The 144,179-nt window shown below is 42.8% G+C and overlaps 2 protein-coding genes across 7 annotated transcripts; one reads left to right on the top strand and one right to left on the bottom strand.

The window, feature by feature from the left end:
* Positions 1-25,509: 25,509 nt before the first annotated feature.
* On the bottom strand, positions 25,510-69,695 carry LOC141155502 (G-protein coupled receptor 143-like). The gene is made up of 9 exons (XM_073642368.1): positions 69,653-69,695; positions 63,955-64,046; positions 61,096-61,190; positions 58,998-59,096; positions 37,369-37,478; positions 35,569-35,677; positions 35,339-35,450; positions 26,911-27,154; positions 25,510-26,041 (listed from the first exon to the last, which is right to left on the bottom strand). Exons 1-9 carry the CDS (start codon positions 69,693-69,695, stop codon positions 25,983-25,985), a joined length of 963 nt encoding a protein of 320 aa, XP_073498469.1. The 3' UTR covers positions 25,510-25,982.
* Positions 69,696-72,367: 2,672 nt separating this feature from the next.
* On the top strand, positions 72,368-138,043 carry MED12 (mediator complex subunit 12). Of its 6 annotated transcripts, none has more exons than XM_073640986.1 (44): positions 72,368-72,534; positions 91,948-92,052; positions 92,142-92,333; positions 92,431-92,590; positions 92,681-92,853; positions 93,268-93,378; positions 93,474-93,728; positions 94,997-95,143; positions 95,237-95,336; positions 95,433-95,569; positions 95,658-95,789; positions 95,883-96,012; positions 96,412-96,641; positions 97,609-97,689; positions 97,929-98,093; positions 98,170-98,314; positions 98,401-98,519; positions 99,876-100,019; positions 100,113-100,276; positions 103,276-103,407; positions 106,813-107,040; positions 107,128-107,272; positions 107,605-107,725; positions 114,863-114,964; positions 115,064-115,177; positions 116,338-116,501; positions 116,639-116,818; positions 121,447-121,518; positions 121,802-121,959; positions 122,051-122,212; positions 122,490-122,601; positions 123,779-123,868; positions 124,979-125,088; positions 125,597-125,732; positions 125,847-126,008; positions 127,131-127,508; positions 127,625-127,769; positions 127,966-128,156; positions 128,251-128,328; positions 134,022-134,245; positions 134,336-134,483; positions 134,561-134,767; positions 136,909-136,990; positions 137,200-138,043. In XM_073640986.1, the coding sequence occupies exons 1-44, from the start codon at positions 72,436-72,438 to the stop codon at positions 137,241-137,243; spliced, it is 6,474 nt and encodes a 2,157-aa protein (XP_073497087.1). In that variant the 5' UTR covers positions 72,368-72,435; the 3' UTR covers positions 137,244-138,043. The 6 variants fall into 6 exon arrangements, with proteins under 6 accessions (XP_073497087.1, XP_073497085.1, XP_073497086.1 ...); XM_073640984.1 differs by having other exon boundaries at positions 95,859-96,012; positions 128,254-128,328; XM_073640985.1 differs by having other exon boundaries at positions 95,859-96,012; positions 134,567-134,767.
* Positions 138,044-144,179: the final 6,136 nt, after the last annotated feature.

Below are 144,179 nucleotides of genomic sequence, written 5' to 3'. Positions count from 1 at the left end.
TATCCCCTGGACGGAATTGAGGAGGATCCAGACGTTTTTTGTCAGCATGTCTTTTCATACGCTCGGATGACAGAAGGAGTGCGGACCGGGTACTCTCCCATATGGAGGAAAATTTGTTGACAAGAGATTCCGCAGCCGGATTGTCCACCGAGGTGGAGACGGGAAACGGGATCCGAGGATGCTGACCGAAGACTACAAAAAACGGGGATTTGGAGGAGGATTCGCTCTCGTGATTGTTGTACGAGAATTCGGCCCATGGCAGGAGATCCACCCAGTCAGAATGGTGGGCATTAACGAAGTGCCGGAGGTAACTGGTCAGGATCTGATTGATCCGCTCCACTTGACCATTAGACTGTGGGTGGTAAGCGGAGGAGAAGTCCAGGGTGACGTCTAGCAATTTACAAGTGGCTCTCCAGAAACGAGAAGTGAACTGTACCCCACGATCCGACACGATGTGACAGGGCAGGCCATGAAGACGGAAGATGTGGCGGATAAAGTCTTTAGCCAGCTCGGGTGCAGACGGGAGGCCTGGCAGGGGAATGAAGTGAGCCATCTTGGAAAAGCGGTCAGCTACCACCCAAATGACCGTACAACCGGCAGAGACGGGAAGATCAGTTATGAAGTCCATCGCTATATGCTGCCAGGGGGCAGCAGGTACTGGCAGAGGAAGGAGGCGACCGGCTGGCAGGTGTCTCGGAACTTTGTTGCGGGCGCAGGACACACAGGCAGAAACAAAGTCTATTACATCCTTGTGCAGGTTAGGCCACCAGTAGTGCCGGGTAATAAGCTGGAGGGTCTTTTTCTGACCGGCGTGGCCAGCTAGTTTAGATGAATGACCCCAGTGTAGGATCTTCTCCCGATCAGGTACCGATACGAACGTCTTACCGGGAGGGAGACGATTTAGACTCACGGGAGCCACCTGCATTACTCTGGCGGGATCGATGATATGTTTAGGTTCCTCCTCGAGCTCAGATACCAGAAAGGATCGGGACAAGGCGTCCGCTTTGACGTTCTTGTCAGCCGGGCGAAAATGTAGAACAAAATCAAAGCGAGCAAAAAACAAGGACCACCGGGCTTGGCGCGGGTTAAGTCTCTGGGCATGCTGGAGGTAAGCCAAGTTCTTGTGGTCAGTGTAAATTATTACCGGATGAAGAGCCCCCTCGAGTAGGTAACGCCACTCCTCCAATGCCAGCTTGATGGCCAATAACTCTCGGTCTCCTATGGAATAATTGCGCTCAGAAGAGGAGAAGAGTTTGGAGAAAAAGCCACAAGTTACCATTCTCCCGGAAGATGATTTTTGAGTAAGTACAGCTCCGGCTCCAGAGGAGGAGGCGTCAACCTCCAGGAAGACCTGCTTGTTGCCGTCCGGACGATGCAGCACCGGGGCGGAAGAGAAGGCCTGTTTTAAGGAAAGAAAGGCCTCCTCTGCTTCGGACGGCCACTCCTTGGGATTAGTACCCTTACGGGTGAGCGCGGAAATTGGGGCACTCCGGGAAGAGAAGTGTGGTATGAAGAGGCGGTAGTAGTTGGCGAAGCCCAGGAACCGCTGAATGGCCTTCAACCCCTCCGGTCGGGGCCATTTCTCGATGGCAGACAGTTTCTATGGATCCATTCGTAGGCCGGTCTGAGAAATAATGTAGCCCAAAAACGGAAGCGAGGTCTGCTCAAAGAGGCACTTCTCATATTTAGCGAAGAGGTGATTCTGCCTGAGCCTGAGCAGGACCTGACGAACGTCCCTCCGGTGAGTCTGGAGATCCGGAGAGAAGACCAAGATGTCGTCCAGGTACACCACAACGCAGGAGTAGAGAAGGTCCCGGAAGATGTCATTGACCAACTCTTGAAAGACGGCAGGAGCGTTACAGAGACCAAAGGGCATTACCAGATATTCATAGTGGCCGTCCCGGGTGTTGAATGCAGTCTTCCATTCATCCCCTTGACGGATACGGACCAGATTGTACGCCCCACGGAGGTCCAGTTTGGTGAAGACTCTAGCCCCCCTCAGGCGATCAAATAATTCTGGAATGAGCGGAAGGGGGTACTTATTCTTCACCGTGATCTGGTTAAGGCCTCTATAGTCTATACAGGGACGGAGAGAGCCGTCCTTCTTTTTTACGAAGAAGAAGCCTGCTCCCGCCGGGGAGGTAGATTTCCGGATGAATCCCCTGGCCAAATTCTCCTCAATATATTCGGACATCGACCGGGTCTCAGCAGCGGACAATGGGTAAATACGCCCATGGGGAGGAGTAGTACCGGGTAACAGGTCGATAGGACAGTCGTATGGTCTATGAGGGGGTAATGTCTCTGCCTCCTTTTTATTAAAGACATCAGCAAATGACCAATAGGGAATCGGAAGTCCAGGTAGATTAGTCGGGGTAGGAGAAGGACGGACGGGATGAACAGGAACCAAACAAGTCTTATGACAGTCCTGTCCCCAGCGAAGGACTTCTCCGGTCTGCCAGTCAAGCACGGGTGCATGTCTCTGGAGCCAAGGTAGACCTAGTAAGAGGGCGTGAGAGAGTCCAGGTAGAACATGAAAAGAGATGCTCTCAGAATGCAGCATTCCCACCTGCAGAGTTATGGATTCGGTGATGAGTTGGATGGGACGTGGTAAGAGGCCCCCATCCACAGCAGCGACAGATAATGGTACAGCCAGAGGTTTGGTGGGAATGCGGTATTTTTCTACCAGGGACTGTGAAATAAGATTCCCGGCCGCTCCAGAGTCAAGTTGGGCTAGTTCGAAATAACGATTCTCCCCACAGATAATAGAGACTGACAGTAGCAGAGATGGAGAGGATTTATTCTTGTCTAGGTGGACCTCTCTGAGCGAACCTAGACACAGGCGTTTCCCGACCTCTCCAGGCAGGTACGGATCCGGTGCTCCTTACTGCCACAGTAGAAGCAGCTCCCCTCGGCACGGCGTAAGTCCTGACGGGTTTTGACCATCTTGGTCTGGTCGACCTGCATAGGCTCAGGAGAGTATACCTGGGGAGAAACGGAGGGAGTGACGGGTTTCTGAAAAGTAGGAGCTAGACGTGGAAACCTCCTCTCACGGGTGACCTCTTTGGCACGCTCCTGGAACCGTAGGTCAATCCGGGTGGCAAGGGTTATTAAGTCATCGAGAGTGGTTGGAATGTCCCGACCGGCGAGTTCATCTTTAATACGGCCGGACAGACCCTCCCAGAAGACAGATACCAGAGCGTCGTTATCCCAAGCCAGTTCCGAGGCAAGGGTACGGAACCGTATGGCATATTGGCCCACGGTGAGATTTCCCTGGTGGAGGCGTAGCAGAGATGATGCGGATGAGGTCTTCCGTCCGGGTTCGTCGAAGACTTTCCGAAAAGCCGTGAGAAAGGCAGGCAAATCGGACACCAGGGGGTCTCCTCTCTCCCATAGAGGATTTAGCCAGGCCAGGGCCTCCCCGGTGAGATGGGACATGATGAAGGCAATTTTGGCTCGGTCGGAGTTAAACTGGTGGGACAGGAGTTCAAAGTGCAGGGTGCACTGATTTATGAAGCCCCGAGCCTGAGCGGAGTCGCCTCCGAAGCGAGGAGGTGCAGAAAGCCGGGGTCCGGGGTAGGATACCATGGTATTGGTGGGCAGCGGAGCTGCCGGGTTGCGAGTCATGGCACTGGCGGTGGTTGCTGGTGGAGCAGTCAGAGTGTCCAGGCGAGAATTGACATTCCGCAGGTGACCCAGGATGGACTCCTGTTGGGACCTCTGACGGGACAGTTCATGACAGAGGTCCGAGAGCGAGGGAGCTTGGGTGCCACCGGGTTCCATGGCCCGAGCAAACTGTAACGGGTCTGGTAGGCGGAACCTCTGAGCTACTATACAAGGGGGCGGTCCTTGTAAGGGAGCGGGTGGCGACCAGGGAAGACGGGCAGGCAGTCACAGCAGGTGACCGGGACAGTCTCTGGGTGAACGGGCAGGAAGTCACGGCAAGTGACCGGGACAGTCTCTGGGTAAACGGGCAGGAGGTCACAGCAAGTGACTGGGGCAGTCTCTGGGTGAACGGGCAGGAGGTCACAGCAAGTGACCGGGGCAGTCTCTGGGTGAACGGGCAGGAGGTCACAGCAAGTGACCGGGACAGTCTCTAGGTATAGGGTAGGTACGACCTGTGATGGCTGAGCCTCCAGGTAGGCTAGCAGGCGGATGACAGATGAGCAGGCGAGAGTCTCTGGAAAAGCAGGTGGTCACAGCACGTGACGGCAGAGCCTCCAGGTAGGCAAGCAGGCAGGTAGCGGAGGAGCGCTCCCAGGTGAGCGGGCAAGAGTCTCTGGAATAGCAGGTGGTCACAGCACGTGACGGCGGAGCCTCCAGGTAGGCAAGCAGGCAGGTAGCGGAGGAGCGCTCCCAGGTGAGCGGGCAAGAGTCTCTGGAATAGCAGGTGGTCACAGCACGTGACGGCGGAGCCTCCAGGTCGGCTAGCAGGCAGGTAGCAGAGGAGCGCTCCCAGGTGAGCGGGCAAGCTGGTCCATAGACAGACTGACAGGAGTAGGAAGGCAGACCGTCGGACCTCAGGCTAGCAAGCAGGTAGCAGGAATATCAGGCAGGAAACAGACAGCAAACTGGCAGGACTCTGGCAGGAATCAGGCAGGTAACTGGCAGGTAACTGGCAACGGGACCTGAGGGCTGAAGCAGAGTAGTGAACAGTGCAACAACATTGCTCGGGCACCTCCATTTTGGAGGAGGTGCCTTATATATGGTGAAGTCCTCCGGCCATTGGCCGGGGACTCCTTAGGACGGCGCGCGCGGCCCCTTTAAGAGGGAGGGAGCGCGCGCGCGCCCTAAGCACAGTGGCCGGGAAGGAGCGCACGCTGGCAGCAGAGCGGGAGGAGGACGCCGGGCTCGGAGCAGAGAGGTGAGGGGAACAGCGTCCCTGCCTAGCAGAGGGCCGCCGACGCTACAGTAGTTTAGTGTGCTTTAGAGCATATAAGGGTGTGGCTGCCCTTTGTCTGAGCTGAAAGGTTCATTCTGCCTCAGGTCTATGCTTCTACTAGGGGGTCAGTCTCTCTGCCCTTATCCATATGTACGTCACTTGACAAATGGTACGGTTTTAATATTAGAGTTAGGACTGTCCCATAAGGGTTGCCGTGACGTGGCGGGATAGCTTTTACATTATTTTGATCAAAATTATGTTAACTAAATACCCTTTATTATTTATCATTATTTTTGCACTGTGCGATTTACCCATTTACTTCCAGTTACTTGGGTATTTTGCTTGTCTTTGGTTTTCCTATGAGCAATATGCCGCCTGGAGTTGTGTTGAAAAATAGCTCCTGGGACACTTTGGAGAAATGATTGTACCACTGGTTCCTTAACCAAATCAATGTAACGCCAGGAATGTAAGTTAGTAAACCTGGAATGAAGACTAGATTGGTCCAGCTAGCATACATTATGCCACCCCACACCCAGGAGTAGGACTGGTGTGACGTTCCCTCATGAAAGCCTCTTCATGTTGTTGCCCATGTGGCCTCGTCAAATCCAAAGAATGCCACGTAGGGATTCACTCTGTACTGCAAATTAATTTAAACACCGCCTAAGGCAACACAAATCATCAGAAGACGCTTGCACAACATTGATGTCCAGCTATAGGTGTTCTATTGACCTAATGCCACTGCTCTCAAAGACTATTATGTTGCAGAAAAAGACAGCAATAGAGACTGGATTGGAGGTCTATCCTCTTCAGCTATGTGTCCCATTTTTGTCTTAGGCTATGTGCCCACGATGCAGAAATGCTCCGGATTTTTCCTGAGCATTTCTGCATCTCCCTGGCAGAAAAAACGCATGCGGATTGTACATGCGGATTGTACATGTGGATTGTACATGCGTTTTCCTGCCAGGGACAAGCGGATGTGAAGCGTTCTTCACATGCATTTCCGCATGCGGGTTGTCAAGCGCTTTCCAAGCGATTTTAGCATCACTTGGAAAGTGCTTGATAACTTGGTCACACTATATGCAATATAGTTTGCAATATATGCAAACGGCATGGATTTATATAGTGTGACCGAAAGAATGGTAAAAAATAAAAAATAACTATCATACTTACCTTCTGATGGCCCCCGCAGTCTTTATTCGATGCGTCTCGGCTTGCCGGCAGCTCGCGGTACACTGAAGGACCTGCCGACGTCAGCGTCGCGTGACCCGTCACATGACTAAATGACGTCAGCGCAGGTCCTTCAGTCCACCGCGATCTGCTGGCAAGCTAAGACAAGCACAACGGGGGCCATCAGAAGGTAAGTATAATTTTTATTTTTTATTTTATTCTTTTTTTTACAGGTTCTATGGTACCCGGGTCCGGAGGAGAGTCTTCTCTCCTCCACACCCGGGTACCATCCGCACATTGAAACACATGGAATGCGCATCTACATATACAGTGATGCGTAATCCATGCGTTCCAATGCAAGTCAATGGCAGCGAAAACGCAGCACTTCCGTAAAATAATTGGTAGTGCTGCATTTTTTTCCGCAATGATAATCCGCAGCGGAAATTTCCGCAGCATGTGCACAGCACATGCGGATTATCATTGGGAACATGGCAGACCTTCTACCATGCGTTTTTTTAAGCATTTCTGCAGCGGAATTGCCACTGCGGAAACGCTTAAAAAACGCATCGTGGGCCCACAGCCTTAGATGCAATGATAGACGGAGATTGGCCTGGAGACCAAATGAGCAATGCCATGAAAAGGCCTTCACCAGAGAAGGTGAAAGTGTCCCAGGAGCAGTTTTTTTTCACACTACAACTCCAGGCCACATGTTGCTTGTGTTACTCTGAGCAGCCTCTGTGGCCTAAAAATGTTACCATGGCCTGCAGTGTCTCTGGCCTTGTCTCCCTTTGAGCACATCTGGGACGGCATTGGTCAGCAAATGAAAAGGGAGCTGCCAGCAGCGGATCTTGATGATTTGCCGAAGTGCATTTAGCGTGGCAGAACATCCTTCAGACAACCATTAATGACCTCATTAGTAGCAGCCAAGGCGTGTATATGTGTGTAGTTCTGTATATGACGCTCATACTTGACACTAAATACATTTAAATGTTTTGAAAAGTTTGTTTCCATTTTTTAATCATTTACAAATTATTGTCATGTCTATCCATCCTGTGATTTCCATAATTCCATGACTTTTCCTTCTTGGTGTTGCAATTTCAATGTTGAAGAGGGTATAATGTCTTTGTTAGTCCTTATTATTTGAGCCTTCTGTATCCTATTGTAAAAGGATAATAGTTTGAGTATCTCTTTATGTGTAAAGCCCCCCGTCTCACATAACGAAATCGCTAGCGAGATCGCTGCTATGTCACGGTTTTGGTGACGCAACAGCGACCTCACCAGCGATGTCGCTATGTGTGACACTTTGCAATGATCAGGCCCCTGCTGTGAGGTCGCTGATTGCTGCAAAGTGTTCTGGACCATTTTTTGGTCGTTGCTCTCCCGCTGGTCAGCACACATCGCTGTGTGTGACCAGCGGGAGCAGCGATCAGGCTGGTAACTATGGTAAACATCGGGTTACTAGGGGCACACGCGCACCTAGTAACCCGCTGTTTATCATGGTTACGAGCCTGCTAAAGTGAGCGGTAACCTCCCGCTCACTGTAGCAGAGTGGTAACCATGGTAAACAACGGGTTACTAGGAGCGCGTGTGCCCCTAGTAACCCGATGTTTACCATAGTTACCAGCCTGCTCTTGCTTCAGCAGCAGGCTGGTAACCAGGAGCAGGACATCGTGGAAAGATTCTTTCCACGATGTTGCTGCTCCCCTGATCGCTGGTGAGCCTGGCTGTTTGACAGCTCACCAGCGACTACATAGCGACGCAGCAACGATCCCTGACAGGTCGTATTGTTGTCGGGATCGTTGCAGCGTCGCTAAGTGTGACGGGGCCTTACCTCCATTAGTTCCACAAGCCATGGGTTCCACCAATTTAAGAAAAATGTTATAAGTCTATGTATATTTCACCCTAGTTATAAATAAATCTAATCAGATATTTGCATAGCACAACATGTCCATCTTGTAAATGAATAGCATTTTAAAGTATAGTAATTTAACCAATTTGAAATCTATTACTCAGGGTTTATTACCTAGGTCCACATATTAACATTAAGTCAGTAAAGAAAGCTGATAAAGAGTAGGTCATAGATACAAGGAGAAACATTGTGTCATATGGTTCATTTCCTTTTGTGTAGAGTAATGCAGAATATATTCATATAGCGCCTCACATACAACGACTACGGCTGCTGGCTCCTAGTGCTTTACCTTTTTTGTGTCCATTCTTATTTTATAGCAATCCAAGTCTGACAATGGTCCAGATATAGGGATCGACATGTTACGCCATTATGGATTTTTTTTATTGCCTAATAATAAAATCTGAAATATCAAATCGAATATCAAAAGGAAGTCAGAGAGCAGCCACAGCCCTGGCTTCCTGTCAGTGGCGAAGCTAGGGATTTGGTTCAGGGGGGACGAAACTTCTGAGTGGGCCCCTAACCAGGTAATCCTGATTATCGCTATGGTGGCGCACCCTATGGCCACGGCCCCACTATCAGTATTTGGTCAGTATTTTTTCTCAGGAGTGGGAGCCAAAACCAGGAGTGGGTGATAAATGCAGAATTGGTGACTTGTTTCTATTATACCTTTTCTCTGATTGTTCCTCACCTGGTTTTGGCTCCCACTCCTGAGAAAAAATACTGACCAAATACTCATAGTGGGGCCGTGGCCTAATAGTGGATGTAGGAGAACCTCAGCAGATGACAGCGTTGTTACTAAAATAAATCTCTATAGAAAGACCAACACTGATATTACCACCATATAGTGACATATGCAGTCCTGCAGAACATGTAAGAGATCACAGTACAGTTATTGATGGTGACTTACAGCTGACATTATTTCTGGTGGAGTTATTCACTTTTCCCGTCTTTTCCATCTGGCCCAGACCGACACGGCAACTTCAACCTCAGCCAGGACTCAGCTGCAAAGATTACAACAAAGACACATCTGACTTCTCACATTTCAGGCACCATCATCCCCAACCAACGCAAACGCCTTATCCTGCTGATACCCCAATACTGATCCGCTGCTGCCATATGTGTCCCTATTACTGCACCTGCTCTGCGCCCTCTAATTTTCCTCCTACTGGAGCCTTAGATTCCCCTTTCATTGCATAAGTAAAGTATATGGCCCTACGGTACCCCACCCCTCAACTGCCCCGGAAAAGTATAGTGACCCCAACACAGTATGATCCCATAACTGTCACCCCCACACAGCCCTCCATGCAGTATAATGGGCCTATATACAATATAATGGCCCACCACCTCTCCACACAGCAGGATGGACCCCACACAAACCTTCATACTGTATAATTGCTTGCATATAGTTTAAAGGCCTCCGCATAGTCCTCCATACAGTATAATGCACCCTGTAGCCCATACAGCATAATGCACCCCAATAGCCTATACAGTATAATGCACCCCATAGCCCATACATTATAATGCACCCCCATATAGTATAATGCACCCCCATAGCCCATACATTATAATGCACCCCCATATAGTATAATGCACCCCCATAGCCCATACAGTATAATGCACCCCCATATAGTATAATGCACCCCCATAACCCATACAGTATAATGCACCCCCATACAGTATAATGCATCCCATAGTCCATACAGTATAATGCACCCCCATAGCCCATTCAATATAATGCACCTCCATATAGTATAATGCATCCCATAACCCATACAGTATAATGCACTCCCATAACCCATTCAGTATAATGCACCCCCATATAGTATAATACACCTCATTCAGTATAATGTATCCCATAGTCCTCAATACAGTTTAATGGGCACCACAATTGTTCTGAAAAAAATTATAAAATACAATACTCACCTCTCCTCTTCGTTCCCCGCTGATCCAGTTGCCGCAGCTTCTGATCTGAGCGTCACACATCTCAGCGTATAGGACGCCACTTAGTGATGTCATCATGTTGGGACGTCAGACGCCGAGGAAAAATGATGGGGGAGGATGCGTCAGCTGACGCTCTTTCCTCCATCGCTTTCAACTGTATTGGCAGATGCCGATACAGTTGAGCTTGCGGGGGGCCCACCAGCTCATGGGTCCCATAGCGGCAGTGCAGGGAGATCTCCTCCATACATCTGTGGCCTAGTCTCCCGGTACTTACCTGCACGCAAACTCCGATCCTCACAAGATCTCCTGCTCTACTCCCCTTTTATCTCCTTTTCCCACAATCGCATACAAGATTTCTCCCGTGCATCCCCCTACTCTCTACGCCAACATATCAGACTCTCACCTACCGTGGAAACCTTCAAAAGGAACCTGAAGACACCACCTCTTCCGATAAGCCTACAACCTGCAGTAACCCTTGCTCTACCATACCGCTGCACAACCAGCTCTACCCTCACCTACTGTATCCTCACCCATCCCTTGTAGACTGTGAGCCCTCGCGGGCAGGGTCCTCGCTCCTCCTGTACTAGTCGCAGTCGCGTTTTGTTCAAGATTATTGTAATTGTTCTTGTATGTATACCCCTGTATGTATACCCCTATTTCACATGTAAAGCACCATGGAATAAATGGCGCTATAATAATAAATAATAATAATAGCAGGAAGATCACTTCACAAAAGTCATCTACTTTCTTTGACAAAAAGCTTTTGGTTCCTGTCACTGTGGGATTCAAGTTCCTGTGCAAATCCTGCCTTAATTTTCGGTACTCTGGTGCTGCCGAGAACCCATGTTGTCAAGAAATTCTTGATTCCTCTGCTGCCGTTCCAGGAACCCCTATGTCCCAATTGCACAGTTCTAGATCATTCCTAAGTGGATCCTTTCTGTTTCTAGCATTACATTCCTGACCTGGACAGCATTCATCTGTCCCAATCTGAGCAAAAAAAATTTTGGCTTGGATTTCAATACAGTCCACAACAAGCAGAGACAGATTTGATATTGTGAAGAAGGATTCAGTAATCAATACAGGAACCTTATATTGATTGCTGTGAATGGACAAACTCACTGTACAAAAAAATAGATTTCTTCACTCATTGATCGCATTGTTTCGACCACATCAAAACGGATTATTTCACCAAAGATCTGCATGGGATAGTTTGTTTCAAACCAAAGACAGCATTGCATAGATGACCGCTCTTAACCCTTGGGATTAACACTATGAATACATGGTGATGCCTCTCAATCTCTTAACACTAGAACTACTGATGGAGTCATTTTGACTCCTTTCATTTTTATTTCTCTTCTGTGACTACATTTTTCAGAATTCCGGCTTGAAACTCGGTGACTTTTCCTCAAATATGATGTGAAAAAAAGATTTTGTGAGAATAAATAATTTTGATGAAAAATTTGCGCGTTTTTTTCAAAATTTACCAAGAACTACTGAAGGGAGTCATTTTGACTCCCTACTATATTTTGAGGTCCTTTTGTCACTAAATGTTGCTATAAAGTTTTGTGCATAATTTTTTCACTCTGTCTTATTTACCCTGATGTTCATATAGATGTAGTTCAATTTACATGTCAACTTTTCACATTTTCCTTGTGTTTTACCTGCTTGTATTACTGTGTAATGCTGAACAAAATAGCTTGTTTACTCTAGGCTCTTATCTTATGCTAATGAAGGGTGGTGTTTTTCTAAGGTCCTAGCAGGAGACAGTATTCTGGATAGTAACTTTACTTTCAGTTCAGCTGAAGAGACAAAGAGAACAGACGCAGACATACGAGCTCTGAAGACTCATACAGGTATGAATTGTTATGAAATAGTTTAGCTGTCTGTCAACTGATTCAGCCCACCTACTTTTGAAGGTGGCAGAACAGTTATTATTTCTTTTAGTTTTCATTTCATTTCTATTTTTCAGCAGGGAACTATATAGAATTATGGAATTTGTGAGGAATATGGAGAGAAAACGTTTGATAAAGCCTCAGGATATTCTGGCTACTTTGCAATCCATACCGGAGGATGAATCGGAATCCGAATTGCAGGAACATGTATTTGATTCTGACAGTGATGAAGATTTCATTCCTCAGAACATATCAAGTGAATCTGAAGACTCAGAAGGAACAAATCCAGAAGGTAAGTAGTTATGTGTATTTATTTGTTCTTCCACACACTGAGTTAGGGCCTGTGCACACTAGCAGAATTCTGGCTGAATAGCCATCTGGATATTCTTGCCGCAATACAGGCCGTACCTGCCCGCTCATGCCTGAAGCTCCGCTCCGAACCCCGGGCTGGAGCCGCTGTCAGGGACAGAGCAGCGCTTGCTTACGCGCGAGCACGGCTCCGTCCCAGACAGCGGCTCCAGCCCGGTGTTCGGAGCGGAGCTTCAGGTATGAAACTCCGCTCTGTACCTGAGCGGGCAGGTACGGGCCGGATTGTGGTGAGAATATCCGGTCGGATATTCCGCCGCTAATCCAGCCAGTGTGCACGGACCCTTACAAAACAAAAATTCTAAATATTCATCAACTTTTTTACAGATATTCCAAGCATATCAACTGGGGATCGGGCTCATGCAGTTATGTTGCCTCGTGACCATCCTCCTGGTCGTGGACAGAAAAAATCAGCAAAACGTCCCAGAAATGAAAGAACAACAGATAACGATGGCGGCGAAGGTAATACAACAACAAACACCAGAGAAGGCGAATCTGAAGGAATACTAGTTTCAGCGGATGGTATTCAATGGAAACCTGTTGAAATTGGAGAACACTTGCCTGGTAGGCGTGACAGCCAAAATATTCTTCGAGAAGCACCTGGCCCTACAGGATATGCCAGAAGAAATATCATTATCGATAGTCCTTTGAGCGCATGGCGTTTATTTTTTGATTCATATATATTGACACATATAAAGAACTGTACGCTTGCAGAAGCATGCAGGAACAATAATTTACAGTTTACTCTATCTGATGAGGAGCTAGATGCATTCATTGCGATATTCTATGCTCGTGGAATATCTGGCACGAACCGTCACTCGATTAGCAGTATTTGGTGTAATGACTGGGGAATACCGTTTTGCAAAGCGACAATGTCTAGGGACCGCTTTGTTGAAATTATGAGGTTTCTCAGATTTGATGAGAAATCTACTCGATCGGAGAGACTGCAAACGGACAAGTTTGCTCTATTTTCTACTGTGTGGGACAGGTTTATTGAAAATTGTATTGCGTGTTACAAACCTGGCCCATACATAACGGTGGATGAGCAACTTTTCCCAAGCAAAACTAGGTGTCCATTCACGCAGTACATGCCTTCCAAACCAGATAAATATGGCCACAAATATTGGCTAGCTGTTGATAAGAGGAGCAAATATCTGGCAAATGGCTTCCCTTATCTAGGCAAAGATGACACACGCCGTGCTGAGGACCGTTTAGCTGACCATGTGGTAATGAAGTTATTGGACCCGTTTTTGAAAAAAGGTCGCAATGTTACAACCGATAATTATTTTACTTCAGTAAAATTAGCTAAACAGCTAAAAAGCAAAGGAACAACCATCGTGGGAACACTGAACAAGATAAGGCGAGAAGTGCCTAAAGAAATAAAATCCATGAAAGAGGAATTGTACAACACTAAAGTGTTTAGAAATGAAGACAATTTTACACTTACAGTATATCAAGGAAAGCCCAACAAAAATGTTGTGATTTTGAGTTCCGTCCATCCAGATGTTGTTGTTGCGTCTGATTCCGCTAAAAAAACTCCAGAAACGGTAAAGTTTTACAATGAAACAAAATATGGAGTAGATGTAGTGGATCAGATGGCACGAAAATATACCACACGAACATGCACAAGGAGATGGCCTGTTCATGCATTTGAAAATGCCTTAGACTTTGTGGGTATAAATGCATGGATAATATTCAAGGAGATTACCCACCAAAAAATGTCACGCAAGGCATTTTTGCAAACGCTTGTGAGAGAGTTGAGTGGTCCTTATGTCACAGATAGGGAAAAGGGTTCCACGTCCCAAGTTTCTACATGCTCAGAAGTGATGGTTCAAACAAAATTTTGCCAGATCAAAGAAAAGTGCAAGAAAAATAGATCTGTCGGAAATTGTAAGACTTGTGGTAAGTCTTTGTGTGGGCAATGTACTGCCATAAATCAAAGGCAATGCCTAAAATGCGAAACACCAAATGTTTAGAAGGTGAATTCTGCGCCATATTTTCATTTTTATGCTCCTCCACCTACATTTTCTCTGCTTTTTGTTCTTCAGTTGTTGTTTATATGTGTGCACTTGAATAAAAAAAAATGTTTGAAAAACGTCTATTATAATTATTGTTATTTTCTGTAGAAAAATAAGAAAAGCAGAAAAAAAACAATCAAAAGCATTACTGTTGGATCTCACAATAATAATACATTACAAAAAATATAATTATTAATAAATAAGCACAAATGAAACTCTAAAAATAAACGAAAACAAGCAAGGAGTCAAAATGACTCCTTTCAGTAGTTCTAGGCGGGATCACGAGTCCAGTAGTCCTAGTGTTAAACATTGCAGCCATATTTAACAATTTATTAATATCAGTCTCGGGATGACCTCTGTCAATATGCCCTAGTCCATTTGAATGATATACTGATCTTAAAAGGTGCTGCGGACTTATCATCCTCTTGTCTGCTCTGTTCTGATGAGGTCGGAAAAGTCTCTATAGGTCAATATAGTAAAGTGTCTTGCTGGGAAGCAATAACTTCCTTTCCTGGGGTACATCATCTTTCCTGAATGACTTTTCATGGACTTAATTATAGTCTCTTCACTTCCCAATTTCAAAGCTTTTCAATAGGTTTCATAAACTACTATCACAAGTTTAGGAAGAATTAGGTGCTCAAACAGCGATAGAATCTTAGTTTGCAGAAAAAAACAACACATTTCATTGGCGTAGATTGCATTCTAGCATAGAACAGGGTCGCTACTGAGAGTTCAGTCTATGCTATCTGGTAATCCAAAAATCAAAAGCACCAATTCACTACAAACCAGATTCCAAAAAAGTTTAGAACAATGTGTAAAATGTCAAGAAAATAAAAATATACCGTAATCATTTGGAAATGTCTTATAGCCATATTTTATTCACATCAGAACATAGAACACAGATCAGAAGTTGAGAGTTAGACTTTTTTCCATTTCTCCTGAAGAAATTAACTAATTTAGAAATTGATAGCAGGAACACATCTCAAAAATGTTGGGACAGGGACATGCCTACCATTGTGTAGCATCTCCTCTTCTTTTTACAGTCTGAAAACATCTGGAAAGTGAGGAGAGCAATTGCTGGAGTGAGGTGAGGAACATTGTCCCATCCTTGTCTGATGTAGGATTCTCGCTACTCAATAGTCCTGGGTTATCTTTGCCAAATTTTTCATTAACTAATTTGCCAAATGTTTCTGTTGTTCAGTATCACATAGAATGATAAATTATCCTGCAAGCCCATTGTAGTGAATTTTGTATACACTGCTCAAAAAAATAAAGGAAACACTTAAACAACAGAATATAACTCCAAGTAAATCAAACTTCTGTGAAATCAAACTGTCCTCTTAGGAAGCAACACTGATTGACAATCAATTTCACATGCTGTTGTGCATATGGAATAGACAATAGATGGAAATTATTGGCAATTATCAAGACACCCTGAATAAAGGAGTGGTTCTGCAGGTGGGGACCACAGACCACATCTCAGTACCAATGCTTTCTGGCTGATGTTTTGGTCACTTTTGAATGTTGGTTGTGCTTTCACACTCGTGGTAGCATGAGACGGACTCTACAACCCACAGAAGTTGCTCAGGTAGTGCAGCTCATCCAGGATGGCACATCAATGCGAGCTGTGGCAAGAAGGTTTGTTGTGTCTGTCAGCGTAGTCTCCAGAGGCTGGAGGTGCTACCAGGAGACGTGGAGGGGGCCGTAGGAGGGCAACAACCCAGCAGCAGGACCGCTACCTCCGCCTTTGTGCAAGGAGGAGCACTGCCAGAGCCCTGCAAAATGACCTCCAGCAGGCCATAAATGTGCATGTGTCGGTTAGAAACAGACTCCACGAGGGTGGTATGAGGGCCCGACGTCCACAGATGGTGGTTGTGCTCACAGCCCAACACGGTGCAGGATGCTTGGCATTTGCCACAGAACACCAGGATTGGCAACGTCGCCACTGGTGCCCAGTGCTCTTCACAGATAAAAGCAGGTTCACACTGAGCACGTGACAGACGTGACAGAGTCTGCCTGCAACATCCTTCAGCATGACTGGTTTTGCAGTGGGTCAGTAATGGTGTGGGGTGGCATTTCTTTGGAGGGCCGCACAGCCCTCCATGTGCTCACCAGAGGTAGCCTGACTGTCATTAGGTACCGAGATGAGATCCTCAGACCCCTTGTGAGACCATATGCTGGTGCGGTTGGCCCTGGGTTCCTCCTAATGCAGGACAATGCCAGACCTCATGTGGCTGGAGTGTGTCAGCAGTTCCTGCAAGATGAAGGCATTGAAGCTATGGACTGGCCACCTATTCCCCAGACCTGAATCCGATTGAGCACATCTGGGACATCATGTCTCGCTCCATCCATTGCACCACAGACTGTCCAGGAGTTGACTGATGCTTTAGTCCAGGTCTGGGAGGAGATCCCACAGACGACCATCCGCAACTGTGATGCTCGCTGCCCTACCCTGGGAAAATGAGGGGATTACTCGGAACCGGGTCCGATGTTTCGGTGGGTTGCAGCCGTGGCCTGGACCCGTTCCGTGCCCAGGGCCGTCACATTAAAAAGGATGTAATGGGCTATCAGGGTTGAGTGGTTGCTATCGACTACGCCACCTGTGGTACCTGGTGAAGGCCACCAGCGCTGCTGCAGTCCTCTGAGGCGGGATGTTGTGGCAGCCGATGTTGACACTACTCCCCACAGGCGGAGCAGGGCCTCAGGGCAGAGACGAGGATGGAGAGATTTGTAGTGTAGGGGGTCTGGTGCTACGTGGTGCGGTGCATTGCAGAAATAAAAAGTCCAGAGGCCATAGGGGTTGACTTCCAGGGTTTTTACTCACGGTGGAGAGTACAGCTGCAAGGCTTCTCCCTGCTCCTCACGGAGTTCTGCGGTCACCAGGGACGGGGGTCCGACAACCTCAGAGAAATTCAAGTGCTCAATCAGGACCCCGCACCAGAGTGTTCCTAGACTTCAGATAGAGTCCTTTCCTGTCTGTGTGTGTAGATAGGCCGGGTCTCCCTCTGGACTATGCTCAGAAAAAGGGTACAGGTGGCAGCTCCGCTCCTTCCGTTACCCGGTGGGATCCTCTGGGCCTGCCAGGCTTCCCTAACTAGGACGTAGAGTAGCAAAGTCAGGTGTCAGGGGCCGGTACCCCTCTTGCAGCCGGAATCCCTCTGACTAGGCCAGAATAGCGAGGACAGGTGGCGTATACCGCTCCGTCTGCATCCCCCTGGGATCCTTTTGCAGTGGAGCTAAACTCCTAAACTCCGGGCCTTCTTGGTCATGGTCCTTGACCGGGTTGAGACATACGTTAACTCCAACCTGCCCCTCGACTCAAGGCCAGGGTACGAGGGCCGTGTCTCCATCCGCTGCAGGTTCACACAGAAGCCACGTTCAGGGATGGAGATCACAATCAAAGAACCAAGAGCCCAAGATGGCTGTTTATTAAATATGAAATATTAAGTGTAACTAAATGTGCGTCCTCCACCCTCACCCACTACATGGTTCCCCCTATCTTGTGATTCCCCAGTCTCCCATTTTCCCAGTAGGGGCAGCACTTTAGTGCCTGCTAGCCCCCTCTGGTGGGAGAAGTGTGGTGTTGGATGTGGAGGTGGGGTCCTGACCATTGCACCGGTCTTACCTCGAAGGAGGAACACCACACCCCATTGAAGAGGTGCAACATCCCTGTGGTGGTTGAACCCCCAGGGGCGCCACACAACCTCATCAGGATCATACCCAGGCGTTGTAGGGAGGTCATACAGGCACGTGGAGGCCACACACAATACTGAGCCTCATTTTGACTTGTTTTAAGGACATTATATCAAAGTTGGATCAGCCTGTAGTGTGTTTTTCCACTTTAATTTTGGGGGTGACTCCAAATCCAGGCCTCCATTGGTTAATAAATTTGATTTCCATTGATGATTTTTGTGTGATTTTGTTGTCAGCACATTCAACTTTGTACAGAACAAAGTATTCAATGAGAATATTTCATTCAGATCTAGGATGTGTTATTTGAGTGTTCCCTTTATTTTTTTGAGCAGTGTATTTATCTGAACACATGTCCACCTTCGTTATTTTATATCCATTTTAATACTTACCGCTGTATTTGCAATCTTGAGAGTTCTACCCACGACGGTCATTAACACTACTAATGATGAGGACCTGTCAAGCAATAGGCCACATAATTTTAGGGTTATAAATGGTACCCTATATCTGAGATACACATCTTTACAGCCTAATAGTAGTGAATGGACGAGTAGTTCATATGTATACAACCTCTGTTTTTAATGAATGCACATTCTTACAGGTGTTTTTTGTTGGTATTTTTGACATATTAATCAATATAATAAAATTATAAGTCTTAAGGGGATGTTTATGTTAATTATCTTGATTTATCCTCTTGTGAATACCATATATTGTTAGCAAATCAGAATAGTTTACCCACAACCAAAAGTATTCCTCTGCTGATCTCTAAACAAAGAATTTGGAGTTCTTTCTGATATGGCCAAGTGGAGTGCTGATAAGCATCAACATCCTGGTCCCAAAATTGCTTCAAGAGATAGAATCTGGCTGCCTACGTAAAATATCCGAGTAATATCTTTCAAGATTGTTTCATTGGCCATTCCAGGTCTTTAAGCGGATTAACTCAGTTTTATTCCATCTCTTGTTGCAATCTTTAGCCTAGAAACCCAATAGTTTAAATAATTTCAGTGACCTCTAGTTATATTTTTACAAAGATGAAGAGACTTATTGATTGGAATGGATGGAAGTAGCTTTGTTTCTAAGGAAGACGTTTATGTGCCTCTTCTTATCAGCAGATTTTACTTGAGTCATGCCCTCTAAATCTCTTCAGGAAAAGACCCTAAGAACAGGAAGTGGGGTGGGTGGTGAAGGAAGTTAACTCTACTGGTACAAACCAAGGAATATAGCAGCACCTTGTATATGCCAAGATACAGGCAAACATTGAAAATGTAAGAATTAAACTGAATTACTGCCCTATAGAATGCTCATAAAATGAAGGTACTTTGCAAATAAATTAGCCCATTCATATATGCCCACCAGTCACAAAAAGGTGTACCTTTCTCTGGTGGGACCCTAAATCTAATATTTATCAAGCATGCCTCTCCTGGGTTAAAAGCCTACAAATTTAAAGGGCAGTTAGGATCTTGCACCAATACAAAACAGCCTGGGGCTGATGGCAGGAGTGCTGCTCAGCCAAATATGGAGACAGTCACCAACTTCAATAGTATACTACGAAAAAAATAAAAACTGACCAGCACTGTGTACGGCTATGTGAACACTGCATTTTCGCGGCATTTTTTCCGCGTGGAAATGGGCCAAAACCACTAGGGAATCCTTGAGCCAGCTAATGCAATGACAATCTTGAAGTGCTATGCACATAAGGAATTTTCCTATCAGGAATGTCATTGCGTTTAAATCAGCAGCATGTCAATTCTTTGCGTTTTTGCAGCGTTGTTCACCCATTGACTTCAATTGAGTCAGTCAAATCCGCAGGTCTAAAAATATTTGCTGATTTGCTGCGGATTGTTGCTGCATATTTGGCTGACTCAATTCAAGTCAATGAGTCAAAAACACAGCAAAAACGCACAAAGAATTGCCCGCGGTAAACTACTCCTCCCATCAGACTATGGCTGCTCCTGCTGATAATCATGAGAGCAGGGACGGCTGAGGGGAGAAGTAGAATATTGAGCTGGCGTCTATGCTCAGCGTAGAAAAAAAAAAAAAGTTAAAATTAAATAGATTTTAAGATAAAAAACACCTTATATTCACCTGTCCACCGTAATCCCGATGTCCCACGGTGATCCAATCACCCAGCAGTCAGCGATACACTGACGGGAGCGTGATCACTCCCAGCGGTGCATAGTGCTGAGCTGCCGGGACTGAGATCACTTGAGTTCATCAGCTGACGAGTTCCGGTGACCTCACTTATGGCACAGATGCTGCGTGACAATTTTCTCACGCAACACTGGTGCAGTAAGTGAGGGCACCAGAGCTCGTCAGCTGATGAACGCAAGTGATCTCAGTCCCAGCAGCTCAACGCTATACACGGACAGGAGTGATTACACTCCTGTCAGTGTGTAGCATGCTGTCCTCTAGAATAGTCACATCAGTGATTGCTGGTGTGACTGCTCTCGAAGTGACCCAGATCTTCGTGAGACACTCTGGATTATGTCATCACGGCGGATAGATGAAGGATAGGGTTGTTTTTTATTTTGTTTTTTTTTACAGGTGACAATGGCTTCAGCGGATTAGGCGTTCTACTCACCTAACAGTGTTTTTTTTATTTTTAAATAAATTATTAAAACAGTGTGGCCTTTTATTTCAAATAAAGGATTTTTTCAGGCCATGTGTTTATTTCAAAACTTTTACTATAGAGTTTGTAATGGGGCATCTTATAGATGCCTCTCCATTACTAGCCTGGGCTGCATGTCAGCTGACAATACAAGGCTGACATGAACCCCAACCCTATTACCCCACTTGCCACCGCATCAGGGCAAGTGGGAAAAGTGAGGCTAAGTGCCAGAATTGGCATATATTATGGATGCGCCATTTCTGGGGCGTCTGAGGGCTGATGTTATTAGCCTCAGAGGGGGCCAGGATCCATGGCCCCTTGCCTGGCTATTAATATCAGCTTACAGCTGTCTGTTTACCTTTTGCTGGTTAGTTTTTATAGGCGGACCACCTCAATTTTTTTCTGGGATCCCCCTGTAATTTAGCCAGTAAACGCTAAGCAAAACAGCTGTGAGCTATTATTAATAGCCAGGGAATATCTTTGGCTAAAGGACCCTTCCCTGGCTAGTAAAATTAGTCCCCAGTGGTCAGCTTTCCCTCTGTTGGTTACGAAAATGACGCGGGAGCCCATGCCATATTTTTTTATTTAATTCTTCATTTTCTTTCATTTTTAAGAAATCTCATGCCCACTGTGCTCGTTTTTGACTCTGCATAAACTCACCTGCAGCATGTCAATTTCTGTAGCGGAGATGCTAGTCTCCGCTACAGATTTTGGCCAATTGAAATGTTATTACATGCGGTGGATCTGCATGTACTGACAAAACAAGTGCGGCATTAGAAAATACGCTGTGTCCAAAGCGCTGCTGGTAGCCGAGCATGGGGACGTAGCGGCTAACCAAACTGCTGTGAGCTGTTATTAATAGCCAGGGAACATGTTGGCCTAATGGCCCCTTCCTAGGCTAAAAATAGCAGCCCTCAGCTGTCCCACAAATGACATGAATGGAAATTAGGGCTAATGGGATTAGGTGTCACTGACACCAAGCCCTTTGTTTAGTGATGAAGAGGTGTCAACTAGACACCCTCATTACTAAACCTGTAAGTAAAAAGAGTTAAATAAACACACACAGAATAAAACCCTTTATTTGAAATACAACAGACACATTCTTTAATCATTTAAACTAACCAATACTCACCAAAGGTCCGACGGTAATCCAAGTGTTAATGTGATTTTTTTTTTTTAAATATTTTTACTTAGCTCCAAAAAGCATTCATTGCTGTACAAAAACACATAAAAAAACTCATGCAAAAACGCTATGACTGTATGATATACAAACCAAGAAATACGCCTTGGCCAATTTATATTCTAAGTACCTTCATTTTATGAGCATATTCTATATGGCAGTTATGCAATTTAATTCTTATATATTCAGCGTTTGCATATATCTTGGCATATGCAATGTGCGGCTGTATTCCTTGGTTGGTATATTTTTTGTGGTTAATCAGACTAGTTTTAGCACCGCATTACAATTTCTGCTTGAGCTCCTGTGCTCTAACAAGGCCCTGCTGGTTGGGGATGTGGCTCTGCTGCTCTCAGTGCATGGCGTCAGCAGGTTGCTCATGGTAGGCTTGTGACCTATTAAAAGGGCAAGTGCTGTTACTCACCTGTCTTGGACTTGGCAACTGCTCCCTTCTCCTAATGCTGCCTTCCTTTGCAAAAGTCCATGCCAGGTTTATCAAGAAGCCTGGCAAACTCCTCTACCATCATGACCCCAGGCCTTTAAGTCTGTCAAAAGTTTGCTACTGCTCAGCTCCAGGCAGGAGTCCATCCTCTCCTCTGTAACTCTTTACTTTGATGTTGCAATCTAGTGTTGTTTCCAAACTTAGTCCAGCTTATTTAGGGTCATCCACACTGACCTCTTAGCAGGCAGGTTGCCAACTCCTTACAACTAGTCTCAGTCCTATTCACACTTGATTTCTGCAATCAAGGTAACATATATTCAAGAATGTCTCCAGTGTGTCTATACATCATTGCACAGTCCTGTGGTTAACCATTTAATTTCCATACTGCAAGTTCCAGTTTGCATACTTTGCTGCTATTAACTCTTGCATTGTTAGACATATACAGACTGCATTTTCTTCTTTGTTACATTGTTACCATTATCCATTTTCCTGTCAGCAGATACCAGTTTCATATACAGCTACTGTTCCTGTGTGAGTTATACCTGGCTGTGCTTCATCTGTGATGTCCTCACTGAATCACGTGTCATCCATTAGACCCATACCACTGTTGTGTTGCCTCTGGTTTGAGCTACTCCCCCACACATACAGCTTACAGAATCGAGCTAGACAAGTGAGCCCATAACTATCACCTTGCAATGCCTTATGACAGATCTAGTTTTTACCTTCCTCCTGCCTTGTCCTTAGTTATGTCTACCTGATATTTGGTGTCCTAATTCTTAAAGTCATTCTGTCATCCCCGAATCACTGTTTAAACCAAGTACAGGTGCTCAGTACATCATGGCGTGGCCAAACCTTTAACTGCACCTTCCTTCCCACCTGCATGTTTTCCCTGTACCTCCACCTTCTTGTCTTCTTTGATTGACAGCTCTGGCATGATAGATGGAAAACAAGCAGGTAGAAAGGTGTATTTGAATGAATGGCTACACCATGATGCACTGAGCGCTTGTGCTGACAGAGTCCCTTTAAGCCCTTCCTACACATTAGACATCTATCAAATGAGTGTTCGACAGACAGCTATCACTCCCGAATACCCCATACACAGGAACACTTGGCTTGGTTGTGCTCTCCTATGTTCTCTATGAAAGGCTCACTGCATGACTGCTCCATCAAAGGCTTATGTATAGCATTCTCCAGCTCCTGGTGACCTACGACCGATACCAATCCACGACTTTTGCAGCACAGACTACATTGCCTTACAGAGATTAAAGAAGTAATAGTAATAATAATAATAATCTTTTTATTATATATAGCGCCAACGTATTCCACAGCGCTTTACAATTCAGACAATTTTACAGACATTATGGGCACTGTCCCCATTGGGGCTCACAATCTACATTCCATATCAGTATGTCTTTGGAGTGTGGGAGGAAACCGGAGAACCCGGAGGAAACCCACGCAAACACGGGGAGAACATACAATCTCCTTGCAGATGTTGTCCTTGGTGGGATTTGAACTCAGGTACTCCCATTAAGTTTTTTATTCATTAAATGTATGCATGTAACGTAGTGTGAGTGTATTAATATACTCACTTACCGCTGCTCTCTCCGATGTCCAGTGCTGTTCTTCTCTGATTCTCAGTGACGTCACCGCAATTATGACTAGCCGGCTCACTCTATGCTAGATGCATGAGCCAGAAGTCTCTTTTAAAATGTAAGCCTATGGTGCCTTGTTATGATGCTCCTTACCTGACCTGGCCAGTCTGCAGCATGGTGACATCACTCAGAACAGGAACAGGATGGCGTTGAACACCGGAGAGAGCAGCAGTGGGTGAGTATATTAAATACACTCACACTACATTACATGCATATACACACACATTTATTGAATAAAAAAACTTAACGGGAATACTTCTTTAAGGTTAAACCACGAGATTCCTTTGACTCTGTAACTTAGACTAGGCAGTTATATGAACCTCAGCTTAGAGAACAAATGCAATTTTGATGCTGCAATTATTCATCCTTACCACTGTATTTTAGGGATCTTTGGTCAGTGATTTCAACTTTGTGGCAATTAAATGTACACTTAAAGTGTTGGTCCATATGATTGTGTATATAATCACAAGTATATAGGCCATGTATTGCCATGTGCATAAGTCATGTGACAAGGCTCGTTCGAGAGTAGATGTTGACTTTTAGGATTGCTACTTCCCATCGGTGGCACTAGAACTCTAGTTCTCTTCCTTGCTGAAGAGACAATTTGCGTAAGGTATTAAGCATACAAAATAAACAATCCGAAACTATAAAAGCATTTTAAAAGTTGGTTCATACCATACAAAGTTGTGGCATATTGATAGGCTGTAAATGAACCTTTACAGTGGCTCTCTGAGAACACAGCGGCCAATCTGAGTGTATGGGGGAATCGAGAGAGAGATAAATTGGCTGAATGATCGTTATGTAGCATGTAATCTCCTAATTAATATGGGGGCTTATACTTATAAATGATACTGCAGAGAAGGTTTGAATTGTAGTTTTGTCTAAAGATAAAGCAGACAGCACAGTTCAGTTCTTAATGTTTAAAGGTCAATCCAGTTTTTCTTAACAGAGCACCAAAAAATAAAAAAGTGGAGTACAATTTTAGAATAGGAAGTTTTTTTTTCTTCTTTTAAGACCACATCCAACCTTTGATCAAATCAAGGCTAAAAAAGGGATTTGTGAGAATGCAGTATCAGCATGTCATAGTGTCATAAATAACAAGGAGATTTGGCCAGAGTAATGACTGACTAGATCTGCTGTGTTTTGTTGGCCGATGATATCTAATACAATCAAAGGTGACTTTAAAAGGAACTGTCCAGGCAAAACTGGTACCCTGTCATGTCTGGTGGAGGGGCTTAGGAACTGTGCTTGATACTGGCACTGAAAGCCCACCAAAGGCATAGCTCAGTGCATCAGTCCTCAGACTGTCCCTTTATGTCTATCTGGTAGCAGATCTTGTTTTTACTCATATAAGAAGAATGGCCACACTGTTTGATGCTGTAAATTTATTATGCCAGTGCCATTCTTGTTCTACATTCGCAGTACGTCTCCCGCCTGATAAAACGTGTTCAGTCTCTCACTGCACATTGCTAATGATGAAAGAGCCGGCAGTTGCAATACATGAAATTACACAAGAATTTATACATCATATACATTTAGCCCCAAGGCCCACACACTGATTTAACAAAGGCTTGCGTGTGAATGTGTACACTGATCTGCGGTATATGCGATTCAGTTTTTGCTTTCTATGACCTCATGAATTTCACATTTTATTAATGGCGGCAATTTAATATCTACATCCAGGTCCCAAGAAACTCGCTAATAAATGCAATGAATTGGGATATTAAGGGCTGGCCATCAGTGTTCAAGTCCCAGAGATCCCCCCCCCCCCCCATTAACTTTTTTTATATACCATAAATAAGATATTCAGTTGCAAAAAGAATGAAGTACCTAAACTGATCACATTTTTGGGTCTCTTATATAACAACTGCCTGGACAAAAGATAGCCAGAATGGAAATGTTGATTGGCTGCGATGAACAAAGTCATTTTCATAGGAACACATGTGGTTTGCCGTGTAATAGTTGGGCAGTCCAAGTTCAAAATCTTTCTATGTATAAAAAATTTGTACTGTCTCTTTATAGGTATGGATTCACAGAGCCCGAGTTGTGCATCAGAACCTCATCCAAAATGCTATTGATCTTAGTAACCAACCCTGTACAATTTAGAAAATAAAAAGCTACTTTTTCACAGAGATCGTTCTGAAAAGCAGACCGCTACAATTTTTTTTTACATAAATCAAAATGTGGGTTCAGACATTTGGAGTCCAGTGTCAGCATCTGGAACCAGCTTGAAGGGGCTAGTTAGCTTCGCATCCCTAGGAGACGTACTGCATTAATTTCCAAGGCGGAACAATTCAACTCTGGAGAAAAGAAGAAAGATTACACACATACAAATACTATATTAAATATAAGTATTATATAAAAATACATGTAATCATTGAGAAGAAAATGTTTTTTTTATCATAAAACTGGGAATAGATCCAAAGAGGCCCATTAGGACTTAGAGGCCGGCTCATTTTTGCTAACCAGCACATGCTACAGATGCTCATTTGAATTAAGATCTGAGACAAGTCAACATCTTGAACTATCATATGTATCAAACAATTTCTGAACAATCCTTAGTGTCTCGGGAAGCATTATCCTGCCAAAACAAGCTATTGCAATTAGGGAGTAGCTGTGCCTTGATAGAGTTTACGAGCTCTGCTATGATATTTAAAAGGTAACCCGAAGGAAAAATGCTGCTGCACAAACCAGGGGCAGCATGAATCACACGGGCTGCACTATTGCAGCTACATATGCTTTACACGAGGCATTTTGGAGAAAACATACTTTTATTGGTTACTGCGTATTAGCTCTTTCACAAAGGGAATGTCAGCACCCAATTCTCAAATTTATTTATACAAGACAATGGGGTACTCTAAAACTACAAAGAGGCAGGGCGACAGTGGGGGCGGCAGATCCCAGGTGGTGAACAATCTATGATGTATTAATTTGCCACTGCACGCCATACAAGGATCAAATGGATACAGATCCTTCATCACATGCAGCTTCAATGAGGACCTCAGCTGATAAGTGGAGGACTTTTTCTTAGTCATACCTGGAGAATGGACCTTCAAACAATACCTCTGTCAGAAAGAAAACTTGCATCCTTCCATGCTTGCAAATTTAGAACACTAACTCAATGTTCATTACTACAAAATAAGAGGTCTAGGCTCATTTGTATGCTTACCCACAGAGGAACCAGAGTCCATCAGTTGTAAAATGTTTGGGAAGGACAGTTTTCCTGTGGCTTGTGCTGACTGTGGCCTCAATAAAAGATTTTCCTCTTCTCCTAGCGCTGAATCCTCTCTATCTAGACTAGGTCTGGAAGGTGCTTCTGCAGCGCCACTGCTCCGAGTAACACAAGCGCCAGAACTCCTCCAGCCAAAAAAAGCCAGGGAATGTACGCAACAAAACATGGGATTCAAAATACCCTGAAAAGACAAAGATCACCATTGTTTTTTTTTTAAACCACCAACACAGCACATAACACTGCAGTAGTATGAAAGACATAAATCCATAAAGAAAGCGCAAGACCACGCAACATAACTATCTGCAAATGTGGCAGGTAAGCTTAGGTTCAAGCCAGGCTAGAAGTCAATAGCAGATGTACAGATGTATGCAGACACTTACATCAGAGGCATACATTCGGCAGGTAATTTCAAAATTTCTCACCACATGTAATGCCGGATGTGATGTAAACCCAGGATAAAAGTTTGCAATACGACACACAAGATGGTCTACTATATTTTAGAAACTTTTTTTTTTTATCTAATCTCTCATTACAAACATCCATCTCATCACATATACCGCACAGTGAAAGACGTAAAAAATAAGAACTATTCTTGTACACCTGTCTATTTGTTCATTTTGCCTCCCAAAAATCGGAATAAGGCTCGGTTCACATTTATCCTGCGCTCCGTGTACATCCCAAAAACCATGATTCAGACAAAAAACCCCAACGGAACCGCTCACTTATGAGGCACATGGAGTCCCTTTGGACTCAGTCTGGTCTTTGATCCGATGGTATCCCATTATTTTAGGTGTCTTTTTAGCGCACAAGTGTGTGCGAAGACAGATCTGTGAACGCCTAAAAAGATGGACACCACTGGAGCAGACGCCAAACAGACTCCAAAGTGTCATCTGCCTCTTTATAATGAGTGGTTCCGTCAGGAGTTTCATAAAATCCGCATTTTTGTTGAATTTATACGGAAACCCCAAAGCAAGTGCTCAGCGTAGAACACAAGTATGTGATCCCAGTCTTCTACTGAAACCAATCAAAAAATGTTTTGTGCCCCGAAATGTTACCAATAAAAACCCTAATTTATCCCGCACAAAACCAGCCCCCCACTCAGGTCCGTCATCTGTCACTGGAACTATAGGGGTTCTTACCTTACTGGTAGAACAAAAACTCTGGAAAAGCAACACGGATCCCACCCTTCAAATAAAATCCAGTGAGTTATGCGCTCCCAAATCCAAATGCCCCCTACCTTCTGAGCCCCACTGTGCCTAAACCACAGTAAACAGCCACATGTTTAGCATTGTTGAGCCGGGGAGAGTGCGTCTCTAAAAGCTCAAGATTGGCACAATGTATGTGGTATGCTACAATATATGGGCACTACATTGTATGGGAGCACAATATATGGACACCTGACGGGCATATTTGCAACTCTACAGAAAAAAAGCCTGGCGTAAATGTTACAAAATAGTCGCTGCAACAGTAGATTAATTCATTGAGAAATGCAATTTCTACAATGGGGTCACTATTGGGGTTTTCTGCTTTTCTGGCACCTTAGGGGCTCTACAAACGTCGCCCGCAAACTATTATAGGGCTCCAAAAAACAAATAGCGCTCCTTCGTTCTCAGCCCTGACGTGTGGCTAAACAGTATCTGTCGACATATGAAGCGCATCACCACATTCGGGAGAAATTGCAAAAAAAATTGTGGAGTCCAGTTTCACCTATTTACCCTGTAAGTAACAAATTTGCAGCAAATGAAAAAAAAAATAATTACATTTTAACCACTAAAATGTCATATTTCAACATCCCAATGTTATAAAATTCTGTGAGGCACTTGTGGGTTCAAAGTACTCACTATACCCCTTGAAGAATTCCTTAAGCAGTGAAGTTTCCAATATGGGGTTACTTGTGGAAGTTTCTGCTGTTTTGGCACCTAAGGGGCTCGGTTAATGGAGAAACAATCTATTCAAATCTGCGTTCTAAAAGCCAAGTAGCGCTCCTTCCCAACTGATCCCTGCCGTGTACAACCACATATGGGGGCCTGCCACGCTCCGTAAAAATTGCATAACAAATTATGGGGTCCATTTTCTCCTATTACCCCTCGTGGAAATTATAAATTTGGTGCTAAAACAGTATTTTATTGGAAAAAAAGTAATTTTTTCCTTTCACGTATAAATGTTCTAAAATTTTTGTGAATCACCTGTATGACATGAATGCTCAACACACCCCTAGATGAATTCCTTGAGGGGTCTAGTTTCCAAAATGGGTTTACTTGTGGGGGGTTTCTGCTGTTTTGGCATGCCAGGGGCTCTGCAAATGCGACATGGCATTCACAATCTATTCCAGACAAATTTACGCTTCAAAAATCAAATAGCACCCTTTCCTTTCCGAGCCCTGCCATGAGTCCACAGAGCCGTTTTTGGGCATTTTTGTGCTGGGAAGAAATTGCATAACAAATTATGGGGTCAGTTTTTCCTATTATCCATTGAGAAAATTACGAATTTGGGACTAAAAAAGCATTTTAGCAGAAAAAAATAAAATATTTCCACATCCACTTTTTAAAAAGCTACATAAAGTAACTACAGATTCAACAAGCTCAAACAACTTCTAGATAAAATTCTTTGATGGGTCTAGTTTCCAAAATGGGGTCACTTGTGGGGGTTTCTGCTGTTTTGGTACTTCAGGGACTCTGCAAATGAGACATGGTGCCTGCAATCTATTCCAGACAAATTTACATTCTAAATACAAAATGTTGTTTATTCCCTTCTGAGCCTCCTGTGTCCAAACAGAACTTTTAAACTACATGTGGGGTATCGCCATGCTCAGAAGAAAGGGGGGTCCACTTTTTGAGGTTACCTCTTGCAAAAGTGAAACATTTGGGACTAAAGTAACATTTTCCGGAAAAAATGAAAATGTTCAATATGACGACTAGTGACGAGCGAGCATGCGTGGACGTCGAGTTATCTGAGCATGCTCGGGTTCGGATAGAGTAGCTGTGCATCGGGCATTCTCCACACGTGTAGTGGCGGTTTATCAGCCATGATACATAAGGCCGCGGGTACACGAGCATTTGACTACAGCACGACGACTACTCTATCCAAACCAGAGCACGCATGGATAACTCAATATCCGAACACTAATGACGACCTAATGTTATCAAATTCTGTGTTCAAAATGCACACTGTACCCCGTGATAAAATGCTTGATGGGTGTAGTTTCCACTTGTAGGGGTTTTCTACTGTTTGGGTGCCTTAGGGGCCGTGCAAATGCGACATGGTGATAGCAATCTATTTCAGCCAAATTTGTGTTCTGGCTGTGTGCCCACGATGCGTTTTTGGTGCGTTTTTTTGGTGCGTATTTGCAGCGTGAGGCTATGTGCCCACGTAGCAGATTTGATGCAGAGCGTTTTTGCCTCTCTCTGGCAGAAAAAAACGCATGCAGATTTACATGTGTTTTTTCTGCCAGAGAGAAGCGTTTTTTCAGCGTTTTTACATGCGTTTTTTCAAGCAGTTTTCCAAGTGATGCTCAAAATCGCTTGTAAAAGTGCTTGACAAGTTGGTCACACAATATAAATCCATGCAACCGGCATGGATTTATAATGTGTGAACAACTGATGCTTTACATGCAGCATCTATAGTAAAAAAAAAAAAAAAAAAAAGAGAATTAAAACGTTAAAAAAAAACAAACATAAAAACTGTATACTCACCTCTCCGGTCTCCTCCAGTCTGCTCCCGGCCACGTTCTCTCTCGACGTCAGCGGTCGCGTGACCATCAGGTGACTAAATGACGTCACCGCAGGTCCTGCCAGTACACCGCGGGACGCCAAGGAGAGAGGACGTGGGCGGGAGCAGACCGGGGGCCGCCGGAGAGGTGAATATACAGGTTTTGTTTGTTTAACTTTTTTATTTCTTTTTTTCACCACGTGGTAGCCGGAATGAAGAGGAGTTGTAGTCTCCTGTTCATCCCGGGTACCACACGCACCGCGATTACGCTGCAAATTCGTGGCCACTGAATTTAATTGAAACGCAGCAAATCTACATATACCTGCGGGTTTGCTGCGTTTCAATGTTCCTCAATGGCCGCAAATTTGCAGCGTAATCGCGGTAGAAATGGTCATGCTCTGTTTTGCAACGCAATGCGAATTCGATGCGCAAATTAGCGCATCATGTGCACAGCACATCCGAATTCACATTGCTTTGCATGGCACTGTTTTACAAGCGTTTTCGCAGCCGTAAAAGCGACGCAAAAATGCTACGTGGGCACATGGCCTAAACGCTCCAGAAACGCATTGCATACCTTATCCCATGACTTCCTATGACATTCTGCAAGTTCTGTGCACATGGTCAGGATTTTTTCTGCGCAGATTTTACTCGCAGAAAAAATACGGACACGACCGATTCTTGTGCGTTTCTGCATGCGTATTTGCCTATACAATGCTTTTGAAAAACGCATGGCAAATATGCATGCAAAACGTGTCAAATATGAATGTAAAACCGCATGTGTTTTTCTGCCAGGGAGATGCTGAAATGCTCAGGAAAATTTCTGCTTCATTTCTGCATCGTGGGCACTAAGCCTAAAATTCAAATGGTGCTTCTGTCCTTCAGAGCCCTGCCGTTTGTCTAAACAGTGGTTTCTGACAACATGTGGGGTATCAGTGTGCTCAGAAGAAACAAGGTAACAAATTGTAGGATCCATTTTTTGTGCTAGTCCTTGTAAGGCTGTGTGCCCACTATGCATTTTTCAAGCGTTTTTGATGCGGAAATTCCGCAGTTTAAACACTTGCAAAACGCTTGGTAATCCGTGCCACATCATCCCCAATGAAAATCAGCATGTTCTGTGCCCATGCTGCGGAATTTTCCGCAGCGGATTTTCCGCAGCGGAAAAATCCGCAGCATGTCCATTATTTGTGCGTTTCTGCATGCGGATTTGAAGTCCCAATGCATTTGAAAAATGCAAGTCAAATCCGCATGTAAAACGTGTCAAAAACTCGTGTAAAATCCGCAAGCGGTTTTACTGCCAAGAACATGCAGAAACGCTGCAGAAATTTTCTGCTTCAATTCTGCATCGTGGGCACATACTCTAAACGTGAAAAAAATTGGGGCTAAAGCAACATTTTAGAGCAAAAATTATAATTTACTTATTTTTTCATTTGACTGTATTAATTCCAGTGTAGCATCTGAAGGGTTTAAAAATTTCAGGAGTGCATTTTGTAAAAATGGTATCACTTTTGGGGAGTTTCCAACATATAGGCCCCGCAAAGTTCATTGAAATCTGATTAGGTCCCTAAACAAACAAAGAAACAAACAAAAAAAAACAAAACAGGTTTTGTAAATTTCTTGAAAAAATAAGGAATTGCTTCACCCTGCTTAAACTTTTAACCCTTCTAACATCCTAATAAAATAAACGGATGTTTAAAAAATCATGCAGATGTAAAGCAGACATATGGGAAAGGTTATTTATTAATTACCATATTTTGTACAGCATGATTAACTGGTTGAAAATTGCGAATATTTTCACAAATTAAACACAAACCATATCAACCTCAATTTACCACTGACATGAAGTACAATGTGTCACGAAAAAGCCATCTCAGAATCACCGCGATCGGTTGAAGTGTTCCAGAGTTATTATCACATGAAGTGACTCTGGTCAGAATTCAAAGATTTGGCCCGGTCATGAAGGTTAAAATCAGGTCACTAAGGGGTTAACATGTTCAAATTGGTGAAAGGTCATTTTAAAGAATTTGCAACCCCTCCTCCATGCAAGAACAAAACATCTTTTTTGATGTTGATATAGCTTGAGGCCTTGTAGATTCGTGTTTTGGTGATATTATGACGCACATAGACATGTAGATTACTTTTTTCTATACCAAAAAATCTGAAATATATAGAATCCTAGAATATACATCACCTGTCCCAGTGATGTGACTGCAATATTTTTAGCAAATCTAAAAGGTGTCTTTTACACAATGCAATGATCTGATAAACAAACACCCTTCCTAAATCTGCCCAGTGATCAAAAAAAAAGTTTATCCTTGCAGGCAATTCATTGACCCATGTAAGAAGACCCCTTTGTTTTGCACTCCATTCACATGGACAGATTAAGTCTTAAAAATTAATATACAATTAACACAATGTCTGACCTGAAGTGTTATGTCTACTTAACCAACTGAGATAATTGCTGCTGAGATTACAACTCTCCTATCATTTGTTTACAAGTCAGATAAAAGAACAACAGGGCTGATTAGAGGAATGGTAAATTGTCATGTTCTTGCATAAGCAGGACAGTAAATGTACTGGCAGTCAAAGCAAACAAAGAAGATCCATTTACAAAGATGAATAAGAAGTACAAGGGGCACAAAACACCTAAAGCTGGACATAAACATCTGATAATTATTCCTTCCGAACATCCTTAAATTGCATTCACTCGCACAGATCTCTGACTGGCCAGACCAAGTTTACAGATTATGAAACTGGAATGAGTTAAGGCCCCTAAGCATATTAGATTACAGTCTGCCATACATATTTGATGGCTATCGCCCAAACAATGCTTCTTATGATCGTTTGGCCGATAGCTATCTCAGCCGTCTCTCTGTTACACAGGAAAGATTGTTCGGCCAAGCGCTCCTATGTTCTCAGAGAAAGCAGGCGGCAGCTTACTCCAGGAGGACAATGCAATTGGCAGGCCAAAATAGGACATCTCCCCTGAACATCCATAGGTCAGCACCCCCACATACATTAGAGTGTTGGCCGAACCTGTCAGTATTGGCGAATTCAGCCGACATTGGTATAATGTGCACGAGGTCCTTAACATTATCCAAAGCCACCAATATTGGTGGGCTTGGCTAACAGCCGAATGTGTTTTGTGGCCTCCTTATGTCCTCTGCGAGATAAGTCACTGCCAAAGGAGTCTAGCATTGACTTTCTTGTAGAGAACACAAAAGGGCTCGGGTGGACATTCCTTTCTATGTGGGAGTCAGGAGAGATAACTGTTGGCTGAACGAGGTATCGCTCAGCAGCTATCTTTGTTGTATGGGGTCTCTTAGCCATTGGCATCAACAGATATTCTGGTCTCCCTAAATCATGCCAAAATGAAACCTTCCAATTCCTTATCACAGAGTTCAAATCTTTCAAATATTTGTTTACACCCTACAATCATTGTGTTGTGTTTAACAGACAGATCTTTGAGCATGTGATATTAATTTTCCAGCAGATAAGAGACAGATTTCGAATCAGATTAAATGGGTATTCACACAGCCCAACTCTGGATTGATTGGACTAAAATAGGTCAGATATCTGAATGGGAAAATGAAATCTTAAGGCCCTCGTACAAATTAGACTTAAAAGAGGTTGTCCACTACTTTTATATTGATGACCTATCCTCAGGATAGATCATCAATGCCTGATTGACTGGGGTCCAATACCCAGCACCCCCCGCCGATTAGCCGCTATCGCTGAGTGAACTCGTGAACTCAGTGAGCTCAGCGCAACACCGTGAGTTCACCACAGTTCAGGGGCCCGCTCGCTGCAGCGAGTCAATCTTCCCTGCTCTTCAGCATGAGCAGTCGCCTCAAGCCAACGTTCATGCTGAAGAGCAAATGTCGCACAGATAGATTACGGCATGTGACACTATGGATTCTTTCCGCATCGGACAGGTGAGGGATATTGTTTTTTATTTTTGTTTTTCTTACAGGGGACAATGGGTTCTGGGATTAGGTGTTAGGCGAGTATAACTTTTTTTTTTTTAAATAAATGTGTAAAACAAGGTGTGGAATTTTATTTCAAATAAAAGATTTTTTACAGGCTGTGTGTTTATTTACAAACTTTAACTATGGGGTTAGTATTGGGGGAATCTCAGACGCCTCTCCATTACTAAGCCCTGGGCTTCATGTCCACTACCAATACAAGGCTGACATGTAACCCAATCCTATTACCCCACTTGCCACCACGTCAGGGCAAGTGGGAAGAGATGAGGACAAGCACCAGATTTGGCACATTTTATTGATGTGCCATTTCTGGGGCTACTGAGGGCTGATGCTATTAGCCTTGGAAGGATCCATGGTTCACAGCTGTCTGTTTAGCCTGGGTAGTTTTTTATAGGGGAACCCTTAGTCAATTTTTTTCTGGGGTCCCCCGGTAATCTAGCCAGGGGCCCCATACACAGCAGAGAGTTGTCGGCAAAATGATTGTTCAGCTGATAATTTGACTAGCGGCTCTCTCTCCCCTGACTCCTCCATAGACAGGAGCGCTCACTCTGCTGAGAGGTCCGGTGTTCTGTACGACAAAGACTTAAAGACTTCTGCTGCAGCCTGATATCGGAGTATATAATAAAGTACTTAGCGAACAAGTGCATGTGGTATGTAGAAATGTTTTTTGTTACCATTATGACAAAAGTCGTGACTGCGGCCAATCGTAACTGTCGAGGAGGCTCCGATGTTTCGGATACTTCAAAAAGAAACAGCATAAAGTCACAAAGTACATTTCCCAGCCAGCTGTGGTAGGCAGAAAAAATAAGGTAATGAGAACAGCAAGAGCGTGGTTTTATATTAAAAAAAAAAAAAAAAAAAAAAAAAGCCATTTTTACAATCTATTCAGGACTAAAACACTTACCAGACTATAAAAGTACCACTGATCTGGAACAGTCTTCTGCATAAGGTGTGTTTCTTATATCGTTCACAGCAAGTGTAGACCCCAAACTGCATCTTAAGGACAGCAGGTACTGACAGACACATTAAAAGAAACATTTTATGGCTAATTTTTTTTCCTTTTTCACTTTTTAGAACTATTCCAATTAACAAGCCAAGCAACAGTTTAAAGAACTTGTAGGAAATTAGAAAAAGCAAGGCAGCTTTAGGCTGCGTTCACACATTGCGTATTTCCTTGCGTTTTTTTACGCTGCGTATTTTCCTGCGTTTTTTTTTACGCAGGTAAAAAAAGCACCTCCATTCACACACTGCGTAAAAAAGCGCAGCAACAAAAGCAGTGTGAAATGAAGTGTGACATGTGTAATGTATGTGTCTGTGTGTCGTGTGTGTACTGTGCGTCTATGTGTTGTGTGTGTGAGTGTCCCCCTAGCAGTGTATGTACAGACAGCTTCTGGCTGCAGTACATACACTGCTTTAAAAGAAAAAAACTATGGATACTCACCTATCCGATGGATGGGAGAGGCGTCCGCTCCGGTCCCGCGGCTTCCAGCATCTGCCGTGAAGCGATCAGCTGACTGTCAGCTGACCGGCTGACCGGAAGCCGGTTACAAGCCGGTTAGCTTACAGCTGATCGCTTCACCGGCAGATGCTGGAAGCCGCGGGACCGGAGCGGACGGCTCTCCCATCCATCGGATAGGTGAGTATCCATAGTTTCTCCTGCGCCTCCATAAAAAAGCGCTGGAATTATGCAGTGTGTGAACACCGCTGCGTAATTCCATCGCTTATAATGGGCACAATAGAGAGAAAGCGCGGGACGCAGCTGCGTAAAGAATGAACATGTCAATTCTTTACGCAGCTGCGCTTTCGCGCTGCGTAAAATCACACAGTGTCTGAACGGCAAAGTGAATTTCCCATTCACTTTGCTGGCAGACAAGGCACATTGCGTATTTTGAAAAAGCGTGCGCAAAAAAGCGCGCGAAAATACGCAATGTGTGAACGCAGCCTTACACTGCATGATTATAGTGAATGAGTGTTCCTAGGAATGCTCATTCCATGATAATCGTGCAGCCTAACAGGCTGCCAATTACCCACACTTGTTCGTCAGGTGAGATGATTTGCGTCTCAACCTCCTGAAGAGCACTAATCATGAAACATGTGGTACAGTTTTTATTCTTTTCTATTATGCTTTTTTTTTAATAATTAATCTCAGAAACTGAAGAGGAGACACCTGGTTTATCATACTGTGAAAAAGCAGTGTCCATTTTACATCCTGCAGAGCCCCCCAAAAACAGAAAAGTTCAGTTTCCAATCTGAGGTCCATTCCCTGGATTACAGCAAAACTGCCAGCAGCCCTGATCCTAAAAATGTTATGCTAAGAGCAGAAACACCAAAATCTTAAGGTTTTTGATGAGTACATACATGTCTTCTCAGTCTATAAAAATAAGGGACTTATTTTCCATTGTCTTTATAAATGTAATAGGTCTAGGATTTATTTTTTTTAATTGGAAGAACTTGGGCAAAACAAAATGAATGAAATTGTCAGAAATTTACAAGTCATGGTAAATTCTGCTAATGTCTTCATACTAATATTTTGGAATGTAGAAAGATATCGCTTACAATCTTTATGGTCTATGATAATTTTCAATATCTACATAATATTATTACTTGTCAATTCTTGATTAGTTGCCCAGAAAATGAAAAAACAAAATCAGGTTTGCAGCACTGGGGCGAACAAATCTACATTGTTTATGTACAATCTTTATACCTCCAATAATTGCTCTTCTCAGCAGGAAAGGGCTTCCAAATAGTGCCAATAATAGAGGAATGTATAGCAGGACATCATGGAACAGAATCAGTCCGTTTTTAGAGTCACACCTAAGTTCAAGTAGAAAGCCGAAATAAGTTGTCAATTAACATTATTACTCCTTCCATTTAAAACCTAATTTGCAAAACAATATACCAATCTGAGCAATGCTGCACAGGTTATAGAAGGCTATTCAACGTTGTGACATCCATGCAGTCTAAGCAATTTTTCTTGTTTTAAGATGAGAGTCAAGAAATTAGAATACCGTGAAAGTATTATAGAGACAGTACAACCTCTGCCGTCCCAGGTCTTAAGGTATTAGCACACGGTGTATTTCAGGCGGATCCTGCCCAGAATCCACCTGAAGGAGCACAACAAAAGCACCCGCGTATTCGGGTCGCTCCTTCTAGGATACCATTCACGCTCTTTATTTATCAGCAAAGAAATAAAGCTACTGGTGGCAGAGCCGCTGGAAGACAGATGGTGAAGCCGCCTCGGGAGAATGACGGCTGGCCATTTCCTGAAGCGCCTTCATTTGGGAAAACTTGGCGGCTGCATCGGTATTTAAATGATGTCCTGTGCACATACTATAACATTAATTTAGGGGAGAAAGGGAAGGAAAAGTGAGCAGGTTAATTGGGGAGAGAAGAAGGAACCAACATTTTAAATTTGGTTCATAACTACCCAAGCTACTAAAAATTTACTGGCGTCATTTTTGTCTTCCACTACCAAGTCCTCCATTCACAATCATAGCACTGACCTCTTGGACCTATTTAGCACAAGATGGGGACTTGTAGATTTCCAGTTCTTGGGGATAACAGCTCTTGCTGCTGCAGGAAAGTGATGGAAAATATATTTTTTATATACACTGTAGATGTAATGGATTCACATGAAAGTAAGGCCACCGAGGCTAGGACACTTTTGGCTTTCACTAACATTCCTATTAAGACTAGATACAAAAATCATTGCATTAATGGGGAAGTTCCACCACAAGTGAAGCAAATATTCTCCTTCCAAGAACCACATCTCTATATCTGTAGCCAACAAGTCGATAGTTGGTAGTTTTTCTCCTGTGACCCAAATATGGAAGGCATTTTGAGAGATAAAGAATTTTATTCTATGCCATTTCTCTGGTGTGATGGGCAGATAGAGATTGTCTCCAGGAGTGACTACTTCAAGTAGCAGGTTGCATATTTTTGAGAGATAGTGGTCTGGGACTAGGAATGTAGGACACTGTCACTGTTTCTGTTAGAAACCCGGAAAAACAGGAATCCAATGGAAACTCCAATAGAGCCATTCACTACCTTGAGGCTGTCGGAGTCACTTTTGACGCCTTATGGATTCCATCCAGATTATCAGGAAACACTCGTTTCCCCCCACTATCAGCCAGTGAAAACAGGCTGCCAATCCCCCAATGAATTAGCAAAATGCTTGTTTGTCAGGTGAAATAATTCTTAAGCTGGTCTAAAAATCATTGTTTTAGCAGCACATCCTCAAGTGTGGCCTAATACATGAAGCAGAAAAACAATGGTATTCTATGCACACAGAAAACAAAACAAAACCAGCAAATATAAGATAAATTTTAACACTAAATAACATACACATTAACACTTCAAAAACATACAACAGATACAATGGAAGACTGCAGTAAGAACAGGTCCTAAGTAAGCATGCATAGGGTATCCACAAAATCTAGACTGTGCTCTCCGAGGAGATAAGCGGTTTGCGATAACCTTTTTTGTATAGGGCATACCAGCACTCACCTTGAAAGGATAAAGCAGAAAATGGGGAAGACTTAGCAGATTATTTTTAAAAAGATTCTATTTTACTTCTAGGTTTTAATATTAAAGAAGTTTAAGAAACTCTTAGCAACCAAGAAAAGAAAGAAAACCACACTATTTACTAATGCGGCATCACCGCTACTTAGTAATGACATTTGGATTTAGGTTAGAAACAATTGCACAGGATTTTATAGTCAATTAACTTTTCTAGGTGCAAAAACAGAATTAGAGTTTGTGAAGCGAATGCAGAATTTTACCTCCATATTGAATTTCTTCCAACACAGAACAGTTCCTCCCATCACACACAGGACACGTCCTCCCAACACACAAGGTTATAGAAGAACATACCACAACGCACTATATGCACGGCTATGTTCACATACAGACTTTTCAGCAAGTTAAAAGCAGCATTTTACAGTACCAGCAAAAGCGATGAGATTTCAGAAATGTCATGCACATACTTTTTTTTCTTGATTGAATTGTAGAACTGCAACATTTTTGAAATTTGCAGCTTATCAATTCTTTAAGCTCTTTTTTTTTTTTCCACCCATGGAAAGCTATAAGAAAGTGAAAAAATGCTGAATAAAACACAACAATGTTTCTTGTTCTGTTTTTAAAGTACCATAGTCAGAGAAGAGCAAAATATGCATCCTTGAGAAAGGAACTGAAACGTCACATGGATCTGTGTGAATAAAGTCCACTTTTTTCACTCATTTCCATTGGAGGGCCGCTTCCAATCTATTTCTGCATTTGGAGACTTCTTGGCTGGTGGCTTGCAGAAGCATTGCACCCGCAACATTAGAACTGTGCCGCTATGTTTCCATATAAGGCTAAGGGCCCACGATGCAGAAATGCTGCGGAGCGTTTCTGCATCTCCCTGGCAGAAAAAACACACGGATTGTACATGGGTTTTTCCTGCCAGGTAGAAGCGTTTTGAACATACGATTTTGCATGCAGGTTGTCAAGCACTTTTCCAAGCGATTTTAGCATCACTTGGAAAGTGCTTGACAACTTGGTCACATTATATAAATCCATGCAACCGGCATGGATTTATGTTGTGTGATCAAGTTACGATGCTGCAAATGCAGCAACAATAGTAAGAAAATAAAAGAATAAAAATTAGAAAAATAAAAAAAAATTATACTCACTTTCCGATGGCCCCCGGTCTCCTGTATGGTGTGTCCAGTGTCTTCGGCGGCTCGGGGTGCTCTAAAAAGGACCTTCCATGATGTCATTTAGTCATGTGACAGGTCACGCGACCGCTGACGTCAGCAGTCACGCGACCTGTCACATGACTAAATGACGTCATGGAATGTTCTTTTACACCACCACAAGCAGCTGAAAAGCCTGCAGCACCGCCAGGAGCAGACAGGGGGCCATCAGAAGGTGAGTATATGGTTTTTTTTTTTATTTTAATTATTTTTTAACTACAGGTACTATGGTACCCAAGTCTGGAGGAGAGTCTCCTCTTCTCCAGACCCGGATACCATCCTCGCATTGAATCGCATAATATCCGCATGTGTACGTGTAGTCATGCAGATGTTATGCGGTCCAATGCAAGTCTATGGCAGCGATTCCGCAAAATTAATGGTTGTGCTGCGGATTTTTCCGCAATAATATACGAGTGACATATATAAATGAGATAATGACTTTTGTGTTTTTATTGGCTGTAAGCCACAATCATCAACATTAACAGAAATAAACACTTGAAATAGATCACTCTGTAATATATGTGTGAGTTTCACTTTTTGATGATATTCTAATTTTGTGAGATACAACTGTATATCTTATATAGGTTAGGCCTCGTAGAACCATTGGTGGAAGGCATGCTGAAACACGTGGAGAAGCAGATGAGGAATAATTAAAGATATACGTACCTGATCATGACAGACTCCAAGCAAGGTTCATAGAACACAGAATAAATGAATAGATACAGCAAATACAAGGTAAATAAACAAAAAAGCAGCCTCACCATGTCCTATTTATATGACTCAGTCCGTCTTACAATGTTATGGGTCTCCAACCAGTAGCCGTGACTTACGGTTTCACATAAGAAAATAATTTTGGTGAGTCCCAAAAATAATTAAAATCATCAATTTATTACAAAATAATTTAAAAAGATCATACAGGTTGGGAATACATCTCAACGCGTTTCTGGCAAAAAACCCTTATTTACTGAGATACAGATTCCTTCTGATACATGGTAAAAAAACAAATGGTAACCAACCGTTGATCAATAAACACATATGTTAACAATCAATCACATTTGAGAATAATTAGCATAATCACAAGGCTAAATCACAAGGAAAACCAGAAGGAGAGAGAAAAAAAAAAAAAAAAAACACAAACAGAAAAAAACAAACAAACCTGCATTCAAATCCCTAAGATTTAATATAAGAAAAGAGTATCATTCCTATGGTTCATACCATTGGGGTATTTAGTATCAAGTTTAACCGCTTCCAGACCGCCCACTGTACATAAACGTCGGAGCTGCCTGGGCTCTGTGCAGCGCCGACGTTTATGAACTGTTGGTGGTCCCGCAGCCCTCAGGTCCCCCAGGGTCCTGAAAGTGCTGCGATTGCAGTTCAGAGAGACAGCTCTGACAGGGGACATCATCGGGACCTGATTGGATCAGGTCCCAATGATGTTAATCCTTTGCTATCTTCTATATGCCGCGATCTATAGTGATCGCGGCATATAGAAGATAGTGAGAGGAGAGGGGGTCATCCACTTACCTCTCCGACGGCCCCTGATGTCTTCCAGGACCTGCCGTTGTTATGGCAGCCGGATGTCACATGACCGCCTCCGGATCTGCCATATATGGCGTCCTGCTAGGCTCAGTCTGCAGCTGAAGTCTAGCAGGAGACAGGCAGTGTGAAACTGTCGGCCAAGTTCTCATGCAATGCAATACATGTCTATTGCATTGCATGAGAACAGTGATTAGAAAAATAAAAAATTAATGTCCCATACAGGACTAAGTAAAAATGTAAAAAAAAAAAGAAGTCTAAAAAATGTTTTCAAACTGTTAAAAAAATAATCACAAAATAAATAAATAAAATATTAAACCAATAAATCCGTATATTTATGCAAAAACAAAAAAAGTACACATATTTGGTATCGCCGCGTCCGAAACAACCCGATCTATAAAACTGTCACACTAATTAACTCCTTCTGTGCACACTATAATAAAAATAAATAAAAAACGATGCTTTTTCATCATATCGCCAAACAAAAAATGGAAAAAAAAATGCGATCAAAAAGCAAAATGGAAATAAAAATGGTACCGCTGAAAACGTCATCTTGTTCCGCAAAAAAAAAGCCGCCATACAGCTCCATCAGCCGAAAAATAAAAAAGTTATAGCTCTCAGAATAAAGCGATGCAAAAAAATATTTTTTTCTATAAAATTGTTTTATTGTGCAAAAGCGCCAAAACATAAAAAAAATATAAAGTGTAGTATCGATGTAAACGTACTGACCTGAAGAATAATGCTGCCTTATCACTTTTACCACACGCAGAACGGCATAAAAAAAAACTCAAAAAACAATTCCTGAATTGTTGTTTTTTGTTAATTTTACTTCCCAAAAAACGGAATAGAAAGCGATCAAAAAATGTCACATACCCAAAAATGGTAGCAATAAAAATGTCAACTCGTCCCGCAAAAATCAAGCTGTCACATGACTCTGTCGGCCGAAATATGGAAAAATTATAGCTCTCAAAATATGGCGATGCAAAAACTAGATTTTGCAAAAAAAAGCGTCTTAGTGTGCGACAGCTGTCAGTCATAAAAACCCGATATAAATCTGGTATCTCTGTAATCGCACCGACCCGAAGAATAAAGTAATCTCATCACTTATACCACACGAGGAATGGCGTAAAAAATAAATAAAACCAATTCTTCACCTGCTACTGATTTGTTTATTATGTCTCCCAAAGATCGCAGTAAGGCTCTGCTCACATTTATCCTGCGCTCTGCGCTGAGCACTTACACCAGAGTTTCCATGTAAATCTCTGAAATACGTGATTCAGACGGAACCCATGACAGAAGATTCCCTGTAATGAGGCAGATATAGGCTACTGTGGATGCCGTCTGGCCTGTGATCCCACGGTGTCAGTTTTTTTAGGCGTGCATAAAAGTGCGGTTGGCCACAGTTTTGTGCACTTCTGAAAAAAAGGACGCCGCTAAACTGAGGCCAGACGGAGTCCAGAGTAACTCTACTGCCTCATTACAGTGAATGGATCCCGCAGGGTTTCATCTGAATTACATCACTTGGAAATTTAGATGGAAACCCCGATGTAAGTGCTCAGCCTAGAGCGCCGGATAAATGTTACGTAAAATGTTCCCAATAAAAGCTTCAACTCAGTCCTCAAAAAAAGCTAGTCCCCACTCAGGTCCGTCATCTGTTAAAAATATAAGGGACTTCCAAGTTACTGGTAGCAGAAAGGCTCTGGAAAAGCAAAATGGCCCTTGCCCCCCAAAAGAAATTCAGAAAATGTTGTGCTCCCAAATCCAAATGCCTATTCTACAATAATTTGTTCTCAAATTGTCAAATAGCGCTCCGTCCCTCCCAGATCTCGCCGTATGGCTAAGCGGTACGGTACAGCCACATATGGGGTATTGCCACTTTTAGAAGAAATTGTGTGACACATTTCAGCACCATTTTTACCCATTGCCCTGTGTGAAAAATGTAAAATCTGAGGGTAAAAATTTTTTTTGTGGTAAAAATATAATTATGTTTTTTTCACTGCCCAATGGTATAAATTAAAAAATTAAAAAATACTCACTACTTCCCTAGATGAATTCCTTGAGAGGTGTAGTTTACAAAATGGGGTCAATTGTGAGGGTTTCTGCGGTTTCGGCATGTCAGCGACTCTTCAAATGTGACATGGTGTCTGCAACCTATCCCATCCAACATAGCGCTCCTTTCTTTTCCGAACCCTGCCGTACACCAAAGCAGTGGTTTTTCCCCACATATGGGGTATCGGCGTACTCAGGAGAAATTGTACAACAAATTTCATGGTGCAATTTATCCTGTTATCCTTATGATAATGCAAAATTAGGGGACGAAAAACATTTTTTTGTGGGAAAAATGTGAAAATGTTATTTTTACGGCTCAATATTATAAACTTCTGTGAAGCACCTGGGGGTGCAAGGTGCTCACCACACATCTAGATAAGTTCCATAAGGGGTCTAGTTTCCAAAATGGTGTCACTTGTGGGGGGTTTCCACTGTTTAGGCACATCAGGGGCTCCCCAAATGCAACATGGCGTCCGCTAATTATTCAAACTAATTTTACATTCAAAAAGTCTAATGGCGCTCCTTCCCTTCCGAACCCTGCAGTGCACCCAAACAGTGGTTTTCCCTCACATATGGGGTATCAGCGCGCTCATGAGAAATTGCACTACAAATTGTGTATTCCATTTTTTCCTGTTAACCCTTGTGAAAATAAAAAAATTGGGTCTAAAGTAACATTTTTGTGAAAAAAATGTTCATTGTTTTCTTCCACATTCCAAAAATTCCCGTGAAACACCTGAATGGTTAATAAACTTCTTGAATGTGGTTTTGAGCACCTTGAGGGGTGCAGTTTTTAGAATGGTGTCACTTTTGGGTATTTTCTGTCATAAAGGCCCCTCAAAGTCACTTCAAATAAGATGTGGTCCCTAAAAAAATGTTTTTTGTAAATTTTGTTGGAAAAATGAGAAATCGCTGGTCAACTTTTAACCCTTATAGCTTCCTAACAAAAAAAAATTTTGGTTCCAAAATTGTGCTGATGTGAAGTAGGCATGTGGGAAATGTTATTTATTAACTATTTTGTGTGACATATCTCTCTGATTTAAAGGGCATGAAAATTCAAAGTTTGAAAATTGCAAAATTTTCGCCAAATTTCCGATTTTTTCACAAATAAAACGCAAGTGATATCGAAGAAATTTTGCCACAATCATGAAGTACAATATGTCACGAAAAAATCTCAGAATCAGGGGGATCCGTTGAAGCGTTGCAGAGTAATTACCTCATAAAGCGACAGTGGTCAGAATTGAAAAAATTGGCCCAGTCACGAAGGCAAAAACAGGCTCTGACGCGAAGTGGTTAATGATCCAAAATAATTCTCTTAGGAGGAGTTTTTTCCTCCAATCCCCTCCTCTAATAGGAATATTTTAGCCCATAGAATGAAAAATTGTTTCATTTCCCTTTATGTCTCTCTACAAAATGCTTGTATGGTCCTGAATAGGATGCGTTTTTATTTTTGATGTTGGTAACATGTTCTGCCATCCTTTTCTTTAATTTACGTATTGTGCAGCCAATGTATTTTATTTTACATTCTTTGCAAAATATGCAATACACAACATAATTTGTATTGCAATTAATGAATCTTTTAATATCATTGGCTGCATCAATTTTTTGAGTTTGCAATGTATACTGGCACATCGTACATTTGGAACATGCACATTTAAAAAAACCTTTACAACTTGTAAGTAACTTTGTAAACTTGGTAACTTGTAAGAAATACTCATTTAAACAACAGAGATGATGGTATTAATAACAACCAGAAACCAATAACAATAAAATCAAATAATATGGACAAAAAAAAAAAAAACATCTTCAGTACCCCATATAGTTGCCAATTTCAGGAAGTAAAAAATATTATAAACAGATATGTCCCTGTATTATTCCAAGATCGGGACTTAAATAAAATCCTGAAAAATGGATTAGTATGTGTGCGGAGAAAAGGGAGATCAATAGGTGCTACTCTTTCCCAAAGTCTATACATGCCACAAAAAAGTGATAAAAAAAACCCTGGCTAAGTTGTAAAGTTTTTTTTGAATGTGCATGTTCCAAATGTACGATGTGCCAGTATACATTGCAAACTCAAAAAATTGATGCAGCCAATGATATTAAAAGATTCATTAATTGCAATACAAATTATGTTGTGTATTGCATATTTTGCAAAGAATGTAAAATAAAATACATTGGCTGCACAATACGTAAATTAAAGAAAAAGGATGGCAGAACATGTTACCAACATCAAAAATAAAAACGCATCCTATTCAGGACCATACAAGCATTTTGTAGAGAGACAAAGGGAAATGAAACAATTTTTCATTCTATGGGCTAGAATATTCCTATTAGAGGAGGGGATTGGAGGAAAAAACTCCTCCTAAGAGAATTATTTTGGATCATTAAACTTGATACAAAATACCTCAATGGTATGAACCATAGGAATGATACTCTTTACCTATATTAAATCTTAGGGATTTGAATGCAGGTTTTTTTTTTCTGTTTGTTTGTTTTTCTCTCTCCTTCTGGTTTTCCTTGTGATTTAGCCTTGTGATTATGCTAATTATTCTCAAATGTGATTGATTGTTAACATATGTGTTTATTGATCAACGGTTGGTTACCATTTGTTTTTATACCAAGTATCATAAGGAATCTGTATCTCAGTGAATAAGGCCTTTTTGCCAGAAACGCGTTGAGATGTATTCCCAACCTGTATGATCTTTTTAAATTTTGTAATAAAATTGAGGATTTTAATTATTTTTGGGACTCACCAAAATTATTTTCATACAGCAAATACATGTAACATTAAAATCAACATGAATTCAAATACTGCAAGATGGGATATTGATTTAATTTTAAACCATTGGGCACCTAGATGTTTAATGAAAAGATCCAAAACGCCTGTCTACTGAGAAGCTTTCATTTATAAATTGCCACCTCGCAGTGGGGCATTGACCTGTTCAATGCCCTAGACCAGGGGTCCTCAAACTAGGGCCCGCTGGCCACATGCGGCCCGCCGAGGATTTTTATCCGGCCCGCCGGGTGTTCTTGTCGCCGCTGCCTGTCCTGCTTAGCAGACGACAGTTAAATGCCGGTGGGTCCTGTAATCGTGGGCGGAACGACGAGGCAGCGAGTAAAGGCGATGCGCTGCCACTCTGGAAGACTTGCGGCCCTCCGTATACAGCACAGACGACGTGATGACGTCACGCGCCTGAGCCAGAAGTAGCCGGAATCGAGCGGGCGCCTATTAAGAGCAGTGGGGTACATAGGTGAGTACTGGTATTTTTTTTATTTTTAACGCTGGGTCCGGTCTATCATGCATATTGGGGACATTTACTTACCTATTGGGACCTATGCTGCCTATTGCGGACATTTACCTGCCCATTGGGGACATTTACCTGCCCATTGTGGACCTATGCTGCCTATTGGGGACATTTACCTGCCCATTGTGGACCTATGCTGCCTATTGGGAACATTTACCTGCCTATTGTGGACCTATGCTGCCTATTGGGGACATTTACCTGCCTATTGTGGACCTATGCTGCCTATTGGGGACATTTACCTGCCTATTGTGGACCTATGCTGCCTATTGGGGACATTTACCTGCCTATTGTGGACCTATGCTGCCTATTGGGGACATTTACCTGCCTATTGTGGACCTATGCTGCCTATTGGGGACATTTACCTGCCTATTGGGGACATTTACCTGCCTATTGTGGACCTATGCTGCCTATTGGGGACATTTACCTGCCTATTGTGGACCTATGCTGCCTATTGGGGACATTTACCTGCCTATTGTGGACCTATGCTGCCTATTGGGGACAGTTACCTGCCTATTGAAATACCGGTAAGTTTGTTGATTTAACTTTACTTGTTCTTGATTTTAAAATATTGTATTTGTTCCCGTTTTGTTTTTTCACTTCAAAATAAGACATGTGCAGTGTGCATAGGAATTTGTTCATAGTTTTTTTTAAAAACTATATTCCGGCCCTCCAATGGTCTGAGGGACCGTGAACTGGCCCCCTGTTTAAAAAGTTTGAGGACCCCTGCCCTAGACTAAGGGAGGAGATTATTCCTTGATGAACAGAAGCAGTAGATATATTCCTGTTCAATGCATTAGAGGCATTACTAGGTCTTGCTAGGGTATATCCACACAGCGTCTTTTTCAGGAGGGTTCCACACGGAATCTGCCTTAAAGTGCCCCTTAAATAGACCGAATGTAAAGTCAAAATCACAGTATGTATCATCTTATATCAAGTCTTTAAATACTTCAGGGTTCGGAAACCCTGAAGCGGTTAAAAAGTGATATGTTCGTTCTTCGGGCTGCTTGGAAGCCACCTCCACTCTATCGGCCTCCTGAGGAACCTTAACATGGAGAAATGTGTTGAGGCTTTACCAGAGCAAAAATAAGGCTTGTGATCAAGCCAAGTATCCTTTGTTGTTTACCAGAGCACTTTATTTTGCTGCCTTAATGATTTTCTTGGTCGCTATTATGGGCTATCACAAGGATGTCAAACAAACACACAGAGGGCCAAAATGAGAAACTTGGACAAAGTCACGGGCCAACCAGTATACAGAATAATGGGCCCCCCCATAGTCCTCCATACAGAATAATGGGCCCCCCCATAGTCCTCCATACAGAATAATGGGCCCCCCCATAGTCCTCCATACAGAATAATGGCCCCCCCCATAGTCCTCCATACAGAATAATGGGCCCCCCCATAGTCCTCCATACAGAATAATGGCCCCCCCCATAGTCCTCCATACAGAATAATGGGCCCCCCCATAGTCCTCCATACAGAATAATGGGCCCCCCCATAGTCCTCCATACAGAATAATGGGCCCCCCCATAGTCCTCCATACAGAATAATGGGCCCCCCCATAGTCCTCCATACAGAATAATGGGCCCCCCCATAGTCCTCCATACAGAATAATGGGCCCCCCCATAGTCCTCCATACAGAATAATGGGCCCCCCCATAGTCCTCCATACAGAATAATGGGCCCCCCCATAGTCCTCCATACAGAATAATGGGCCCCCCCATAGTCCTCCATACAGAATAATGGGCCCCCCCATAGTCCTCCATACAGAATAATGGGCCCCCCCCATAGTCCTCCATACAGAATAATGGGCCCCCCCCATAGTCCTCCATACAGAATAATGGGCCCCCCCATAGTCCTCCATACAGAATAATGGGCCCCCCCATAGTCCTCCATACAGAATAATGGGCCCCCCCATAGTCCTCCATACAGAATAATGGGCCCCCCCATAGTCCTCCATACAGAATAATGGGCCCCCCCATAGTCCTCCATACAGAATAATGGGCCCCCCCATAGTCCTCCATACAGAATAATGGGCCCCCCCATAGTCCTCCATACAGAATAATGGGCCCCCCCATAGTCCTCCATACAGAATAATGGGCCCCCCCATAGTCCTCCATACAGAATAATGGGCCCCCCCATAGTCCTCCATACAGAATAATGGGCCCCCCCATAGTCCTCCATACAGAATAATGGGCCCCCCCATAGTCCTCCATACAGAATAATGGGCCCCCCCATAGTCCTCCATACAGAATAATGGGCCCCCCCATAGTCCTCCATACAGAATAATGGGCCCCCCCATAGTCCTCCATACAGAATAATGGGCCCCCCCATAGTCCTCCATACAGAATAATGGGCCCCCCCATAGTCCTCCATACAGAATAATGGGCCCCCCCATAGTCCTCCATACAGAATAATGGGCCCCCCCATAGTCCTCCATACAGAATAATGGGCCCCCCCATAGTCCTCCATACAGAATAATGGGCCCCCCCATAGTCCTCCATACAGAATAATGGGCCCCCCCATAGTCCTCCATACAGAATAATGGGCCCCCCCATAGTCCTCCATACAGAATAATGGGCCCCCCCATAGTCCTCCATACAGAATAATGGGCCCCCCCATAGTCCTCCATACAGAATAATGGGCCCCCCCATAGTCCTCCATACAGAATAATGGTCCCCCCCATAGTCCTCCATACAGAATAATGGGCCCCCCCCATAGTCCTCCATACAGTATAATGGGCCCAACATAGTCCTCCGTACAGTATAATGGGCCCAACATAGTCCTCCATACAGTATAATGGGCCCAACATAGTCCTCCATACAGTATAATGGGCCTCACATAGTCCTCCATACAGTATAATGGGCCTCACATAGTCCTCCATACAGTAAATTGGCCCCTGACTCCAGAACTGCCATCCCTATGTGGGGCCCAAATATAACCACCCCTCGGGCCAGATTTGGCCCACGAGCCGGAGTTTGACATCAGTGGGCTATCAGGTGTAGCTTATTAAAGATAATTTGATAAGGTCGCTAATGTCATCCGGACTAGGGTGCTGGCATCCACAGAATAGGCAGAATATACTATGTACAGGAGTTGATAAAGGCTGGTTATTTGTATATCATTAAATTTGAATGTATATCAACATAGATCAAAGAACAAAGGATCTTTATGCTTGTTTACATTTTGCACAGTCACTTTCTATTTTGCACTTTTTCACTTTATTTCTGATACTTGTAATTGGGCTTGGTTTTGAGAGTTTTGAGCACACTGCCACCACACCGTAATTCTAGGGACATCAAGGGTTACAGCGGGAGAGCAGTCGAGGAGCGGGGGGAGTCATTCTCGTTGATGTAACAGGGTGCCAAACCTCTGCTGGTAGGCAAGTACCAGATTGAGGCTTACTAGAGGGATAAAGTAGCACTGACTCTTTTCCTTAGTTGGTGTATAGTGAACCTTCCTCGTAATCACAGGGTGGATTCATATATGCCAACTTGATACATAGTGTCAGAATTTGCATTTATTTGTGGTGTGTCTTGAGCCCTTTAATTATTTTTTAATGCAGATCTAAAAAACAACAGTTTTAAAAGGTGTTTTTTTCTACGTTGGACATATTGTTTGCACCCCGATTACTGATAGATTTTGTTGTTATAAGAATATTATTATTATTAAAGAATGGATCAAAAACTCAGAGTGATTGTTTCAAAATGTTAAAAAAAAATTTTTAAAAAAATGTTGCAATATGAGGAAATCCATTATACAACAAAAGCAAGACAAAAGCTCCGAACAATGTGCAATGTGGTTGTGATTAATAGAGGTGGGGTAGGTGCGGGAGGGTGGTGACGGGAAAACCAGAAAGGTTGAGGGCAAAAGATAAAGAAGTTTTTTATCCCCCCAATATGTATATGAAAAAAATTTGTAGTAATTTCATTAAAAAAGTTACATCAAAAGGACAATATGCACAGTGATGTGATAGTACACAGGAAATATAGACATTGACGTATGCATTCAACCTGTACCATAACAGTGATGTAATAATAATTGGGATAGACGCCAAGTGTTGCCACAGCACAGGATTACTACACAACAAGAAGTCATAATACAGAAATAAGGCAAATATAAAAGTACACTGTGACATCACACCTTAGGGAAAAAAATATAATGATGTGACATACAGATATAGTAAACATGGATGATCACATAATTTCCCTCTCTGTGCAGAGACTTCTGCACAGGTCAGAGCGCCTGCCTACTACACTCTTCAATAGGTCATTTTCTATACAAGGTCTCCCATGTCTCTGTGGCTCTTATAAAACAAATCTCTAAACTGTCAATTACAGCTCAGAGCAGCTGATCAGTGAAGATGGCTGCCCCATAATCCTGGGCAAAACATGGATCACAGAAAACATATTACAGCGTATACAATATTCGATATCCGTTCGCAACGCAATTTTTCATTGCCTCCAAGCAAAACACTCCCATCGATCAATGGAAATCTGCACCCACAATGGCTGGATATTATATACAGTCGTGGCTGAAAGTGTTGGCACCCTTGAAATTGTTCCAGAAAATTAAGTATTTCTCCCAGAAAATTATTGCAATTACGCGTTTTGTTATACACGTTTATTGGAACACAAAAAAAAAGGCAAATTGGACATAATTTCACACAAAACCCCAAAAATGGGCAGGACAAGATTTTTGGCACCCTCAACTTAATATTTGGTTGCACATCCTTTAGGAAGAAATAACTGCAATCAATCGCTTCCTATAACCATCATCAAGCTTCTTACACCTCTCAACTGGAATTTTGGACCACTCTTCTTTTGCAAACTGCTCCAGGTCTCTCATATATGAAGGCGCCTTCTCCCAGCAGCAATTTTAAGATCTCTCCACAGGTATTCAATGGGATTTACAGGTGCTTCTCACAAAATTAGAATATCAAAAAGTTAATTTATTTCAGTTCTTCAATACAAGAAGTGAAACTCATATTATATAGAGTCATTACAAACAGAGTTATCTATTTCAAGTGTTTATTTCTGTTAATATTGATGATTATGGCTTACAGCCAATGAAAACACAAAAGTTATTATCTCAGTATATTAGAATAATTAACAAAACACACCTGCAAAGGCTTCCTAAGCGTTTAAAAAGGTTCCTTAGTCTGTTTCAGTAGGCTCCACAATCATGGGGAAGACTGGTGACTTTGACAGATGTCCAGAAGGCAGTCATTGACACACTCCACAAGGAGAGTAAGCCACAAAAGGTCATTGCTAAAGAAGCTGGCTGTTCACAGAGTGCTGTCCCCAAGCATATTAATGAAAAGTTGAGTGTAAGGAAAAAGTGTGGTAGAAAAAGGTGCACAAGCAGCCGGGATAACCGCAGCCTTGATAGGATTGTTAAGAAAAGGCCATTCAAAAATTTGGGGGAGATTCACAAGGAGTGGACTGCTGCTGGAGTCATTGCTTCAAGAGCCATCACACACAGATGTATCCAGGACATGGACTACAAGTGTCACATTCCTTGTGTCAAGCCACTCATGACCAGTAGACAATACCAGAAGTGTCTTACCTGGGCCAAGGAGAAAAAGACCTGGACTGTTGCTCAGTGGTCCAAGGTGATTTCAGATGAAAGTAAATTTTGCATTTCATTTGGAAATCAAGGTCTCTGAGTCTGGAGGAAGAGTGGAGAGGCCACAATCCAAGCTGCTTGAGGTCTAGTGTGAAGTTTCCGCAATCAGTGATGGTTTGGGGAGCCATGTCATCTGCTGGTGTAGGTCCACTGTGTTTTATCAAGACCAAAGTCAGCGCAGCCGTCTACTGGGAGATTTTAGAGCACTTCAAAAAGCTTGTCAGCAGAGGGAAGCATGAAGATGGAAAGGTCATTCTCCAGCAGGACTTGGCACCTGTCCACACTGCCAAAAGTACTAATACCTGGCTTAAAAACAACAGTATCACTGTGCTTGATTGGCAGCAAACTCGCCTGACCTTAACCCCATAGAGAATCTATGGGGTATTGTCAAGAGGAAGATGAGAGACACCAGACCCAACAATGCAGACGAGCTGAAGGCTGCTATCAAAGCAACCTGGGCTTCCATAACACCTCAGCAGAGCCACAGGCTGATCGCCTCCATGCCACGCCGCATTGATGCAGTAATTGATGCAAAAGGAGCCGCGACCAAGTATTGAGGGCATTTACTGAACATACATTTCAGTAGGCCAACATTTCGGATTTTAAAAACATTTTTCAAGCTGTTCTAAAGTATTCTAATTTACTGAGATAATGACTTTTGTGTTTTCATTGGCTGTAAGCCATAATCATCAACATTAACAGAAATAAACACTTGAAATAGATCACTCTGTTTGTAATGACGCTGTATAATATACGAGTTTCACTTTTTGCATTGAAGAACTGAAATAAATTAACTTTTTGATGATATTCTAATTTTGTGAGAAGCACCTGTAGATCTAGACTAATTGCTGGCCACTTCAGAACTCTCCAGCGCTTTGTTTCCATCCATTTCTGGGGGCTTCTTGAAGTATGTTTGGGGTCATTGTCCTGCTGGAAGACCCATGACTTAGGACACAAACCCAGCTTTCTGACACTGTGCACTACATTGCGACCCAAAATCCTTTGATCGTCTTAAGATTTCATGATGTCTTGCACAGTCAAGGCACCAAGTGCCAAAAGCAGCAAAACAACTCCAAAACATCTTTGAATCTTTACCATATTTGACTGTAGGTACTGTGTGTAGGCCTCATTCTACTTTCAGTAAACAGTAGAATGATTTGCTTTACCAAAAAACTCCATCTTGGTCTCATCTGTCCACAAGATGCTTTCCCAAACGATTTTGGTTTACTCACATACATTTTGGCAAACTGCAGTCTAGCTTTTTTATGTCTCTGTCATCAGTGGGGTCCTCCTGGGTCTCCTGCCATAGCATTCCATTTCATTCAAATGTACAGTACACTGATGCACCCTGAGCCTGCAGAACAGCATTAATTTCTCTGGTACTTCATTGGGGCTGCTTATCCACCATCTGGACTATCCTGTGTTGCACCCTTTCATCAAGTTTTCTTTGCAGTCCACGTCCAAGGAGATTAGCTACAGTGCCAAGGGTTGCAAACTTCTTGATTATGTTGCGCACAGTGGACATAGGAACATCAAGATCTCTTGAGGTGGACTTGCAACCTTGAGATTGCTGATATTTTTCAACAATTCTGGTTCTCAAGTCCTCAGACAGTTCTTTTCTCCTCTTTCTGTTCTCCGTGCATAGTGTGGCACACCCAGACACACAATGCAAAAGGGAGTCAACTTCTCCCCTTTTTATCTCGCTTCAGGTGCGATTTTGTGATTTTCATATTGCCCACACCTGTTACTTGCCACAGGTGAGTTTGAACGAGCATCACATGCTTGAAACAAAAATATTTACCCACAACTTTGGAAAGGTGTCAACAATTTTGTTCGGCCCATTTTTGGGGTTGTTTGTGAAATTATGTCCAATTAGCCTTTTTTTCCCCCGGGTTTCTTTTTTGTGTTCTTCCAATACACACAAAGGAAATAAACATGTGTACAACAAAACGTGTGTAAGGACGGAGAAACACTAGCGTATGGCATCTGATGTGATATGCTAAGGACACTTGGCTCCTGCTCTGCTGCGAGCGTCAGCCGAGTGTCTGTGCTCTGATCCTCGAGAATGAGAGGTTCACAACACAGCTGCTGAGGAGACGGAGAAATTAATTTCTCCATCTCCTCCATTGCCGGCATCTGAGGGAATAGCACTGCACTCGGGTGATATCTGAGTGCAGTGCGATGTTTGACACACACCCACTAAGCAATGTGGGGGGGCTGCTGTGTCCTTTCTATACATTGTTTATTTCTGACTGCTGCAGGAGCAGTTTTCAGCTGACAGGTACGTGTGCCAGGTGTTGCACCCTCACCAATCTCATACTTATGAAATATCCAAAAGATAGGTTATTAGTTGTTATGTCCCAGGGAACCCTTTTAATTTCCACAGGTCCATTTCTGAAGCAGATTTTATTTTTTTTTTTTACAGCTCCTGGTTTGTATTCTTTGCTGCAACTGTAAGGTATTGTGGATATTTTTTGCATGTAAATCTGGAGTGGAAAACGGTGTAATTTTATAGTTTTTATTTTAATGCCTTTCGTGCTCACACCAAGCCCTTTTTCAAACACAAAACTACATGGCGCAAACAGCTCGGTGCGCGCACGAAACGGGTAAAAATAAAAACGAAAATTACTATTCCATTCTGGAACGACATTCTTTCTACAGCAGCGCGGTCTACTCTGAAATGTCAATCTCCTTTTTCTACATAATGAATATGTAAAAGAGCGTTCACCTTCATTTGCTGACTCATGTGCCACTCCAACTGCAGCAAAACTACAACTCCCAGCCAGTGACCGTTAAGCAATGCTGGGAGTTGCAGTGCCTCGAGTGGAGTGCCGCAGGTTCCTGACCCCTGATAGATATTTTTTGAGCCTCAGCATTTGGCGTGGGAGTTAATGTAGTCAGTGAGAATTTCCACACATTGTTATCTTTACCACGTTACCATTCAGACACAAAGACATTGCATGAGAGTCATAACACGACTAAGATTTCCTCGCTTCCTAAGATCTTGTCGGCTCTAGTAAGAATGAATTGCGAAATAGCGAGAATGACATCACACTGGATAACGAATGCAACATTTGCTTACCTGAAGGAAATATGATGGTTTAAGATTGAGGAAGACTTACTACTACAAGAGAACCCGTCCTACACATCTGTTACTGTATACCAATGTGACCCATCCCACAAAATGAAATAATCAGATTATTTGCTGTATAAAGACCAATACTCACATTTTGTTTGACAGCTTGACTGTAGAGGTGAGCAAAATTGATTCCATGTAAATAGAATTCCTGTTGAATATTTAGGAATTCGCTGAACCCAAGGAGTTGGAACAACTAGAGATATAATTCTGGCAAATCAACATTGCATCAGCCAGAGAAGTTTCACGTGACCTTAGGTATGACCTTGTGGGCTTCCCCATAAAGTCTTGTAGTTATTTCATGACATGGTATAGCACAGCCAATTAATAGGAGCTATCATAGCTTGTATAAAAGCTAAGGCAGTGAATGCAGCAGCAATTTTGGGGTGAATCTGGATAGTGAGCGGACATCACAGCCATAGAGATAGGGAGAGAAATCCATAAAACAGTGCAGATAGTGTGTGACAGCACTGCTGTGAAATACAGTTACCATCCGGCTACACAAAGCCATGTATATTACAGTCAGTTTGACATTACTAAGACTGTGTTTGCATTAAAAAGCTTGAAAGGGGTTGAATACAGTCCTAGGAAACCTCAGTGTTACACGTCTTTTTGGGGTAATTGGGGGCTATTCAATACAACATTTTTGGAAATAAATTCAGTGAAGCTGGTGATTTTTTAGCTGAAAACAGTGTGATAAAGTATGATACACTTTCCAGTATGTAGGTCTCTGCAGGATAGAGTCCAGCTCACCCGCATGCACTGTTTAAAGATCTGGAGCAAAGCAGGTGTCCGTGCCTTGGACGTGGAGAATTGCAAAGAGAGAGGAATCCAGCTCCATGGAAATGCAAAACTCCTCCTTATTGGTGTGAATAGAAAACACTTCAGACAGTAAGTTAAAATGTCATGGTAGTAGATAATCATTTTACTACCTGAAACACGTTGTTTTATCTACTGCCACAGCATTTTAACTTACCGACTGAAGTGTTTTCTATTCACACTAATAAGGAGGAGTTTTGTATGTCTGTGGAGCTGGATTTCCCTTTCTCTGCAGACTCTGTCCTCACTTTTGAATCTGAATTCAGTTAACTCCTAAAAAATAAATCAGGTCCATTAGATTTCCTGACCAACAATTTGCTTGTTATCACATATGCGATAAGACGGTATAACTATCCTGCAAGAATTTACGAGTATGGCGGGGCCAAAATTCTATAAAACTCCCAAATGTCAAAGAAATCTTGAACTCTACGCCCCTTTTCAAGAGAGGTCTCCACAGAGTTCATTTTCATCAAAATGATAAGATTTTCCAGAAACAATTGGAAAGGGGCAGATATTGAGTTAAAGGAGTATTCTCAGATTTGGAAGTTGTCCTCTATGGGATAGTGCATAACTTCTCGATTGCTGGGGGGCCTACAGATGCCATGAACCCGGAGTCTGAATGGAGCGACAATTGATCATGCGCACTACAGCTCCATATATTCTTAATGGGACCGCAGTAGATAGCTGAGCGCTGTTCAACATGAACAGGCAATAACTTCTAAACATTAGGATCCCCCTTTAACCTCTTACGATAATACGCCGTACCAGTTGAATATTAATTTTTTGCAGACATCCGCCGTACCAGTATCGGGTGTATGGAGCAGGCTCATGGGGTGAGCCCGCCCCATACCTGGAAGGTAATGGCTGTGAGTCATAGCCGGGACCTGCCTCTAACAGTGCTCCACCCGTGACTGTTAACCTGTTAAATGCTGCTGTTAAGCTCTGATAACAGCATTAACAACACCGGCATGGAACGCGTCATTCTATTTGCCCATCGGCGCCCTCGTGATATGATCACGTGGCACTGATGGGTTGCTATCACAGCAAGGAATCTGTTAAAGATCTCTAACTCTCATCACTGAACTCAGTTTAAAGCCAGCCTGTGGCCGAGCTATTACTATACTATGGTATTGCTGTATATAGTACAAGCGATCAGAAGATCGCAGGTTTAAAGTCCCCTAAGGGGACTAATAAATACAGTAAAAAGTAAACAAAAAGTTTAAAAAAATTATGACAAAACATGGAGTTCAAATCACCACCTCCCCCCCCCCCCATTAAAAAAAATAAAAAAAATACACATATGTGGTATTGCTGTGGACAGAAAAATCTGATCAAAGTATAAAAAAGTAACCCAAACACTGTAAACCTTTAAATACTGCAAAAAATACTGCAAGAAGCAATAAAAATGTCATATATATCCCAAAACTGTATCAATAAAAAAAGTCATCTCACCCTGCAAAAAAATAAGCCTCAACACAGCTCTATCGACTAAAACATTACACATCTCAGAAAATGACAAACACTAATCAAACAATATGTTTTTTTGCATTTGTTTTTCTTTCTAGCATTAAAGTAAAAAAAATTGGACAAGTTTAGTATCGCTGAAATCGTACTGACGAGGAGAATCATATCGGCAGATCATTTTTATCACACAATGTATACCGTATTAACAATTCCAAAAATACAATGTCAGAATTGCAAGTTGTTTTATTTTGCAATTTCACCACACTTGGAATTTTTTTTTCCCATTTTCCAGTACATTAAGTAGTAAAATGTATTGCACTGAAGTAAGAAAATTGTGGCTATAATCATCACTGTCAGGGCTGCTGTATTCTGTCACCGTTTGGTCAGTGATTTATTTAATTTTAATTATTAGCAAATGTCTTGCTTTTCATCTACTGCCATCTAGTGGTGTAATCCTCCTCACACTCCATGAACTCAGTTTGCAGCTATGGATGAGTAAGGAAGGATGCATCTGCTTTACTGACAAATGTTCCATTACAGTTACTGGGATAGGCTGATTTTTTCTCTCTCTCTCTCATTTACTGTGACTAATTGTTTTATTTCCATGCAGCGGCCTTAGAGCTTAGACCACGAGGATGGTTAAAAAAGATAAAAAAAACACTTTCTACCTGTCTTGAGACACAGATGGAATCACCAACATAAGAAGACCATGGAGACATATGAGGCTTGGAGCCCCCCAGCATAGAAAAGAGTACAATAAGCCAAACCTGAAAAATAAAAAATATATATATATTCTATACACTTAGAAAACTGTCAATATTAGGCGTCATTCATATATTGTTTGAGAATGCCAAGAGTGTGCAAAGCAGTCATCAAAGCAAAAGGTGGCTACTTTGAAGAACCTAGAATATAAGACATATTTTCAGTTGTTTCATACTTTTGTGCTAAGTATATAATTCCACATGTGTTAATTCATAGTTTTGATGCCTTCAGTGTGAATGTACAATTTTCATAGTCATGAAAATACGAAAAAAATCTTTAAATGAGGTGTGTCCAAACTTTTGGTCTGTACTGTATATATCAAAGAAAAAGACCAAAATGTATGTAATTGGCTTTCAAACTCCTGCTCCCACCCCCCTCCCCCCATGTTCCTGCTGTTAGCTGCAATAGTATCAGAATTTACTCCTTTGGAGTCCAGATGATGGCAGTGAAAGGGTCAACACCTGTGTCTCACAAACTGAGGGTAAGCTGCTGCAGGAGGTTGTTGTGATAAGGACACCACTCAGGAGGAGTTAATGGGTGCTGACCCATCACTGCCAGCATCTGTACTCCAAATGAGTAAACTCTGATACCAGTCTAGCTGAAGGCAGGCAAATAGATAGATTGGGGAAAAGCAGTGTTTGCAAGCCACTTATAAGCATTTTTTTTTTTTTTTTTTTTTTTACAGGAATGAAGGCAAATCCGTTAAGTGATTTGTAAAGCCTCATAACTTTCCATAATGGACAACATTATTAATAAAAACATTAACATTCAGTTACTCTAAGTAGAGTAGTAACACCAATGTAAAATCTATCCTGATGGACAGTGGTGACATGCAGTTCTCCTCGGACACCATCATTGTGACCATAATGTTTACTTACAGCAATGGGTTTATAACAGTAAAAAACATATTTCTTAGAAAAGAATGTAGGCATGTTACAAATGCCTTTGTATGTATGTCATGTATTAATAAATCAGAAGAGCAGCAGTCAAAGTCTAGGTTTGTTGTACTTGGGGGCTCCTCTGACATCTTGGTCAATTCATGTTTTTTTGCTACACTTTTGCAAATATCAGTGCAACAAATGGTAAGTAATGGTAACCAGCTCACCCCTGTGCGGGGTATTGTAAAATTCTCAGCACAGAAAAAGCCCGGTGTGTCTCAGCGACGATTCAAGGATAAGAAAGCTCCAGGCATTTTCCAGATAAAATGGTAAACTTTATTCCAACATCTTTAAAATTGCGACGTTCTCCAGTATGTCAAAATTACTTGCATAGTTTGTAATAAGAGTGAAACTAATTTTGACACACTGGAGAATATCGCAATCTTAAAGAAGTTGGAATAAAAGGTACCATTTTATCTGGATAACGGTTGGAGCTTCCTTATCCTTGCAAATCTTAGTGCCAGAAATGCAATTTGACTAAACTGTGTGTATGGACCTTGAAAAATATTGACATTTTTTGGGGGTGGTCTTTTTTTTTTTTTGGAAAAGCCTAGATCTCTTGTTGTAAACTTTAAAATGACTTCAGAAACTAAATAAAGAATTTTTACTGAAACTAACAAAATGACAAAATGTCAGTTTTACAGTCAACCCTAGAAACATAATGCACAGACTGCACGACAGCACTATGAAGACTTAGCATGCAATGCAGTCTTTGGGACACGGACATCACCTGAGGAAGGTGTATTCTCAAAAACGTTATAGAAATTTCTTAAGTTAATTCTAACCATACCGATTGGCTAAATCCAGGGAAAGCAGCTACAAATTACTTGCACAATCTACTGTAACGGACATCAGAGCCACAGAGAAGTAACCAAGTGGACAATCAGGGGGACTCTTCCAAAAATCCACACCGCATATTGTAATGCTTCGGTCTCATCCTTGTCTCACATGTTGGATGATGTAATATAGGGTTAGTCATTATTTCTTAATAAAAGTATGTCTCACACTGATGGGGTCTGTGATTTCACAATTCTTACCACTTTGTAGAATAGCTTTTCTCCATTACCTTTCTGACGGGTTTGGCTTGAATAGTTGATCAATCTCCAAAGAGTAACAGAGAAACGCCCAGAAGAGCACCGAACAGAAATAATGAATCCATGTCTGCGGGTTCAAGTGCAATAGAAAAATATTATAGCAAGAAACAAGGACAGTAGAAGAAGCACTGCTGAGGATGAAGACCGTTCTGGGTCCACTATCCGAATGTGTAATGTGGCTTCTTTTCAAGTAGATAGAGAATACTAGAAAACTCCCGAAACATACAACGCCCCCCCCAAGTCACCTTGTGTCAAAAATGTTGTTATTCTATTTATGAGATTTAGTTACTTTAATGCTAGGGCTTCACGGTGACGTGTCGTGTGACATGGAGATCTCGTGTTTCATTGTGGCATCGCAACCTGCAACCTCCCGCAGGTCATAAAGATTTCCAAATGTGTTAGGTTTTCTGTCACTGGTTGCCATCTACTCACTATGGGCTTCAATTCAAGTCATGCAAATTGTCTGCAGTTTTTTTTTTATGCAGCAAAACTACAGCCCGTAAAAAAAAAATACGGATCCAATACGAAACATATGCATTGCATTCTACTTTTACGGGTACGCTATCATTACTAACCTAGGAAACTGGACGTGATCATGTACATTTTGAAATTTTCATGTATAAAACGGATGCCAGAGAGATGTAAAATACAGGACACATCAATGGCAACAAGGATAAAAAAAAACATCAAAGTTTTCTGGATGTAAAACAAAACTACAACAAAAAAAACACACGATTTTTCATGTCTGTCTGACCGCAGCCTTAATGTTGTGCTACACGTTGCCGTGTATTTAAGCAGCAGAAAAGATGCATACATAAAAGCGGATGCAAGAAATATCAGTATAAAACAGTATATAGTTTAACAAGACACAAAAATAAAAAAAAATAAATAAGCAATAAAAAAACACTTAAAATGTGCAACAAGTGCATACAGAAACAAAGGCTAGGATGTCATAAACCAACAACCCCTACACCTCTAACTGCAGATCCTTGTAACGGGGTGCAAGTATTTATTGGTCGTAGGTATGGAGGAGTATTGCAAAAACAAAGCCAAAGCCCAGTAAGACAGCGTGCATAATAGTAATGGAGTATTGGTGGGCACTCGGCTTATTTATGGGTGGTGGATGAACTGGGGATGGTCCCGATCAGTAGAAAGTAGAATCAACCGCACTATTGTTTTTGGTGCTCAAAAAGAAGCTACTTTATTGGTGTATCAAGCACAAAGTATATGATTATGTGGGAACAAAGGCAACCATACAGGGAGACGTTTCGACCGGTCCCGGGTCTTTCTCGCTCAGTCACTGCGCTCAGTGTGGAGAGCGGGTGAGAGAATCGCTATGGGCACTGTAAATATGTCTCCTTTTTGATCATCAAAAACAAAGAGTGCGGTTGATTCTACGTTCTACTAGTAGTCCTATAGAAAGCAGGATTCAAGTGCTAATTACAATACAATAAAGTGCTAGCGCTCAGGATAAATAACCAGTGACCACAAGGAATAAATGCAGTGGTACCAGATGTATATATGAATATAACTGGGATGTAAATAAAGGGATACAAGTAAGATAAAAGAGAAATGTTATGTGCACATTACCTGGACTGGATGCAATAGGGCAGCAAGAGGGGGAAGGAACCCATGTGGCCATGTAGCTCCTGCCTTACTATATCTGTAAAGGCTCATTCATAAGATTGTATTTTCAGTCCAAGTGCTATAAGTCACAAAAAATGGAGAGCACTCGGACCAATGTGGTTCAATGGTGCAGGGCAGATCAGCGTTTTTTTTCTATTTTCTTTCACTAATCTAATCTGCGTGTGAAAAAAGTCACAGCGTGCACGAATTTCTTCTGTAAATCAGATGTGACTCACGCTTTCAAGTCTATGGGTGCGTGAAAAAAAAAAAAAAATCAAATGCCAAGCGGAGCCACAGTACAGCGTCCAATTTTTGCAAATACATTGCAATTCTGTAACAAAGGACACTGTAAATAAATAATAGCTGTTGCTGTAAAAAACAGATTGCACACGGATGACAAGTGAGAAAAAAGTTGTCCAACTTTTTTGGATTACACTCTGAACGATTTTTTTATACGCTTGTGTGAACGAGCACTTACAGGCAGCCACTTGCAATCAAATACCCCATACCACTAAGACATCTGTGTTTCACACGCTGTATGTGATTGATATGTGCTTTTCACAGATGGATGACATTAATGTGCAGTACAAGTGCTGTTGGTGATTAACAATCCAAAGGATTGGAGAAGCTTTGCAATTAATTTATTTGTCCATACGTGAAAATTACTGATGAAAAATGATAAAAACTAAAAATAGAGAAAAGCAAACACTTGTATAGACCTAGAAAATCAAGGAATATTGGAACATATGGTGGAATTTACAAAGATTAATGAGCCAACACGTACTCCTCTAAAACAACAGACGCAGCTGATACTCATGTCAACAGTATTGCGCAAATCACCGCTGCAACCAATCACTGAGCTCCGCTGATGTAGATGGCAACAGCCACATGGCTCAATGATTGGCTGCAGTGCTGACATGTGCACTGTAGTTGTTACATCACTGCTGCAGCTAGTAAACAATCAGACACCGGAAGAGCGGTGGAGAGCAGACGCCGGACCCAGAGAGGGCGAGAACCAGCTGTTTTTGTCACTAGAGGTATAGGAGCATTTGGGGAAATAAAACTTAAAAGTGGAAAACCCCTTAGATTCTGTATAGACAAGTTATTACTTTTAGACACATATCTCAGGGGCTGATTGCCAAGTGTTTAAATAACTGTGTGGGTTATTAATGGCATATCAGTGGCAAACACTAGAAATTACTTACGGAGATGAAAACGCAGGAGATGTGAGAGATCCAAGACTGACTGGACAAGAAATCGGGAGCGATCAGCCACACTAGAGAGTTCAGGAGTAACCCTTCAAAACAAGAAGAAATCTGAATGAAAATATAGTAAATAGTTACCATTTTTTTTTCATGTACGTGTTTAAACACAGACATGTGAATGAGGCCTAATGAGTACATGTGCTATCTGAGAAAAACACAGGGGATTCATGGATGTCTGAATGGTCTTCATAATGCCTTGATGTACCGTATATTCCGGCGTATAAGACGACCTGGTGTATAAGACGACCCCCCTACTTTCCTGTTAAAATATAGAGTTTAGGATATATTCACCGTATAAGACTACCCCTTTTCCAACGCATACCAAACACCGGTAAAAATTAAAAAAAAACAGATTTGAATTTAACATGGTCCTTTTTTAATTTAAATTCTTATGACATGCAGGTATATAGCAGGAAAACTGTCACTCATAAACATATTAAAATAGGGGGGACCCCACGTCATTTTTTGGGGGGGTCCCCCATTCTAATAGCTAGTAAAGGCTAGGTATTCAGCTGGGGGCTGATATTAGTAGCCTGGGAAGCTCCGTGGGTATTACCCCCTTCCCAGACTTCAAACATCTGCCCCAGCCGTCTGCTTAACCTCCGCTAGAGACTATAATGATGGTGGATCCCACGCCAATTTTCTTTTTAAAAAATCCTTTATTTTAACACTAAATGACAATTGAGGGGTTAATAAAGATGCAGTCCCTAAATTATTATTAATTTTGTAATTAATTTTTCCCAAAAATGTTGACGTGGGCTTCGCCATATTTTTGTGTCCAGCCAGGTACAGCAGGCAGGAACGGGCTGCCCCCAACCACCAGCTGCCTATTTGTACCTGGCCGGACACAACAATATAGGGAAGCCCTTTTTTTTTTAATTATTTCATGAAATAATTAAAAAAAAAAGACGTGGGGCTTCGCCCTATTTTTGTGTCCAGCCAGGTACAACAAGGCAGCTGGGGGCTGGAATCCGCAGCGCAGGGAGGCCCAAGCTTTCTGGGCCCCCCCCGCTGCAAATTGCAGTCCGCAGCCACCCCGGAAAATGGCGCGTTCATAGAAGCGCCATCTTCTGGCGCTGTACCCAACTCATCCAGGGCCCTGGTGCGGTGGCTCACTGGGTAATAAAGGGGTTAGGGCCAGCTTGGCATTATCAGCTGGCCCTAAGCCCGAAATTCATGGGGTCACGCCAATATTAGACATGACCACCATGAATTTCTAGTAAAGTAATTAAAAAAAACACAACACCCAGAAAAAAGTCCTTTAATTGAAATAAAGACACAATTTTTTAATGTTCTAAATTAAACCATACTTACCGTCACGCCCATTCCAGCTGAAGCCAACGATCTCCTGCAATAAAAGAAAAATAATAAAGCAACCTCATCCTTACCTTTCCATGGTTCCCAGGACCGGTCCAGCTCTGCTACATTCACATGACAGGCTGCACCGCAGCAGAACGCTGCCATCCAGCCTGTCATCCCGCAGACACTGAGAAGCGCAGGCATGCTTGTGCTCCTCAGTGTCTGACTGTGACGGCATCCAGATGAGCCGAGATCATGTCCAATGAACTCGGCTCACCTCATGCACGTCACTGACAGCGTGGGAAAATTCTCCTGCTCCCCGCATGCGCAGTAGAAGTTTCCCACACTGTCAGTGACGGACGTCCAGGAGGTGAGCTGAGTTCATTGTCGGCTCATCTGGATGCCGTCACAGCGAGACACTGAGGAGCGCAAGCATGCCTGCGCTTCTCAGTGTCTGCGGGATGACAGGCTGGATGGCAGCGTTCTGCTGCGGTCCAGCCTGTCATCTCGATGTAGCAGAGCTGGAGCTGTCCTGGGAACCATGGAGAGGTAAGGATGAGGTTGCTTTATTATTTTTCTTTTATTGCAGGAGATCGGTGGCTTCAGCTGGAATGGGCGTGATGGTAAGTATGGTTTAATTTAGAACAATAAAGAATTGTGTCTTTATTTCAATTAAAGGACTTTATTCTGGGTGTTTGTGTTTTTTTTAACTTTGACTATGGGGTTAGTAATGGGGGTGTCTTATAGACGCCTCTCCATTACTAACCTGGGCTTGATGTCAGCTGGCATTATAAGCTGACATCAACCCCAACCCTATTACCCCCTGCCACCGCACCAGGGCAGCGTGGAAGAGCGAGGCTAAGTGCCAGAATTGGCGCATCCTATGGATGCGCCATTTCTGGGGCGGCTGACGGCTGGTGTTTCTAGCCTGGGAGGGGGCCAATATTCATGGCTCCCTTCCTGGGCTATTAATATCAGCCCCCAGCTGTCTGCCTAGCCTTTGCTAGCTATTAAATTAGGGGGGACCCCACGTCATTTTTTTTGGGGGGTCCCCCATTTTAATAGCTAGTAAAGACTAGGTATTCAGCTGGGGGCTGATATTAGTAGCCTGGGAAGCTCCGTGGGTATTACCCCCTTCCCAGGCTTCAAACATCTGCCCCAGCTGTCTGCTTAACCTCCGCTAGAGCCTAAAATTAAGGGGAACCCCACGCCAATTTTTTTAATAATAAATCCTTTATTTTAATACTAAATGACAAGTACAGTAACCAACACTATCACTGTACTTCATATATATGTGACTGACATGTTTCTATCTATCTAATCTATGTGTGAAGCTCTATTCTGTCTGTTATAAATTGTCGGGTACCGCTGCTGAATTGCCGGCCGGCTTTTTTAAAGAGACGGTGCATGAAAACACTATTATTTGTTTTAATAAATCCTTTACACTAAATGACAAGTACAGTAAGCAACACTGTCACTGTACTTCATATATATGTGACTGACATGTTTCTATCTATCTAATCTATGTGTGAAGCTCTATTCTTTCTATTCTAAATTGTCGGGTGCCGGCTTATGCCGCTGCTGAATTGCCGGCTTTTCATATATTGTCACAGAAGCGATGCGAACTTCCCTGCTCCGGACACAGCGCAGCGCTTCTGTGACAAGTGAAAGCTGTCGGCACAGAAGCCCTGCGCTGTGTCCGGAGCTGGGAATACGCAGCGATGTGTCAGTTTCAGCACAGAAGCGCTGACTGTCTGGACCTACCGCCGCCGTATTTTAACTCCCTCCACCTTATATTAACTCCGACATGGCAGGGATACGGCCACGGCAGCTTATTAACACCCCCAGAGTATCCCCGCATGTCAATTTCTGAAAGTTTAAAAGCATTACCGGCGTATAAGACGACCCCAGACTAGACAGAAGATTTTTCAGTCTTCAAAAGTCGTCTTATACGCCGGAATATACGGTATCTGTTCCTACGAAAGCACAAAAGTTTGCATAAGAGCTGTAGACACAAAACATTTTTTTTCCTTATTTAAATGCATGTATTTTGGGATAAAATATTTATTTTTGCAATTTGGTTTCATTAAACATTTTGCACTGTTATTTTATTAGGCTTTTTGTTTCCCTGCACATTTAAACTTTGATGTGGTCATAAATCAGCTGAGAAGAGCTCAGAAAAAGACAGTCACAATCTCCCTGTCAGACCATTCTCCTAGCTGTTTTTTTTTATTTTTTTATTGCAGTGCTGGAGTGGCACAACTAATCTAACCTCCCTGCCCCTAGTCTTATACTCACCAGTGCCGCGCCGCCATCTTGTGATTGACCGGAAGTCAGAGGCAACGGTCTGGCTTACATAGACTTATATTGAGTTGTGACTTCTGGCTCGCACAGCAGAACTGGCAGCCGGTGAGTATAACACTGGGGCAGGAAACTTAGATTAGTTGTACCACTTCAGCACTGCAATAAAAAAAAAACACAAAAAAAAAAAAACTGCTGGATTGGCGCGTTAACTAATTCAGCAGCCACCAAACTATACAGCACTGACTACAGAATGCAAAAAGTGCAAAGTTTCTAATAAAACTTAAATGCAAAAATGATTTTTAAGCTACAAATACATGCAATTACGTATTTTTAAAAAAATAGCATAAAAGTCCCCAAATGTGGACAAAACCTTTAAGATAATTTCAAATTTGCTTTACTCTTTCATTTATGATTTGTTTACACTAGACAATTTTGCATTTTAGTTTTTTCTCCCTTTCTTCCAAGAGCCATAATATTTTAAAATTAATATGAGTTGTACTTTTGAATGACACCATTCATTTTACCACATAGTGTGCTGGAAACTGGGGAAAAAAAATTCCAAATGCTGTAAAATTGTGAAAAAATGCAATTCTGACATTGTTGTTTGGGAATTGTTTACGCGGCATACATTGTGAGATAAAAATGACCTGGTAATAGGATTCTCCTCTTCAGTATGATTACAATGATACCAAACTTAGTTTTTTTTTTAGTATTTTAGTGGTGAAAGAAAGTCAGAACTTTGTAAAGGAAAAAAATAATCTTTGATTGTGTTGCCATTTTCGGAGACCCGTAACACTTTTGTTTTTTGGAGGATAGAGCTTTGTGAGGGCTTATTTTTTGCAGAGCGCAATGAAATTTTTTTATACTATTTGGGGACAGATATGACATTTTGATCACTTCTTACAGTATTTTTTCGGTATTGCAGCAATTAACAATAACTTTTCTGTATACCCATCAGGTTAATTCTTTTTAAACTTTGATAGATCGAACTTTTCTGGACACGGTAATACCAAATGTGTGTTTTTTAGTTATTTTTTCTTATCTTTAATGTAGGGAAAGGAGGGTGATTTGAACTTATGTTTTTTTCATAATTTTTAAAATCTTTTTTCTTTTATTTATTAGTCCCCTTAGGGAACTTGAACCTGTGATTGTTTGATTGTTTGTGCTATACACAGCAATACCACAATACTGCTGTATTCAGTGGAGCACATTGATGATAGGCATGGAGGCCTTTAACAGACCCCTAGCCGTCATGCACCTGCGGTGCGCGTTTCAAATCGGTTACACGTCAACTTCTCTTTCGGGAAACGCCGAGTTTTATGTGCAAATTTTTCCCATAGACTTGCATTCGATGCGGAAAATCCGCAGATAAAACAAAAAAAAAACAACACACTAAAAACTAGTGCGTTTGCACAGTGGAAACATACAAAACTAATGTATTCCACCCATGACTAACAAGGTTTTGTCAAAGCCAAATACCAGGAAGTGTCAAAAACAAAGCTGCTTTGTTTAAAGCATGACATACCAACAAGAGACAGACCCCAGTGTCAAAAATGCATGTTATTAAAAAAACGCCCTAAAAACCACAATGTAATAGGTGCAGAGAATCTGCAACACCAAAAGCTCACCATGGCAACGTAGCTTAATTCCATTGAAATTGCATGTAATCTGGATATTATTCAGTCACCATGCACTCTTTTACCCCATAATGAAGGCTCCTCGGCGTTCCATAACCTAGCACTTTGCTTATTGCATTATACCCTTACGGAGCCCCAGCAAATTGTCCCATGCAGCCTGCAGGACACGGAGGCTCCCTATTATAGGCTTCTGCTGGCTGTGATTCACACTGATCCATTCCTCCCTACCAGCAATGGGGAAAAAACATCCATTTTGAGCACACCATGATTTTTATGTTGCATGATTCATACAGAACAAAAATTGGAAATATATGAACAGAAAAAGCCACCAGTGTGTGCATGAGGCCTTATACAAACAGCAGGCAGTTATCTAATTGCAGGTTCTGCCCTAGTCACACCTGTAGTGACCGAGACACCGGCCAGCAGAACTCTCCAACCCATCCTGATCGCCTGGCTCTTTCTTCGCTTACTGCACCTATAGGAGATGGCCAGACCGACGAGTCCCAAGACAGCGCTGCCTGCACAGACTGCATGGTAGAGCTCGGAAAGAAGAACCAGGTCAGTACCAGAATCCCTCTCTGGGCAGCATAGCCGTGGTAGCCGCAAGGAAGCCATTCACCTGGAGAACACATGAAAAAAGGGTGGGAGAACTTCTATGTAAATTAATAGGTGCTAAACAGCAACTTGTAAATTAACTCTATCATAGCCTGATGACAAACCACAGCCTAGTGACTGTGGGGGATTTGCATAAGTCATTTTTTGCCAAAATGGGGGGAAAAAAATGCATCAAAACCTGCTAACAGTAATGTAGAAAATGTTCACAGTTTTGTGATACTTTTTTGGTTGTATCATTTTTTACAGATCTAACATGCAAGGTATATCACCACATAGCAAATATGCAGCATATTTTCATCTGCGCTTCTGCATGGAAAAAAATCTGCTGCATATTACAGTACCTGCAAAGTTAATAAGACTTTAACCACTTAAGAACCACTTGCTGAAAATATACTTCCACATTTACTTGCCATTTTGTAGAACTAACAAGTAGCATATGTCACATTTTACCATTAGGCTGTGTGCCCACTATGCATTTTTTAAGCGTTTCCGCAGCAGCAATTCCGCTGCAGAAACGCTTAGAAAACGCTTGGTAGTAGGTCTGCCATGTTCCCCAATGATAATCCGCATGTGCTGTGCACATGCTGCGGAAATTTCCGCTGCGGATTATCATTGCGGAAAAATCCGTAGCACTACCAATTATTTTGCCGTCGCGTAATTGCCGCCATTGACTTGCATTGAATCGCTTAATATCCGCATGACTACATGTTCACATTCGGATATTAAGTGATTCAATGTGCGGATGGTACCCGGGTCTGGAGAAGAGGAGACTCTCCTCCAGACCCCGGTACCATAGTACCTGTAAAAAAAAAAGAATTTAAAATAAAAAACACATTATACTCACCTTCTGATGGCCCCCAGTCTCCTTCTCCGATGCGTCCGGTCTCCCCGGTGGCTCGCGATGGCATAAAAGGACCTTCCATGACGTCATTCAGTCATGTGACAGGTCACGCGACCGCTGACGTATTGGGATCAGTTTGTCTGTATTGGAATCAGTCTGCAGTATTGGGATCAGTTTGTCTGTATTGGGATCAGTTTGTCTGTATTGGGATTAGTCTGCAGTATTGGGATCAGTTTGTCTGTATTGGGATCAGTTTGTCTGTATTGGGATCAGTCTGCAGTATTGGGATCAGTTTGTCTGTATTGGGATCAGTTTGTCTATATTGGGATCAGTTTGTCTATATTGGGATCAGTCTGCAGTATTGGGATCAGTTTGTCTGTATTGGGATCAGTCTGCAGTATTGGGATCAGCTTGTCTGTATTGAACATTGCAAAGTATTGAAGAAGCTTTGTAATTTATTTATTCATCCATGTTAAAAACACGGTGAAGAGACCATGCCAACTAACATGCCTAAGGCTGTGTGCCCACGATGCGTTTTTAAGCGTTTCCACAGCGGCCAAAACACTGCAGAAACGCTTAAAAAATGCATGGTAGAAGGCCTGCCATGTTCCCCAATGATAATCCGCATGTGCTGTGCACATGCTGCGGAAATTTCCGCTGCGGATTATCATTGCGGAAAAAAACACAGCACTACCAATTATTTTGCAGAAGCGCTGCGTTTTCGCCGCCATTGACTTGCATTAGAATGCATGGATTCCGCTTCACTAGATAAGCAAATGCAGAATACATGCGTTCAATGTGCGGATGGTACCTGGGTCTAGAGGACAGGAGACTCTCCCCCGGACCCGGGTATCATAGAAAACTGTAAAAAAAAGAATAAAATAAAATGTTATATTTACATTCTGATGGCCCCCAGTGCGCTTGTCTTCCCTTGCCCGCAGATCGCGGTGGACTGGAGGACCTGCGCTGACGTCATAGTCATGTGACAGCAGGTCCTTCAGTGTAGTGTACCGCGATCTGCTGGCAGCCAGGACGGAGCGAAGCAAGACTCCGGGCGCCATCAGAAGGTAAGTATAGATTTATTGTTTTACCATTCTTTACGGTCACACTATATAAATCCATGCCGGCTGCATGGATTTATATAGTGTGACCAAGTTGACAAGCACTGTCCAAGTGATGCTTGGAAGGAGCTTGACAACCCGCATGCGGAAATGCATGTGAAGAATGCTTCACATCCACATGTCCCTGGCAGGAAAAACGCATGTACAATCCGCATGTACAATCCGCATGCGTTTTTTCTGCCAGGGAGATGCAGAAACGCTCAGGAAAAATCCAGAGCATTTCTGCATCGTGGGCACACAGCCTTATTCATGAGCTATATCTGCTCCTTATCAATACCCATTACAGCAGCACACTTTTTTTTACATTTTTGCTGAGTGACTTGTAATAAACCTGGCAATAAGAAATTTTCCATGTGAGTCTTGTAAAATCACGGCCCACTGTACGTGCAGGAGGAGCCCTCATATGGCTCCACTCGTGGGGCTGTGACGCCCTGAGGTCTCCTCTCACTGCCACAGTGCATCTGCCCAGTGTAAAGATGGCGGCCGCGGCGCGCTGCCCTCACTGCTGCTGACGTAATCAGCGCGCTCCCCACACGGCTGATGGTCACGACTAGTTGTTTCCTTCCTACGTCATCTCATGCGCGTCCCCTAAGAGGGAAGGAATATGGCGGCCTTCGGTATACTAAGCTACGAACACCGGCCGCTGAAAAGACCACGGCTGGGACCGCCGGACGTGTACCCTCAGGACGCCAAGCAGAAGGAGGTGGGTGCAGCACTATGGGGGGGCGGCTCGGTGCTGTGCGGGCACTAGGAGGATAGGGTTGCAGATGGGGGACATCCATCCGGGGGCAGTGCCGGCTAATATGCGTGGTGGAGCGGCGCCCGAGGGGCAGAGGAGTGCGGGCACAATGGGGAAGGGGAGCGCACCAATGGAAGAGCAGCTACAGATGTCCCCTTCTCCCATTGGTGGAGAGTCAGGGGGCGGGGCCTGACCTGTGTATAGGGGGCGCTGTAACCCTGGGTTGTGGAGGGGGCAGGTGTGTCCTGCCATAGCCCATGGTCTCCAGCTCACTGCTGTTTACAGGGCCCCCGTCACCTGGCGGGAAGGGGGCCCCCCGTCACCTGGCGGGAAGGGGGCCCCCCGTCACCTGGCGGGAAGGGGGCCCCCCGTCACCTGGCGGGAAGGGGGCCCCCCGTCACCTGGCGGGAAGGGGGCCCCCCGTCACCTGGCGGGAAGGGGGCCCCCCGTCACCTGGCGGGAAGGGGGCCCCCCGTCACCTGGCGGGAAGGGGGCCCCCCGTCACCTGGCGGGAAGGGGGCCCCCCGTCACCTGGCGGGAAGGGGGCCCCCCGTCACCTGGCGGGAAGGGGCTGGTTCCTGCTCCTCCCCTGAGGATTCTTGGTCCAGAGAGATCGGCCTTTTTGCTGCTAATTTTTATGGTCTTTATGGAGGGGCGTGGCTCACAGGATGATAATGCAAAGACACCCCGCCAGAGAATCCTGTCAGCCACGCCCCCTTGGGAAGAGCGTAAAAAGTAACAAGGCCCCGTCTCTGGAACCGGGTGGTGGATTTAATAAAAAATATTCAGCGGAGCAGCAGGAACAAAATAAGAGCAAAAACTGGCCACTTTTCACCTAGTGACCGGTCCCCTTTAAGGGGGTAGTAGCCGGGAGCCAGACCTCTGCTGCCTCCTCCGATCCACAGCACGATGTGTCCATGCTGCTAACCTCTCCCTGTCTACGGTTCCCGGCACCACCGTGCTCCGACCCAAAGCCACAGCTCTCTGCATCGGGCACAGTAGTGGAAACCGGTAAAGGGCACGTTGTTGCCTCTTCAGTTTCCCAATCAGTTAAAATCCCAAAAATTAAATGGGAAACCCCTTTAAATATAAATAAATGTGTAATAGATGCAGGGTCCAGGGCTGGGTCCCGCCACGTGCCGTTGTCAGTAATAAGGTGGCTGTGCAGGCTCCTCTGTCCAGTGATTTGTAGGGTAGTTCTGGATTATTAACTAGAACTCTTGTGGACAGAGATCACCTGTCATCAGTTTTGTTTGTGTTAATGATGAGTAAGATGTAAACATGTATATTTGTTTATTATTAGTGTTGAGCGAGTATGTTCTATTAACCCTTTCGCCGAGTATGCTCGGGCCGAGCTCCGAGTATTTACAGCTGCTCGGTGATATGGTTGAATCGCTCCCGTGTGCATGATTTGCAACTGTTTGACAGCTTTAGTACATGTGAGGAATGTGTAAGAAATAGACATTCCTCGCATGTAATAAAGCTGTCAAACAGTTGCAAATCATGCACACGGGAGCGATTCAACCATATCACCGAGCAGCTGTAAATACTCGGAGCTCGGCCCGAGCATACTCGGCGAAAGGGTTAATAGAACATACTCGCTCAACACTATTTATTATTTTTTCCTCAGCCACTGGGGCTGCCATTTGTGTTTGCTTGTGTGCAATGTGTCATAGCCTGGCACTTACACACAGCTGCTATAGCAGACTCAGCCCTTAGGAGAGTAGGGCGAATTTCCAGCCCTACTTATTATGCTGTGGCCACATCAGTTTTGTGCTCCCACTGTCGTGCCCTGTTCATCAGTGTAGGTGGAGCCAGGCGCCTTTTTCTTGTAGCCCTGCATTATGCACCAAGCTGCAATTTCTCTTTCCTGTGAGGATCACATTGTGATGTTGTTATCCAGTGGTGTCAGCAGGGCGGTTGGCAGCAGGGTTGTGGAAGGGGCTTCTTCCAGCTGTGAAGTCACTGCCACAGTCCTGCTGCCCACTTTAATATCAAACAAACTTAGTGTATACAGCGCAGTAATCAGATCATGGCCGGCTGCTGCACTCTGAATGCTGAACTCATGTTTTGCCTGGTATTATCTGTGCTCTGCTTCTTGGTAATGCCTGTGCCCTCTACTATATGGTATTACCTCTGCTATGTTTCCTGATGCCACCTGTGCCCGGTGCAGTGTTACCTGTGCGTTGTCACCCACCTGATGTTAGCTGCATTAACTGTGTCTTGTATTATGGAAGGATTTGTGCACACAACCTCTTTTTCAGGCAGATTCCACCTGAAAAAGTTTTTAAAAGAACGCCAAAAGATACACTACATCCTGAAATGTCACATTGACTTTCTGTGCATTTGTTCAGTCCTTTTGAACATATGGAAGCCACTTGTTTGGTAGCCACTAACTATTTTAATAAATGCATTTTTTAAATAAAAAGCCACAGCAAAAGACATCAGGAGAGACAAATAGAAAGACACTTCAGGAAAAAACACCACTAGTGTTTTCCTTGAAGGGAATCTGTCATCAGGTTTTTGCTACCCATTCTGAGAGCAGTGCAATGTAGGAGAAGAGAAGCTGAATCCAACCATGTAACACTTAGATTACTGGCTGCAGCCGTTCTCTCACAATCAGAGTTCTTAGATGTAGCATAAAGCAGAGCTGAGAAATCTTCTCCTGCCCACACCAGGCTCTATGTATACAATGTCTATAGACAGTGAGGTGCTCATCACAGAAGGGGGCGGAGTCAGACTTGCAAGCATGCACCAGCTAGTCACAGCAATGATAATCACCAAGTGATAAAACCATTGTAAGTAAACAGCACACATCCTGACATGTGACACATCTTTGAATTCGGTGTTTTAACCCCTACCTCATGCTGTCCTCCAGATTACATAGCAAAAACCTGCTGACAGATTCCCTTTAAGTGTCTTTTGCACTCAACAGGTACACCATCACCTAAAAGCTGCCATGTGCACATACACTTAACTGATATTACCTATTTCCGGTACTGTTACATGGTATATTACTTGTATATTTTTTGTTTTTACTTGTGTTGAAAAAAATAATCACCCACTTTTCACCCCTATTAAAAATAAATAATAATGCATTTCTCCTTTTCACAGGAAAGCCAAAATGGCAGTGATGGGGACTTTCAGCATGCCCCTGGCTGACATGGAACCCAATGGTGTCCTATGATCCCTTTGTAGATTACCAATGGGAGCCGGTGCACACAAGCATTGGCAACATTTACAGTTATTGAGCAGTTCAATTTCTGCCTCTGCAGAGCGTAGTAGCCGTGACCTTCATCTTGTCTGCTGCTCTCTGCAGAGCCAAGCTCAGTAACTGTTCAGTGGGCAGAGCATAATGATTTTTTTTATTTTTTATTTTAAAGGAAATACTCAAAATATATATACAGTATATTCATTGTCCGATATACAGTACAGACCAAAAGTTTGGACACACCTTCTCATTTAAAGATTTTTCTGTATTTTCATGACTATGAAAATTGTACATTCACACTGAAGGCATCAAAACTATGAATCAACACATGTGGAATTATATACTTAACAAAAAAGTGTGAAACAACTGAAAATATGTCTTATATTCTAGGTTCTTCAAAGTAGCCACCTTTTGCTTTGATGACTGCTTTGCACACTCTTGGCATTCTCTTGATGAGCTTCAAAAGGTAGTCACCGGAAATGGTTTTCACTTCACAGGTGTGCCCTGTCAGGTTTAATAAGTGGGATTTCTTGCCTTATAAATGGGGTTTGGACCATCAGTTGTGTTGTGCAGAAGTCAGGTGGATACACAGCTGATAGTCCTACTGAATAGACTGTTAGAATTTGTATTATGGCAAGAAAAAAGCAGCGAAGTAAAGAAAAACGAGTGGCCATCATTACTTTAAGAAATGAAGGTCAGTTAGTCCGAAAAATTGGGCAAACTTTGAAAGTGTCCCCAAGTGCAGTTGCAAAAACCAACAAGCACTACAAAGAAACTGGCTCACATGAGGACCGCCCCAGGAAAGGAAGACCAAGAGTCACCTCTGCTTCTGAGGATAAGTTTATCCGAGTCACCAGCCTCAGAAATCGCAGGTTAACAGCAGCTCAGATTAGAGACCAGGTCAATGCCACACAGAGTTCTAGCAGCAGACACATCTCTACAACAACTGTTAAGAGGAGACTTTGTGCAGCAGGCCTTCATGGTAAAATAGCTGCTAGGAAACCACTGCTAAGGACAGGAAACAAGCAGAAGAGACTTGTTTGGGCTAAAGAACACAAGGAATGGACATTAGACCAGTGGAAATCTGTGCTTTGGTTTGATGAGTTCCAACCACCGTGTCTTTGTGCGACGCAGAAAAGGTGAACGGATGGACTCTACATGCCTGGTTCCCACCAAGAAGCATGGAGGAGGAGGTGTGATGGTGTGGAGGTGCTTTGCTGGTGACACTGTTGGGGATTTATTCAAAATTGAAGGCATACTGAACCAGCATGGCTACCACAGCATCTTGCAGCGGCATGCTATTCCATCCGGTTTGCTTTTAGTTGGACCATCATTTATTTTTCAACAGGACAATGACCCCAAACACACTTTCAGGCTGTGTAAGGGCTATTTGACCAAGAAGTAGAGTGATGGGGTGCTACGCCAGATGACCAGGCCTCCACGGTTACCAGACCTGAACACAATCGAGATGGTTTGGGGTGAGCTGGACCGCAGAGTGAAGGCAAAAGGGCCAACAAGTGCTAAGCATCTCTGGGAACTCCTTCAAGATTGTTGGAAGACCATTTCCGGTGACTACCTCTTGAAGCTCATCAAGAGAATGCCAAGAGTGTGCAAAGCAGTCATCATAGCAAAAGGTGGCTACTTTGAAGAACCTAGAATATAAGACATATTTTCAGTTGTTTCACACTTTTTTGTTAAGTATATAATTCCACATGTGTTAATTCATAGTTTTGATGCCTTCAGTGTGAATGTACAATTTTCATAGTCATGAAAATACAGAAAAATCTTTAAATGAGAAAGTGTGTCCAAACTTTTGGTCTGTACTGTATATATCACTGTACATGACAAAAATGTGTTAAAGCCAGGCAAGGACCTGTTTTAATATTAACCACAAAAATAACGTTATAAGAAAGCCACAATAATAATATAGATCACATAGGACATGACTACAAGATGATAAAATAGAGAGGAGCTGGACATGCCATGATTGTAAGTATAGTTGTATCAAATTATACAATTTCCCACCATGAGCTATCTTAGAGCGGAGAAATGGGCTCCTGGTTGTCCTGTGGTCATAAAGCCGGAGGAAAACTGTCAGTAAGGGCTGGATGGAATTCCATTGTTAATCAGTCTGTATTATTACCAGAAAGTCTTGTGTCCAGACATAATGCCAAGTATTAAAGGGAATCTGTCAGCCGGTTTTTGCTATTTAATCTGAGAACAACATAATATAGGGCAAGAGATCCTGATTCCAGGGATGTGTCATTTCTTAGGCTGTGTGGTTTCAATCAGTGTTTGATATGATCACTGCCTGACTAGGTGTCACGTGCAAACCAGTCCAGCTATTCTGTGTAACCCCGCCCCCACCACTGATTGGCAGCTTCCTGGGTACACTGTACATTGTCAGCAAGCTGCCAATCAGGGGTGTGGGCGGGGTTATACAGGACTTCACATTATGTCCACTGCTGATTATATCCAAACTGCACCAAGCAGACCAGTAAGTGACACATCACCGGAATCCGTGTCTCTTTCCCCTACATCATGCTGCTCTCAGATTACATGGCAAAAATCTGGTGACAGATTCCCTTTAAGGATCTAGAGCGTGTTCTTCTCTTTCTGACTGTTGTTAGGACCCTGCAGCACAATCTTACAACACTTATGTGATTACACTGGTGAAATGTGAAGGATTGTGCCTAAAAGGAACCTGTCACATTTCCTTGTAGTCCAATCTGTGGACAGCACGGAGCAGAGAAGGAGGAGCTGAGCTAAATGACATTAAAGATTCACTATAACTTGTATTTTATTCGGTGAAATCCCTATTTCCCATACAAAGGAGTCCAGTGGGCGGTCCTACTAGTGATTGACAGCTATCTCTGTATGTCCGGTAATACAGGGAAGACTCAGTCACTGAGCAGGACCTCCCACTGGACTTGTATGCACACAGAATGAATTAGATGCACGTTTTACTGAGACTTTTCCCACAAAATGCCTATCAATCTGATCCCCCTGCCCTGTAACATCCTGAATGCAGATCAGATACCATTTTCGACATTACGGGTTCCCTCTAAATTATGTTTAGCTCATGAATAGAAGACCGAGCCAGTTCAGATGAATGCAGTTTGTGAATGGATGGCAACGTAACAGCAGATGAAGGAGAAAGATGGTGGATTAGCTCATGTGTGCCCCTAGAGATGGGGGTTGGTAACAACAAGAAGGTCTCGGTGCATATGCTGCTATGGGTGAACAGTTTTAATTTAAATTAGTCTTGCTAGTAGCACAAGCTGACCTCTGCAGATGAAGGTGACAATGGTTAACCTCTTCACAACTTTTGATGTGTATTTATATGTAATATTTCTATATTGTGAACGCCTGTGCTATGTGTAGCACAGGTGATCAGACAATCGGCGCTTCAAGTTTTCTAAGGGAACTATTAAATACAGTGGAAAGTAAAAAAAAAAAATGTAAAAATATATAAAAAAAAAACAAAACAAATTCAAATAACCCCTTTTTGCCCCATTAAAAAAACAAATTTGATATCGCTGCATTAGTAAAAAAAAAAAAAAAGATCAAAATATAAAATAAATTAATAGGATCGGTAAATGGCATAATGAGAGAGAGATTCAAAACGCCAGAATTCCATTTTTTTGGCCGCCACAATAACAGGCGATCAAAACATCGTATCTACCCCAAAATGGTATCCATAAAAGAACGTCAGCTCAGGGGGGCAAAAAAACAAACAAAAAAACATCACCCAGCCCCAGACCTCGGGAAATGGTGACATAAACAAAAATATTATTTTTTCTTACAAATTTAAATTTTACATTTTTCACCACTTAAATAAAAACCTATACATGATTGGTATTTGCGTTTTTGCCACATAGTGAACTTGGTAAATAAAAAAAAAACGATTGTAGAATTGCACTTTTTTTTTTTTTTTTCGCAATTTCAACACATTTGGATTTTTTTTCCCGCTTTCCAGTACACTATATGGTAAAATGAATGGTGGCATTCAAAATTACAACCTGTCCTGCAAAAAACAAACCTTCTTATGGCTATGGGGTCAGAAAAATAAAAATATGGCTGTTGGAATAAGGGGAGTAAAAAACGAAAGTGCAAAAAACGGAAAGTCACTAGGTCATGAAGAGGTTAAGTCAGGTGACACAAAGGTACATTTGTGATGCTTGGTGCATGAAATTGGCTACGTTCTCCTGTAGGCTCTGTTTGGGAGAGTGTTGTGAGCCTAGTGCTTACCCTATTTCCCCTGCCATGTAGGTAGAGTAACAAGGTTTATATTATTCAGACACATTGGGGATATCCCCAAAAAACCTCACGTACAAGCCCTAAGACTTAACTTGTATTCTTATTTAAAATAGCTGCGTAATAGATATTTATACATTTTGTCTCTACACTGCCTAAATGATTCTACTTATGTGTAGAGGCAATTGGCTAAACTATCAAGTGGTGACATCCCAGTGTGTCAACTCTATTTGGCAAGATAAAACAATTTTTAAAGCACACTTGTTTCACTGCAAAAACAGCGTCATCAGGGGTTGAGACAATAGCTAGAATTCTGTCCCAACCTCTGATGATGCAGTTGTTGTGGTGAAACATGTTGAGGGAACATGTGCTTTAAAAATTGTTAGGGCTTGTTAGTGAGTTTTTTTGGGGGGTTTCCCCAATTTATGTGAATAATTGTATACATATCCCTCACAAGTCCGCAATGTGGTCCCTTTAATATGCATTTCTAAAGGTTTACCATACCACAAGATGAATGAGAGTAGGAGGATGATTATTTATTTTTACACCCGAACCACTTTTTTAACCCCTTTTTGACGTGAGGCGTAATAATACGTCTCTGTGACCTGGGCCCTAATGACCAGGTACGTATTATTACGTCTCACAGAAGCTGTGTGGATGAGATCGCTGCCGGGTGTCAGCTGATTTTGACAGCTGACACCCGGTACTATGTGCCAGGAGCGGCCCCGCACCGCTCCCGGCACATTAACCCCCGTCAACTTGTCCCGCAAAAATCAAGCCCTTACATGACTGTCAGCTGAAATATGGAAAAATGATTGCAAAAACTAGTCTTTGCAAAAAAAAAAAGCGTCTTTTAGTGTGTGACTGCTGCCAATCATAAAAACCTGATATGAATCTGGTATTGCTGTAATCGCACCGACCCGAAGAATAAAGTCATCTAATCACTTATACCGCATGAGGAACGGCATAAAAAATAAACTCTAGGGTTGGGGCTGTGCTTACAGTTATGGTTGGGATTTTTTCAAAAGTAAAGAAAAGAAATGATGACGATATGGCGGCTAGTGTGTTGAGTGCAAGTGCTCGCTACTTGAGTTTGCATTGGGTACTCGGGTATGCACCATGTATCGCGGGTGCTGGAGTGACATGCAAGAGTGTCCACCCCATACAGTGGGGAAAAAAAAGTATTTAGTCAGCCACCAAATGTGCAAGTTCTCCCACTTTAAAAAGATGAGAGAGGCCTGTAATTGACATCATAGGTAGACCTCAACTATGAGAGACAAAATGAGAAAACAAATCCTGAAAATCACATTGTCTGATTTGGAAAGAAATTTTTTCAAATTTTGGTGGAAAATAAGTATTTGGTCAATTACAAAAGTTCATCTCAATACTTTGTTATATATCCTTTGTTGGCAATGACAGAGGTGAAACGTTTTCTGTAAGTCTTCACAAGGTTGGCACACACTGTTTGCTGGTATGTTGGCCCATTCCTCCATGCAGATCTCCTCTAGAGCAGTGACGTTTTGGGGCTGTCGCTGGGCAACACGGACTTTCAACTCCCTCCAAACGTTTTCTATAGGGTTTAGATCTGGAGACTGGCTAGGCCACTCCAGGACATTGAAATGCTTCTTACGAAGCCACTCCTTTGTTGCCCTGGCGGTGTTCTTGGGATCATTGTCATGCTGAAAGACCCAGCCACGTTTCATCTTCAATGCCCTTGTTGATGGAAGGAGGTTTGCACTCAAAATCTCACAATACATGGCCCCATTCATTCTTTCATGTACACGAATCAGTCATCCTGGTCCCTTGGCAGAGAAACAGCCCCAAAGCCTGATGTTCCCACCCCCATGCTTCACAGTAGGTATGGTGTTCTTTGGAAACAACTCGGCATTCTTTCTCCTCCAAACATGACTAGTTGTGTTTCTACCAAACATTTCGACTTTGGTTTCATCTGACCATATGACATTCTCCCAATACTCTTCTGGATCATCCAAATGCTCCCTAGCAAACTTCAGACTGGCCCGGACATGTAATGGCTTAAGCAGGGGGACACATCTGGCACTGCAGGATCTGAGTCCCTGGCGGTGTATTGTGTTACTGATGGTAGCCCATGTAACGTTGGTCCCAGCTCTCTGCAGGTCATTCACTAGGTCCCCCTGTGTGGTTCTGGGATTTTTGCTCACCGTTCTTGAGATCATTTTCACCCCACGGGGAGAGATCTTGTGTGGAGCCCCAGATCGAGGGAGATTTTCAGTGGTCTTGTATGTCTTCCATTTTCTAATTATTTCTCCCACAGTTGATTTCTTCACACCAAGCTGCTTGCCTATTGCAGATTCAGTCTTCCCAGCCTGGTGCAGGGCTACAATTTTGTTTCTGGTGTCCTTTGACAGCTCTTTGGTCTTCACCATAGTGGAGTTTGGAGTGTGACTGTTTGAGGTTGCGGACAGGTGTCTTTTATACTAATAACAAGTTCAAACAGGTGCCAGTACTACAGGTAATGAGTGGAGGACAGAGGAGCCTCTTAAAGAAGTTGTTACAGGTCTGTGAGAGCCAGAAATCTTGCTTGTTTGTAATTGACCAAATACTTATTTTCCCCACTGTATGTTTCGCGGCTGTTATACAGCCAAAAAAAACTTGCGGGGATTGTCCACCATGCACGTGCGATCCCCGAATGTTTTTTTTGGGTGTCTAATAACCGTGAAACATGCGGGCGGGGACTCGAGCACACGCGATACATGGTGAATACCTGAGTACCCGATGTAAACTCAAGTAGCGAGCACTTGCGCTCAAGACTAATTACAACTTATTCAATATGATGACCTAATGTTATCTAATTCTGTGTCGTACTGCTGGGTTCAAAATGTTCACTATACCCTTTGCTAAAATCCTTGAGGGGTCTAGTTTCCAAAATGGGGTCACTTGTGGGGGCTTTCCACTGTTTAGATGCATCAGGGGCTCTCCAAACGCGACATGGCGTCTGCTCTCGATTCCAGCCAACTTTGCGTTCAAAAAGTCACACAGTGCTCCTTCCCTTCTGAACTCTGCCGTGTGCCCAAACACTGTATTTTCCCCACATATGGGGTATCTGCATACTCAGGAGAAATTGCACAACAGTTTTTGTGGTCCATTTTCTCCTCTTACCCTTGTGAAAATAAAAAATTTGGGACTAAAAGATTATTTTTGTGGAAAAAGTTTGAATTTTTTTTATTTTCACAGCTCTATTTTATAAACTTCTGTGAAGCACCTTGGGGTTCAGTGTGCTCACCACACATGTAGAGAAGTTCCTTGAGGGGTCTAGCTTCCAAAATGGGGTCAGTTGTGGACGGTTTCCACTGTTTAGGCACATCGGGGGCTCCCCAAACGCGACATATCGTCCGCTAATTATTCAAGCAAATTTTACATTCAAAAAGTCAAATGGCGCTTTTTCCCTTCCGAGCCCTGCCGTGTGCCCAAAAAGTGGTTTTCCCCCACATATGGGGTATCGGCGTGCTCAGGAGAAATTGCATAACAAATTTTGAGGTCCATCTTTCCTGTTACCCTTGCAAAAATAAAAAAAAATTGGGCCTTAAGTAACATTTTTGTGAAAAAAAAGTTAAATGTTAATTTTTTTTCTTCCACATTCCAAAAATTCCTGTGAAGCACCTGAAGAGTTAATAAACTTCTTGAATGTAGGTTTGAGCACCTTGAGGGGTGCAGTTCTTAGAAAATACCCAAAAGTGACACAATTCTGTCATAAAGGCCCCTCAAAGACACTTCAAATGTGATGTGGTCCCTAAAAAATGGTTTTGTAAGTTTTGTTGGAAAAATAAAATCACTGGTCAACTTCTAACCCTTAACTTCCTAAAAAAAAAAAAAATTGGTTCCAAAATTGTGCTGATGTAAATTAATCCTGTGGGAAATGTTATTTATTAACTGTTTTGTGTGACATATCTCTCTGATTTAAGGGCATGAAAAGTCAGAGCTTGAAAATTTCAAAATTTTCGCCAAATTTCCAATTTTTTTTCACAAATAAACGCAAGTCATATCAAATAAATTTTACCAATATCATGAAGTACAATATGTCAGTAAAAACAGTCTCAGAATCAGGGGGATCATTTGAAGCGTTCCAGAGGTATTACCTCATAAAGTGACAGTGGTCAGAATTGTAAAAATTGGCCTGGTCATTAACGTGCAAACCACCTTGGGGGGTAAAGGGGTTAATAAGCTTTATTAAACAATACCCTCACTCTCCTGCTAATCCCTAAATGTGTTTCATGTTCTACTTCACTTCCTGTGACATTTCGTTTAGTTGGAGAGGAGTCTCATACAAAGCATCCTCATGAGGCTGGGGCTGCAATCATTACCACGTGGCATCTATAACCCCTCCTGGAACAGGATATCATCAGGGGTCAGCGATGAAGTTACTCACTACAGTTACTTGCATCGCCTTCTAAAAATGTCCTGGATCCATGGTGATAACAGCTGTAGGAGAGGTGACTGCAGCACCCGCTCTCTGCTTTTATCTCTGCTGCCGCTGCTTCTTTCTGTGAAAGAAGACTTCATTGGGGGGGGGCAGAGGTGGAAGCAATGAGTGACACTAGCTCCGCCACACAGCATCTAGCACTGCCCTCAAACAAATCGTCATCAGTGAGTGGTGATAGAAGCAGTGTGAGTGACGCCAGCTCCACCCCTTGATGCTGCTGCTGGGAAGTGAGTGCAGCCCCAGCCTCCTTTGATGTCCCGCTTGAGACACCTCTGAAATGAAATGTCACAGGAAGTGAAGTTAAAAAAAAAAACAAAAATCAACAACCCATATTTCTGGATTAGGAGGAGAAGTTTAGGGTGTTGTGTAATAATGCTAATCGCAAAATTGATTATGGTGCAAAAATAGATATTTAGAAAGGACATTTTAGGAATTAAACCACAACTTTTAAGTGGCATGTGCCTCTTAATGAATTTGGTGCATCTTATTTCTGCACGCCCCTCATTAAGACTGGCATGTGAAACGGCAGCCTTTAATGGATTGGGGCAAAAGTCTTTTTCATACATTATTTTTTGAGCCCAGCTGAAAACTGCTAAAGAAGAAGCCAGAAATAACGACACGTGCACTGCAATTTAAAGGCTACTTGCTGTGCATTTGTAATGTCTTTTGTCACTACGTTTAACTTCTTAAGGCTTTGAAAGCTGTGAAGCAGCTAAATGACATGACAGGTTCATTCCTCAGGCGACTTCCACTTGGAAGCCACCAGTATGTTATATGTAAGATTTAAAGAAAAGGACATCAGTGGCAAAGCCGCCGCACCAGACGTCCAAAAGGAGGTCAGAAAAGACCGGCAATTTCCCGAATCGTATTCTGCTTCCAAAACGGTGTGGTACGCTGGTGTCTGCAGACGCTGTGTGCACATGCCCTGATTGGGGTGTAATTCATTGCCAGCCTGCAGGAACAATCATTATTGCCATGGCTGGTATGGACATTGTACTTCTAGGTGACAGATGGTAGGCCTTACACCTGTTAGCGAGTGAAGGCTATGTGTTTAGTTATTGGCCAGATGGCCTAGGATTTTATTTTGTACTGTGATATTTAGTTCCTTTGTGTAAAGAAAAAGCTACTAGAAACCTGTTTTTTAAATATTAACTACTTATGTTTTTTTCATAAATCAAACGGTAAAAGTGAAGATGAGAAACTAACATATCTTATTAGTGACAAAATGTCCATTTCCTTACTTGTCAGTCACTTCTTGTGTCTTGCACTGGTCATTCAACCCCAAAAATCTGCTACAGATCTGATTTCAGTGCGAGATCAAATTTCCTCTTCACACCCAATATATGTTTATATAAGTAACAGGTGGGGAGTCCACAGAGAGAGACTGCTGAGGCTTCTAGTACTAAAAATATGGAATACATGTCATAATGGACAGGATATGTAAATACTAGTTTACGGTATTTGTTTTAAACAATAAAAAAATATGGGGAAAAAACAGGCTCCAGTGCTTACTATAAAACAAAGATTTATTGTCTAAAAAATATTATGCTTTTTGGGTGAGCGAGGAGGGAAGCTTTCATCAGAAATTCATAGATCATGCAGCAAAGATGTACATGGTTGCGTTTACAATTGGTTGACACTTATTTACTATAGATAATGCAATGCATAATATGAGTTCATGAAAGGAACAAGCAGTGCTGTGCAATGACACCTGTAGCGTAGGCTGTATGTAGCAGAGATACACTGATCATTTCCTGTTTATAAAAAATATCCTTTAACTCAACTAATATATCCTTTTTGTTTTGTTTGTTAAAAAACAGTGTGATCTCTGTGCCGCTGTGATCTCTGTGCCGCTGTGATCTCTGTGCCGCTGTGATCTCTGTGCCGCTGTGATCTCTGTGCCGCTGTTTGTTCCTTTTGTGAATTCATTTTATCTTTTGTATTATCTATATTAATAAGTGTCAAGCGTTACATCCCACTCATGTACAGACGCATCTCACTAAATTAGAATATCATCCAAAAGTTAATTTATTTCAGTTCTTCAATACAAAACGTGAAACTCCTATATTATATAGAGTCATTACAGACAGAGTGATCTATTTCTAGTGTTTATTTCTGTTAATGTTGATGATTACGGCTTACAGCCAATGAAAACACAAAAGTCATCTCAGTAAATTAGAATACTTTATAACAACAGCTTTATATAATATATGAGTTTCACTTTTTGTATTGAAGAACTGAAATAAATTAACTTTTTGATGATATTCTAATTTAGTGAGATGCATCTGTACTACTGGACATGTGAACTTTCAAGTAATCGTCTATTTTAAACTGATCCAGTAATCAAAAAAACAGATCCTTGGTTTGCCATTGTTTGAGCCCCTTAACTTCTTTTTTTCCATCAATAGAGCTGCATGAAGGCTTGTTTTTGCACGCTGAGTTTCCTTTCCTATTGATACCATTTCGGTGTGCATACAATGTTTTGATTTTATTGAATGTTTTGTGGCAAGTGCAGCTGTCAAAAAAAAAAAAAAATTCTTGCATTATGATTTTGTTTTTTTATTTTTGTCGTTTAACGCATGGGTAAAATAATTTTATATCTTGATAGTGGACCTTTATGAACTCGGCGATACCAAAAATGTTTGTATTTTCTATCTTTTTAAATGGAAAAAGAGAGGCAACTTTAAGTTTCTCTTTCTCTCTGTCTCTCTCTGTCTCTCTCTGTCTCTCTATCACACTTTTTTTTACGTGTTTGATCAATTATACTATAGTTTACATAGTTACCGATATTAAAAATAGACCCTGGTCCATCATGTTCAACCTTCCTCCACCAATTGTACATTTTGTCACTAAATTATCTATGGCCAACAATGTTACCTGTATCGTGGAAATCATCCAGCTCTTTTTTTGAAAGCTGTTATAGTGTCGGCCATTACTACCTCTTGTGGTCGTCATTCCACAGTCTGACTGCTCTGACTGTAAAGAACCCTTTCCTGTTTAGGTGCCAGAATCCCCTTTCTTCCACCTGTAATGAGTGCCCCTGGTCCTTAGTATGGTCTTTATAAGGAATAAGTCATGTACTGGACCTTTGTACTGACCACACATATATTTATACATATAAATGAGATCCCCTCTGAGGCGTAGTTTTTATAAGCTAAACAAGCTCAACTTTTCCAACCTCTTATCATATGTGAGTCCTTCCATCCCATGTAATAATCAAGTTGCCGCCTTTGAACTGACTCTAACTTGTTAATATCCTTTCTAAAATGTGGAGCCCAAAACTGGATCCCATATTCCAGATGTGGCCTCACCAGTGATTTTATAAAGGGGTAGCAATACTTTTGGATCACAGGATTTTATTTGTCTTTTTATACACCCTAAAATCTTGTTTGCTTTTGCGGCTGCTGCTTGACATTGAGTACTGCTGCTCAGTTTACTTGTGGCCAGAATGCCCAATTCCTTCTCCTGTTCTGTAGTCCCGAGTATACTCCCATTTAATGTATATGTAGCAATAGGATTACTCCGTCCTAGGTGCATTACTCTACATTAAACCTCATCTGCCAAGTGTTTGCCCATTCAGTCATCTTATCCAGATCGTTCTGCAATATCGTAATGTCAAGATCAGATTTTAATATCCTACATAGTTTTGTGTCGTCAGCAAAAACTGACACTTTACTCTCAATCCCATCCCCAAGGTCATTAATAAAGAGGTTAAAAAGAATCGGTAATAGTACAGATCCGTGCGGCACCCCACTGCTGACTATATCCCATTTACGCTATGTGCCCACAATGCAGAAATGCTCCGGATTTTTCCTGAGCGTTTCTACATCTCCCTGGCAGAAAGAACGCATGCGGATTGTACATGCGGATTGTACATGCGGATTGTACATGCGTTTTTCCTGCCAGGGACATGCGGATGTGACGCGTTCTTCACATGCATTTCCGCATGCGGGTTGACAAGCGCTTTCCAAGCGATTTTAGCATCACTTGGAAAGTGCTTGACAACTTGGTCACACTATATAAATCCATGCAACCGGCATGGATTTATATAGTGTGACTGTAAAAGAATGGTAAAAAATAAAATAAATCTATACTTACCTTCTGATGGCCCCCGCAGTCTTGCTTCGCTCCGTCCTGGCTGCCAGCAGATCGCGGTACACTGCACTGAAGGACCTGCCGTCACATGACTATGACATCAGCGCAGGTCCTTCAGTCCACCGCGAGCTGCCGGCAAGTGAAGACGAGCGCACCAGGGGCCATCAGAAGTTAAGTATAATATTTATTTTTTATTTTATTCATTTTTTCACAGGTTCTGTGGTACCCGGGTCCGGAGGAGAGTCTCCTGTTCTCTAGACCCAGGTACCATCCGCACATTGAAGCGCATGGATTCCGCATGTACAGTTGCAGTGATGCGGATATTAAGCAATTCAATGCAAGTCAATGGCGTCAATTACGCTGCGTGTCCACAAAATTAATGCACATGCTGCGTTTTTTTCCGCAATGATAATCCGCAGCGGAAATTTCCGCAGCATGTGCACAGCACATGCAGATTATCATTGGGGAACATGGCAGGCCTTCTACCAAGCATTTTTTAAGCGTTTCTGCAGCGTTTTTGCCGCTACGAAAAGGCTTAAAAAACGCATCGTGGGCACACAGTCTAAGAAAATTTACCATTTATAATGACTCTTTGTTTCCTGTCATTTAGCCAATTCCTTACCCATCTGCATATAGTTCCCCCAAGTCCTTGCTTCTGTAGCTTCAGTATAAGGCTGTTATGTGGTACAGTATCAAAGGCCTTTGCAAAGTCCAGGTAAATCACATCAGCCACATTACCAACATCCAGATTTGCACTTACCTCTTCATAGTAGCCCAACATGTTGGTTAGACGTGACTTACGGTATTTTTCATGAATCCATACTGGTTATCCTTTATTATATTATTCTCTGCGATTTATAGATCTGCAGGTCATCTCTGTGTACTGCATTACCACAGTATTGCAGTTTATAGTGAAATTATGTTTTGTTTTGTTTTTTTCCTGTGGAGCTCAGCCCGTGGTTGATTTTCACTGGAGTACCCAGATGATAGTTATGGGGGCCTTAAACAGATCCCTTGCTGGCATGACCACCCATCGGTTCCCTGCGATCCTGTGCGCCAGCAATGACTGTTTAAATGTCGCTATCAGTGATTGACCGCAGCGTTTAAATGGTTAAACAGCGATCGGAGTAAGCTCTGGTCGCTGATGTTACAGGCAGATGCCGGCTGTATGAAATTCTTTTTATTCATATCTTACTCCTGTGTGGCCCATTATGAAACCTCACACTCGGCTACTTGTGTTTACTCCATGCTGCCAACTTCACAATGTCTAGTGACGGGTTATATAGTTTATACGATTGAAAAAACGAAAACAAATGTACATCACGATCAATTGAGGGAATGATGAAGACAATAGGGTATATGTATGTGCGTGATCCAGTCTGCCCCAAAAGAGCTAATCTTTCCCTCCTGATCCCAATTGTCCAAATACATTTGCCTAAGCATTTAAAGTATTTTCTTATAAAAAAGAAAAAAAGCATCCAATCCTTATTGAACCCATCAATGGTTCCCGCTGTGGCCATCTCTTAAGATAAAATATTCCACAGATTAATAGTTCTCATAGGAACGCAGCCTTCACTCCTCTGGAGATTGAACTTTTCTTTCTCCAGGAGATTTTACAGGAGACCACTGTTGACCACGCTTTTTGCAGCCGCCATTTTTACACTTGTACAAGTTAATCATGTTCCCCCTTGGACATCTCTCTTTTGTTGTATATACACTGCTCAAAAAAATAAAGGGAACACTTAAACAGAATATAACTCCAAGTAAATCAAACTTCTGTGAAATCAAACTGTCCACTTAGGAAGCAACACTGATTGACAATCAATTTCACATGCTGTTGTGCAAATGGAATAGACAATAGATGGAAATTATTGTCAATTATCAAGACACCCTGAATAAAGGAGTGGTTCTGCAGGTGGGGACCACAGACCACATCTCAGTACCAATGCTTTCTGGCTGATGTTTTGGTCACTTTTGAATGTTGGTTGTGCTTTCACACTCGTGGTAGCATGAGACGGACTCTACAACCCACAGAAGTTGCTCAGGTAGTGCAGCTCATCCAGGATGGCACATCAATGCGAGCTGTGGCAAGAAGGTTTGCTGTGTCTGTCAGCGTAGTGTCCAGAGGCTGGAGACGCTACCAGAAGACAGGCCAGTACACCAGGAAACGTGGAGGGGGCTGTAGGAAGGCAACAACCCAGCAGCAGGACCGCTACCTCCGCCTTTGTGCAAGAAGGAACAGGAGGAGCACTGCCAGAGCCCTGCAAAATGACCTCCAGCAGGCCACAAATGTGCATGTGTCTGTACAAACGGTTAGAAACCGACTCCATGAGGGTGGTATGAGGGCCCGATATCCACATATGGGGGTTGTGCTCACAGCCCAACACCGTGCAGGACGCTTGGCATTTGCCACAGAACACCAGGATTGGCAAAGTCGCCATTGGCGCCCTGTGCTCTTCACAGATGAAAGCAGGTTCACACTGAGCACATGTGACAGAGTCTGGAGACGCCGTGGAGAGCGATCTACTGCCTGCAACATCCTTCAGCATGACCGGTTTGGCAATGGGTCAGTAATGGTGTGGGGTGGCATTTCTTTGGAGGGCAGCACAGCCCTCCATGTGCTCACCAGAGGTAGCCTGACTGCCATTAGGTACCGATATGAGATCCTCAGACCCCTTGTGAGACGAAATGCTGGTGCGGTTGGCCCTGGGTTCTTCCTAATGCAGGACAATGCCAGACCTCATGTGGCTGGAGTGTGTCAGCAGTTCCTGCAAGATGAAGGCATTGAAGCTATGGACTGGCCTGCCTATTCCCCAGACCTGAATCCGATTGAGCACATCTGGGACATCATGTCTTGCTCCATCCACCAACGTCACGTTGCACCACAGACCAGTCCAGGAGTTGGCAGATGCTTTAGTACAGGTCTGGGAGGAGATCCCACAGGAGACCATCCGCAACCTCATCAGGATCATGCCCAGGCGTTGTAGGGAGGTCATACAGGCACGTGGAGGCCACACACAATACTGAGCCTCATTTTGACTTGTTTTAAGGACATTATATCAAAGTTGGATCAGCCTGTAGTATGTTTTTCCACTTTAATTTTGGGGGTGACTCCAAATCCAGGCCTCCATTGGTTAATAAATTTGATTTCCATTGATGAGTTTTGTGTGATTTTGTTGTCAGCACATTCAACTTTGTACAGAACAAAGGATTCAATGAGAATATTTCATTCATTCAGATCTAGGATGTGTTATTTGAGTGTTCCCTTTATTTTTTTGAGCAGTGTAGTAAGAGTTGCAGGATGATGGTAGAAGATGGTGTGCTTATTCGATGTCTGACCTTCTTCTTTTTGCAGGATGAGCTTACAGCACTAAACGTAAAGCAAGGATTCAATAACCAGCCAGCTGTATCAGGAGATGAACATGGCAGTGCTAAGAATGTCAACTTTAACCCAGCCAAGGTAACACCTCTGTGTGATTGTAGAATTTAATTTAGCTTTTTTTTTTGTTTTGTCCTTTATTCTTACATTGTACATTTCCTACTTTTTAGATTAGCTCGAATTTCAGTAACATCATGGCAGAGAAACTGCGTTGCAACACCCTACCAGACACTGGACGAAAAAAGCCTCAAGTTAACCAGAAGGACAACTTCTGGCTGGTCACGGCTCGCTCCCAGAGCTCCATCAATAACTGGTTCACAGATCTTGCCGGAACCAAACCTCTTACACATCTTGCTAAGAAGGTGAGTGTTACATCACGTGTCGGTGCACACAAGAATATCACAACTTTGACAAAAGTTGTTTTACACATCTAGTCTGACAATTCTTTGTTCTTGACAGGTTCCAATTTTTGGAAAGAAGGAAGAGGTTTTTGGGTTTCTGGCACGTTATTCTGTGCCAGTAATGAGGGCAGCTTGGCTTATTAAGATGACTTGTGCTTATTATGCTGCCATTACAGAGACCAAAATGAAAAAAAGACACGTGATGGATCCATTCATAGGTAAAATTGTTGTTTCTTCTTGTAGTCTGGAATAATACTTATTAGCAGAGTATAGTTGTGCTCTTTTGCTGACATGTTCCATTTTTGCAGAGTGGACCCAAATCATCACCCGTTATCTTTGGGAGCAGCTACAAAAGGTTGCAGAGTACTACCGACAAGTAAATGGTAGCCCTGGCTCCTCATCTGGTCCTATGCCTCCAGAGGTTGAGCTATCCCTCAAGCAGTGGGAATATAATGAGAAACTAGCCATGTTTATGTTCCAGGTAAGAATTCTGATCAGGGTTTATCTCCCTTTTGTGTGAACGCTGGGAAACGTTCCAGAAGGACACGCTAGATTACTACAGGATCAGCCCTCTAAGAATCCTTATGGCCTTCATCAGGTCAATATGTTAGTATGCCTCACAAAATACTGTCTGTTTATGGCTTGTCATTTTCTATGTATCGTCTACAGATTTTTTATTTTTTAGCCACTCTTTGCAATAAAATAATGTATAATTGAGTGATGTGAACGGATCCTTTTGGTTGTCGTTATAAATATATGTATGGCTTCTGTCTGAGACTTCTATTTAACATACACATAATCTTACAGACTTGTAGGAAACATAAGAGCAGTCTATACAGTAAGGGTGCAATAATAATTTGATTTGTAACCTGTGACATTTTGTGTACCAATAAAGGATGGGATGTTGGATCGACATGAGTTCTTGACTTGGGTCCTGGAATGTTTCGAGAAGATACGTCCAGGGGAAGATGAACTCTTGAAGCTGCTGCTTCCTCTTCTCCTTCGTGTGAGTGTAATATAGCATTTAATGTTCCGTCTTTACGCCTGTTGAATTACACTTTATTGTATTTTACTTTCTTTCTTCCCTCTCTCTCCCCACAGTATTCAGGTTCTTTAGTCCAGTCTGCTTACCTGTCACGGCGGCTTGCCTATTTCTGCACACGGCGTTTGGCACAGCTGTTGGAAAGTAGTGGGGGACATGCGGGGCACCTTCTTACTGCACAGACTGGTACAGCTCTGCCTCCTGCACCGGCACCTCCTCCCCCCTCAGGATCTGCCCCATCTTCCCCGTTCAGTGACCTTCTACAGTGCTCTCAGCATCGGCCGCTTGTGTTCGGGTTGAGCTGCATGCTGCAGGTACTGTTATCTGGTTTGTGTTTCTCCATGGTGGATGAGAAAACCGCAGTCATCACGACATAATACATTAGGAAAAAAACATAGTGCATAGTGACAAAAAACTACCGATCATAAGTCAGTGCACAATAAATCCAATTGCACATGCTTTCTTTGAATGAGCTACGTAGGAACCTTACCTGCTGGTAAAGTTCACATATGAGTAAGTGGCACTAAGCAGTCCTTATAGAACCAAAGCAGGTGACCTGATGGTGGTCCTCTGGTCTCGGAATAACAAACTACTGGAAAGTTACTCCCTATGGCTGTTCTGGTTGGGGTTTTCTTTTGCATGAGTTGCTCAATAGTCCAATTAGGAGTTGTTCTGTAGGACGTGCCCCAGATAGTAGCGTCTCCCATACTCTGTGTTCCAGATGTGCAGTATGGAGGAGGAAGGAGAGCGCTCATCTCTGAAACACGGATCTCAGAGTTTGAGCAGTAGAGATATGACTGTTTTATTTAGGCAATCCATTTGCAATATATATTTGATGTTTTGGTCCCTTCTGCGCTCCACGTACTGAACTATCACAAGCCATGGCAATCCGTTGCTTTCTGATGAAGGTCCAGTATTTAGAACCAAAACGTTAAATGCATATTGCAATTGAATTGCTGATATAAAACTCGTAATTCTACTGCTCAAACTCTGAGTGCCGAAGTTTTTCTTTGTCTATAACTATAGACTGGATCCCTACTCTGACCGAGTGACGTATAGTACTACATGTTGTACATCTCTGAAACCCTTTAGATGTACTGGATGTAGATCTAACTTCACACTGCATTACATAGTGACGTAATTTACTAGTGAGGAGTTTATGCAAAAGAAAAATTCAGCTAGACCCATACACCAGTACAGCAATTGGGAGTAACGTGTCAGCAGTTTATTCCAAGACCAGCAGACCACCATTAGGCTAGTTGCTTTGGCACCCTATTGCCTGCTTAGTGCCACGTATCCATCTGCAGAACATTCCTAGCCGGCAATTAGCTTTTTACATATCTCATTCAATGAAAATATTTTCAGTAGGAATTGTCACCAACTTCTTCTGTTTTTGGGTCTGTAGTTTTTTGGTTTTTTTTTTCACTATGCACAAATAGATATTTTTTTTCCTTTTTGGTTTTACCATATTTGGCCCCAGTGGATTGAGGCTAACATTTTTCAAAACTTATATGATCGAAACGCCATTAGTGGTTTTACTATTTTGGAGAATATAATGTTACTTTTTCCAATTCTTTTGCAGAGTATTGTTCTGTGTTGTCCCAGTGCTCTTGTATGGCATTACTCTTTGACTGACAACAGAATTAAGACTGGGTCCCCCTTGGATCACCTTCCAATTGCTCCTTCTAGTTTGCCCATGCCAGGGGGCAATTCTGCATTCACACAGCAGGTAAATAAGGCATAAAAGTGTCTAGTCGATGCTCCATGCCCTTTTCTTTTGCTTTGTTGGCAGTTTTTCTTATCAGTTGTACGTATGCCTCAGGTTCGAAGAAAACTTCGGGAAATGGAGCAGCAGATAAAGGAGCGTGGGCGAGCAGTAGAGGTCCGGTGGTCCTTTGATAAGTGTCAGGAAGCTACAGCAGGTACTCTTGTGCTGTATACAGAGCTTTTAGATTATTAGTTCCTTTTTTAGGTTTTTTTTTTTTTTTTTTTTTTTACAAGTTACTCTCACATTTTAGGATTTCCCATTGGACGTGTTCTTCATACTCTAGAGGTTCTGGATAGCCACAGTTTTGAGAAGTCCGACTTCAGTAACAACTTGGATTCTCTTTATAATCGCATCTTTGGATTGGGCCTCGGCAAGGATGGTCACGAGGTGATGGAGCTGTCTCTTGTGGCTTCACTAGACTTGATTCTGTATATGTCTGTGGTTTTAGTGTTTTCTGATGCCCCTTGTTTTGTAGATCTCGCCAGATGATGATGCTGTCGTGGCCCTGCTGTGTGAGTGGGCGGTCAGTTGCAAGCGCTATGGACATCACCGTGCCTTAGTTGTAGCTAAATTGCTGGAGAAGAGACAGATGGAGATCGAAGCTGAAGTATCTATAATAAATCTCTTTGCTTCCTTCTAGTTATCTAAAGTTTTCTTTTTTAATCTTTGATGGCAGTTTGGTATCTCTATTTTTTCTCAGAGATGTGGAGACTCTGAAGCTGTTGATGAGAAAGGATCTGTGTCTTCTGGATCTTTGTCTGCACTTAGTTCACCCCCTGTTTTTCAGGATGTCCTCCTCCAGTTTCTTGATACCCAAGCCCCAGTATTAAGTGAGTATGGGCTGCTCAGACATGTCGGGCGGTCTGTGACTTTGATCACAGTGTCTATAGGCTTTATATTCAGAGTTTCTTGAACCAATATCAACAATAGTGTAGAAATCTTATTTCTATGTGGATTGGCTACTATAACCATTGGGTCCTGCTGGCTCTCTTGTTCAGGCAAGGTGTAGTCTGTTCTCTCTTGGTTATATTTAAAGAGGAACATTCGAAATCTTAAACTTTTTCTGCCACTTAGTCAAGCGGCTATGTAAAGTGAGTGCACACAAACACATTTACATACGTGTCCTGTTAGGGGCATGAACTTTATAACCTAGTGATATTATACAACAGAGCATATTTACCACTGTATTCTGTACTGTTTTACGACTTGCACTTTGTTTTCTTTTATAGCGGACCCTACAAACGAGGGAGAACGAGTAGAATTCTTTAATCTGGTCTTGCTATTTTGCGAGCTTATCCGACATGACGTCTTTTCTCACAACATGTATATGTGCACGCTGATATCTAGAGGGGACCTGGGACTGGACCCTCACGCACCTCGACCTCGTTCCCCATATGAGGACGCAGCAGATGATACAGACCGCAAGGAGGGAGAGACGAATAATAGTATAAAACTGGAGGTGTGTAAAACGGCTACATTTTGTAAGTTGGTGTATTGAAAAGGTTATCAAGCTGGAAACCAAAAATATCCAGCGTGAAAAATGTAATCCCCGGGAATTAAAACTTCACATTTAATAGATGCAATTAAGATGATACTGGGCACAATAACGTAGCGGAGCTAAGCATTTCAACGTGAAGCCTTAATCCAGATTAAAACCATAAATAAGGCTTTCTGGCGAAACGCGATGTTTCGCTACCATATTGTGCCCAGTATTATTTTAATGGAGTATTTTAATCACATCTAATAAATGTGAAGTTTTACCTTACCCGGGATTGAATTTTTCACGCTGGATATTTTTTAGTTTGCTCGATTATTTGTGTTGTTACTCTGACCCGGTCCGTGCGAGGGTTCCTAGAATATCAGATTCTGAGTACCCAGATTGTTGGGCTGACAGTCCCTACTTTTTGTGTATTAAAAAGGTTGTCTTGGACCCCCCCCCCCCCCTTGCTTTGATCAGGTTTTTGCAGGTCCCATAGGGGCTGGCAGTAAAGTCGTATTGGCGGTTCTTGATACGGCCCCTACATGACATACAGCGCTATGGTATCCTGGCTCTGTCCACGATTTACTTCCTGTCGCTGCAGCATCTGTTGACTAATTATGGGTGGGAGTGCTGGATGTTGACCCCTCACTGATCAGATATGGATGACCTAAGTCCTAGATGACCCTTTTTTTTAGTAGTGTGAAGTTTTAGCCTCTGTATTTGAAAGTGTCGTACAGACCACTGTGCAAATGGCAGCATATTAAATCTCAGATAACGTCAAGTACACCATACAGTTTAATGTAAAAAGTGATTACTTCTTTTTTACATGGGTAAAACCATTAAACCACTGCTGATTTGCTCTCTTGAGTTGGGACTTGGTGGATGTTGTTGTTGTTTAATTTCAGTCTACGACATAAATATAACTTCTGCAACGTCTGTATTTTAGGACACAACGCTTTCGGAAACCATGGACATTGACCACAGTTCAGGTGCTTTGTTTGATGATATGGAGAAAAATGATTTCCAAGTAAGTTTGATGTTTTGTCTTCCTTCCTAACCACCCACCTACCCTCCTTGGATGTTACTTGTTGATGTCTGTGTGATTATCGGTGTGCGTTGGAGGACCCAAGTGTCCTCGATGTCTTCTGACTGGTTACAGCTCATCACCCCTCACATCCCCATATGCACGACTAGTTTTTCTTTTGAGTAATCCTGTATAAAGCTTTATAGGAATCTCTTATAAGTTGCTGTTGGATATCTTTTTAGATGTTCTCACCTGCCATGCGTTGTGAAGGATGTAGCCCAGGCCCTGATGATGGAGACAATGAAGGCCGTCGGCCAGTGAAGACATCAAGTGGTGATGGCCTGCTGGCTTCCCTTTATGACCAACCACGTCACATCCAGTATGCCACTCATTTCCCTATTCCACAGGTTAGTGGTGACTTAGTTATTTCATTTTTTCTACTAGGGTTACCTGTGCTTCAGTCTCCAATTTTCTCTCCTCCAGGAGGAATCGTGTAGCCATGAGTGCAATCAGAGGTTAGTCGTTCTGTTTGGCGTGGGCAGGCAAAGAGATGATGCTCGCCATGTAATCAAGAAGATCACCAGAGACATTCTTAAGGTGCTGAACAGGAAAAGCACGGCAGAGACAGGTGAGAACTGCCCAGCTAAATCTTTATACTTCGGTCATGTGAAATACACAGCTTGATGAATAATGGCGTACAATTTATTCTTCTAGGGTCCAATGAAGGACAACGTAGACGCCGAGTAAAACCCGAAGCATTTCCTACAGCAGAAGAAATTTTCCACAGGTTTCAGCAGCTGTCACATTTTGACCAGCATCAAGTTACAGCTCAGGTAGCCCACTCAGGATAGAGATTGCTGTGATGTTAGTGGTGTGGTGGGAGGTGCAGAATGGCTTTATATTTAAGATTCGTTCCATCATCTTGTTGTTGATGCCCTTCTAGCTTTATGTTCATTGCTCTTTTTTACTTGATTTGGGTGAAGCAGACCTAATACGCCTTGAAAATAACATTGTAGTGTACTGTGTAAGATCACTATGGTGTAGTTATTCTGATGAACACCATTTAAAAACTCTGCGCTGACACAAACCTTCATAGACATTCACATTATTTAAAATGTATCTTGTTTATTGATCTGTATACACTTCTCATCTACAGACTATATATATATATATATATTATAATCTAATCTCTATATGTATATCTCTCTATATTGATATCTATAACGGACTCAACACTTCTCCATTACCTCATTTTGAATTTGCTCAGTTGCTTATATATTATGTAACCATGTCCAGTGGCCTCAGGTGTGACAATTCCCAATTTATACATCACTTTTCTTGTTTTCCTTTTAGGCACAGCCACTTTTGTAGCCCTGTATAGTAACAACTTGCCAATTACATCTACCTACAATCAGCATTTTAAAATTCTCAGGACTAGGGCTGTTCCCAACTCTAATCTATCAGGTGCAATAACACTATTAACCTGCAGATATAGGGTTAATCTACAGATTGATAGCGTTATGAAGTTGCCTGGCTGCTGTACAGAAAGTGTGGCACCTGGTAGAAAATTAACTTTATTTCTCCCAGGAGCCGTCTGCTTTCAGTCATTGCGGTGTGCCCACAGCAATTATAGTCACTACTCAGAATACTGAGACGGCTGTAAGCACACATCGGCACTGACTGACAGCCGACTCGTTACTGATGCACTGAAGAGCCGGCTGGCTGTCAGTCAGTATTGGGGTGTGCTTAGAGCTGCCACTCTCAGTGCTGTGAGCGGTGATTGTAATTGCTCTGGGCACACCACATTGACGGAAAGCCGGCGGCTTCTGGGAGAGAGAAAGTTAATTTTCTCCTGAGTACGTCACTTTGAGTCCTTTGGCCGGGCACCTTCATAGCGCTATTAGCCTGCAGATTAACGCTATATTTGCTGGTTAATACTGTTATATGATCTGACTGGTTCCCTTTAAGTTCAGATATAATTCCATAAAATAATCTGCAGTTTCTGTGTTTATGGAGATTTTGATGCTGATTTGGCCTTTTTCATTGCATAACGTCAAATCCACTGAAGGATAGAGCATGCTACAGATTTTTTTTCCCGACGAATGTTCGAATTGTTAAAACCCAGATTTATAAGTATTGTATTTGTGGATATCTTTAACTCTTCTCTTTAACTCTTCTTTGGATTGCAGGTTTCTCGAAATGTACTTGAACAAATTACAAGCTTTGCTTTGGGATTATCTTATCACCTTCCTCTGGTGCAACATGTCCAGTTCATCTTTGATTTGATGGAATATTCTCTTAATATTAGTGGTCTTATTGACTTTGCTATTCAGGTTTGCATTATACTTTTAATTATTATTTTTTTAATTTATTTTTGCTTTTCACATTTATTTAGCTTTGTCTCCTCTTTTCCTTCATCGTTGCAGTTGCTGAATGAGCTGAGCGTTGTTGAAGCAGAGCTCCTTCTTAAGTCTTCTGACCTTGTTGGTAGTTACACCATGGGACTATGTTTGTGCATTGTGGCTGTCCTGAGACATTATAATACCTGCTTGATTCTCAACCAGGAGCAGACCGCACAGGTGTTCGAAGGGTGAGAGCTATACAGGAAAAAGTGAAAAATGAAATAAGTCTACACCACGTTCCAAATTATTATGCAAATTGGATTTAAGTGTCATTAAGATGCAAAATTTAGTTTATTTTTTCAAATAAATGGCTGGTATTGTCTCAGGGCTCTTGGGATCACCGAAATCAATCTCAAACACCAGTGATGCTTAGTTTGCCTGGTGAGCCAAATTAAAGGAAAACTACTTAAGAAGGGCGTTCCACATTATTAAGCAGCCACAGGTTTCAAGCAATATGGGAAAGAAAAAGGATCTCTCTGCTGCCTAAAAGCATCAAATAGTGAAATGCCTTGGACAAGGAATGAAAACATTAGATATTGCACAAAACCTTAACCGTGATCATTGTACCTTAAACCTTAACTGTGAAGAGATTTGTGGCTGATACAGAGCAAAGACAGGTTCGTACAGATAAAGGCATAATGAGGAAGGTTTCTGCCAGACAAATTCATCGGATTAAGAGAGCAGCTGCTAAAATACCATTACAAAGCCGCAAACAGGTACTTGAAGCTGCTGTGCCTCTGGAGTACCATGGACCTCAAAGTGTAGTGTTCTCCACAGCCTTGAAGTTGTGCATAAACCTACTATTCAGCCTCCTCTAAAGAGTGCTCAAAAGGAGAAATGGTTGCAGCGGGTCCCAGTCTTACATAAAGACTAATTTTAAAACAGTCTTGTTTACTGATGAGTGCCGTGCGACCCTGAATGGTCCAGATGGTTGGAGTAGTGGATGGCCACCATCCAACAAGGCTGCGACATCAGCAAGGAGATTGAGGAGTCCTGTTTTAGGCTGGAATCATGGAGAGAGAGCTGGTAGGGTCTCTGAAGGTGAGAAAATTACCTCAGCAAAGTATATAGAGTTTCTGACTGACCATTTTCTTGCATGGTACAAAAAGAAGAACCGTGCCATCCAGCCAAAGTCATCTTCATGGCTGACAGTGCAACATCTCATCCTACAAAGAAACCTCTGAGTCATTGGCTGCTATGTGCATAAAAGGAGAGAAACTCCTGGTGTGGCCACCATCCTCCCCTGACCTCAACCCTATTGAGAACCTCAAGCAACACACCTATGAGGGTGGGAGGCCGATCACAACAAAACATCAGCTGTGGGAGTCTATTCTGACATCCTGCAAAGAAATTCAAGCAGGAACTATCCAAAAACTCACATGTTCAATGGATGCAAGAATCGTGAAGATGATATCAGAGAAGGGGTCCTATGTTAACATGTAACTTGGATTAAAAAAGCATTTCATTTCCGTAAATATGAGCTCCTAATGCTGCGAATTACCATTTTCAGTTCTTTACAACCTATAAAATGTTTGGAATATTTTTTATTTTTGTTTAACTGTTGATGATTTGAGCATTATACTGACTCATTTGCATCAACCATATAGGAAAATCAGAGCATAGCATTTGCATAATACTTTGGAACTTGTGGTAATGATACAAGTAGAGTGCTACCAGGCTTATTTTATGTGTTTTTTGTGTGTAAATACTTTTATATCAACAATGTAAATCAGTTATTTTTATTGGGTTTTTTATTGGAAAATTTTAAATTATTTGCTACTTCCGATCACCTTCTATAGGAAAGTAAAATGCAACTTAAGATATTGCAGGAAACATTCACTTATCCGTTTTGCTGTGTACAGTTGTGGCCAAAAATGTGTTGCGCCTGACACAAGGAGACCGTGTCACAAGGCAAAAGTGATAGCAAAGTGGCTTGTTGAACAAAATAGTGAAAGTTTGGGTCCACCACCAGGAAACTTTCCAGATCTCAATCCCAAGCACTGATTAGACAAGAATGGGTTGTAATCGATGAGGATGTGGCCCAGAAGCTGATATCCAGCTGCCAGGGCGATGGGCAGAATTCTTGAAAAATAAGGGACAACACTGTAAATATTCCATAAACTTGATGTATTTGTCAATAAAAGATAAAAAAAATGTATGAAGTGCTGATAATTGTACTTCAGTAACTATGCAAATATCTGGTGAAAGATTCTAAAAACACTGAAGCATTAAACTTTGTGAAAACCAGAATTTGTGTCACTCAAAACTTTTGCCTACGATTGTATACTGGGAAAAGGTCAGCTAGGAGTAGGGTTTAAAGGGAATGGGTCAGCAGGATTTCACTCCCCAAACTATGTATATGTTACTCTTTTTCAAAGACAAGTCTAGCACTATATTTACATGGCCAGTCCATTCCTACATTACTGAGAAATTGTCATTTCAATTGGTATGAGGCTGAAGAGCTATGGTAGGTCTGAAGCTTCTGTCACTCCAGCTCTATTCCCCGCCCAGCTCTGGCTCCTCCTGCTTGACTGACCGCTTGTTTGCATGAAGTCACAAAGTATAGAGGCCGTCAGTCAAGCAGGAGCAGGCAGTGCTGGGCAGGCAATAGAGCTGGAGTGTCAGAGGCTTCAGATGTACAAATTGCTCTTCAGTCGTATTTACATATCAATTCAAACTCGATGATTTCTTATCTTCAGTAACGGAGACCACTCTATTGTACTGTGGGAGATATAGATGAGGAAGGATAGTAACACAATTACTCTAGTGACCAATGTGGACAACCTTTTTTGGGAAAAGTCCCATACACCTTAGACTAATGTTGGCCGAACCCGCCCATATTGATGGGTTCCGTCAACACTAGCCTAATGTGTATGGTGTCCCTGGCCCACTGATGGTCGGGAGCTATGTCGATCGGGCATGTACGGTTTGGACTGATGATCGCATTGTTCTCCCTGAGATGAGCCGCTAGCCGACGTGTCAGTCAGCGGGTCTCTTATTGAGAACACAGGAGCGCTTGGCCAAACGAAGGTGCATCTGTGTTTTGGAAGCAACGGCAGAGATGGCTGTCGGCCAGAAGATCATCGGAAGCATCCTTCGGCTGTCAGCCATCTAATGTGTATGGCTGGCCTAAGATAACTCAATTCTGGGGTTAGTGTCTTAATGTTATATATTTCTTCTCTTACAGTCTGTGTGGAGTGGTAAAGCATGGCATGAACCGGTCAGATGGTTCCTCTGCTGAACGTTGTATTCTTGCATATTTGTATGACTTGTACATGTCTTGCAGTCACCTTAAAAGCAAATATGGAGAACTATTTAGGTAAGTAACATGGGTTGAATAAAGACCCTAGGTCCATCTAGTTCACATTCAGTCTGCAAAAGTAAGCAATCGCTTACATTTATTGTGTGGTTTTTCTTTTTAACTTTTTCTTGGTCGGCATTACTTTTACAGCACTGTGAACTGGGAAATGACTGTAATACAACTTCTGTTCCAATACAATCTTCCCTCCAATAATCACTTATTTTACCTGGTCCTGTGCAGCTGTTTCTCGGTATTTCCACAGTTAAGGTGGATGTCTATCTAGGCCAGGGATGTCAAACTCAAACACAGAGCCTAAATGAAAAACTTGGACAAAGTTGCAGGCCAACCAGTATACAGTATAATGGCCCCCCATAGTCCTCCATACAGAACAATGGGCCCCACATAGTCCTCCATACAGAATAATGGGCCCCACATAGTCCTCCATACAGAATAATGGGCCCCACATAGTCCTCCATACAGAATAATGGGCCCCACATAGTCCTCCATACGGAATAATGGGCCCCACATAGTCCTCCATACGGAATAATGGGCCCCACATAGTCCTCCATACGGAATAATGGGCCCCACATAGTCCTCCATACGGAATAATGGGCCCCACATAGTCCTCCATACGGAATAATGGGCCCCACATAGTCCTCCATACGGAATAATGGGCCCCACATAGTCCTCCATGCGGAATAATGGGCCCCACATAGTCCTCCATACGGAATAATGGGCCCCACATAGTCCTCCATACGGAATAATGGGCCCCACATAGTCCTCCATACAGAATAATGGGCCCCACATAGTCCTCCATACAGAACAATGGGCCCCACATAGTCCTCCATACAGAACAATGGGCCCCACATAGTCCTCCATACAGTATAATGGCCTCACATAGCCCTCCATACAGTATAATGAGCCCCACATAGTCCTCCATACAGTATAATGGCCTCACATAGTCCTCCATACAGTATAATGAGCCCCACATAGTCCTCCATACAGAATAATCAGAATAATGGCCCCACATAGTCCTCCATACAGAATAATGGGCCCCACATAGTCCTCCATACAGAATAATGGGCCCCACATAGTCCTCCATACAGAATAATGGCCCCACATAGTCCTCCATACAGAATAATGGGCCCCACATAGCCCTCCATACAGTATAATGGCCTCACATAGTCCTCCATACAGTATAATGAGCCCCACATAGTCCTCCATACAGTATAATGGCCCCACATAGTCCTCCATACAGAATAATGGGCCCCACATAGTCCTCCATACAGAATAATGGGCCCACATAGTCCTCCATACAGAATAATGGGCCCCACATAGCCCTCCATACAGTATAATGGCCTCACATAGTCCTCCATACAGTATAATGAGCCCCACATAGTCCTCCATACAGTATAATGGCCCCACATAGTCCTCCATACAGAATAATGGGCCCCACATAGTCCTCCATACAGAATAATGGGCCCCACATAGTCCTCCATACAGAATAATGGGCCCCACATAGTCCTCCATACAGAATAATGGGCCCCACATAGTCCTCCATACAGAATAATGGGCCCCACATAGTCCTCCATACAGAATAATGGGCCCCACATAGTCCTCCATACAGAATAATGGGCCCCACATAGTCCTCCATACAGAATAATGGGCCCCACATAGTCCTCCATACAGAATAATGGGCCCCACATAGTCCTCCATACAGAATAATGGGCCCCACATAGTCCTCCATACAGAATAATGGGCCCCACATAGTCCTCCATACAGAATAATGGGCCCCACATAGTCCTCCATACAGAATAATGGGCCCCACATAGTCCTCCATACAGAATAATGGGCCCCACATAGTCCTCCATACAGAATAATGGGCCCCACATAGTCCTGCATACAGAATAATGGGCCCCACATAGTCCTCCTTACAGAATAATGGGCCCCACATAGTCCTCCATACAGAATAATGGGCCCCACATAGTCCTCCATACAGAATAATGGGCCCCACATAGTCCTCCATACAGAATAATGGGCCCCCCATAGTCCTCCATACAGAATATTGGGCCCCCCATAGTCCTCCATACAGTGTTATGGGCCCCACATAGTCCTCCATACAGGATAATGGGCACCACATAGTCCTCCATACAGAATAATCAGAATAATGGGCCCCACATAGTCCTCCATACAGAATAATGGGCCCCACATAGTCCTCCATACAGAATAATGGGCCCCACATAGTCCTCCATACAGAATAATGGGCCCCACATAGTCCTCCATACAGTGTTATGGGCCCCACATAGTCCTCCATTCAGAATAATGGGCCCCCCATAGTCCTCCATACAGAATATTGGGCCCCCCATAGTCCTCCATACAGTGTTATGGGCCCCACATAGTCCTCCATACAGTATAATGGGCCCCACATAGTCCTCCATACAGAATAATGGCTCCACATAGTCCTCCATACAGAATAATCAGAATAATGGCCCCACATAGTCCTCCATACAGAATAATGGGCCCCCCATAGTCCTCCATACAGAATATTGGGCCCCCATAGTCCTCCATACAGTATAATGGGCCCCACATAGTCCTCCATACAGGATAATGGGCCCCACATAGTCCTCCATACAGAATAATGGCTCCACATAGTCCTCCATACAGAATAATCAGAATAATGGCCCCACATAGTCCTCCATACAGAATAATGGGCCCCACATAGGGGGTGTCGTTCTGGTGTCGCGGGCCAAATATAACCACCCTGCAGGCCAGATTTGGCCCATGGGCCAGAGTTTGACATGTATGATCTTAGGGTATCCCGGACCTCAATCATCTGACCTGTAGAGTAGTTTGTCTGTTAGGTGAAGGGTTTATTCAAAGTACATAAAATGTGAAAAAGGACACTCTGATGGGAACATAATGGGTGATTGGGTTGCTGCATTCATGTTCCAAAGGGTTTCTCAAAAAAAAAAAAAAAATGAAGGGTGGAATTTGCTTGTCATGGGCAATTTTTACACATGCATTTATATACAGAGATGTACAACGTGTCTCTTTCTAGATGTTATTGGATGCGGACTAATATGCATGGAGAGCGGCTGTAAGGACTTGTGGGTCCATGGTTTGTGAAGCCTGCCGTGAATTTTATTTCGGCAGTGTCCTCCTTGTATAGGGAACCCTTCTGGCTCCAAAGTGGAGCTTTACTGTTATTAGAGATGAATTTGTTTATTGATTGACAGTTGTCGTTAGGAGGACACCCCAGTAAATGTTTCCTTAGTCATATGGCTTCTTTATGTTTTAGTTGCCAGAACTTGCCTGTTTATTTTACAAAGGCGTTGCGCTGCCCGTTGCTGTACACTGTTCTCTTATTCCTCTGTGACTGCTCTACAGGAATGACTTGGGTTTTTTTCCCCCTTTTTATTATAGTGATTTCTGCTCCAAAGTGAAGAACACTATATACTGCATAGTGGATCCATCTGACTCCAACATGTTGTGGGAACAGGAGTTTATGCTGGAAACAATCTCTAATCCGACAGAACATAATTATAACTTTGGCATGCTGGGAAAGCTTCTGCGAGATTCTCCCACCAATCGCTACAGCTTTGTGTGCAATGCACTTGTACATGTGTGCGCGGGAGACCATGACACTGATGGGTAAAGATGGAGGGTCATATTCGGGGATTTTGCAGCTGAAATGATCAGAATTGTGTTACAGTTCTCTCTTTTTTTTTTTTTATGCAGAATTAATGACATTGCTATTCTCTGCGCCGAGTTGACCGGATCCTGCAAAGATCTGAGCTCTGAATGGCTGGGAGTCCTGAAAGCCCTGTGCTGCTCATCTAATAACGGCACCTGCGGCTTCAACGACTTGCTGTGTAATGTCGATGTGAGTCTCATGGAAATTTATATCTATATCGTCTACATTTTTGCGTTTTCTTTCACTTTCTTTGAGCGGTGAATGTGCTGTTATGTGCTTGGCACTATTTAATAATCACCCGTCTTTCCATGGAATTTGCCTCATTCTAAGATCTTTTAATGAGCAATGGTATTTTCCAATCATGTTGTTTCAAAATTTGGAAGGAAAACAATTAAATAGTTCCACATGTTATAACTATAATCTTAAATGATGACCTTATCATACATAGAAGGTCTTTTACATGCGCTGTTCATAGTTCATCGCTTTCCGTTACATTTTTTTTTCTTTCCCAATCAATGTAGGTCAGTGACTTGTCTTTCCATGATTCGCTTGCAACGTTTGTTGCAATTCTAGTTGCTCGCCAGTGTTTTCCACTTGAGGATCTGATCCGATGTGCGGCCATCCCATCTCTTCTTACAGCAGGTGGGTTAATATTTGTTATTGATATAATGTGCCTTATTCATAGAAATGCATCTAAAATATATATATATATATATATATATATATATATATATATATATATATATATATATATATATATATATATATCTATCTGGAACATAAAGTTTGGATCACTTCTGACATTTTTCATATAGTTTGTTAAACAGCTGAGGGTTTTTTATATTTTACTTTTTTTTTTTCAAATTAGTTTCATGTAACATAATGCAAATAGAAATTTCTCTAAAATATGGTGCACAGATAACAAATATGAAAATGAAATGAGTGCATTGTGTATAGCTTGTACATAATTTTGCCAAAAGACTTAATTCCGGCAAAATGTGACTTCCAGACAGCATTAAGGATCCCAAAGTGGCATGCGAGACGCCAGAATGTTTCATAATGCAGACTAACAAGAATACAGAGGAGAAAAGATTAAAAGAAAAAAGGGGTGGGGGGGAGAAAGCATTTCAATTAAAATAAGTTATCATCAATACTTTGCTTTATACTGTACATTTTCTATAAAGTAGAATGTGTCTACCCATGGACCACAAACTTTCTAAAATCAGGCTGGACATCCCCAATTATGAAAAATAATTCCATCTGAAAAATGTATCATGTTGGTTATCGCTGTCCATTTATTTACTGAGTGGGGTCTATCAGACATCCAGTGGAGGGCAATTGTATTTCTGACCATAAATAACATTTCTTTAAAAATTTTGTATAATCTTGCCATTGTTCTTCATTGCGCGAACCCATAGCAGTGTCAGATTGGGTCCACATGTTAGATGGAAAGGAGGGAAGCAAGGAAAATATAACTGTCCAGAAGGAAGTTATGATTAGTGTTGAGCGAATTTGTTCGGCATTTCAAATTCGTGTTCGTTCGGGGTTCCGGCTTGTTCGCGCCAAAAAAATCGGCTCTGCTCACGAACATCCCTGATTTGCCACTCTGTTACCCAGATGTTGTCTGCGTGACAGCGTGGCAAATCAAGGATATTCATAGGCGGAGCCGATTTGTTTTTTGGCACGAACCCGAATTTGAAATGCCGAACAAATTCGCGCAACACTTATTATGATGACAGGACATTCCCATATTAAATGGCAAAAGTCAGCAACTGGAGCATCACAACGATGGCAGTCTGTAGATGGTATTCTGTCTTGTACAAATGCTTGTGGGTCATGTAAGTTTGATTATATCTTCTAAAGTTGGATCAGCTTATTGTGGATTGTTGGTGTGACAGCAAGGTGCGAGCTTGTCATATCCGGACAGTCTTCCAGTCAGTGGGGGATTAACTACTTCCACATCGCCTTCACAGGCATTGGAGAGGAGTGACTTATCCAACAGTAGGTGTGTGTATAAAGCAGAGCTAAGTTCTTCGCAACCCTGGTATCTTAAAATCCCAATCAGAAGGTATGATGAGATGAGAATAATGGGAGGCAAAAATTGTGAGTTCAACACGTGTCTCATCTGAAAGGACCGATACATAGGAGCTAGGGATGTTTAAAGGGCTCCTAAAAGCTGCACAAAGGAGTGAAGAGCATAATGTTTGTAGACCTCAGCAATGCATGAAATTCCCAGGTTTATCCAGAATTGAGGGTGTGGGACCATTTAATAGAAGGGGGAAAAAAGTGGTGGTGGAGGATGAAAGGGAAAAGCTGCTATCGTTCACAGGTTTTAGTCGACATCTCAGTAGTCTAGCTGTAAACTGCAGCAAGGAACGACTTGCTCTTGGGTTTGTGAAGTGTGCTTCAGCGGATGATGTGATGAAGACCATTTTTTGCTTCCTCGATGATTCTTAAACAAGCCAGATTTGCGCTGTAATATTGGATGCCTCTTTCTTTGCACTTTTTTTTCTTCACTTTCGTAAAAGTAGCTTGCTGCTTTTGAAGTTCCACTGAAATGTCAGGGAAGATGGAGACCGGCTATTGTTGTAGGTCAGGGGTCCTTTTTATTCTTGCCACAAGTAGCGCTGTATCCTGGTCTTTGGAGTTGAGTTTGGCTAGAAAGGGATATGTAGGAGTTCCTAGGGGTGGTGGTTTGGAAGGAACGAGGTCTACACTTTCACTATTGTTCTGTGAGTATGGGAGGATAATCCGCAGATTATTGCATCTCGGATGATTTTGTAGATTTTCTTTTTGTTGCCATTTATCTACTTATTTTTAGGTTTCTGAGGAATTTGGAAGTGGGTTCAGCTGGTCTGTCCCATGATGGACCCTGCTTTTGAGTTCTCCAATCGTGGCATTTAGGGTGGTCATGTCTTAATGAATGAGACTCGCATCAGTTTGGACCACTTCAATTTTCCCAGTGAGTGATGTGTTGCTGGTATCAATAACAAATAGTAGCTGTGCAAAAACTTTCTGAATGGGTGGGTTTAGCCTCTGGATCAGCATCACGATCTTTAGTAGGGGAAGTAAGTTTGCCTTTATGTTTGGAGATTGTATTTTTAGGAGCATTAAGTACCAGTTTCCTCCTGTGATTTCGGTGCGGACATATTCTTTGAGCTTCTGTTCACTGATTAACCAATCAAAGCGATTCTTTGTACAAGGAGGAAAGGAGTTTGACTAAAGGAACACAGAAGAATAAATGTTGAGATGTCCATAGGTTCACTCGAAAGGAGAAGGCAGGTAATGAAGCCAGTGGTGAACAATTGAGGCTGCATGAATGCAAAAGGTTTGGCAATCAAGTAGTGACCAACAAGTACCCAGATCCGAATCCTACTTCTTCCAGTAGCTGTCAAGAGGCACTATAAAGAGGATACATAGGCTGTTTTGGTACAGAGTGCAATAGTGAACCATTTGCTCTAGTCTATATTAGAGGAATTAGTAGCTGAGAATTGTCCCACAATGGTTCGGTGAGCACTCTTACTCTTAGCTGAAATTCCATGGAGAAGGTATAGCTGGCAAAATGTTCTCGTGATTGTGTTAAATCTCAGGTGCTGGGTACGGATGTATGGAAGCTAGAATGTAGTAGACTCCCGAGGGTGTCTGAAAAAATTCTCTCAGCTTTTATTCACTGATTGTAAAGGATGTCACTTAGGTCGAAAATGCTTGTAGAAGCTCCTCTCCCAGCAATGAGGAGCATGGGCAGATGGAAGTAGGTATGGCGTTTTAAGAGGGGTCTCCCTTTCAGAGGCACTCCAGATGTTTGCCGACACAGACCGAGTATTAAATTTGCCTTTATTGAGTATGTGGCAGGGCAGCTTAAGGTAAATTAGTAGGTAAAAGGAGCTTAGGTGTGGGGAGCCAGCTGGTCCACTCATCACTGCATTAGGAAGGTCTGAAAATCTAGTGCCTGGCTTCGGTTGTAGGGTGAAGACCACACTTAGTAATGTGCTCTGATTGGTTTCAGAGTCTGTTCATCTGTAGTCTTTGGCCTCTTTGACTGTCGAAGATGGTTTTTAGGTGGGTTCTGTTTGGTGGGCCAGAAAATTAGCTCCAGGCTTCAGCCACTGGACTAGGCTGTGATTTTCAAGGTCCGGCGATAAAGGCAAGAAACCCCTCAAATAGTCATATATAAAGGCAAGAAACCCCTCAAATAGTCATATGTAGTAATTGGGCTGTCGGTTATCTTTTAAACTGGCAAATTGAGCCATTTTTATTATTGCGTTGCGTAGCTGAGAACTATGACCCCCGTTCAGTGCAGTTAGCCATGCCCTTTGGATTGCCGAGAGTTCTCTATTGTCAACATCCTCCTCTACACACCTTCTTTTACTTTATTTTTTTTGTTGTTCTTTTCACTTTATGGATCTAAGGTTTCCCCTTCTGAGGAAGACCTGCAGATCTTCTTGACCACCACTCCTGAATTTGCCAAAATAGAAATTCGAAAGTATTAATCTTTTTGACACCCCCCCCCCCCCCCCCTTAGTTTCAAAGAACTTGAAATGGCACTAGGCTCGATGGCCAATAATAAATCCCCTGAGATAGACTGACTACCAGTCAGCAATTTAGCGGCATTGTATTACCTCAGTGATTAGCTGTTTTTAATACTGCGTTAGAAGATGGTAGCCTGCCATCTTCTATGAATGAAGCCACTATTGTGGTTATTCCCAAACAAGATATAGATCCCCGACTCCCGGAATCCTATCGTCCAATTTCATTGTTAACGGTAGATGTTAAAATATTAGCCAAAATCTTGGCAAATCGTCTCTACAGAGTCATCACCTCCATTATACATTCAGAACAGATGGGATTCATGCCAAATAAATCAACAGCAGTGAATATTGGACGCCTGTATTTTAATATGCAATTACCTTCAGATGACAGTTGTGTGAAGGCAGTGGCATCGCTTGGCGCAGCCAAAGCGTTTGATAGTGTAGAATGGGAGTACCTTGGGCTGTGCTGTCAAATATGGGTTTCGGTAAGTGATTCATTTCCTGGGTTCAGTTGATATATTCACCTCCGATGGCCAGGGTAAAGGCAAATGGTATGATGTTGGGACACCTCTCTTCATGTAGAGGAACGAGGCTGCCCTCTATCCCTGGTACTAATCTCAATAGCGATTTGAGCCCCTTATGGTGGTGTTGAGTGTCCACAATGGTGAAGGGCTTTCAATATGGTTCATTAAATGGAAGTGTCGCCTTATATGCAGACAACATGTTATTTCTTAGCGACTGTCCAAATTCATTGAAGGAAGTAATCTCCATAATGAATAATTTTGGAACCCTCTCAGGTTTTTCAGTTAACTGGGACAAGTCCTCTCTGATGACATTAGGCCCTAAGCCGCCACCTGAATATGAAGGTTTATCAGGTGAACTAAATTTGGCTGGCTTGTATCTTTCACAAGACCGACAGTATATTCCGGGGGTTTTGATATGGAAAAAAGGAATTTCCAGGATTGAGTTACAAACCTTATAGTAACCCAAGATCATTAGAGGACCAGCGATACCTGACCCTTTTCTATATTGCATCTCCTTGCAACTACAGCACTTAAGAGTCTGGAGCAGGGAAGGCGTAGCCTCTTCATCCTCTATGATCATGCGGAGATGTGTGTTTTAAAGGACACAACTTAACCCAAATGTTAGATTTTCGGTGTCTCTCAAACCTGCCCCTGTAACAATGTTTTGTATAGACAAAAGTCTGGGGGAAAAAGCTAAAAATAGTCGTCGTTGGGGCAATTCGGAATACCCAGAACTTGACAAATTAACTGGATTAACTGCTCTCTTGCTGCAGCTCTCCTCTCCTGGTACTGTCATATCATTACATTCTGAATGTCATTGCAGAAGAACTGCAGACTGTGAGAGGAGAGCTGCAGCGGGGAGCAACGTTTGTTACATACATCGCTCCGGATCTACCCCTTTTATCTGGTCATTATTCCTCAATACCTGGAATAGTTTAAGGCTAAGTGCCCATGATGTAGAAATGCTGCAGACTTTTTCCGCATCTCCCTGGCAGGAAAAGCGCATGCGGATTTTACATGCATTTTTTCTGCCAGGTAGAAGCGTTTGTCAAGCGTTTTTGCATGCATTTCTGCATGCAGGTTATCAAGCGCTTTTTTAGTTAAAAAAAAGAATAAAAATGGTTAAAAAAAAAAAAAACATTATACTCACCTTCTGATGGCCCCCGGTCTTTTCTCCGCTGCGTCCGGTATCTTGTACGGCTCGCGGTGGTGTGAAAGGACCTGTCATGACTTCATTTAGTCATGTGACAGGTCATGCAACCGCCGTAGTCAGCGGTCGCGTGACCTGTCACATGACTAAATGACGTCATGGAAGGTCCTTTTAGACCATCACAAGCTGCCGGGGAGCCAGGACGCATCATACAGGAGACCGGGGGCCATCAGAAGGGGAGTATAATGTGTATTTATTATTTTAAATTTTTTTTTTTAACAGGTTCTATGGTACCTGGATCTGGAGGAGAGTCTCCTCTTCTCCAGACCCGGGTAACCTCCGCACATTGAATCGCTTAATATCCGCATGTGCACATGTAGTCAAGCCGATATTAAGCGATTCAATGCAAGTCAATGGTGGCAATTATGCTGCATGTCCACAAAATTAATGGACATGCTGCGTATTTTTCCGCACAGCACATGCGGATTATCATTGGGGACCACGGGGCACGTATTACCAAGCGTTTTTCTCTGCGGAAATTCTGCTGCAAAAACGCTTGAAAAACGCATAGTGGGCACGCAGCCTTAGAGCATTGTATGAAGCGATTTAACAGCACAGCCATCTTCTCCTAACACTTCTAATAACAGTAAGCACCAGTGGTGAGGATGTCTCATTGTGATGAAGTTAGACAGATCATTCTCCCCAGATCAAAGTGAAAAGGCCGGTTCTTACCTTCTCTTATGATTTGGGTAAAATCAGACTGTGAAAAAGTAAACACCCCGAGAGAAGAGTCTCTTATTGTCTCCTTGGTTGAAGGGGAAATAAGTATAGTCTGCACCCTAACCTTTAGAAGCCAATATGTCCTCAATCGAAAGAAGGAAAAAAACAACAAAAAAACCCCAAACAAACTACATTTTATTGAGTTCTCCTGCACTTTTACCTTAAATTAGCCAGTTTAACATGCAGAAATTGGTGAAAGTTTTTCTTTAAGGATTGCATACACGTAAGAGCCGGTTCATTGTAATGCTTTTTGAGTTTGGAAGGAAAATAGACAAAAGACTGCCCTCAGGAAGTAAAACTCCAAAGACTTCCACATAACTAAAGATCCTTTTATTTAGTGATACTATATGCAGTCCCTTTTTTTTCTAGGTTAAAATAGTGTGTGTATAAGAGTCATGATTGTTCTCTTTCCTCCAGCTCCCTTTGGACAGGCACTCGGGTCTTCCTTTGATGCAATTTGTTCTCTTTAGTTTGATTAGTTGCAGAATCATTAAAGAGAAATCTGGTGCGGTCCTGCGGAGGCTTCTCCTGTGCGCACTTAAATAAGCGCTGTGCAATTTTGTGCGTTGAGTGGGAAGTGTAAAGATTGTCAGCTTGAGCATATGATGAAAGCTATTGTGTACCATTACACATGGCATTAATTACTTTACCATTGTTTTGTACTTGATAAGGATGATGCTATACACTGGCCTGCAGTTTATTTCATGAACATGTTGGATAAAAATGTTTTCTCTCCTCTTCATCTGTTGCCCGTTCTGTTTTGCTAATGTAACATCTGAGCTGGTTTTCTTCGCAGCTTGTAGTGAACAGGATTCTGAGTCTGGAGCGCGTCTCACTTGCCGTATTCTGCTTCATCTGTTTAGGACGCCTCAGCTGAATCCTTATGAGCCAGACAGCAGTAAGTTAATGGTGTAAATGGTTAATTAGTATATAGAAGTAAAAACAAATCATTTTGGTTTTCATCGTGTTTTTTTTTTTTTTTTTTTTTTTCTTTCAGATAAAGCAACATTTGGCATTCGCTCTTCTTGTGACCGCCATCTTCTTGCAGCATCTCAGAATCGCATAGTACCAGGAGCACTTTTTGCTGTTCTTAAGGCAATATTTATGCTGGGTCAGTTGTATTTATTTGTATTTTGTATTTTTTTTTTAAGTGGGGGGGGGTGAGGGGTGTGGGCTGTCATTACTATGTGAACATAGCTATCAGGTTTTGCTGCGTTTTTAGAGAAAAAAGCAAGTACAGCAGTATGTGAAACTCATTTATTTTTGTGATTTTTCCCAAGTTTACCATCTTGTCTTGGTCACCTGAGACGGCAGTTTGGATTAGTGCAGTTTAATTAAATTAGTGATGCCTACAAAGTAGACATTGGCTGACCACTTATTGTTCAGTCTCACACCTTGGTTGGCCAATGTTTACTTTTTACACATCACTAATTTAATTAAACTATACTAATACAATCTGTGGCTGACAAAGGTGTGAAATTGAACAATGCCTGAGCAAGTCAATGGCAGACCAAAGTGTGAAAGTAAGTAAACGCACTGCCATTGGTGACCTGTGTTCATGCTTCTGTAGTGGAAGCGAAGCTGAACTTTTGGATCCTGAAAAACGCACCAAAACCTGCATTTTTGACGCAGCTTCTTTCCTGCCAAGAAATCCGGTTTTGCTGCAGAAAAAAATGAATGAATTTCATCTTTACTCCTGTTTTCTCTCCCCATTTCGCCAGCAGCAGAGTTTTTTGATGTTTTTCGGTGTGTACTTTTAAAATGTTTAAAGGGGTTGTCCAGGACTTTTACATTGATGGTTTACCCTTAGGATAGGTCATCTGTATCTGATTGGCGGGGATGCGACACCCGGCACCCCCGTCGATCAGCGGCACCAAGAGCAGATGAATGTGCTCAGTTGCAAAGCTATACAGCACAGCTCTGTCATCTGTATATGGCTGCGGCTAGGTACTGCACGTCCGCACCCTTTTGATTCAAATAGGGACAAATGTGCAGTATCCAGCTGTTATCACTAAACAGACAGACCTGTGCTGTGCAGCTCCCTGACTGATCACAACCTGCTGCCACCGGCACTGGGAATAGCTGATCGGTGGGGCTGCCGATTGTCGCACCCCCACCAACCATATAAGGATAGGCAATCAATGTAAAAATCCCGGACATCCCCTTTAAAGTACTGCATGAGAATCGGTGCTAACAGGTATGTAATAACTACGCTACAGATTATGTTAGCGCTATAACAATTTCCGTGTTTATGTACATTGTGTTTTTCAGGTGATGCAGAGCTGCAAGGCTCTGGATTTTCATTACCAGCAGGTACTGAAGATATTACTGATGAAGACTTGGCATCGAACAGGCCAGGTGGGCGATCTGTATCCATAGAGACTGCAAGCTTGGATGTGTATGCCAAGTATGTTTTGCGCAGCATCTGCCAACAGGTGAGCCTTTGTTCCCATGCTGCATAGTGTGCACTTATACTGTGTGCTGAGAAGAGAATAACCCTTGAGTTCTCTACTTATTCGCTTTGTGCAGTGTATTGGTCATTATCCTTATCCTTGATTGCTGCGCTTTTCAGGAATGGGTAGGGGAGAGATGTGTTCGCTCCCTGTGTGAAGACTCCATTGATCTCCAGGACCCTGTTCTCAGCAGCGCTCAGGCCCAGCGGCTCATGCAGCTGATTTGTTATCCACACAGACTAAGTGATGCAGAACAAGGGGACAACCCTCAGAGACAGCGCATCAAGCATATCCTACAGGTAGCCTCAATGATCAAGAATATTCACCCAGAAAAGTTCCTTTCTGAAAGCTGCTTGTTGTGATTTGTTAGAAAATGAAAGCAGACAGTGAATTATTTGTCTTTTTAAATGCCATTAGTGTTTTCTTTTTTTTTCTAAAAGGCCTCCTAATGTGTTCCTGTGGCTGGTTTGCATGCTAAAATAAAGCCTCATGCAATAGCATTTGGTCATATTACAAATTGGGAGCTATATATACACTTCAGACCACAAGTGAATCACTTAAAGATATGATGTGATGGTGCATATTACAGCAGGCTTTTTTTTTTTTGTCATTGCATGTACTTCTGACATGCAGCACTGTGCAAAAGTTTGACAGGTGTATATATATATATATATATAATATATATATAATATTAGACCTTGTCATCCTTCTGATTTTGTTTGCTATTATTATATTAGCATTATAGCGCCATTTATTCCATGGCGCTTTACATGTGAAAATGGGGGTATGCATAGCAAACAACAAGTACAATAATCTTGAATAAAACGTGACGGCGACTGGTACAGGAAGAGAGAGGACCCTGCCCGCGAGGGCTCGCAGTCTACAGGGGATGGGTGAGGGTAGAGCTGGTCGTACAGCGAATGGTGGAGCGAGGGTTACTGCAGGTTGTACGCTTGTCGAAAGAGGTGGGTCTTCAGGTTCCTTTTGAAGGTTTCCACAGTAGGCAAGAGTCTGGTATGTTGGGGTAGAGAGTTCCTGAGTAGGGCGGAAGCACGGGAGAAATCTTGTATGCGATTGTGGAAGAGGAGATAAGAGGGGAGTAGAGAAGGAGATCTTGTGAGGATTAGAGGTTGCTTGCAGGTATGTATCAGGAGATTAGATCACACATGTATGGAGGAGACTAGTTGTGGATGGCTTTGTATGCCAAGGTTAGGGTCTTGAACTTGAGTCTTTTGGGCAATGGGGAGCCAGTGAAGGGATTGACAGAAGGGAATGGCCGGGGAGTAGCGGCGGGACAGGTGGATTAGTCGGGCAGCAGAGTTTAGGATAGATTGGAGGGGTGCGAGAGTGTTGGAAGGGAGGCCACAGAGCAGGAGGTTGCAGTAGTCGAGGCGGGAGATGATGAGGGCGTGCACTAGTGTTTTTGCAGAGTCTTTGCTGAGGAATGTGCGGATCCGGGAGATATTTTTGAGTTGGAGTCGACAGGAAGTGGAAAGGGTTTGGATATGTGGTTTGAAGGAGAGATCAGAGTCCAGGGTTGCCCCAAGGCAGCGAGGTTCTGGGACTGGGGAGAGTGGGCAGCAATTAACTTTGATGGATAGGTCAGATGGGGGTGTTGATTGAGGTGGGGGAAAGATGATGAATTCAGTATTACCCATGTTAAGCTTTAGAAATCTAGCAGAGAAGGATGAAATAGTGGACAGATATTGTGGGATTCTGGTTAGTAAGGAGGTGATATCAGGTCCAGTGAGGTAGATCTGTGTGTAATCACCATAGAGGTGATACTGAAAGCCATGAGACTCTATGAACTGTCCCAGGCCAAAGGTGTAGATGGAGAAGAGCAGGTGCCCTAGAACTGAACCTTGGGGGACACCGACCGATAGGGGGTGAGATGAGGTGGTGGTGTGTGAGTGGGAGACGCTGAATTTCCGGTCTGTTAGGCATGAAGACATCCAAGATAGGGCCAAGTCTGTGATGCCGAGAGATGAGAGAGCCTGTAGTAAGAGGCAATGGTCCACTATGTCGAAGGCAGATGACAGGTCCAGGAGGAGGAGGACAGTAGTGTCACTTGGATTTGGCGGTTAGTAGGTCGTTGGTGACTTTAGTCAGGGCCATTTCAGTGGAGGGATTTGGGCGGAAGCCAGATTGTAAGCAGTCGAAGAGAGAGCAGGAGGAGAGGTGGGAGGACAGTTCAGAGTGGACATGTTGTTCCAAAAGTTTTGAGGCATAGGGGAGAAGTGATATAGGGCGATATAGCTAGTCAGAGAGGGTGGGTCAAGGGAGGGCTTTTTGAGGATGGGTGTGATTGAGGCATGTTTGAAACATGAGGGGAAGACACCAGTTGTTAGTGACAGGTTGAAGAGGTGGGTTAGGGTTGGGAAGAAGACTGTGGTAAGGTTAGGGATGAGGTGGGACGAGATTGGGTCAAGTTCACTGGTGGTGAGGTGTGTTTTGGAGAGTAAAGAGGAAACTTGATCTTCTGTAATGTTGGAGGAGGAAGGTTGAGTAGATATGAGGAGGGGCTGTGGGGACTTTAGGCAAAAGCTTTGTCTGATATTGTCAATCTTCTGCTTGAAGAATGAGGCAAAGTCTTCAGCTGAGAGGAGAGGGAGGAGGCGCTGGGGGACAGAGGAGAGAATTGAAAGTGTTGAATAGCTGTTTTAGGGTTGTGAGACAGAGAGGATATGAGAAATGAGAAGTAGGTTTGTTTTGCTGCAGTGAGTGTGGTCTTGAAAATAGTGAGGGACTGTTTGAATGCGATGAAGTGTTCGTTGGAGTGGGACCTTTTCCATCTCCGCTCGGCAACCCTGGAGGCGTGTCGCAGTTCTTTAGTCAGGTTGGTGTGCCAGGGTTTCCTATTGATTGTGCGAGCTTTGGTATGTGTGAGAGGGGTGACCGAATCGAGAGCTGCAGCTGTTGTGGTGTTACATGATGCAGATGTTGCTGCTGCTTTATATAAGGTACTTATATCTGTAAGAGGGAGGAGGGATTTAGAGAGTGAGTGTAGGTCAAGGTGTTTGAGATTTCTGCGAGGGTGTGCAAGTTTGTGGAGTGGGGATTGTGGCCCTGCAGAGGAGAGGGATGGGAATGGAAGTAGGTGATGGTCCGAAAGAGAGAGAGAGGCACGTTCGAGAGGTTAGATAGGGAACAGAGGCGCGTGAAGATGAGGTCCAGTGTGTGGCCATCTCTGTGGGTGGCTGTGGAAGATCATTGAGCAAGGCCGAAGGAGGAAGTGAGAGATAGAAGCTTAGAGGCAGCTGAGAGAGAAGTGTCAATGGGGATGTTGAAGTCGCCCATGATGATAGTGGGGATGTCAGCGGAAAGGAAGTGAAGTAGCCAGGTGGTGAAGTGGTCGAAGAAGGTGGTGGCTGGCCCTGGGGGGCCGTAGATGACAGCCAGTTGGAGGTTGGAGGGAGAGTAATGCGCACACAGTGCACCTCCAAAAGAGGGGAGAGTAACGGAGGGCGTCATTGAGATTTGGGTGAAGGCGCAGGTATCTGACAGAAGAATGCCTACTCCTCCACCATGTTTGCCGCTGGGGCCAGGGGGTGTGAGAAAAGTGGAATCCACTGTACGAAAGTGCAGCTGGAGAGGCTGTGTCAGAGGGGGTGAGCCTGGTTTCGGTGATGGCGAGGAAGGAAAGTTTGTTAGTGATGAGATCATGAATGTAGGAAAGTTTGCTGCAGATGGAGCAAGCGTTCCATAGAGCTCCTGTTAGTGCGACTGGGGAAGCGGGGGCTGGGCGGAGGGGTATGAGGTTATGAGCGTTTGTGGTAGATCGTGGATAGGAGTCCTTTTATTAGTCTTTAGTCCTTTTATTCGCAGATATCTACAGTGATATGACTTGTACATTACTAAGTCCCTTAATGTGAGATGATTTATTTTCTTGCTGTCTCCTGCCCCAGTTTCTTTCTGACTTTGTAATGTTGTATATGTTTTCCTGCATACTGCTTTTCTCCTATCTTTGATAAAAAAAAAAGAACCAACACAAGAGCGATACATTGCTCCACTTAAGTAGGGTCTTTGCTATGGATGGAGAGTGCAGAAGCCCCCTCTCTGTTGAGGTTGTGAACTGACCAAAGGGTCATGAGAAAGGCACAGATTGAGAAACAAACCCTTCCATCATGGATGCCATTCTGGCACTAGAATGACTGGTCCATTTTTATATTTTCTGTGGGGTTTACCCTATGTTATGTATGCCGTGCAGCTTACTGGCATGGTAAGGTAATTCCAGTAAGAGAACAAGATCGGAGGCAGCCCCCCAATGATGGATCCATCTTTTTCTCATTCTTAAGACTTGCCAGTGGGTGAATTAATGTATCATTAAAGGAGTTGTCCAGTACTTTATATCCCCCCCATGAATCCCCCTGGGGCCCCTAAGATTTCTTGTAAATACCTTATGTTGCAGATACTGCCTGTGAGCGGCGCTATCACTGGCCGCTCACAGGCATCACGTGACCCCCGGCTCCAGCCGGCTCTGACATACGCTGACGTCACGACAAGTGTTGGCAGCAGCCGGGGGTCACGATTTTTCTGGTTCCACGGTGGATGCCAGGCTGTGGGCGGGGTTACCCCCCGCGTCACACCCGGCATCCACCGCGCGCTCTGCCTCTCCCCATTCATTGGGAAAGCGTGCGGTGGATGCTGGGTGTGACGCCCTCACAACCCAGATGCCTGTGAGCGGCCACCGATCGCGCCGCTCACAGGCAGAAACAGCAACGTAAGGTATTTACAATAAGTCTTAGGGGCCCTGGGGGGATACATTTGTGGGTTGGGGGGGAATAAAGTAGTGGACAACTTCTTTAATTAGACTTCTTCCTGTTTATGACATCCTTCTAGACTGTTTAATCCTACAAATCCTAGATCTTCACCTGTACCATGAATGATTTATATCTACATGTTGATTCTCATGATTTCCACCCGTTAGAGCCTGGATCAATGGACCATGCGTCAGTCCGCACTGGAGCTTCAGCTGATGATCAAACAGACCTCTAACAATGTAAGTGAAGTAAAGTTGTGTCGTTTTTCTTTTTCTTTGACAGTTATTTCTGTGCAAATTTTGTAAAAGAAGGGTAAAAAAAAAAAAAAATTGTACAGGATGACTTTTGCAATACATTTGCTTCCTTGAATTGAATGTAATGTTTATAGTTTAGCTCAGGCTAATGAAGGAGGGAAGCAAAGATGGATAAGCTTATGGATTATTACATGCCCATAGGTTTCTGCTGCGTCAAAAATTGCTGACTTTGGAATATATCTGGGTTTTTTATTCATTATTTTTATAGGAAATGAATTCCCTCCTGGAAAATATTGCAAAAGCGACAATTGAAGTGTTCCAGCAATCAGCAGAGAATGTCTGTGCGCCCCCTGTAAACAATGCAGCGCCCAGCAATGCCCCCAGTACCAATGCCACGCCCAATGCCAAGTCTAAGCCTGTGCTCAGGTAAATGCGAATGGGGTACTACATCTAACCTTGGCTTGTCATGGCAGCTGTATTAAACATAGGCTTCTATCTTCCACTTCATCTCGTTCAGTGCTCTGGAGCGGTCTGGCGTATGGCTTGTAGCTCCTCTGATTGCCAAGCTGCCGACATCCGTCCAAGGTCATGTACTGAAAGCCGCTGGAGAGGAACTGGAGAAAGGACAACATCTCGGATCCTCTTCTCGTAAGGAGCGAGACCGCCAAAAACAGAAAAGGTCAGTGCAAGTAAAAATTAATTTATGTGGCAAATAGAATAATAATTAGAAGAAGGCAGCAGAGTGAGCATTAGAATAATACATGGTCTAAGGCCTATGTCTACTGCCATCTTCAATTACAGTACATTTATATATGTGGGCAAATTCTTTTTCATTTCAATTCTAACTCATGTCAGATACCTGGTTTTCACTCTAGATTTTTCCAAGTATCACCCGGCTATATTTCAGCAAAAGCATGAGACCTGTTTTAATTCTTTTTCTCCTTCTTTCCTGGCAGTATGTCTCTTCTGAGTCAGCAGCCATTTTTGTCATTGGTGTTAACCTGTTTGAAGGGACAAGATGAGCAGAGGGAGGGCCTGTTGACTTCTCTGTACGGTCAGGTGCAGCAGGTAAGAGATCGTGATCCCGCAGTCTCCTTCAATTTGCTGGTGATTGATCATTTATTACATGATCTGTATTTACAGCTTATGATGAAAAATCACTTCACATTGTAAATAACTTCATTACCTACCCCTGAGGTTTAGGATCAGACACGTGTAGGACACTGGGAGGTGATCAGTGCAGGTCACACACTTTATTATCACAGGAACATATCTGGCATGTTTGCTTCAAGGACATTAGTCCTTTCAGTTTGGCTCAGACTGTCCGACTCCTGGCCCTCCCAATGTAACACATCTCAGAGACTGCCATTGTGTTAACCTTTCATGAAGGCATTGGCTGCAATTAATAGTTTGTTCCCATGTTCTTTTAGTGGTAAAATTGCAGACATTGCAACTTATTAAAATTCCTCTCAGTCCACATGAATGGTGGGATTTTTTTTTAATTTAGGTTTGGCTTTTTGCCTGGGTCATCACCAGCCATTTCTGCAGTGCTGACAAGATCTTTCCAATAGAGCTTATAAGCACTGCTTTGGAGCGCACCGCTGTGGTGCCACTGCACTCATCCAATGCCACACATGCAAAAACCTCATATACCCGCATCAGAGAGTTCACAGCTTGGATCAGCAGTATTGCTGAGTTGCTGGGCCAAACAGTCAAGCAGGAGCGCACCTTCTCCCCCAGCAAATAGGGAGACGGAAGAGCGGCACGCTCCTGAAGACAGGAGAAGGGACAACCCCTTTAACTGTCAGGATCCTACCAGTGCAGCTCTGTTTACTCACATTTGTGTTCTGCTGGAAATCACCATATACATCCTGTGTTCTTTGGCATCTACTGGGTACTATTAGTCTATATACCTTATTTTATGCTCTATAGAGCAGTGCTATTAAATGTCTGTGGGATCTAGTAAAAGAAAACAAATCTATACCAGCAGTTTGTCTGACCACTGTAAGAGTCTCTTCTATCGGGGCATCCTCCCAACATATAGATCAGATGGAGGGCTCTAACCCATCATGTGAACAGAGCCTACCCGACTTAACCCATTTAACCATTATTTATTATCCCTGGTGTTCTCAGATACACTGCTATACATACTCATTCATGTGTATTTTTGGGACTTCTGCAGACTGTTCTTTTCTAAGCAATTGATTAATTTGCAGAATTTTTAAAAATGATCTATTTTATTCAGATTGTAAGTAACTGGCGGGATGATCAGTACCAAGATGACTGTAAAACTCCGCAGCTCCTCCATGATGTATTGAAGCTCCGACTGAACTTGGTGAGTAGATGTGCCACCATATGTAGGGTCAGTAACATATAAAACGTGCAACATTTTTAGTGTTTCCCATGGTGTCCTCTATTAGACTTCTTCCCATCTTCTAATGTCTTGACTTATCCTGGTGTTATGCTATAACATTTTGTCTGATTGTAGTCTAAACCATGAGCTCAAGGGACTGAGGTGAATGAGGTAGTGTTGTAGTTCTCTGCACAGCTGCTGCTCAGGAGCATTGCTGTGCAGGGACTCTGAGGAGCAGCAGCGCTCATACAATACTGTTGCTTCTTTTTTTTATTGTCAAGTTTGTTGAAATCCTTGCAGCTGAACCTGCAATGATCATTGATTAATCTCAAATCTGTAGTGCATGCCATCCCCTACTATACTAAAAAAAATATATATATTAATGACTTTTGTTACATTACTTTGACTGTTACAATGATTTCCTAAGCCCTGCTCTTGCCACAACTACCTGGATAAAAAAATGTTTTTGATCCCAGCAATCTGTAAGGTCATAATGTAATTTCAAAGTAAGCAAGCCGAATCCTAGCTCTGCTTAAAGGGAATCTGACAGCAGTTTTTTGCTATTTAATCAGAGAGCAGCATGATTACAGGGATGTGCCACTTATTGGGCTGTGTGCTGTAGCTTCAATACAATCATTGTTTTATCAGGAAGAGAGATGATCTGAGCCGGACTACATGTCTGTGCAGGCCAGTCAGGCTAATCTGTGTAACCCGCCCCCCACCACTGATTGGCAGAGTATAGGAGCAGAATTTCGGTAGAGAATGACTGGCTGAAGTGCAGCCAGCGCTGTAAGCCAATTAGGTCGAGGGTAGAGATAGCCGAAATATCTGCTCTGAATTGACATGACCTGCCAGACTCCCTTTTTAGCTCTGCCAGTGCGGCGATTGCAATGATTACATTATACAAGTGGAGTTTCTAATGGTCTTTGTAAGGTCTGACAGTGCGCTTTAGTAGGTAGCCGTATATTACTATGCGCCGGCACAATATATATACTAGTATACAGAAGTATAATGGCACGTTTTTTGTGGGGGGATCCGTAAATAAAAAATGAATTTGTGATTACAATGGAGTCTTTATATTTTCTTCCTTAGGTCGGTGGAATGTTTGACACTGTTCAGCGCAGCACTCAACAGACAACCGATTGGGCAGTACTTCTCCTGGATATTATAAGCAGTGGCACTGTGGACATGCAGTCTAATAAGTAAGTGTATAGTGATATTCTGGAACTGGCAGGTTTAGACTAAAGGTCCATGATGGCTGCTAGGAGCGGTAGATCTCTACTGCAATCTTTTCTATTCTGCCTGTATAGCAAGAAAAAGATTAGGCTGTATCCATGTCCCTGTTAGTGTTCGCTCCGCATGTGTTCAGGGATGGCTTTTCTTGGCACTTGGCTTTGTGTTCCTTCTTTTTTTTTCTCTTAAAGTGGTTGGCCTTTATACTGTATACAATAAATATGATCTTTAATGGCAGATCAATCCCCTTTAAAGCTAAAAACTACAGAAACTAATTTATATACTGAAATGTGTGCCGAAAAACAGCATTGTGATACATTATGAGACACACTTTCTTCCACACATGTAAAATGCAAAAGGTCAAAAAATGTCCAGCTGTTTTGGTGTTGGGAAGTTATTCGTCCATTTCTTGGATTTTGTATGACATTTTAGTTCCATGTTTTGACTCTATGGCATTGACTTTTCTTTACTTTGCAGTGAGCTCTTCACCACTGTGCTGGACATGCTGAGTGTACTTATTAATGGAACCTTGGCCGCTGATATGTCCAGCATTTCACAAGGCAGCATGGAGGAGAACAAAAGGGCATATATGAATTTAGTAAAAAAGCTTCGGGTAATAGTTTTTTTTTTTCTTCGCTGCATTTGAATTCCCCATGCCTTAAATACAGAAAAAGCCACATTATCTCCGGCTTCCTCTCTTGTAACTGACTTTTCTCTGTTATTGCAGAAGGAGCTAGGTGACCGTCAGTCAGAGAGTTTGGAGAAAGTACGCCAGCTGTTGCCCTTACCAAAGCAGACACGGGATGTAATAACTTGTGAACCTCAGGGATCTCTTATTGACACCAAAGGAAACAAGATTGCTGGCTTTGACTCTATTTTCAAGAAAGAGGTGAATTTCATTTATCAAATAATTAAAGGGAAATTCAACCTTCTCTCACTTTTTTGTTTTCACTTAGAATGTGGTAAGGTATACAGTGCTCAGCATGATAAAGAACACCCCAACAGATTTGTCACAAAACCTTTTACGTTTTTATTTAGAATCAACATTATCTATGGGATCCAATACTACAAAATACTTCCACAAATGTGGGCCATTGATTGCAAACATGATTTGTTATTTTGAGCACCCAAAAAAGTAATTTTCCGAACTCCTTTTTGCAATACGGTCTTGAATAAATGTGAACACCCCAATGAATGTCTTAGAATTATGTAGTCTAAACTTTTAGCTTTGCTCCCAATTATCAAGACTTCAACCACAGGAAAGTCTAACTATTCATTAATCAGATGACCAGCAGACAGTTGACTATAAAGGGATGTTACTTAACAAAAAATTCCGCTTCCCATTTAATTCTGTCAGCAATGGCACCACGTGGAAGAGAAATGTCACAAGGCCTGAGAAAGAAAAAAAATTATTTTATATAAAAAAAAGGTGAAGGCTACAAGAAGCCTTCACATAAAGCATTACTTTGAAAAACTACTGACCAAATACTGATAGTGGGGCTATGACCTTAATGTGACTAAGTGACTCTGGCCGTGTTTTGATCTACTAGATGTTGCTGTAGTTTGCTGGACACAAAACGACCAGGTTGTCCAGTTTTGGGGACTATTTTTTTTTTTTTTACCCTTAAATGCATAGATTTGGGGCTAAAAAATTTTTACAACCAGAAAAATTATATATTATGATGATAATTCGTACACGACACACAATTTGAACATTTTCCAAAAATAAAAATATACGTTATAGGTTCATAGATACTACTGGTTGTACTACTGTATAGACATGGCAGACCTTACATAACCCATGGGAAGAGTTTGCACCATGGAGCCTTTGAGTCTTTGCAAGTTTATATACTGTTTTAAACACTCCATCTGTAAAGCTGTCTTGAACTGTAAAAATGTGAGATTTTCCAAAGACCCTGTTAAAAATCCTTGTTTTGGTGTAATTTGTGTTACCTGGCTCTTTACTCCTTCAAACACTTTTTTTTTCTAACTTTGCGAACTCCATTAATAGGGGCTTCAAGTTTCCACAAAGCAGAAAATTTCCCCTTGGGACCTTTTTGAAGGTCTGAAACAATCTGCACCTCTTTCCTGGGGATGGTTTGGTACAGTGCGCGTAGACAGACGTGTCTCTCGATTGGAGGAACAACAGAGATTGCTTTTGTACCATACGCATCTAAAGCCTAAACCACGCAATTACTACTTGGAGCCGTTGTCTCTTCCCCCTGAAGATGAGGAGCCACCAACTCCAACAAGTAGTGAGCCAGATAAGAAGCTGAGTGAGCCCCTGAAGGTGGATAAGAGTGGAGGAGGCTGCGCAGGTCCCACTGATGAGAGAAAAAAACAAAGCAAGAAAAATAAGAAGACACGTCAACCGGCAAACAAAGGAGAGGTAAAAAAATTGTACAGCACAAAAACATATCATAATACAGTCCCTATTTCTTATAATTCTGAAATGCACTTTAAATGTTTGCTGAATATCCTAATAATTTTGTGTGGTTTATCTAGGATTATGGGCTTGGTGGAGGACGGTCAATGCCTTATCAAATGGGAGTTCCCACTGACCTTCTACACTCCCAAGGAGCGGGGTCCATGTCTCGTTTGCCTTATGGGGCACAGAGCATGTACACGCAGAATCAACCCTTACCTCCTGGTGAGTTTTAATCATTAATGTACAGTTAATTGGGGAACTTGAGCATTCTACTATGAAGAAGCATATTTATGGCTTTACTTGGGTGCCCTGATGGTAAATTTCAAAATCCATTTTTTCATCCGAACACAATGATAGTTGCCCGCATTTCCATCTGGTTTTGTTAATTAGTCTCCACCGTTCTGCCATCCTGATACAGGTGGGCCACGTCTGGACACATACCGACCTCCTCGCATGAATATGGTAAAGGTAGTTCAGGCCAGACCGCCCTACGGAGGTGGTGTTCCTCCAGTAGTAGGAGGGATGATGGATTACAAGCCTATTATGTACAGACCGCCACCTCCTATCCCCCAGGGACAATTGCTTAGACAACATCTTCAAGCCAAATTGGTGAGTGATTTTTGGGCTGTTTTAAAACTAGTATAAATGTTTTAATAAACAAAACTCAAACGTTAACACATTTGTTTTGTATTCTCTTCCTCAGCAGAATCAGGGTATGATGACTCAACCTGTTCGACAGATGACGCCAACACCTCCATATGGAACTATGCAGCCCTCCCAGGTATGTGCGCTTAATAGTGCGCTGTTCTGCCTACAAAATGCTTGTTATTCACCTTCAAACTGAGGGGCTGCCCAGGAACAAGCCTTTTCATTCTATATATTACAAGACCCTTATAGTCTTAAACTGTTGAGTTCAGAATATTGAGATTGAAGAGATGGATTGTTTTAAAATTCATTGTCCATAGGAATGCAATATGTGTCTTTAAAAATCTCTGTCAAAGTCGACCCAGATTTTTTTTTTTGTATCACCATTTGTCTTTGAGATTATTAAAAAAGAGCAGCTATTTTTTTTCATTTCTCCCCAGAGAAATGTAAAGAAAAAGAGGGATTTTTGGTACTCACCATAAAATCTCTTTCTTGGAGCCTTCATTGGGGGACACAGGACTATGTGTGTTTGCTGCTGTCGCTAGGAGGTTGACACTAGGCAAACAAAGAAAATAGCTCCTCCTCTGCAGTATACACCCGCCTACAGGCATTAAGCTCATCAGTTAGTGAGTAAAGCAGTAGGAGGAACATAACGTAAACAAGTATGCGATGCCCAATGGGGCACCTCAGAGGAAACCAAACTAGATGCCCAACGGGCCAACTGGAGGAACATTTGCCCAAACTCAGGAAGGGTGCTGTGTCCCCCAATGAAGGCTCCAAGAAAGAGATGTTACGGTGAGTACCAAAAATCCCTCTTTCTTTATCGCTTCATTGAGCGACACAGGACCATGGAACGTCCTAAAGCAGTCCCTAGGGTGGGAGAACACAAGATAGCCACATACTAAGCCAGACTGCGGGCAACTGCAGCCTGCTGAACCTTTCATCCAAGACTGACATCAGCCAAGGAGTAAGTGTGGATCTTGTAAAACCTTGAAAAGGTATGTAGTGAAGACCAGGTTGCAGCCTTACAGATTTGTGAAGCCGAAGCCTGATGGCGAACTGCCCAAGAGGCCCCCACCGCCCGGGTGGAGTGAGCCCTTACCCCCGGAGGGGAAAGTTTGCCTGAGACGCGATATGCCTCCAAAATGGTTGAACGTATCCAATAGGCGATGGTTGACTTGGAAGCAGGAAGACCCTTGCGACGCCCCTCAGGAATGACAAAGGTCGTCCAAACGCCGAAAGGAGGCTGTTCTAGAAAGGTACACGCTTAGAGCTCTGACCAGATCCAGTTTATGCAGAGATTTTTCCAATGGATGCACTGGAGCAGGGCAGAAAGAAGGCAAAACAATGTCCTCATTGATGTGGAATGAGGAAACAACCTTCGGCAAAAAAGGAAGGCCCTGGCCTGAGCACTACTTTATCTTGATGAAAGACCAGAAAGGGCGACCGACATGAGAGGGCTGTGAGTTCCGCAACCCTCCTAATCGAGGTAACAGCCACCAGAAAAGCCACCTTCCAGGAGAGAATAGAGGCTGAGATGTCCTGAATGGGTTCGAACGGAGGCTGTTGGAGGACGCTTAAGACCATATTAAGATCCCATGGATCCACCGGCGGGCGATAAGGCGGCTCCAGTTGCGTCACCCCTTGTAGAAATGTCTTAACCTGAGGACTGGCAGCCAAGTTACGTTGGAAGAGGATGGACAAGGCAGACACTTGACCTTTGAGGGTGCTCAAGGAGAGACCCGCCTCTAGGCCAGACTGAAGAAAGGCCAGGATGACCGGTAACGGAAAAGACATGGGAGCTAGCTGATCTCCCTCACAGTGACGAAGGAAGGCTCTCCAGATTCTGTGATATATGCGCGAGGTTGCGGGTTTTCTGGCGCTAATTAACGTCTGAATGACGTTGTCAGCAAAATCCGCCTTCCTCAACACTGCGGCCTCAACGGCCATGCCATTAAATTCAGAGAATGAGAACTCTGATTAAGGATAGGACCCTGTGAGAGGAGATCTGGACGGTCTGGTAGTCTCCAGGGGGAGTCGACGAGCAGGTTTACTAGCTCCCCATACCAGACCCGTCTGGGTCAGTCTGGAGCTATTAGGATTACCGGTACTCCCTCGGTCTTGATCTTCTTGACGACTCGAGGGATCAGTGGTAGAGGGGGAAAGAGATAGGGCAGCTGGAACTGAGACCATGGTATGACTAGCGCATATTGAGCGATCGCTAGAGGATCGTGGGACCGGATCTTTGATGGCACTTTGTGGTTTAACCGAGACGCCATGAGGTCGACGTCCGGTGTGCCCCACCGTAAGCAAATCTGTTGAAACACCTCGGCATGGAGAGACCATTCTACTGAGGCAAGGCCCTGCCGACTGAGGAAGTCGACCACCTAATTGTCGATCCCCGGAATGTGGATTGCTGAAATTGCCAGAACTATCTTTTCGGCCCAAACTAGCACTCTTGCCACTTCTTTCAAGACGGACTTGCTGCGCTTTCCTCCTTGATGGTTTAAGTACGCCACGGCCGTGGCGTTGTCAAATTGTACGCGGACTGGGAACCCTGCCAGTTACGTAACACCAGGTAAATTGCCCTTATCTCCAAGATATTGATCGGTAGGGAGACCTCGTGGGGAGTCCACTGGCCCTGTACCGTGTGATGAAGAAAGACTGCCCCCCAACCGATGAGGCTTGCATTGGTCGTGACCACCTGCCAGCGAAGCAGTAGGAATGATCTCCCGGGTCTGAAGGAAGAGAGGCGAGTCCACCATGTCAATGACCTTCTCACTTGAAGTGGTAACCTGATACGTCGATCCAGAGACTATGGGTTCTTGTCCCATGCTGACAGAAGGGCCAGTTGAAGAGGCCGGGTATGAAATTGGGCAAACAGCACTGCCTCCATAGCAGCCACCATCTTCCCCAGGACACTCATGCATAGGCGAAGCTAGTGTGGACTTGGGTTGGAGAGAAGGGGGATCCCCAGACAGAGAGTTTATCTTTTCTCTTGGAAAACGGACCCGGGCAAGGGTTGTGTCGAACTGCATTCCCAGAAAGGTCACACGTTGAGATGGGACCAGGGAGGATTTGTCTGTGTTGATCAGCCAGCCTAACCGAGAGAGCATGTTCAAGGTGATCTGGAGGCTGTGGAGACAGTCCCTGAACGTGTGGGGCCTTTGATTAACAGGTCGTCGAGGTAGGGGATAATTACAATCACCCTGGCTCTTAGAATGGCCATGACCATTGCCATTACCTTCGTGAAAACCCTTGGGGCGGAGGCAAGCCCGAAGGGGAGGGAAGTGAACTGATAATGTGCGTTCTGGAAGGCAAATCGAAGGAACTTCTGATGTGATGCACAGATAGGATTTGGAGATGCGCGTCCTGAATGTCCACTGAACATAGATATTCCTCGACTTCCATCGAGGCGATTACCGACCTGAGGGACTCCATTCTGAAGTGACGGATGCGTACTCATCAGTTTAGCTGTTTGAGGTCCAGGATCGGATGCAGTGAGCAGTCGTTTTTTGGAATAACGAAAAGATTGGAGTAAAAACCAGAAAACCTTTCCTGACAGGGGACGGGTACTATGACTCCTGAGCGCCGAAGGGAGGCAATGGCCTGAAGGAAGCCGGGAAGCAGAGATGGTGGTTGTGGGGGGCGGGATCTGAGAAATCGTGTTCCTGGCATGGTGTTGAATTCGATTTTTGTAGTCGGAGGTCACAATCTCCTTGACCCAGGCGTCTTGGAACAGAAGTAGACGGTAGAAGGAGAGGTCCCAAGGGGGAGTGACCCGTCATGCTGTAGAAAATTTATTGGATCGTGATCTGGTCCAGAGGGTTTGGTGGAGCGACCCTTTGCGTGCCCGTTGGGGGTGGGCCTAAAGGATGGTTTACGTCTGGCCCTCTGCTTTGTGGTATGGTCCTGTTGAGAGGAGGAGCCCGGTTGGGCAAACTGACGAAAGGACCGGAACTGAAGGGAACGCCTCCTAGGAAAGGGACTTTTGGGCCTGGGCTGGGGAAGGTAGGTGCTCTACCCCCCCCCCCTGTGGCATCCGAAATGATTTGGTTTAACTTGGACCCAAACAGTCTGGAGCCCTGAAAAGGGAGATTTGTTAGAGATTTTTTGGAGGCCGGGTCGGCGTTCCAAGCCTTCAGCCAAAGAATTCTACGCATGGCAATAATATTGCTAGAGACGTGGGCTGAGCAGGCAGCGGCGTCGAGGGATGCCGTGAGCAGATATTTCCCTGCATGGGCGATCTGATCCACTAGATCAGCCAGATCGTCCGGGGAAGCCGCCGTTAAGATTCCCCGCCTAAGCTGTTTGGCCCATGCGGACACTGATTTTGATACCCAAGTTGAGGCAAAGGAAGGACAAAGGGAGGCGCCAGTGGCCTCAAAGGCTGACTTAGCCAAAACCTCAACCTGTCTATCCGTAGTGTCCTTGAGGGAGGAGCCATCTGGAAGAGACAGAACCATCTTGGCCGAGAGACAGGTGGATCCACAGTTGGGGACTCCGACCAATTGGTGACAAGGTCATGGTTAAACGGATATAGTATGTCTAGCTGTTTTTTTCCTGAGAAACACTTTTCTGGATTCTCCCACTGTTTTTGAAAGACGCTGTCAAATTCTGTATGGTTAGAAAATGTGTGTGCTGGGCGTTTAATTTTCTTGAAAGAGATGGAGTGGTCCTGAGGGCCCTCGTCCTCCTTGACGTGCAGAGTCTGATTGATGGCCGAAATGTCCTGGATTTTGGAATATTGGTCCGTGTCTGATCCAGAATCAGAATCTGAGGCAGTCAGATCCCAAGGCGACCTCTGGGGAGGAGATGTGGGATGCAGGGAGCATTTTGGAGGATGTCGATGGTACTGGAGAGCTGGACGAGGAGCTTGCGTGAGAACGTACTCAGTCTGCCCTCGTGAAGAGGGGACGGGGTAGCGCTGCTGTCAGCGCTGTGTAGTATATGCGCTCATCGCTGATGTGAAGGGGAGAGGTGAGGCGAAGTGGAGGCTGTAGCTGACGTGTGGCAGGGAGCGCTGAGAAAATTACAGCCCCCTTTGAGGGGGGATGTACGCTTGTCAGCCATGTCAGGGCTCTGAGGGGCCTGCCGATTCAGCCGGAGGGGGAGTGATTGTACCTTTTCTAAGGTCCAGACACATCTTCTTCTCCCCTTTTGAGGATGGTCCCAGGAGGGATCCTGGCTCTTCCTCCTTCCCGCACTGTCCGGTCCTGGATAGTGCAGGAGACGGTGTTGACCCCAGAATCTGGGGGAAGGTTACCCGCAGGGACCACAGTCTCCCTCCCAGGCCGCTCCGAGGAGGGGGCTGGGGTGGGGAACCGGCAAGGACTGGCCACAGGGAATCACCCTGAGACACCGGGAGGTGACAGGGGATAAGTCCTGCCCAGCGGTCTGAGAGTGAGCATTGTGGAAAATGCACACTGCTCTCTGTCACTTGTGAAAAGGGGGAAACAGGGGACGCAGTGTTCGCTGTTAAGCCTGAAAAGCTGTATCTGAAAAAGAAAGTAGAAAGATTAATAAAACACCACCCACAGGGGTGGATCTGATAGGATCTAGGTCTACCTCCTACAGACACTAAGCTAAAACTGATGAGCTTAATGCCTGTAGGCGGGTATATACTGCAGAGGAGGAGCGAATTTCTTTTTTTGCCTAGTGTCAACCTCCTAGCGACAGCAGCATACACCCATGGTCCTGTGTCCCCCAAGGAAGCGATAAAGAAAAAGTAAATCTTTTGAAAAAATGGCTTGTTCGCATTTTGATTACTTCTCGGGTACAAAAAATGTATAAAAATACATATGTATGTATTTTTTTGTTTTGGTCTAGGGTTATACATCATATACTTCCCATGTACCCATGCAACAGCATCCTCCTCCGTCGCAGACTAGTGGGTTAGTGCCATCTGCATACAACACACAGTCCTATCCTGGTACTCTTCCATCATCTGGTGGAACGCTCCTTGACTCGGTGCGACAGATACCGCAGAGGCCTAGTGGTTATGTTCATCAGCAGGCATCCGGGTACAGTCATAATCCCCAAACAGGACAAAGGTACATGAGCTTAATTATAAATGTGTGTAGCGTGTTTTTTTTTGTATTATTTTTTTTTTTTGAGAATTATTTTGTACCATCTTCCAACAGATTTCCTCACCAACAAATGCAACAGGCTGGTATGATGGCTGGAATGGGTCATATGACGGCACAGAATGTTCAAGGTGCAATACGGCCTACACAGATGTTACCAGACCAACAGCAACAGCAGTATCTGAGGCAGCAACAAATGTTACGGGTAATTGAATAAAACATTTTGGTAAGCAGTTGAAATATTGGTAAGTCCAGGCTTGTAACAGGTCCTAATTTTATTAGCAGCAGCAACAACAACAACAACAACAACAACAGCAACAACAGCAACAACAGCAGCAGCAGCAGCAACAGGCTCAGGCACCACCTCAGCCTCAAGCTCCACCTCAACCACAGCAACCACCTCAGCAGGTAGCAGCAGTACCACAGGCCCAGGCACAAGGACAGCCACCGGGACTTGGCATGCAGACACTGGCACCACAGCAACCTATGGTAAAATTATGTTAACTTTCAGCTTTGCATGTTTCATTAAACACCCATAAATACACTGCTCAAAAAAATAAAGGTAACACTAAAACACCACATCCTAGATATCACTAAATGAAATATTCCAGTTGCAAATCTTTATTCATTACATAGTGGAAAGCGCTGAGAACAATAAAACATAAAAATGGTCAGTGTAAATAAAAATGAACATCCCATGGAGGCCTGGATTTGGAATGATACTCAAAATCAAAGTGGAAAATCAAATTACAGGCTGATCCAACTTCAGTGGAAATGCCTGAAGACAAAGAAATGATGCTCAGTATTGTGTGTGGCCTCCACGTGCCTGTATGACCTCCCTACAATGCCTGGGCATGCTACTGATGAGGTTGCGGATGGTCTCCTGTGGGATCTCCTCCCAGACCTGGACTAAAGCATCCGACAACTCCTGGACAGTCTGTGGTGCAACGTGACGTTGGTGGATGGAGCGAGACATGATGTCCCAGATGTGCTCAATCGGATTCAGGCACGGGGAACGGACAGACTAGTCCAAAGCATCAATGCCTTCATCATGCAGGAACTGCCGACACACTTCAGCCACATGAGGTCTGGCATTGTCCTGCATTAGGAGGAACCCAGGGCCCACTTCACCTGCATATGGTCTCACAATGGGTTTGAGGATCTCATCCCTGTACCTAATGGCAGTCAGGGTAACCTCTGCGTAGCACATGGGGGGGCTGTGCGTCCCTCAAAAGAAAAGCCTCCCCACACCATTACTGACCCACTGCCAACTGATCATGCTGGATGATGTTGCAGGCATCAGAACCTTCTCCACGGCGTCTCCCGACTGTGTCACGTCTGTTACACGTGCTCCGTGTGAACCTGCTCTCATCCGTGAAGAGCACAGGGCACCAATGTTGAATCTGACAATCTTGGTGTTCTCTGGCAAATGCTAATCAGCCAGCACAGTCTTGGGCTGTAAGCACAACACCCACTTGTGGAAGTCGGGCCCTCACACCACCCTCATGGAGTCTGTTTCTGACAGTTTGAGCAGACACATGGATGTCAGTGGCCTGCTGGAGGTTATTTTTCAGGGCTCTGGCACTGCTCCTCCTGTTCTACCTTGCACAAAGGAGGAGGTAGTGGTCCTGCTTCTGGATTGTTGCCCTCCTATGGCCCCCTCCGCATCTCCTGGTGTACTGGCCTGTCTCCTGGTACAGTATCTGCTTCATGCTCTGGACACTGTTAATAGACACAGCTACCCTTCTTGCCACAGCTCTCATTGATATGCCATCCTGGATGAGCTGCACTACCTGAGCAACTTCTGTGGGTTGTAGACACCACCTCATACTACTGTACCTCTAGCAGTGAAACCGATGACAAAATGCAAAAGTTACCAAAACAACAGCCAAAAAGGATGAACAAAGAAATGGTCTGTGGTCACCACCTGCAGAACCACTCCTTTATAGGAGGTATCTTGCTAATTGCCCATCATTTCTACCAGTTGTCTGTTCCATTTGCACAACAGGAGAAATTGATTCACAATCAGTGTTGCTTCATAACTGGACAGGTAGATTTCACAGAAGTGTTATTGACTTGGAGTTACATTGTGTTGTATAAGTGTTCCCTTTATTTTTTTCAACAGTGTATATACTAAAAAGTGTGTGTGTGTGTAAAGATACTTTTTAATATAGGTGAGTGTGTGGTCAAAATTATTTATGTATTTATATGCAATAAAAGAGCAATATCCATAATACATACATCTATATTAAAAAGTGTGCATATATAATACACACAAACAACTTTTAATATAGATTTTCAATATGTGTGTGTATATTTAATGTAAATATTTTTCTTTTATGTTAAAAAAAAAACAACTCTTGGTAGTGTTGAGCAAGTATGTTTTGTTAACCCTTTCGCCGAGTATGCTCGGGCGAGCACCGAGTAGTTACTGCTGCTCGGTGATGTGTTTGAATTGCTCCCGTGTGCATGATTTGCAACTGTTTGACAGCTTTAATACATGTGAGTAACTAAATTTAGAATTGTTTTTAAATCAAATGAGTATTTTAATAAGAATTTGCAATAATTTTCCCTCTTCCTGTTACATGTAGGTTTTTTTTCTATATATCTGACTTGGTCTATTCTTTTAGTTTCCAAGACAAGGTCTGCAACAAACGCAGCAGCAGCAACAGACAGCAGCTCTTGTACGACAACTACAACAGCAGTTATCCAGTGAGTACTCCCTGGAGAAGTTCTTGTTCAGTTTAACCTTGTCTTCTCCCTGTGTACCTTGCCGTTCATAAATAATGCATGTTCACTTGAGTACCCTGCAACAATGAAATGTTTTATAACCGTGTGTGCAGCACTTAGTGCTTTGTTTTTCCCTCCTTGTGCAGCAGCCCGTGGGTGCAGAGTATCTAATATTCTTGTTCTCTTTCCAGACACACAACCACAGCAAGCTACCAATCCATTTGGGCGTTTCTGATTTATGGCTCAAGTCTATAGGTGATAGTTCTGTTTTGGATCCCTCCTGACACAGAAGAAAGGCATCGGAAACTGAAGACAGTGTTACTGGACTGCTGTGAAGGAGAAAGACAATTACTAGGTGTTATGGCACATGGAATTTATAAACCTGGACTCTTGTATAATAATAAGGCAGGGAACCAGAATGTCACATTGTTTCCCTAAATTAAGAGCAAGGGCTTTTGAGTCTTATGGACCTTTTACCTTTCAACAAAAAAAAAAGTTTTTATTATTTTGATAATCAAATAATTGTCATTTTCTAACCTATTTATATGGCAACCTGATCTCAGGCACATGTATGAACATGGTGACAGATACTACTTTTGCGCTTTCTTTGTTCTTGTAACAGTGAAGTAGAGCCCTTAATTATGCCCAAATTGAGTGGTAATGATTTGGCCTATCTAGATTTTTCCAGCAGGTGGGACACGTTACTGGTTGGAATTTTCGTAACCTACATAATCAAATCCCACACCCTCCTCAGTATTCTGTATTGGTGTATTTGTGCACATGCCATTGGGATATTATGTGCATGTGCCTATTCTCATTAAAACTATGAGATAAGCTGTATCGGTCATCTCAAAATGCATAATTCAAGCAATTATACTCTCTGTTTTTATTCTGATTTTGCTTCTATGCCAAACAAGTTAGAAAAAAAATGCATTTTTGTATCATCGCACTGTTTCTGACCTGAAGTCAATTTAAGAAGCCACAATTTAAAGAAAATGACATGCCAATAAATATATCAAAAGATTCCACTCCAAATACATTTGGTCAAGGCTATAATTGACACTTCATTGAATTAAGAATGAGGCCTTAAGGGGTCTTTTATACAGTAATGTGATTTGGTAAATATGCCCCATATAAAGTATTTAATTTTTTCTTTCACTTGGATATATCAATATTTGATCTTCATTTGATCAGTGTGTGAAGATGAAATCCTAATTCACAAAAGAAAAACTAATTGACTTTGCAATAATTTATAAAATAAATATTTACAGATCACACCGGACACTTCTGTACAGATCTAAAACAACAATTGGGTGCATTGGATACGTTTTCTTAATACCTTAAGCATTTAGTTTGTAGGGCGTTGTCCCCTTTCCGAAAATTCTGGTTCCTGGATGCAGTTTTATTTTTTTTTTTGTTATAAATAACATTATTTACTCATTATTAGAGATGAGCGAACCCGAACTTTAAAAATTCGGGGTTCATACCGGACAGTTAGTTTCCGGTGCTAAACTCTGAACACAGAATGTTTGGAGTTCCGGGGGAAGTCTGGGAGGAGAGAGAATATTTCCCTGCTCCAAAGTTCGGGACCCATTGTTTTCAATGGGGTTCAGGTTCTGGTTCAAGTTCAGGTACAGTTCTGGTACCTGAACTGAACTTTGTCTAAAGTTCAGGTAGGGTACCAGAACCCAAACTTCCACGGGTCCCTTCATCTCCTCTACTCATTATCCTTGCGTCCCCACCGCAGCTTCCAGTGTTTGATATTTGCTGCATACTTCTCCCAAATGATCAGTCACCATTTCTCTTATAGAGGCCTCAGCTCTAGTTATCGATCAGCTAGGACAAAATTTGCAGCTGGAATTCTTCTTTGGAATTATCATGTCTAAATTACGAAACTTTCTTTAGCTCTTCCCGTGATAATTCCATAGTGCATGAATTGACAAGTAGGAAGAGGGTGCACAAAGTAGGTCTTCACAGGAGTACAGGGATCATCAGGTCAAGACAAAATTATAGTCACTTATACCTAAAGAGCAGCAGACAAAACTTTGAGACTAATGTGCTCTGGATCAACGAGGCACAGAGATATTTTTGTCCACAAGTCCACAATAATACCTTTATTTGGCAAAGATAATAACCCCTATTCACTAAAACCGGCCTTCTGAATGCCACTCTTAATGAGGAACGTGCAAAAATATGTGGCTAATTCATTATCAAGTGCACGTCACTTAATGAATTTGTCGCATCTTATTACTGGCGTGCATCTCACCAGAAATGTTACTTTAGTCAGGGACTGGAGTAACGTTTCTTGCGTAATGTATTTCGCCACTTTCCATTAATTTGACTGGTGGGTGTAGTCATGTCCTGTTCTGGTTCTTCCTCATCTCCAGCCATTTTGGCAGAGCTGCTTGAAACTGGCATGAATCAAAAGCCTCAACGTTTTTATGCAACTCCATGTTGCACAAAAATTTTGCGAACTTTCAAAGTGTTTATATGAGTTTTCTGGCAAAAACTCTTTGAACCACTTTTAATATCTCGGTGGAAGAACCTGATACAAGTTGTAATCCATGATCCTGAAAGGGTTATAATTTGTGACTACATAAAAACCAATGCAGTTCACAATCATAGAATCCATCATCAACTCTTAATTGAATCAGAGGGCGCTGCTTGGGAAAAAAAAATCCTACACAATAGGTCCTGAAAGATATTTGATATTTGCATAAGATTATGGACACTTAATTGCTGATAATGAGGCAAAGTCAAAATTGAAGATTTTGGATTTTTTCATATCTCATGTCCAGCCGCCTTTGTGTTAAAGGGGTTTTAATTTCCACTACAGATTGAAAGGTCTGTGAGAATGAAAATTGAGTATGTGGTTTACAAAACTACTGATGGGCTTTGGCAAGTATTTTACTGTCTGTAAAGGGTTGCTTTCTAAATGAAAAAACTAACTCAATATAAAAAGTAATGTAGAAAAGATGGAGATTTTTTTTTTTTTTTTTTAAAAAAGAAAAAAAAAAAAGTTTCAATTCGGTGTGACCTGGAAAACTAAAGTCTGCCCATAAATATTGACCAAATATGATACCTGCTTCAGTGGAATCCCAGCCCATGACTCTCTTTAACCCCTTCACGACATATGATGTCGTGAAGGGCATCACTAACTCCGCCCATCGGCGTCCCTGTCACATGATCGTGGGGCGCCGATGGGTTGGCATGACAACCAGGGGTCTGCAGGAGACCCCCGTGGTTGTCATTGCCAATCTGCTATGAGCGCCGCCCTGTGGCTGGCGTTAATAGCAGATGAGCATTTCTGCTATGTGTAGCACAAGCGATCAGACGATCGCAGCTTCAAGTCTCCTAAGGAGACTATTGAAGCAAGTAAAAAGTATAAAAAAAAAATGTTTTTAAAAATATAAGTTCAAGTCACCCCCATTCAAAAATAAAACAATAAAAATACACATTTGGTATCGCCGCGTTCAGAATCGCCCGATCTATCAAAAAATAAAAAGAATCTGATCAATAAGAAAAAAATTAAAAACGCCAGAATTACGGTTTTTGGTCACTGCAACATTGCAATAACAGGCAATCAAAAGATCGTATCTACCACAAAATTGTATTGATAAAACCAGCAGATCGGCGCGCAAAAAATAAGCCCTCAACCAGCCCCAGATCCCGAAAAATGGAGACGCTATGGGTCTCAGAAAAAAGCCCATTTTATGTTTGTTTTTTTGTTTGTTTCATTTAAACAAACTTTGGAAATTTTTTTCACCACGCCAATAAAAAAAAAAGCCTATACATTTTTGGTCGCTACGAACTCATAATGACCTGGAGAATCATAATGGTGGGTCGGTTTTAGCATTTAGTGATCATAGTTAAAAGAAAAAAACAATTGTGGAATTTCACTTTTTTTTTGTAATTTCTCCACACTTGGATTTTTTTTTCCCCCGTTTAACAATACAAGATATGGTAAAATCAATGGTGTCGTTCAAAAGTACAACCCATCCTGCAAAAAAAACATAAGCCCTCAAATGGCCATATTAATGGAAAAATAAAAAGTTATGGCTCTGGGAAGAAGGGGAGCAAAAACTGAAAATGGCCTGGGGTGAAGGGGTTAAAAAAAAATCTATGCTGTGAAAGCACTAGCTGAAGTCATGGAAACTCGTCATCTAGTTAAGTAATAAAGTAGGCAATGTAAAAATTGTAGGGAATATATATATATATATATATATATATATATATATATATATATATATATATATATATATATATATATATATATATATATATATATATATATATATATATATATATATAATTATACTCATACTCATATATGAGAATGTTAATCACGAAGCCTGAAGGAACAAAAATAAATGAATCAGGGTGGCTAGTAAAGATGTGTAATTATAAGTATAGATCTTCAAGTCCGTGCTGTAATCAAAATAATACAGGACTGCCGTTCTCACAACCAAGAAGTGGATAATCATCGCCAAGAAGAGTTTACATTTCCTTTCAAAGATAGAAAATGCATAAATTTATATGGTAAAAACTCTTATCTGGACTAAGAAATCAAAGAGCTGTTACCCCTGAGAGTTTCTCAAAAAATCGGGAGGAACATTTTGCCAAACTGTTGCAAAGCTCTGTGATGAGTATTGTATTGATGTAATGTGATTTTGACTCTTGCTAAAATTTGGAGACTGCCTTATTTTAACTAAATGATATTCTATAATTGTGGGTGATCTGCAACATTTGTGTGGAAACTAAACCCTGAAATGATGTAGAAATAGGTTTAGGCCAAAAAGGGAAAATAGATTCTGCAATAATATCCTTGCGAATAGAAGTAAGGTAATACGAATGCCTACTTATCTACAGGGGATGGAAAATCCTAGTGGTTAAAAGCCCCTCTGCCAGAGCCACTTGAAGACAAAAAACTGCTCAATTATTCATTAAATGTTAAGCAGTAAATTGGCAATTGTTTAATGATCCCTCAAATGCCTTGGGCAGGCTATAAAAATGTGAGGGAAAAAAAAGTTATTTAAAATATATAGATATATTTTTTAAAAGTTGAAATCAGCCCTTTTTCTTATTTCAAAGAGAAAAACAATAAGAATATTTCTTAAGTTTGGTCTTTCAAAATCAAAAGTTGTTTAATTCAAAGAGAGAGATGAAAAAATGCCATAATTGCTTCGTTTTTGGTCATCTCACCAACCTACCGGCCCCTCCGTCCACCCAAAAGAAAAAATGGATTAAAAAGCAATCAATATGTTATGTACCTGCAAAAGGTACCAATATAAACTACACTCAGGGCACAAGAAATGACAAACACTCTGTGAAGATCGGAGATTGTGGGTTTTTAATAATCACCTATTAATGTTAATGATGGAACAATATTTTATTCTTTACATCCATGGTAATACAGAAATTCCACGTAAATGTCCAAAATACAATTGTCTCAGTCCACAAGATCCCCTATTTGGGGTGGTAGTACCACTGCCTTTGTGCCAAGCGATACTCACTGTCCCCCAACTTTTGGTTGGCTCACAGATTTCGTATCTCCAGCCAGTATCATCCGTAGTCACAGTACATGATCCTCCATATGACCGATAAAACGATAGAAGCAAAAGGTATCCAGTAGCAACAGTACTTTAAGAAAGTTAATCAAATCCAGATGACAGATCCCACAACTTTAGCACGTTTATCCTGGCCAGTCGGCAGCCGATCTCTACTCCATAAGCCATTGATCCATCCATGGTCCTGGTCCTCAGACTAGATCCTATCCCTTCGACGACATTCTACCAGCTCCCCACTAAACATGTGGCTTCTTTCTCCTTCACTGGGATCAGCCCCCTGAATGGTCAGAACTGCTCTCACTCTCCCTCTTCAAAGCTAAGTGTGCATTAGTGGAGGTATTTTTCTCCGGTCAAACCCATCACCTGGGTCTGCATATGAAACTCCCTGTGGTGATGGCTCCGCCGGATCTACTTTCAACGCTCACACAATGGACCTAGTTGCTGTTTGAACAATGGTTAGAAGCTCCTGAGATACTAATGAGATTACTGAAATGCTGGACACTTTACAAGTGAAATTAGTTGACATAATGACAAGCAAGCCGAATAATAAAACACAGCAAGCAATTACTACTAAAACACAACAATAAGATCGAGGAAAATCGGTGCTCTGTGCTGGAAAAGTCTTTAGTAAATGGGCAGGTCCTCACACCCTCATAAAGTTCCATTGACAGAAAAATAAAGTTCTGGGTCTTATAAAATGACAACACATCGAATTTCTCATATTGTGAATTCATAAAAGCTATGTAATATAAAAAGAATCCCTATATAAACTTGGTATCGCTGCAATCATACTGACCTGGAGATTCATAGAGGATGAATATTCTTTTCACCTGCACCTGGTTGGTTGCACAGCTTCTTAATTGGGAGTGGCTAAGCGTCCAAAAATTAATTAAAACCTAATTTTTTTCTTAAAATTTAAAACCTGTAACCAGTAAGATTTCAAATCCAGAAGAAGTAAATAGCGCTTACACGTTTCAGGCACTACTGGCCCTTAATATATATATAAAAAAGATTCAGAAATTTGTAAAAAACAATTTTTTTACTGTATTGCCATTTTCTAAAACCCATAACCTTTTTTTTATTTTTCGGTGGATAGAGCTGTGAGGGCTTGTTTTTTAGCGTGGTGACCTGATGTTTTTATTGATACTATTTTGGCATAGATATACAAAACTTTCAGGGTTTTTTCGCTACAGTTTTTACAGATAAGGTTAATGTAATATATATATTTGATAGATTTGACCTTTCTGGACACGTTGATATCAAACGTGTATATATATTTTTTTTACATTGTTAACTGTGGAAAAAAGGAGGTGATTCTAATTTTTATATATTTTTTTTTTACATTTTTAAAAACTTTTTATTTACTTTACTAGTCCCTTTAAAAGACTTGAAGCTGGGATTTATTTTTTGCTTCTACTCTATACAGCAATATCATGATATTGCTCTATATAGTAAAAATCACTGTCTCCTATGACACCCAGCCAGAATCATATTGTGAGGTCATTATTACCACAAAATGTACACCGTAAAAACAATTGCCAAAAAACAGTCAGGATTGTGAGTTTTTTTTCACAATTTCTCCCGACTTGAATTTTCTTTCCTGT

The sequence above is a fragment of the Phyllobates terribilis genome, unplaced genomic scaffold (genome assembly GCF_046119375.1).
Source record: "Phyllobates terribilis strain yellow unplaced genomic scaffold, ASM4611937v1 Scaffold_7__3_contigs__length_470593459, whole genome shotgun sequence".
Lineage (NCBI taxonomy): Eukaryota > Metazoa > Chordata > Amphibia > Anura > Dendrobatidae > Phyllobates > Phyllobates terribilis.
Note: the sequence above shows the minus strand (reverse complement) of the source record. Positions and strands in the feature narration are given on the sequence as shown.

Excerpts from the sequence above, each read along its gene's own strand:
- MED12 (XM_073640982.1), top strand. The coding sequence starts at position 72,436 with ATGGCGGCCTTCGGTATACTAAGCTACGAACACCGGCCGCTGAAAAGA. Across the intron at positions 92,854-93,267 it reads TAGCCATGTTTATGTTCCAG|GATGGGATGTTGGATCGACA; the intron begins GTAAGAATTCTG and ends GTACCAATAAAG. Across the intron at positions 103,408-106,812 it reads AAATATGGAGAACTATTTAG|TGATTTCTGCTCCAAAGTGA; the intron begins GTAAGTAACATG and ends TTTTTATTATAG.
- LOC141155502 (XM_073642368.1), bottom strand. The coding sequence starts at position 69,695 with ATGGGTTGGAGAGTTCTGCTGGCCGGTGTCTCGGTCACTACAG. Across the intron at positions 35,678-37,368 it reads GAGAAGAGCAATTATTGGAG|TACCTGCTGTCCTTAAGATG; the intron begins GTATAAAGATTG and ends TGTGTCTGTCAG. Across the intron at positions 35,451-35,568 it reads AGTGGTACTTTTATAGTCTG|CTGGCTGGGAAATGTACTTT; the intron begins GTAAGTGTTTTA and ends TGCCTACCACAG.